This window comes from Mytilus galloprovincialis, chromosome 14 (genome assembly GCF_965363235.1).
Source record: "Mytilus galloprovincialis chromosome 14, xbMytGall1.hap1.1, whole genome shotgun sequence".
In the NCBI taxonomy this organism is placed as follows: domain Eukaryota; kingdom Metazoa; phylum Mollusca; class Bivalvia; order Mytilida; family Mytilidae; genus Mytilus; species Mytilus galloprovincialis.
In genome coordinates this window covers 18,019,042-18,163,220 of record NC_134851.1, presented here as the reverse complement: position 1 = coordinate 18,163,220, position 144,179 = coordinate 18,019,042, and the positions used below count along the sequence as shown (strand labels likewise).

Genomic DNA, 144,179 nt, shown 5'->3' with positions numbered 1-144,179 from the left:
ATAGAATGTCAGACAGTTCATAGAGACGTGCGTTGTCCTTATTCGTCAAGGTCGGGAATTTGTCAAGTTTACTCCTGAGAGAGGCTTCCAACATTTCTGGAGCACCATACCGCTCATCAAGCCTCTTCCATAATCTTTGTATACCTATTGTTGGATTATTGGCGTTCGACGCTCTTATGCTTATGGCATGTTTAGCAGACTCAGGACCGAGCCACTTGATTAATAAATCAATCTGTTCCGAGTCAGATACTTGTAACTCGTCTGTCACGTTTTTAAAGCTTGCTTTCCATGTATGGAAGGATTCTGCCCGATCGTTAAAGCTTGTTAATCGGGAGAAAAGCAGGTCCTTACGCAAGAGAAATCTAGTAATCTCCGATGTTGGGTTGATTTGTTGCTGGTGTGCAACAGGGATCTCTTCTATAAAGTCTTGTTTTGTGCGTAAGACAGGGATCGCTTCTTTAACACCCTGTTTTTGATCTTCAGTAGGGCTCTCATCTGAAAGGCCTAGTTTTTGTATGCCGGTTACTAATCCCAGATCTGGGATTAAGGTAACTTCCGGTGACTTAGTATCTGAAGGCAAGACGGCAGATGTCTGTGACAGCAAGTTCAGTGCCACTGATGGCACGAACGCTGGTGCTTCGTGACTCAGCTCGATCTTAACAGGAATTTGTTTTTTCTTTTGAGGTCCTGTTACTTCCTTTACAACAGTTGATACAGGAAGTTTATTGACGAAATCTTGCACACGCTGGAGCGGGTCTTCCTTTTCATCAGGAAGATCGCTAAATGCTTGGCTGCCGTCGTATTCCAGGACACGAGCCTCGGTTTCTGCGGCTGCAGCTTCTCTTTTTGCTTCGAGAATGTTCCTAGCGGCCTTAAGTTCGGCTTTTTCTCGGACCGCACGTGCGGCTTCCTGTTCCATTTGAGTTTTCCTGCGAACAGCCTCATGTTCTTTTTTAGATTCCTCCTGTTCTGCTTCGGCTCTTCTACGTGTGGCATCTTGTTTTGCACGGATTGCTTCTTGTTCTATTTCGGCCTTGATTTCTGTTTGTCTATATAGGGTCTGTTCCTGTAATACGGCTTCCTGCTTTAGGAGGGCAGCTTCTTGCTCGGCAAAGGCTATCTTCGATCTAGCGGACTCTGCCTTGGCACGCTTTCTCCGTGCTAGGCTTGACAGGTCAGAGACGTTTGAGCTCCCGCTGTGCGAGGTGGTCTTGCCCTTAGATGTCCTCGTTTTTGTAGATTTAGCCTTTGTTAAGGTAAGGCGATGCTCGTGCAAGGTTTCAATTGCCAGTTCGACTTTAGACATTCGGATATCCGTTGAGAATTTGCACGTATCAATGTCTTGAAGGCTATCTAATGTTTTTGTATTTTTCAAAAATGTCAAGTACTCGTCTGTGAGCCTGCGATACTTAGTACAGGCTTGTACAATTTTATCTTGTGCTGTTAACAATTGCTGGAGGTCGTTAGGAGGCTTGACCGTTTCTAATAACTGAGATTCAAGGTTTGACCATAGGGCCTCTAAGTCGTGATAGAACTTGTCACGTTTTTCTATAAAGGCTCCCTGTCCCTTTTCGGTAAGTTCACGCACTCGCCTAGTCTCGGCATTTTCATCTACATTTGTTGTTTTAGACGGATTTTGTAATAGTTCTAGATCTGGGACATTTCCCTCTGGGGGCTGTATATCTTCTTGTTCCGCATGACTGGGATCCATGATGTAAATCAACTATTTGTAGGCAATGTTTGTTCAACGTTGTTGGTTTGCTGCCTAGGACACACAAGCTGTGTTGCGTAGTGTCAAGGTAACAGCTACGAACGATGCTCCGTTGTATTTCCTGTTCAGGAGATGTGTAGACAAGTTGTTGTCAATTTACTATGCTGAGCCGGACTCAACTAGTTTAACCAGGTGACTGCAATCGCAATCTCGATGAATATATAACGAACACAACTTGTTTTGAAAATTGTAATTAATATATTCCACCAGAAAGGTTTACAAGTAGTCAGTAGATTGGTAAACTGAAAGAAATAAAAATACAATATTTTACAATGTGTACGAATTAAATATGAATGTTAAATACAAGATTATTAATCGAGTCAAAAAACGAAAGTAGAATTTACAGTTCATTTCTCGGAAATAAATAACTTACAGTTCGTATGTATTTATAAACCACTTATCTAAAAATAACGGAGTTAAAACAGATTAATTTATCACAGTTTATGATTGAATCAAACGTACTTGACAGTGGTATGTCTCGATTTCCGTAGGAAGTTCAAATGTCGTCCATTTTCCATGTGTTGAAATATTGAGGCGGACGGTGTCACAGAAATTAAAGGTAGTCGATAATACGGTGATTTGAGAAATCGGTCCAGTTCAATTTGTTCCGGATAAATATGAAAACATGTAATAAACATTGAATGTGAAACAGAATATTATGTGTTGCATATTTTTTTGTTGTTCAATTTTTACATGAATAAGGCCGTTAATTTTTTTGTTTGAATTGTTTTACATTGTCATTTTAGGACATTTTAAAGGTGCCGAAGCGGCTTTGGTTTTGCTCATTATTGAAGGTCATACGGAAACCTATACTTGCTAATTTCTGTGTTATTTTTTTATATTGCACAAGGTCATATTTTTCTCTGACTATTTATGAAGCCTTTACACTCAATCAATTGGATGTCGGATATGTAGTGATACTCTCAGATCTGTATTTAGTGTCTTTTTGTTATTGGGATGTACAAGTACTCGGTCACCTCAACTTGTATTTGTAGTATTTGTATTTTTGTCCATCTGATGAGTGAATAAAACATATTAGCGAGGTCCAACTCTCCCCCTCACCTGAGACAGTGGTGTAACAGTAGGCCTTTTTAACTGATTTTCATACGACGGCAAAAAATGTTGGCGTCGTCCGAAGACACATTGGTTTTCGCACTATAACTTTATTTTAAGTAAATAGAAATCTATGAAATTTACACACAAGGTTTATACCCACAAAAGGAAGGTTTGGATTGATTTTGGGAGTTTTGGTCTCAACAGTTTAGGCGTAAGGGGCCAAAAAAGGGCCCAAATAAGCATTATTTTTGGTTTTCGCACAATAACTTGAGTATAGGTAAATAGAAATCTATGAAATTTAAACACAAGGTTTATGAACACAAAAGGAAGGTTGGGATTGATTTTGGAAATTTTGGTCCCAACAGTTGAGAAATTAGGGGCCCAAAGGGTCCAAAATTAAACTTAGTTTGATTTCATCAAAAATTGAATAGTTGGGGTTCTTTGATATGCCGAATCTAACTGTAGATTTTTCAATTTTTGGTTCCGTTTTCAAATTGGTCTACATTAAGGTCTAAAAGGTCCAAAATTGAACTTTGTTTGATTTTAACAAAAATTGAATTCTTGGGGTTCTTTGATATGCTGAATCTAAACATGTACATTGTACTTAGATTTTTGATTATGGGCCTAGTTTTCAAGTTGGTCCAAATTGGGGTCCAATTAAACTTTGTTTGATGTCAACAAAAATTTAATTCTTGGGGTTCTTTGATATACTGAATCTTAACATGTACTTAGATTTTTGATTATGGGCCCAGTTTTCAAGTTGGTCCAAATCGGAGTCCAAAATTAAACTCTGTTTGATTTCAACACGAATTGAATCCTTGAGGTTCTTTGATATGATGAATCTAAACATGTATTTAAATTTGTAATTAAAGGCCCAGTTTTCAAGTTGGACCAAATAGGGGTCGAAAATTAAACTTTGTTTGATTTCAACAAACATTGAATATATGGGGTTCTTTGATATATGCTGAATCTAACCATGTATTTAGATTTTTGATATTTGGGTCCGGTTATCAAATTGGTCCACATTGAGGTTTAAAGGGTCCAAAATTGAACTTTATTTGATTTCATCACAAATTCAATTCTTGGCGTTCTTTGATATGCTGAATCTAACCATGTATTTAGAATTTTTTTTTTTTTTTTTTTAAGTTTAAATTCTTAGACCACATTAGTTCTTCTGTGTCAGAAATCTATGTTGTGTCAACTATGATAATCACAATCCAAATTCAGAGCTGTATCAAGCTTGAATGTTGTGTCCATACTTGCCCCAACTGTTCAGGGTTCGAACTCTGCGGTCGTATAAAGCTGCGCCCTGCGGAGCATCTGGTTATAGTTCGTTCTTATTTTGTACTGTTATACCACTGTCCCAGGTATGAGGGAGGGTTTGGATCCCGCTGATATGTTTAACCGCGCCACATTCTGTATGTATGTATGTGCCTGTCCCAAGTCAGAAGCCTGTAACTAAGTGATTGTCATTTGTTTATATGTTACATATTTGTTGTTCGTTCATTTTTTGTTCATAAATAAGGCCGTTAGTTTTTTCGCGTTTGAATTGCTACATATTCTCTTTGGGGCCTTTAAGAGCTGACTATGCGGTATGGGCTTTGTTCATTGTTCAAGGCCGTACTGTGACCTATAGTTGTAAATTTCTGTGTCATTTGGTCTCTTTAGAAGAGTTGTTTCATTGGCATCATTTGTATTTTATATTAACTCATTAGATGGATAAACATACAAATTCAGTTGTCCCTTTTGGCAATCATACCTCATCTTCTTATTTTTTGGAACTTTTATTCGACATCATCATTTTATTTTTTGTTCGCATAATGCTATTTGTCGTCGTCATTGTCGTTGTCCGAAGACGCATTTGGTTTCAGTAACCAAATGACCAGTGACAATAAGTTCAGTTTAAGTTAAAAAATCATTCTATGAAATTATACCAGAAGGTTTAATACCACAAAATAGAAGGTTGGGATTGATTTTTGGGGTTATAGTACCAACAGTTTTGGCATGAGGGGTTGAATATAAAGGCAACATTAGTATACCCTGTTCGAAAGTCATAAATCGATTAAGGGGAAACAAATCCGGGTTACAAACTCAAGGGAACACTTCAAATATAAGAGGAAATCAACAAAACAACAGAAATACTTAAGTGCAAAACCAAAGCGACAATGCAACCCACACAAAGGGGCCAAACAAGCATTTTTGTATTTTTGGGACAATAACTACAACATCCGGTACCAAGTCTGATTCGGTAAATCGTATTCATGAAAAGGGACCGGGAAGGTAGAAACGACATTTAAATCATATCCGCTGTCATCTGTGAAACGGGCTTTCTATAATGTCCAACCAACTCATGATGATCTCCGTTACAATAAGAGATGATCCGGTACATGTTAAATTTGCCGATTGGTCGTTTGTATGAATTACTATTGGAGACAATATCTGAAATTTTTTGCAATAGGAAAAAACAAACAAAAATTGTGTTTAGAACCGGTATTGAAACAGCACAAATAGAAGAACACACATTGAGGATCTAGGAACTGTTGTCTGTAATTCAAACAATTTTTGAAATGTAGTAACAATTGCCATTTTAAAAATGGTACCAAAAATTCGAGTTCTTTCCAGTTATCAAAGTGAATCAATTTTAAAAAGTGTCTAATGGAAATAAAGACTAAGTTAAAGATAGTATTTGTGGTTTACTAGTTTATCCAGCAATTGTTTATGAAATTCTAATTATTTATTTTAGCATTTACAATGCAAAAGGTTAAGAATCTTAAGTAACAGGACAAATAACAGAACAGAGTTTGTAACATGAAGGAATTATTGTTTAAAAAAAACACTTTATTTTATAGTTTTAAGAAAAATTCATCATTTCAAAATGGTCACAATTGGAAGATAACAGCAAACAATGTCATTTATCTTTTGAAACTGTATTTGGAAGATGAAAATCTGCCTAGATGATGATTTTTTTTAAATAAATTCCTTTCTGTAACCATTTAATGTACTAGAATATGCTGTTATCAAACGTAAAAATCTGTCTTTTCATTCAATATACTGTCTATTACTTTGAGATTTATTTAATATGATGATCATAACTTATATAAAATGAAATGATTGGCATATAGTAGATTCACTTTATGATTCATAAGTGAAATTAACATCCTTCCTGATTATGGTCATGCTGTTACTTTTTTTCAGGTAACATGACAGAATGTAACAGAAAGGAACTACAATGTACTTTTTGTCCTTTTATTCGAATTGTGATAAAGTTCAATCTTCGTATCCATTTAATAAGATACTAAAAAAACAAATTTACTGTTACAGTGCTGACAATCAAAATATTCGCAGAAGGTGCACTGAAAGGCTGCGACAAGAAAATCATCCTTCCAAAAATTGTAATCTTTTGGGAGGTCAGATATTTCAAACTGGCTGTCATTCATATACATATACATATGGAGTCATCCATTCAGGAAATGATGATCTGTGTATTACATAACAAAAAATCAAATCCTGGTCTTTCCAACGTTTCCACAGATGAAAAATTGGTAAAAGGAAGGAAATTTAAAAGATCCTTAAAAGTGCAAAATGTTATCACATGCTTAAGATATTATAAAATTACACCAGTAAGGGACAAGTTTTCTATATGATCCATCATATTTGTGAAAATGGAAGGCCTGTTTTCTTTATTTGGATATTCTTTGAACATTAAGTTGTCAGAAAACACTACCGCACAACATGATTGTTTTGTTTTTGTTTTTTGGGGGGTTTTTTTGGAGAGGGGAGGGCCGCTGAAAATGCAGATTATAATATTTAATTGGAATAAATATAAGAAAGAGTGTTTAATTGAAAATTGGTAGTGCATTATATACTCTTGTTAATACTGAAACATAAAATTTTCCAAAAATATGGTTGAATAAAAAAAATAATTGCTGGTGAAAGATGGAACATGGGAATTAGACTTTTCAAAATACTGTCTCATTTATATTTTATGTTTCAGAAACAACCTGTCAACAGTCTGATGATAATGGCAAAGATGGTGATGACTCAGGAAAACGGAGCATTTCAAGTGTCAGTGTATTTATTATTGTTTATATTATACTTTTTCATTTTGCTATTGTTGTATGCTTTGTACTTTTAGTACAGTACCGACGAAGTCGAAGGGGACTTTAGGTTTCCACTGCGTTCGTCTTTCTGTCTATCTGTAAGTCCGGCCAATCCGTTTTTAGACATTATTTGTCATGCTTGGAAATATTGATTTGATATTTGGTGTATTGTTTCATCTTGGCAAGATTTCCGATTTCAGCTATTCTCCTTGTTCAGATAAAGCCCTTTCCCTAGCAATAAATTTTGGACAAAAAACTTATTTATTACCAGATTTCTGTTGAAACGGAAATAACTCATTTTTTACTATTTTGAAAAGATATTTCAAACAAACATGGTCCAAAGCTCTCTCAGCAAGTTGGTGTCCGTCGTCATTGTCGTTGTCCGTCGTTGTTGTCTGTTAACTTTAACAAAAATCTTCTCCTTTGAAACTACTTCGCCAAATTTAACCAAACATGGCCACAATAATATCTAAAATTATATAAATAAACCGTAAACAGGAATAATGTTCAGCAAAGTAAGATCTACAAATAAGTCAACATGACCAAAACGGTAATTTAACCCCATAATGAGTTATTGCTCTTTTAAGTGAAATGTTCAATTTTCGTAATTTTTTTTTACAAAATAAAATTGAGAATGGATATGGAGAATGTGCCAAAGAGACAACAACCCGAACATAGAAAAAAGAACAACAGCAGAAGGTCACCAACAGGTCTTCAATGTAGCGAGAAATTCCCGCACCCGGAGGCATCCTTCAGCTGGCCCCTAAACAAATATATACTAGTTCGGTGATAATGAATGCCATACTAATTTCCAAATTGTACACAAGAAACTAAAATTAAAATAATACAAGACTAACAAAGGCCAGAGGCTCATGACTTGGGACAGGCGCAAAAATGCAGCGGGGTTAAACATGTTTGTGAGATCTCAACCCTCCCCCTATACCTCTAGCCAATGTAGAAAAGTAAACGCATAACAATACTCACATTAAAATTCAGTTCAAGAGAAGTCCGAGTCTGATGTCAGAAGATGTAACCAAAGAAAATAAACAAAATGACAATAGTACATAAATAACAACAGACTACTAGCAGTTAACTGACATGCCATCTCCAGACTTCAATTAAACTTACTGAAAGATTATGATTTCATCATATGAACATCAGGCACAATCCTTCCCGTTAGGGGTTTAGTATCATACCATCATAACATATATGAAAAGAATATAACCCGTGTAATTCAAACAACTGGTTTTTTAATAAATGTGTTTAGTTCCGGTGCAAAGACCCTATAAGTGAATCAATATTAACGCCAAAATATGCAATCTCTAATGACCTGACAACAGTATCGTAACTATACCCCTTCTTAATAAGTCTATGCAAAGGTTTTGTTAGTTTTTGAGGTGAATACTGACACATTTGTGCTTTATAAAGAATATTTCCATAAAAAATTGGATGTGAAATATCTGAACGTATAAGAAGTCTGCATGTTGAGCTATACTTACGAATGATGTCCTTATACCGATGATAAAATTTAGTCAATGTTTTGACTAGTTTGTGACATCGAAAACCCTGGTGTAATAATTTTTCAGTAATACATAATTTCTCTCGTTAAAATCTAAATCATTGTTACATACACGAGCGAATCGTACAAGTTTAGATATATAAACACCGTAAGATGGTGACAAGGGAACGTCACCATCTAAAAATGGATAATTAACGATAGGAAATGAAAAATCATCTCTTTTATCATAAATTTTAGTATTCAGCTTTCCGTTAGTGATATAGATATTAAGATCGAGGAAAGGACAGTGGTCATTGTAAGTATTAGCTTTATTTAAAGTAAGTTCAACAGGATAAATTTCTTTAATATACATACTAAAGTCGTCATTATTGAGAGCCAAAATATCATCCAAATATCTAAACGTATTATTAAATTTGTTTATCAGATGTTCTTTCGATGGGTCTTTGCTTGTTTTTGTCATAAATTGTAACTCATAGCAATACAAAAACAGGTCCGCAATAAGTGGTGCACAGTTAGTCCCCATTGGAATTCTGATAATCTGACGATATACGGAATCCCCAAAGCGAACAAAAATGTTATCTAGTAAAAATTCAAGGGCATATATAGTATCAAAGCATGTCCAATTGACATAGTTTTTTTGTTTATTGCTACTAAAAAATGACCTTAAAGAGTTTGAACATATATATTCAAATTCTGATTTTTTAAATGCCCATTTAATTAGGTGTGTGAATTTTTTCTTAATGATAATGTGAGGCAATGTGGTATACAGGGTAGAAAAATCAAAACTTTGAACAGATTCAAAATCACCAATATAAGCATGCAATTTATCAAGTACTTCCAATGAGTTCTTGACACTCCAAAAGTAATTAGTTCCACTATTTCCGAAGGCCTTATTTGAACAATGTATTATCAGGTTTTTAATTGTACCAAGTGTGCTGGTAAGAAGAATAGACAATTTAGTAAAGGAACAATGGCTTGAAGACGAAACAAATCTATTTTTGTAAGGTGTGTTGTGTAGCGTCGGAAGCCAATACATAGTTGGGACTTTCATTGTATTTGGCTCTGCTTGTAAAGCGGTAGCTAAAAGTTTATGTTTGTTACAGATGTCGTTTTCTGAAAATGGAGTCAGTTGGAAAGTTGGTGAATTGGTGATTTCTTTTTTCAGAACTTCAATGTAAAATTTACGTCAAACAATAATAATATTATTAGCAGCTTTATCGGCCGGGACAAAAACAAATTTCTTGGCTAGTTCTTTTAGTTTATGTTTGATACGAAAAAAAATTTGATACGAAATAGTCTTCTCCTGAAACAACTGAGACAAATTTAACCAACCTTGGCCACAAATAAGCATTAGGCTATTTAGTTGTGTCCGATTACCCTGCCTACTTACCAACATGGACGACATGGCTAAAATAGAACATATAGGGAAATGCAGTTTTTGACTTGTATCTCTGAAACTAGACCATAAGTATAACGGTTGCATTATTTCATGCATCAAGCGAATTAAATCATGAATGTAACATTGAGCCGATTACACAAAGAATATCACAAATCATTTCTTTGTATGAGGCAAAACATGGCATAGCTCCTGATATACCCAGTCTTATTGTAACAGTTTCTTCAAACCAAAAATGCAGATATTTAAATGATTCCAAAACCAAATACAGTTTAAGTCTAGTTTCTCGTACAATGAACCAAAAAGTATAAAAAGCGTTTCCTAATACAATTAAAAAATCAAACACAGTATTAAAATTTAAACATAACCACAAATCTATGTACTTTTACCATGATATTTTTACTGTAACGCCATATAATAATTGTTTATTGTATCTTTATTGTAAATTGCATCTTTATTTTAATTATTATTCAATATGCATTGTTTATTTTTTAATGTTATTATTATTGTATACAGAGAACCGTATTGACAATTGGTGTAATACAAATGTTTTACTCTCTCTAAGTAAACATATTTATATTATGTTTATTGTTATTAACCATCAAGCGAATTATTTTATGAATGTAACATTGTGCCGATTACAAAAAAAATACGTTATCATAAATCATTACTTATGTATAAAACAAAACATGGCTTAGCTACAGTTTTGCATAGTTTGAATGAACCACTGTTTAACGAAAATGTGCATGTTTGCAGATGAAAAAAAAACAGAATCCAAGCAATTGAATAAAACAAATAAGGTTTTTGTTTGAAAAAACTCATTGGAACAACATGGTCTCTTCAATACATTCATCTGTATATATACACATTGATTATTATTATTTAAATGTATTGTATGTGTGAAATATCTGATCTAATCAAGAAACATGCTAATAAAATTTGTTAAACTTAGTTTGAAATTTTTGATTGTTTCTGAAAAGTAATTGTATCAGATTAATAGTTGGTGTCTATGTAAAACAATTTGCTTAATTATAAGACCATATAAGATATGGGAGAGCAACACTTATCCACATAATAACTTAAAAATAAATTTAACTGAACATTCTGGTTCAATAATAAAAAGGATGCTCTTTAACACTTTTCTATATTATAGACAAAACCAAATACTAAAGGAAAAAAAATACATCATATAACACTGACGAACTAGGTTTTCGATTTCAGACTGACACACGTACTTGTTCTCTACTTATGATTAAATCATATTTTAATGGTCGTAAATTTCATTTTGCACTGATACTGCCATTGCTTTAGCATAAAAATATGAAGTGTGATTGCATTTGAGACAACTCTCCGGCATAGACCAATCGACAAAGACATTTATAACTGTATATCACTGTACGATCTTCGTCAATTAGCAAAACCCATTCCGCATAAACATTTATAGATTTAAGTTCTCCACTTACTCATAGGTTATCATAAAACTAATAAATATGTAAAATATGCGTGAATGCACCTGTTACTGTTGTTTTTACAACAAGTTTTATGAGTTTTAGCTTTTGGTTTTTGACATTTGATCAAGAACTTGTTGATTTGAATTTTCCTTGGATTTGTTTTTTCTAAACTTTTGGTGATTGTTTACGTCCCTCACAACCCATGTCCGTCCACTGCAATGTTTAGGAGGCGACGTTTCATCTCTGGAATACATGTTTGCATTAATAGGGTTACTTTCAAGCCCTATCATCTACAATCTCGCCAAATAAAATGAACATTTATGATAAAAATTGATTGCACCACCAACCTTTAGATCAACGTCCGACTACATCATTCTTGACCAATGGCAGCATTTAAACTCACTTCAGTAAGGAGTTAAGACATAGTTGCGTCTAGTATATTCAAACTTCGTTAAGATGAAACCGAAGAATATTCTTAGAAACTTCTATGAGTTGATTTAGAACTTGTCACTAGATATTGTCTATTGTTTAAGTAATAAAATTTTGTTTATACAAATTTCGTAGCTACTGTTTATTTACCATTTCGGCATTTACACGTCGTCATCTTAAAGATGCATTTGATTGGATGCAGATAGATTAAACTGCTGCAAATGGAAATCATGACCTCGTGGATTTTAAGTTTTATTTCATCCACATTTGTAAAGGGTACTAGATCATAATCCTTGGCTAGCAAAGATGTCAGAATCTGTACAAATGAGAAACTGAAATGATATAATTAAATGATAAGGTCCTTTACTAAACTTAAGTTCATGGGTAAACATTTGTTCTTGGTGGCGATAGAAATTCAAGCTATGTTTCCAGTGAAGGAAATAGTTGTGGTTTTTGAAATGACACAGACAAAGACGTTATATGAATATTATACTATCCAGATATGGTGTTCTGATTTGTGCACCTTTTGATATAAAACCTTTTGATTTCAATTTGGACTTGTTTATATATATATTTATATATATGCATTAAAAAAAATCAGTTAGGTAGATACTAAAATATTTGCATCACTGTTCGAACCTCTCATCCTTCACGGGACTAATTAACTATGTAACTTAGTCATGTTACCACGGGATAGTGTGACGTTAAGTTATTGCGGTGGTTTTTTTTAAATTGCGTACTTTTACGCATTTAGCTTAGCTTTGAATGGCTGGCAGAATTGCTTCTCTAGAACTTTTCTGTATTACTGATCATCGCCGGTGACATTTGTAGAATAGAAACAGTTTAAATTTAAAGTCTAAGTGCAGGTGTCGGAGGTATTAGTTGTGGACACGTACTTTTGCACTAAGTTTCCAAGTTTTCCCAATGTGATTTTCTTTACATTTTGGGCATTATTTACAATAAATTTAATTTTTGATTTACAAGTCATGTCTGCGGTCACTTGAAATATTTGTCCACTTTTGAATGTTTGTATTTCACCCGTTTCAAGATGGATTTCACTGCAATTCCATATCTTGCATCTTCCATATCATGCGTGTTAACGAACGGAATTATGTATTTTTCTGGGTTTTTTTCGTAATTTGGATCGAGTTGAGCTATATTGGGTTCTTTAGCTTTGTTTGCCCCTACCCCGATCTTTAATGTCTAAAAATAGCAATACGCAGCATCTATTTAGGCATGCATCAGCTTGGGTAAATAAACTGATACAGTTATTGAATTTGGATTACATAGATATCTACGAATATAACTTTAACACGCTAATTCGTACATTAAGAAGTTCTATTAAACTTCAATTGAATATACGCAATATTTCCCTAAACAAACTAACTTATTTCCTGAACTTTGCTGAGTGAAAATAACCAAATTGATATTGAAAATAATTACATGTATAACCCATATAGCTGCTTACATCATTTTCCATTTATATATTATAGCATAAATACCTTGATCTTTATTATTTATGACCAATAATAAGCTCAGGCAGGACAATAGTCAACAAGTCAATTTAGGGATAAATTTCCTACCCCTATTTTACGTTAATATAGGTAGGGTTATTACCTCCAAAAGCAATCCGATACATCAGTTTTAAACGTAATGTGGAGGGTACAGAAGGGTGTAAAAGAAACAGAAAGAGTCTCTCTATTGTCAGTCTTTTGTTCTTACTACAGATTATTGTTTTTAAGAATCCACTGCCCACTATTTTAACTTAAGATATGATTTCAAACTTTTAACTTATGATCTTTTATTCTCACTAATAGGCAAATGACTATTTTAAAAAAGACGTTTATTTAACGACTTTAATGTACCCACCTAACACACGCGTACGGCTGTATTATATATCATTCGAAAGCTAATTATCTATACTTTCTGTTTTGCCCGGTCGTAAAAAAAATCGTACGGTGCATTTCTGTTAAATCAAGGTCAAAGGTCATGAATAAACATTTCACTTTTTTTGCGATTATTATTTGAAAAGTTCTACATATTTCTGACATCCGATTGACATCACAAATGACTGCATTAATTGCATATCAAGGCAACTGTTTTGATTGTAATGATTATTAAATGTTTCAAATTTTATAGGCAAAATTATGGCTTATACTAGGATATTCATTAAATGTAAAATTAGCTTTGGCTACTCAAAAACATTTTAAAACACTTCAGGTCTTTGGCGTGTCGGCAAATGGTTACTATTTAAAGTAGGATTTTCCTTAAAACTATCATATATAAATTTGCGTACACAAGCTATTAAACAAATCAAACTGGTCACTACATAAAGATATCCATAAAACATATCTTCATACAAATGTACCTGTTGTGTTTGTTTATTTTTACAAATGTGTTATTTCAATCTGTTTATTTTAGGTCTGGAGCTGGTATGTCTGTAACTGCTAGTAGTCCTTTGTTTATATATGGATCATTGTCGTTTTGTTTAGTTTCTTTTGTTACCTTTTCTGACATCGGTCTCGGACATTTTTTCTACTGTGTGTATTGTTGTGTGTTTGTGTTGTCTACATTGGCTACAGGTATATATATAGGGGAGGGTTGAGATCTCAAATTACATGTTTAACCCTGCTGCATTTTTGCGGCTGTCCCAACAGGAGCCTCTGGCCTTTGTTAGTCTTGTATTTTTTTTAATTTTAGTTTCTTGTGTATTTTTCGAGTTTAGTATGACGTTTATTATCACTGAACTAGTAAACATTTTGTTTAGGGTCCAACTGAAGTTCGACTCCGGGTGCGCTGCATTGAAGACCCATTGTTTGCTTTCGGCTGTTGTCTGCTCTTGTGTCGGGTTAACGTTGTTGTCTCTTTGACACATTCCCCATTTCCATTTTCAATTTCATAAACGCTTGAGGGGAGTTTAAACGTTTGTGAGTGGACACTTAAAAAAAATCGTAAGGTGCATTTCTGTTAAATCAAGGTCAAAGGTCATGAATAAACATTTCACTTTGAAAATGTTTACAAAGTAACAATATAATGAACAAGTACTTATCCGCATCAAAGGATTTCCTGTATCATCCACTGAAATAAGAATTAAATGTATACAAGTAATGCATAATCAATATCTACAAAATTATCAAAACGGTTATTTGAGTCATAACTCTCCAAGGATATATTTTAAAAAAATGATATGATATATCACAAATAAATGAAAGTAACATTTTTGAATTTAGTCTGAAGCGTCGTTCAGGATATTAATCCGCCGCCAAAAACGTTCAAAACAAAGAAGCTATCAATATTATGACCTAAATTTTGAAGAAAGTTTTAAATCAGGTTGGACCTATAAAGAGTGAACAAATTATTCACAGAGTAATATTACATGATGGATATAGAATATTCATTGACTAAAACTGTTTAATTTAACAACGAAAAAGTTCAGAAAGTTATGTTGTATATTATGTCAGTTCCTTAACACTGGGGACAGAGCTTCTAATAACTTTGTGGACTAACAGTCACTCAACAGTTGTATCGATCGACATAGATAAATTGACTTTTTTACACTTTTTGCTTCCTAATTTTGAATTATCCATTTTTATGTACCAACACTCTGACGGACACCTGTATGTAGGGTACATATATCCAAGTTGATTCACATTTTGAGATAATTGCTGCTTATAAGAGGTAAATGAACAAAGGGTTTCAAGTCATTTCCAGCTGCTTTAACTTAATTGAATATAAGTGTTAAAGATAACCACAATTTTGTTCTTCTGGCAAGTAACGTCAGACCCAATTACTCACTATTATTCTTGACTGTAAAGTCACACACACAAAATAAGCCAACCAGGGAAACAACTGATATATTTAAGAATTGTGGGTAAAACATGGTTTGAAAGCAAGCAAATATTCACCATGTATATCAGTTGATCATTGTTTGGTTATATTGACAAAAATTGATGATCGACTCTAACAGACATAATAGGTTAATGTGACAAATCGATGTATATATTTGAATGTATTTACGGTTTGTGTTAACTTTGAATGCTATTTTATGATTTTTCAACGAAGTCTTGACATCCTACAATAAACTCCCTCAAGAATGACGAGAAATGTTCTGACACGACAATGGTTCATCAAAATGTATGCGAAGTTGGTACATTACTGTTTAAGTAGGGGGATTTATAGTTTTAAAATTGAAATAGTCTCGTCTATCAAAGACTATGCTACTGAGATAACTATGTATACTATGTTGTTCGTTAACAGCTCTTTAAAGGCGTCTTCAGAACTGGCACCGTTAATAACTCTTATCATAATGAGTGTTTTATACGATATGATCAAGTTATACTAACAAAGCAGGCCGATATGTAGAACGACCAAATACCGAGTTTACCAGAAAAAATGTCAACAAATAAAAACCCAGACGTAAAGCATGTTTGAATGCCCATTTCAAATTCGCGGAATATATGTTTAGTTTATGGCTAAATTCTCTTCTCTTGTAGCCTTTTCTAATGCGAACCACTTTTTTAAGGTTTTCTATTACCTTCGTTTAGTTACAAACTTTTTTAGAATAAAATAAAAGGAAAATTTATTTTATCCGAGCTGTGTACCAATAACGCTTGTAGCAAAATCCATAAGATTTATACATAAAACAATAAACTTTTTGTATGGCATTTTAAAAAAAACATTCCTTAGTAGCTGTTTGTTTTTGTCAGTTTGGTGACGATTTGTTGTTTATCTACATTGAAAATAACTAAATTATAGATAACTTTACTTGTTTAATATTTTAATATTATAATATCTGGTTTTAAACAAATGAATGTTATCTTTATACAATCTAGGTAATGGACCTTCGAACATGATTGTTGTTTTATTTATCAATAGGTTAATAATTGAACCTGTATTCAGAAAACGATTCTAGGTCGATCAAAGTCTATAATCATGATAATATCATTGTGTACAAGTGTTTGCGTCGTTAAATTGAATTTTAATAAATGAATGAAAAAAAGAAGATGTGGTATGATTACCAATGAGACAACTGTCCACAAGAGACCAAAAATGACACAGACATGAACAACTATAGGTCACCGTACGTCCTTCAACAAAGAGCAAAATACATACCGCATAGTCAGCTATAAAAGGCCCCGATAAGACAATGTAAAAAATTCAAACGATAAAACTAAAGGCCTTATTTATATAAAAAAAAAAAAACGAAAAACAAATATGTAACACATAAACAAACGTCAACCACTGAATTACAGGCTTCTGTCTTGGAACAGGCACATACATAAATAATATGGCGGGGTTAAACATGTTAGCGGGATCCCAACCCTCCCCCTAGCCTGGGACAGTGGTATAACAGTACAACATAAGAACGAACTATAAAAATCAGTTGAAAAAGGCTTAACTCATCAGATGGACAAAAATACAAGTGGACGTGGCCGGGTACTTATACATCCCGACACAAAAAGACACAATGAACAGATATGAGAGTACTTGCAGTTATTTGACAGCTAGTTCAAAACCACTAACAACTAATAAAAAAATCATGCATCTAAGACTAAACTATCAATCTGCATAAATGAAGGTGAATAACTTATGATTTTGTCATTTTCGTCAAAGAAACACCAATATGCATATACAGAAAAACATGAGTTCGAGCTTCAAGTTCAAATGACAATAATTTTTATTTCTTTAAAGATTTTACCAGTGTACTTATTAAACTAGAGGCTCTTAAGAGCCTGTATCGCTCACCTTGGTCTATGTGCATAGTAAACAAAGACACAGATGGATTCATGACAAAATTGTGTTTTGGTGATGGTGATGTGTTTGTAGATCTTACTTTACTGAACATTCTTGCTATTTCCAATTTTCTCTATCTGTAATGAACTTGGCCCTTTAGTTACAAAGTAAAAATATTTTGTAAAGCCTTACCAAAATTTACCAAATTAATGAAAATTGTTCATTATCGATCATAAAGGGCAATAACTCTTTACGGGGTCAACTGACCATTTTGGTCAAATTGACTTACTTTAAGATCATACTTTGTTGAACATTATTGCTGTTTACAGTTTATCTCATTCTATAACATGTATAATAGTATTTAAGATAATAACCATAAACGGCAACATTTCCTTAAAAACTACCAATGGTGGGGGGGGGGGGGGGGCAGCAACCCAACAACCAGTTGTCCAATTCATCTGAAGGGCAGATAGATATTGACTTAATAAACAAGTTAACACCCTTGTAAGATTTGCTCTTATGCTTTGGTTTGTTTCAGAGTTATAAGCCAAAATCTACATTTTGACCCTATGTTCTATTTTTAGCCATGGCAGCCATCTTGGTTGGTTGGCTGCACTTTTGCAGCTGTCCCAACAGGAGCCTCTGGCCTTTGTTAGTCTTGTATATTTTTTAATTTTAGTTTCTTGTGTATTTTTCGAGTTTAGTATGACGTTTATTATCACTGAACTAGTAAACATATTTGTTTAGGATCCAACTGAAGTTCGACTCCGGATGCGCAGCATTGAAGACCCATTGTTTGCTTTCAGCTGTTATCTGCTCTTGTGTCGGGTTAACGTTGTTGTCTCTTTGACACATTCCCCATTTCCATTTTCGATTTCATAAAAGTTTTAGGGGAGTTTAAACGTTTGTGAGTGGACACTTAAAATGTTTACAAAGTAACAATATAATGAACAAGTACTTATCCGCATCAAAGGATTTCCTGTATCATCCACTGAAATAAGAATTAAATGTATACAAGTAATGCATAATCAATATCTACAAAATTATCAAAACGGTTATTTGAGTCATAACTCTCCAAGGATATATTTTAAAAAAATGATATGATATATCACAAATAAATGAAAGTAACATTTTTGAATTTAGTCTGAAGCGCCGTTCAGGATATTAATCCTCCGCCAAAAACGTTCAAAACAAAGAAGCTATCAATATTATGACCTAAATTTTGAAGAAAGTTTTAAATCAGGTTGGACCTATAAAGAGTAAACAAATTATACAGAGTAATATTACATGATGGATATAGAATATTCATTGACTAAAACTGTTTAATTTAACAACGAAAAAGTTCAGAAAGTTATGTTGTATATTATGTCAGTACCTTAACACTGGGGACTGAGCTTCTAATAACTTTGTGGACTAACAGTCAATCAACAATTTATCGACATAGATAAATTGATCTTTTTACACTTTTTGCTTCCTAATTTTGAATTATCCATTTTTATGTACCAACACTTTGACTGACACCTGTATATAGGGTACATATATCCAAGTTGATGATAATTGCTGCTTATAAGAGGTTAATGAACAAAGGGTTTCAAGTCATTTCCAGCTGCTTTAAGTTAGTTGAATATAAGTGTTAAAGATAACCACAATTTTGTTCTTCTAGCACGTAACGTCAGACCCAATTACTCACTATTATTCTTGACTGTAAAGTCACAAAAAAAATCAGACTTCATAAGCCAACCAGGGAAAACAACTGCAATATTTAAGAATTGTGGGTTAAACATGGTTTGACAGCAAGCAAATATTCACCATGTATATCAGTTGATCATTGTTTCGTTATATTGACAAAAATTGATGATCGACTCTTACAGACATAATAGGTTAATGTGACAAATCGATGTATATATTTTAATGTATTTACGGTTTGTGTTAACTTTGTACAATGAATGCTATTTTATGATTTCTCAACGAAGTCTTGACATCCTACAATAAACTCCCTCAAGGATGACGAGAAATTTTCTGACACGACAATGGTTCATCAAAATGTATGCGAAGTTGGTACATTACTGTTTAAGTAGGGGGATTTATAATTTTAAAATTGAAATAGTCTCGTCTATCAAAGACTATGCTACTGAGATAACTATGTATACTATGTTGTTCGTTAACAGCTCTTTAAAGGCGTCTTCAGAACTGGCACCGTTAATAACTCTTATCATAATGAGTGTTTTATACGATATGATCAAGTTATACTAACAAAGCAGGCCGATATGAAGAACGACCAAATACCGAGTTTACCAGAAAAAAAATTTTCAACAAATAAGAACCCAGACGTAAAGCATGTTTGAATGCCCATTTCAAATTCGCCGAATATGTGTTTAGTTTATGGCTAGATTCTCTTCTCTTGTAGCCTTTTCTAATGCGAACCACTTTTTTAAGGTTTTCTATTACCTTCGTTTAGTTACAAACTTTTTTAGAATAAAATAAAAGGAAAATTTATTTCATCCGAGCTGTGTACCAATAACGCTTGTAGCAAAATCCATAAGATTTATACATAAAACAATGAACTTTTTGTATGGCATCTTTAAAAAAAAAAAACATTCCTTAGTAGCTGTTTGTTTTTGTCAGTTTGGTGACGATTTGTTGTTTATCTACATTGAAAATAACTAAATTATAGATAACTTTACTTGTTTAATATTTTAATATCATAATATCCGGTTTTAAACAAATGAATGGTATCTTTATACAATCTAGGTAATGGACCTTCGAACATGATTGTTGTTTTATTTATCAATAGGTTAATAATTGAACCTGTATTCAGAAAACGATTCTAGGTCGATCAAAGTCTATAATATCATTGTGTACAAGTGTTTGCGTCGTTAAATTGAATTTTAATAAATGAATGTAAAAAAGAAGATGTGGTATGATTACCAATGAGACAACTGTCCACAAGAGACCAAAAATGACACAGACATGAACAACTATAGGTCACCGTACCGCCTTCAACAATGAGCAAAGCACATACCACATAGTCAGCTATAAAAGGCCCCGATGAGACAATGTAAAACAATTCAAACGAGAAAACTAACGGCCTTATTTATATAAAAAAATATAAACGAAAAACAAATATGTAACACATAAACAAACACCAACCACTGAATTACAGTCTCCTGACTTGGGACAGGTACATACATAAATAATGTGGCGGGGTTAAACATGTTAGCGGGATCCCAACCCTCCCCTAACCTGGGACAGTGGTATAACAGTACAACATAAGAACGAACTATAAAAATCAGTTGAAAAAGGCTTAACTCATCAGATGGACAAAAATACAAGTGGACGTGGCCGGGTACTTATACATCCCGACACAAAAAGACACAATGAACAGATATGAGAGTACTCGCAGTTATCTGATAGCTAGTTCAAAACCACTAACAACTAATGAAAAAATCATGCATCTAAGACTAAAACTATCAATCTGCAAAAATGAAGGTGAATAACTTATAATTTTGTCAAAAGAAACACCAATATGCATATACAGAAAAAAACATGAGTTCGAGCTTCAAGTTGAAATGACAATCATTTTTATTTCTTTAAAGATTTTACTACCAGTGTACTTATTAAACTAGAGGCTCTTAAGAGCCTGTGTCGCTCACCTTGGTCTATGTGCATAGTAAACAAAGGACACAGATGGATTCATGACAAAATTGTGTTTTGGTGATGGTGATGTGTTTGTAGATCTTACTTTACTGAACATTCTTGCTACTTCCAATTTTCTCTATCTGTAATGAACTTGGCCCTTTAGTTACAGAGTAAAAATATTTTGTAAAGCCTTACCAAAATTTACCAAATTAATAAAAATTGTTCATTATCGATCATAAAGGGCAATAACTCCTTACGGGGTCAACTGACCATTTTGGTCAAGATGACTTATTTGTAGATCTTACTTTGTTAAACATTATTGCTGTTTACAGTTTATCTCATTCTATAACATCTATAATAGTATGTATGATAATAACCATAAACGGCAACCTTTCCTTAAAAACTACCAATTTTGGGGGGGGGGGGGGGAGTGCGGTTAGCAACCCAACAACCAGTTGTCCAATTCATCTGAAGGTCAGATAGATATTGACTTGATAAAAAAGTTAACACCCTTGTAAGATTTGCTCTTATGCTTTGGTTTCAGAGTTTTAAGCCAAAATCTACATTTTGACCCTATGTTCTATTTTTAGCCATGGTGGCCATCTTGGTTGGTTGGCTGGGTCACTGCACACATTTTATAAAATAAATACTATAATAGTGATTGTGTGCTAAGATTGGTTAAATTTAGCCCTCTAGTTTCAAAGGAGAAGATTCATGTAAAAGATTACAAAAATTTATGAAAAATTGATAAAAAATTACTATAAAGGGCAATAACTCCTTAAAGAGTCAACTGATCACTTTGGTCATGTTGACTTATTTGTAGATCTTACTTTGCTGAACATTATTGCTGTTTACAGTTTATCTCTATCTATAATAATATTCAATATAATAACCGAAAACGGCAAAATTTCGTTAAAATAACCAATTCAGGGGCAGCAACCCAACAACCGGTTGTCTGATACATCCGAAAATAGTAGGGCAGATAGATCTTCGCTTGATAAACAATTTTACCCTGTCAAATTTGCTCTAAATGCTTTGGTTTCAGAGGTATCAACAAAAATATACATTTTACCCCTATGTTATATTTTTAGCCATTGCGGCCATCTTGGTTGGTTTGGCGGGTCACCAGACACATTTTTCAACGAGATACTCCAATGATGATTGTGGCCAAGTATGGTTAAATTTGGCCGAGTAGTTTCAGAGGAGAAGATTTTTGTAAAAGTTAACGACGACGACGGACGCCAAGTGATGAGAAAAGCTCACTTGGCCCTATGGACCAGGTGAGCTAAACAAAAATTCATAACACTTGTAACATGACAAATCATTAGTAGAGAAAGTACATCTGTTAAAACGAAAGATAAGGCAAATCAATCACATTTTATTTAATTTTTCCAGTTGCTTGATAAAAAAATCATCATAGATACCATGATTAAAATTTTATATTTACGCCAGACGCGCGTTTCGTCTACAAAAGACTGATCAGTGACGCTCGAATCAAAAAATGTTTAAAAGGCCAAAAAGAGAACGGACCTGAAGAGCATTGAGGACCAAAAATGTCTAAAAGTTTTTCCAAATACAGCTAAGGTAATTTATTCCTGAGGTAGAAAATCTTAGTTTTTTCAAAAATTCAAAGTTTTGTTAACAGTTAATTTATAATTATGAACATATCAATGCTAACTCAAGTCAATACAAAAGTGCTGACTACTGGGCTGATGAACAGGTCTATCGAATGAAACCTGATGATATGATGTCGTGATATTCTACATTTGCTTTAGCTTGATGGTAAGTCTTCATGGTGCATGTTGTTTCTTGTATTGCTAATTTGTACCAGTTCTTGTTATCACCTGTGCCTTATTTTTTGACGGAGATTTTTGTTTTGGGTTGTTTACCTTGTTTTATACATTTTGTTTTGGGTTTTTTACCGTGGGTCTTATGAACCCTCTCTCGTATATCAATATGTCCTATTCATATGTTCTGCACTGGTTTCACTTTTGTAAGTTAATGTCTTCCTTTTCCCCACCTTGCACATTGAACCCAGTTAAAAAATGTTTATAGATATAGGAAGATGTGGTGTGAGTGCCAATGAGACAACTCTCCATACAAATAACAATTTAAAAAGTAAACCATTATAGGTTAAAATACGGCCTTCAACACGGAGCCTTGGCTCACACCGAACAACAAGCTATAAAGGGCCCCAAAATTACTAGTGTAAAACCATTCAAACGGGAAAACCAACGGTCTAATCTATATAAACAAAACGAGAAACGAGAAACACGTATATATTACATAAACAAACTTATTTTAATCTAAATACTTGAATTTGTTATGGTACACTCTACTTTACGGATAACAAAGGTTTGACTATGTTCGTCAAAATAAGTTCAGGTTTCCATCAGAACTGAGGAATTTTAATGTCCAAATTAAGAACGACTAAAAAAGTAAATATGATGATGTTATAATACCAGTAGATTAAACAACGCTGGTAAGTTATAACTAACAGGAACGTACAAAAACATTTAAAAATTAAAAAAAATAAATGTCACCTATTTACTTTTTAGACATGGGTAACAAGACCAACGGTTCTTAATTTGGTATCATAAGTAAAATTCTTTATTTTGAATGTCTTTTATGTGACTTCAAGATTTTTGATAAGTTCATTTTGCTATTTGTGCATGTTATCATGTCTCCTACAAGAACACTAGATAACGAATCCTGAAATTACCGTCAGTAACAAACAGTTGATCCTATGCTGTTTAGAAAAACATTTGTTTTTAATTTATAAATACCAAAAATTCACAATATAATTTCTTTTCGATTGTTATATGTTTAAGTATGTGTTCATTGCTATTTCACCAGGCTTTTGGTACATTAACAATCCTCAATTGAACATACACAGACACACTGTATAAAGTTGACTTCATGAAAAATAATCCACTTTTAAATCTAATGATTTTTAAATGCCAGCATGAGTGAATCACATGCAGCAACTGTATTGCTTTTACAGGTATTAGAAGTTTAATGTATGTGATAATAACACTTTAACGACTTAAAGTTTTATGTCAATCTTTTATTATTTACATTTCTTCCAATGGTTTTATAATCTCTACAAGTTAGATAAGTATAGATAATAAATCTGCTAAACCAACTGACAAATAATAATAAATGACCCGACTTCAACAAGGGTTTATCATAAATCATACATGTGAAACTGTTAAATTTTTTAACAAATTTAACCATTTTTAGACAAAAATATTTACATATTAACTATTCCATGAATACAGTGGGAAAGAATTAAGAAATTACTTTACAATACCGACCGGAAAAAAAAGACAATACACAGAAAGCATACTAGTACAGATGTGTTAGTACTTCGATTAATAGGCTTCATGATTTTAAATGATTCTGTCTTCAAGTCTAGTTTCCATTTCCAAGGTCTCATAGGATGTAGACACTTGTATCTGTTGTGACGTGCTATCAACCAAGGCCTGGTATGTTCTGTTATAAAGATCTTTAGGGTCTGTTGTATTTGTACCAGTTTCAGAACTGCTACTCCCATCTTCTGGTGATTCAGAAGAATGATTGCCACTGGTACTGATTTCACTAGACGTTGACCCGACAAACTGAATATTGATAACGTTGGAAGATGAAGAATGAACTGGCACGTCCGAAATAACTTCATTCGTGTCATGCAATACTATTTCATCGTAATGACTTGAATCTTCAATGATTTCTCTCGACGCATTTATATCAATTCTGTTCTTTCTCTTTAGCCAACACGACAAAACTGATACAATCAGAATGACTAAAATAATGACTGAAACGATTGAAACAAGAACAGTTGTATCCCCAACTGATTTCGGCTGCAAACCACCTATAATACAATGTAAACATGGTGTTACATTTGTCATTTCGGGGCCTTTTATTGGTCTCTATGTGGTGTGGGGTTTGTTCATTGTTAAAAGCCGTGCGATGACCTATAGTTGTTAATTTCTTTGTCATTTGGTCTCTTGTGGAGAGTTGTCTCATTAGCAATCATACCACATCTTCTTCTTTTATATGGTAAATATTTCTTGTCTGCATTTGTGAGTATCTTTTTATATTATCATGAAAGGGTAAGTTTTGTTGATTATGCTGTTAATTACAAAACTGTTTTATCTTTCTCAATTCTAATGTAGGTCAAATCAACTATATACATATATACATATATTTGTGGCACTATCGATTATAGTATAATAACAATAAATATTATTTGTGCAGTTGAAATACATAAATAATTATCAAATTGAACTATATGTTACTTAGATTGAAATTGAATTGAAATAGTCCTGATTTGTAATGCTTTGTTTTGTTTGCTTTTATTTTCTTTTTGCCGTTTGTTTTCGTGGAATTTTCACAGTTTTTGATTTATAAGTTTAAATGTCCCTTTGAAATCTTTTGCCTATCTTTTTTATACTACTTTACTGCCTTTGTGTTGCAGCTTCTATTATTTGTTTCAGCAAAATAATGTGAGTTGCCACTCAAAACCTCGTTTTCCAGTTTGAGCTTGTTACGAATAATAAAATGCTGTTTAAACTTGAAGAACAAATGTAAGACTTGAAAATATATATATTTGCAAATCTATTCATGTAGTATTACTTTTTGACAGTCAGATCTGTTAGTTCAGATCGTATTTGGAAAGGGCTAATCCAAACGTACTATTTTGTTAATACCGCTTTATATGGGGTATCAATTTAAGACAATTATATCGTCTAATACACTGTAATACACTAAATAAAAGTTTTAATAGTAAAGTCTCTAAATATTATGAACTACTGACTTCTGTTTTTTAGCTGTGATACTTACTTTCAGAAGATACCGATATGGTATACTGTCCTAATCCAAATTCATTCTTTACAGTAAACGTGTATTTCTGAAACTGGTCCTGTTTTAAATGTGCTATTTTCATTGTAATTTTGTATCCTTTCACTTTAACATTTGATTTGTAGATAATATCATTGATGAAGGTATACTCCTCGAGTATTTTGACATTTGTCACATCATCTGATATTCTGATACCATTTTGATTGTGTATAAGCAATTCTGAATACTTTGGATGGCTAAAAACGTGTACTGTTATATCAATGGATGCATTGAGTTTTCCGTAAAAGTTATGTGTATTTTTAGCTGTAAATACTGGTATGCCTAAATATAATATACATAGAAATTTATTAGATTTTCAGTTAGTTGCTCCATATCAGCTTCGTTTGTCATAGAAATAGCTATATAACATAACAGCAGGAAAAGAAGTGTCGAAAACATAAATTACGTAGACAATTGAAATACCTTGAGTATAAACGAAATATTTCATTCATGTGTCACAATCACATTTGAAGATTAAACATACAAAAAGTATGCAAACTACACACTCAACCGTGATATCAAATGAAAAAGCATGTTTCTTTTAGAAACAAAGGACATTTAATTGGGACACCGTGCTAGATTGCAAGACAACTATATAATCAAATGTCAGAGACCAGGATTTTGTAATCAAAATAATAATGATTACAATATGATGAATTTTGGCTTTCTTTCTTATACGTGAGTCTTTACAGCAAATTATTTGTTTTCTAAACTGCTGTCATAATGCATTTCTTTTTTTGTGAATCTTTGCTATAACTGAATTTAAGTGAAACGGGTAGTGTTCTGTAAAGCTGATTTAATGACGGAACATTATCATTTGTTTAACCAATGTCAAGTACTTTGTTACATATTTTAAAAGGTTCACATTTTTGTTTGGGAGAAAAGTTTTGTTTTATAAAATATGTTAAAAATACGAGTTTTATAGACTTTTGACATTTTATCTTACTCTGTCATTTCTAAAATCTGCTTGTTGACCTATTAATGTCTTGCATTCCTTTTCTTGGATTTGTCGATTAAAGTTGTAGTCGACATCTCATTTAATTATTTTACAAAGTTCAATAATGGTTTACAATTAGTCTACGCCATTACATTTTTGTTAACTATTCATTGACGTATGTTGTTGTGTGTCAATCGATTGTTTAATTTCCCAACTGACATTTAAAGAAATGTATAATTTACATGTTCAGTGTTCAATTACCTTTCACATCCATGTAAACGGAACCACTCTGCCTGGTGATTCCATTTGTATTTGGTATTCCATTGCTTGCAGTACACGTATAAAACCCATTATCTTGATAAGGATATTTTTTAGGCGGAAACTGAAGTATACCATCTTTGGACCCAGTCATAAATCGAATATGATCTCCGTAATCTGATATATGCTCCCAATCATAGAACGTGTACATCTTAGGGACGCCGGAGGGGTTACACTTTAATTTCCGAACGCCATAATCCTTTATAGTGGTTGGAAATTGTATGGTAACTTCCGGTGCATCTAAAACGACAAAGGCATGTGAGTTAAATATATTTCTCACCCACACACTAACACGCACCGTTTGGAGGAAAGTAATTAGTTAAATTTTATTAATCTATCAATGGAACTCTATAGTATGCCAATGACAACTTTCGTTTAACTCAATCAAGCGATAGAGATCTGTGATAATGTAAGATCTGTAAAAAGCATCCACAGAACTCAAGATTATTACAAACTGAAAATAATAAACATCAAGGACCAAAGTCATCGATGTAAGAAATTTATCATGCTTTCAATAAGGAAAGCTTATAAAGAGTATAGTCGTACTAGAATATTATATTTGACTTCATAAACACTTACACATTACCGTTATGCTGGTTCCCGATAAACCTTTCCCAATGGCATTTTCAGCTATGCAAACATATAAGCCCGAGTCTCGTCGGGTAACGACATTAAGTTGCAGCTTTGTACCAGTTCCCATCTCAATATCTCCCTGTGATTCTTTTTTAAACCATGAGATGTTTACCTCTTTTGGATCACTATCAATGTTGCAGTATAAAATCATGGCATTTCCTTCTATAACGTTGTATCTTCCTTCTTTTTTGATCGATACTCGTGGTCTATCTACAAGTTTAAAATAAAACCGAGATTTTATCCAAAGTTTTATTTGATGCAAGATTTCTTGAATCAACCAGTACAACAAAATATGCATTTTTTTGTTCAAGTATTGAAAGGGATTTGAATAAGTGGAAAATGAAGAAACATGTGTAAGATTCAAATCTTATTCCGGCCGAAAACCACATGTCTTCTCAAGTAACGTCATGAAACTTATATCTTTAAAGTAGATTTTATATTTATAGAATGCAACAGGGTTGAAAGGCTCAACCAAACCCTAATCTGGGACCACTGTGGAACAAAGAAACAAGATAGCAAACCGAAAAAAATCAATTGGCAACAAGTGTAGTTAATCTGTACCACAGGTTACAATTTGTATCAAAAAGTAAGACAAAAGACATATGTTTATTGCGAGACTTCGAAAGTATATTGTTTGTATACAACCTTAATATGCAAATAATTATACGAACCTTTTTTCACTGTTTTCCCCTTTTTTTATTTGATTTAGGTCTGATGACTCAAGCCCGTCACCCCGATAACACAAATAACTTTTTTTATTGTCTTTTAAAAGTTAAATAGATAGGACATTGATGGTAATAAAAAAATTCTCTCACATCGACTGTTCTACAAGACACTGTTTTGACACTACGTTGTTTCTGGGGCATAGTAATTTCGAGCAAGACACACAGATCTCCAGGTACTTCATGCTATTTGCAAAGGACGTATGAGTTTGAATATCACTTTGTTATCTTTGGCCTCTCGTCTATTTGTTTTATTATTCTGTATGAATAAGAATGTTGTCCGTAATTTTCGGTTTCTAAAAAGGTATATTAAATTTTACTTTATGTAACGAGACTAGAAATTGTTACAAATCGCGATTAATTTGAAATTGTTTCTTCGTTGCTTATTAACAGACAGCTTTCAGATTGCAAGCAGTAGTGTCATTAAGGATGCAAAAAGACATTATTTGGTGTAAAATATATGTAAATTTTCAAACTATATATATCATAAACACTGACAGTTGTTTTACTATGTTGGCTGAATAAAGAGGTTGATATCGAAGGCAATGAATCTTTTTCAGTGTGTGTTACATTGTAGTGTTGTGTCGTTGTTCTCCTCTTATATTTAATGCGTTTCCCTCAGTTTTAGTTTGTTACCCCGATTTTGTTTTTTGTCCATGGATTTATGAGTTTGAACATCGGTATACTACTGTTGCCTTTATTTAAAGGAATAACCTTCGGTCCGTTCACTTTCATTCTAATTAAATTTTGGCATTTACCTTGATACGCGCGTGAATTTCAAATATGAAAGTTCTGTAGTAGTTGTTTCTTCGAATGATGTATGGACCGTTACAAAATAGTGTGTGGTTCAATTCGCACATTTTTACACGTAAGGATAATATTGAGTATGTATGTTTAATATGCCAGCATGATCAGAAGTGCGAGTTTTTACTGCTATTGATCTAAATTTTTATCATATATACTTTTAACAGCCTAATTTCAAACATACTCACAAAGAACCGTTACATCTACTGTTCTGACTAATGGTGTTTCTAGAACAGAGCTATTGACACTACATGCATATATTCCAGTATCCGATGGTTTTAATTTTAGAATCAGTTCAATCGATTCATATCCACCATCTTTTAATCTTTGATTTCTAAATGACCACATCATTTTTTCCTTTGGTACACCACTGGACAAGTTGCAATGTAGCATCAATGTATCATTTTCTATTCCAATAACTTTTGTGTCCTGTCCAATATAATTATTGTTGACATGGCTTGTATTTCCAATTAATGAATAAATGTGGAGGTCAGATGGGAGCTCTACAAAAATTATCAATATAATTTGTAACTGATTGATTTGAGCAGTTGAAAAGCGGCACTGGTGCTATCGTTTTATTGTATTATATATCAATATATTTGGTAGAACAAGTGAGCACTTTCTGTATTTAAAGAAACTTTGTTAGAAATATCAACAAAATTTATCAAATTATTTGGTTTTCCTAAGCAATATGTACATAACTAGCAGAATTATTTATTCGGATTATAAAGACTGCATATAATCCGAATAAATAATTTTGCTAGTCGAACAAATGCATTAACAATTGGATCCATTTCGTTCTGTTGTATTAGCCTTAAGTAACTTCGCCTTGGTCAACAAAAAGGATAATCACTGTAACATAGTGGGATGGGTTTTCAAAACGTTTTGAAAAAATATTCAATTGATGTACTTAATAAAACATAAGTGAAAAATTAATACTTAAGACAGTACAAAGAAAGAAAAATTTGTTCGGAATGCAAGTTCCTGTTCGTCCCTAAAAGAGAATGTGATTAAACTTTGAATTTTTCGAAAAAAATAAGGGTTGTCTTATCCCAGGCAAAGATTACATTAGTCGTACTTGGTACAATTTTTGGGAATTTTGGGTTCTTAATGCTCTTCAACTGTGTACTTGTTTGGCTTTTTGAGTATTTTGATTTCAGTGTCACTGATTAATCTTATGTAGACGAAACGAGCATCTGGTGTATTAAACTATAATCCTTGTACCTTTGATAACTGTTTACACCACTGGGTCGATGCCTCTGTTGGTGGACGTTTCGTCAACGAGGATATCACCAGACCAGTAGTCAGCACTTTCATGTTGACACGAATATCAATCATATGGTCATTGTGATAAACTTTCTATTTACAAAACTTTGAATTTCCCGAAAAAATAAGGATTTTCTTATCACAGGCATAGACTTACCCTAGTCGTATTTGGCACAACTTTTTGAAATTTTGGGTCCTCAAATCTCTTCAACTTTGTACTTGTTTGGCTTGAATAACTATTTTGATGTGAGAGTCACTGATGACACTTATGTAGGCGAAGCGCACGTCTGGCGTATTAAGTTATAATCCTGGTACCTTTTGATAACTATCATCATTGTAAGCAAATTGCATACTTGTTATTAAATGAACAAAACACATTGTGTACGCATTTCATAAGGATACAAGACAGCATACAGTCATAAAACTCTGAAACAAAACCTTTACAAAACTCTTAAAAGTAAACAGAGCTACAAACTACTATTTTGATTTTTAGATACAGTTTTGCTTAATCGTTTAATACGTTTAATCATTTTCCATAAATTGTGTTTATGAATGCTTTCGGAAGAGGGAAAGAGGGATAACAGTAAAGTATACATTCTCAAATGTTACTTAAACTGTGGAAATGCAAAAACGAATATTTTGTTTGGTTATCAACTTTAAATTATTTTTGTTCAAGTACTTCTAAATATTATTACTTTAGGTTTAAGACAATGGTACATCTGCATTTATGAAGTTGTGTTTCGTTTGCCTTGAATTAAATTGCTTGTTAATACGATTTATTTAACTGCATTGTGACAGTTGTAAAGCATACTAGAAAACACCCGCGACATCGCGGTTTCCTGACTGAATTATTGTTTCTTCGCCTTTTTAGCCTTTACTTTTTAGGATTCTTTGTCATCTCATAAAGCCATGCTGATTATAAAGTGCACAGTTTTTTCTTCATATAGATTATTTCTATTTGGATCTGTCATTGTATTCCTACTACAACAGTAAACTACTTAATAATACCTTTTTTATGTCAATTATTGAATTTTATATACCTATATGGAGTTATTTTCTTTCAGAACGACAGGTCATTCTTTTTCAGAATCAACCCGGACGATACCATGTTTCAATGAAATATGATCCAAGGCATAAAATAATTACCTGTGTGAGGTCATTATTTTCCTTCATAAAAATGCAATCTATAATGTACTTCAAAATTTTATTCGTTTGATTTTTTTTTGTTCACGATTTGGAAATTTATTTTTTAAAGTTTAATCGATGATAGGTGTAAAAGAAACCGTCATTGCCCGCATTTTAATTTTAGAAACAAATAACGTATAGTTTTGTTAGTTTATTGCTACAATAAAGAAACATTATCACATTATATGTGAGATGAATTTTAATGTAGACTTTCATAAAATGAAGCCAGATTTAACATATTCGTGTGTTAGATTTTGAAAATCTTATTGAGTTACACTGATAGGTTGATTGATTTTTGGTTGCTGGCTTAACGTCCAGTGGCAAATATTTCGTGCATGTTCAGGACGATAAACACTGAATTGGAAATCATACTGTGACCTACATGTATTTATATTCGCTATATTCGTCTTCGTGTCAGTTCTAAACTTATGTATACCTTTTACTCTATCAAATGATCAACTAATAAGATAATCTTATATTGTATTGAATAACATTAACGTAACTCACAAAAGGGTCGAGTGCGGAGGGTTTATAATTATATCCTTACTATAAGTTAATAAAATGTATTGCTATTCAAAAGACTTTCTGAATTTTTCATTCGATTCAATTAAAATTGTTAAAAAGATAACCACGTTTCCGCTATAGAAATGACATTACAAATATACATAAACTAAGTGGTACGATAAATTAATTACAATGTGTCTTGTATTTGTCATACACCGTTATCGGATGGTAACAATACATTTGTGTCTTTCTTCATGCAGTTACATTAATATGTTTATTGTGTATGGATAATAATTTTTAAAAGGTCTATATCTAGATTAATTAATGAGTTTTATTGCACATTCTAAATGAGCCGTAGGACGTATTAAAACCTGAACGCATTAGAAAGGACTATCCTACTTTAGTGTTGTCGATAAAATAGGATACACAATTTGGCAAATAAAATTGAGAATGGAAATGGGGAATGTGTCAAAGAGACAACAACCCGACCAAATAAAAAAACAACAGCAGAGGGTCACCAACAGGTCTTCAATGTAGCGAGAAATTCCCGCACCCGGAGGCGTCCTTCAGCTGGCCCCTGAACAAATATATACTAGTCCAGTGATAATGAACGCCATACTAATGTCCAAATTGTACACAAGAAACTAAAATTAAAATAATACAAGACTAACAAAATCTTTATAAACATTTTTTTTTACGGTATACAAGTCAGATAATGCATATTTTAAGGTTTTTCTTGTCGTAGAACACACCTCAGGATGTCAGGATTGCTCAGAGAAAGAACTCCCTTTGGTCAGTCTTTCATTTGATCAATCCTGACATCCTGCGGTGTGTTCTATGACAAGAAAAACCTTAATTTATGCATTATCTATAACATATGTTTTATCATTTGTTTCTCACCCTTTTTGACCTTGTATCTTTTATATCTATGTTTGTTAAGATATGAAATTTTATAGTATGTATCGATCGACATTGATCATTATTTTGATATCGTGTGTAGATTATAAAATCAGGTGAATTGTTTTTTCTATTAATCACTCAGTTAAATTTATACAACGTATTTGGCTTACAGTTTGATTTTGAAGAAATACCGGCATAGCTAGATAATACAATTAATTATCTAGTTACTACCAACATTTAATGTTAATAAGTATTGTAGTTTTCAATGTTATTAATACTTGTAAACCTATAACGGTTTACTTTTATAAATCTTGACTTTGATGGAGAGTTGTTGCATTGGTACTCATACCATATCTTCCTATATCTATATATCAGTATTACAAACATTATCTTAATCTCTATCCTATTTTTTTTTTTTTTTTTTAAATTAAATGTGACGTCACTTTTGTGCGTTGATCTCTTCTGCTAACATATAATACGTTGTTCGGCTATGCTTTGTTCATGTGCTGGTTTAGGTTTATCTATTATATAGTAATTTTTATATATTTCCTGTCTGCAAAAGTATGAATTATTCTAAATACTTAGGATTTTCTTATCCCAGGCAGATAATCTTAGCCGTATTTGGCACAACTGTTTGACACTTCTGGTTCTCAATGCTTTTCATCTTTCTACTTGTTTTGGCTTTCGAACTTTTTGTATCTGAGCGTCACTGATGAGTCTTATGTAGACGTTACACGCGTAATTTGATGTGTATACTATTTCCTCTAAAACCTCATAAAATTTGTTTACCATTTAGAAAAAAATCATTTGAATGTTTAAGACGTTACATTTAAAAAAAAGAAGCTATAAAATCGTATGTATAAGTAAAGCATTGCACATCTTAAAATGCCAAATAACATTATTTCTTGTGCGTCTAAGAATACAAACAAAACATATTTTATTCCGATTCTAAAAATGCCAATTAATATTATTAAGAGTAAAGCATTGAAAATCAAAATAATCTAAAAATAACACCAGTCTAAAAGACCGAAGTCTACCAATCTAAAAATACCAAATAACATCATCAATATGTCATGTAAAACGTGGCAAAATTAAATATATGAAATTACATCAGTCTAAAAGTACAAAATATCAGGTATCATACATGATAAGCGAAAATCTTTATCGCTGTTTAACATATTTAAATAGATTGTGCTTTGCTATTACTTTCACATTTGTTAAATTATATATTTCATGACAGTTTCAAGGTATGTTCACATTTTTTTTTTAAATAAGTAACATAAATAGCCACTGTGTGATGACACTGTATCTTTATTTTTGATTGTTAGGTTCTTATCATTCGTTTATTGTATCATTATGCTTTTTATAAAAAGTATAAATTTAGCAAGTTTCCAGATAAATGCTACGTATGATTGTCTGAACGAACACTAAACAAAGTTTATGATGTGACCACTTTCTTCTTCGTTTTAGAAACATAAGGAATAGCTTTAGTATATCCTGGTATTTACAAATGTTCTAAACAAATGAATAATCAATGACCATAAAAGTTCCCGAGATCAATAAATACTTCAATCTTTTTTTGGTAGGGGTGAGTAGCTAAGACATCAAGTACCCAACCCTTTTCATATATTTCGTTTATCACAAAAATACCATCATGACCATATCATATATCAATAAACAAGAAATAGACCTATATATTTATATATATATATACATATATATATTTAAATATTCTTTATCTTCTGGTACGTAGATATACATTAATGATTTTTTTTAAGTCCGGCTGATCATCACGTTCATATTAAGTAGCAACGCCGTCACAATAATCACAACTTGCTTTTCCTATAAATGTATCTCATCTTAAAAACTTTCCTCTATTTACCACTTGTTTGTCTTTCGTTATAAAGAAAATTCAGTTTCGATAGACAATTAATAATTGTTATCATGTTTCATGTAACAAACCTTCGAATGTTAATTAGGTGCAAATGTAAATAAAATCGGAATATAGCATCCATAACTAGCATGATCAATGGAAATACCACATTTGAAGATTAATAGAGATTAATTGGTTTGCCAAATATAGCTGAGACAATTACGAATAAGTATGTGTTTTAACCGCTTCAAATATAAACTGACTTCTGATTAGTTTCAGATACTTATAATATAAGTGATAATATCAAACTAATTATATAATTTTAATTTTAATTGCTCACCCTTATATATCATGGAGCATGAAATTGTACCAGCGTCCTCAACTATACCATTTATTACATAGTCAGTCTCCCCCACCCAGGTACGTCTTATACAATTATGTAACTTCATTTCTCTAATTCTTCGTCAATTTATCCCTTTCTGCACCCATTGTATAAAAAAATTTAATCAACGTGTGGTTTGATCTCAGTTCTTCATTGGTAAAAACCGAATTTTCTTGTTTTCCTCTGAAATTCCTATTGTGACAGCATGAAAAAAGGCGACCATGCCTTATGACGTCACATAGAAAGAACACATCTTTTTGCAGATCAGTCGCAAAGAAGGAATAAGTTTGCCTGCGTATTGTTTGAAAATCATTAGAGAAACAGATTCCACCACCAAATCTCGTGTAATACGATATTTATCCACTCTCGACAGCTAAATTTTAAATATTAAAACGCTCGGCCAGCCTCGCGTTTTAAATTTTAAAATTTTATTGTCTCGAGTGGATAAATATCGTATTACATTCGATGCAGTGGTAGAATCTATATTTATCTAGTTAATATAATATGAGGAGATATTTTCTTAAACGTATAAAGTTCAAAAACATTAGAATTTTTATTTATTTTTTATATCTGTTCATATATGCACAACTTATTTCAGGTAGGCGTAATCAGTAACGATTTCCTTAAAACCGCAAGTGATTACATGGATTAAACTAAGTAAGTTATAAAAACTTTCAATATTTTTTTTCTCAAGAATTATAGCCCAAATATTAGTTGTTACAATATTATAAATGCACAGTTTTACACATGACATGGTGACATGCGTTCTGATCCTCATTTTCTACTGGGGTTATTACACCAAACAGTCTCTGTCTCTGACATCAAAATTATAACCAAAGATTAGGATATAATGCAAATTGTTGTCATGATTTAAGGTAGCGCAATACAAAGATTTTTTTGCTTCCAATCACTAACCTTTCAACTGCTGTAACTTTCTTATGAATGCATACAAAATAATAAAAGAGTTATATATATATATAGGTAGATAAAAGATTCATCTTTTAAATGAATTCAATATTTGTATCATGCAATTATTATGTAATCAATTATTATGTACTTAGCGGCAAACTCGCAGTCAGTACACTTAAATGAATCTCTACGATCTCTGTAACTATACAGAAAATTTTAACACAAAATCTTCATCAACACATCATGGGCTTCAAAAGGGTGTCTCAAATTGTCCCTATAGTATTCCCTTCTCTCATAAATCTCTAATTAGTGTTAACATCCTAACCACATACAAGAAGATAATCCTAACCACATACAAAAAGATAATGTTTGATTAGGTGTAAACTTTGTTCTATACATTCTATTTGAAATCTGAGACAAACTTTTGTCGATAATGGCCATAGAAACAACATATAATAAAATCAATCTTCTAGGAATACCTATGCAGAAGCTTATTTCAACTGAAAGTGGAAATTTGGTGAAAAATATTTTAGACACAATTAACATTATAGTTGGTCATATAATTGTTGCATAATACTAACATTGCATTAGTTTGAACGAGTAATCTGTTAGCCATCCATAACTACCAATTTTATAAATTTTCAAGCAAAATTAAGAAAGTTACAGCATTTTAAAACTTCGGGGTTGGAGTTATAAAATCTTTGTATTGTGCTATCTTAACGTATTATTTTTTATAAGTCTTGAATGTACGTCTAAGTCCTATTTTTACATTTTTTTACTGACATATTTGTACTTACTTATCGAAATTAAATTTAAACTGAACTCGAACGTTATGTCACTTAGCACTTTTGAACAGACATAAATTCCTAAATCCTTCCTCTCAATATGCCGTATTTCTAAATTATATTCTCCTAAACTGAAATTGCCTGTTATACTAAAACGGCTTCTGTCTACATGATCGTTCACGAATTGACCTTCTGATATCTGTGAAGTTCCTTTTCCTCTAAACCATGCTGCATGTGATGTGAGGGAACGGTTGGGGCATTTTATTTCTATTGAGGACCCAAGCCTAGCAAACAATTGCTGATCTGCAAACACCACCTGAAAAAAATCATACTGTGTTAAGTGTTATTTGCAACGATGATATTCAACTCGAATTATGAAATGCTTAAAACAGCAGTAAAAGGAAAATGTGTAATGGTGTGTATAAAAAATGTATAGTCTGCATTACCACTTTTTTCCCAGGTGGAAGCCATCCAAGTAAGAATATTATAAGCATTGAGATTCTTGTGTCAAACACGATCATATCCATATTGAAATCTGAAATGTCATTTATAAAACATCAATCATGTTAACGAACATTAAAAAACGACTGTTAAAATATGAATGATTTTTTTTTTTTCGAATGTTTAATATTTCCTGCAAACAATTTCCGAAATAAAATATGAAGTTTGGTCTTTGTTCCCATTTCCTTTGACAAGAGCATAAAACAATGAAAAGTTTTAATGGTGTAAAATTCAATACTTTGATACTATTCATTTTTTTTTTAAATATGTTACATTTTAAATTTCTGTTTGCCTGAACAAAAATATGTGTGTTCCATATTCGATTTGTGAAATGACTGCTTTTAATGACCTTTAGAAATGGGACTTGAAATAAATGTACATATATATAGGAAAGAACAAAAAAATTGCGAAAGCAAATTTATAGATCTAACATTGTTGGGTGATGTTTAGACAAATTATATAAAAGAATATATATATATTAAAATTCGCAGACTTCATTTCACATCAAATATAAAACAACAGTTCGTTATGATATTGTCACTAGCGCTTTCGTGCCTTCTGGTAATCTTCAGGCGAAGATTTGACAGTGTCCTTGACGACGCTACCGTTGGTAACGTTCATTACGTTACAATAATAGTAGGAGATAAATCAAACAATTGTTTACGTAGATCAGTTTAAATATAGCTGAAAGACCTTTATAAATTGTCCTTCTTTTGTAAGTCTTTTCTATTTATTAGGCTCGTTCATTTTATAGAATGGAAATACGGTAAATTTTCTACTTCGTTATGATTCTAAAAGGTAGTGAAAAATTTCTGTATTTCCGAGAAAAAAAAGACATAAAGCAACCAAACTGTCGTATATAATCTCAATGAGAATGGTCATTGTGACACTAGAGATACCGGAGTTTTGACATAGAACGAAGTAATGAGTTAGTTATCGTGTGTTTTGTCTTTATTTTAGATACAAGAATGACTTTCTTGAAAATATTAACATTCCTTATTGCAGTGCAAATGAAAGTGGCAGGTAAATAACTTAACATGTTTAAACTGTAATTGGTAAACCATTAAATGTTCAGTTTTGGTGGTTAAAGAACAGGTTCTTTGTTTCAAGCGGTCTTAATTACACTCATACCACTCATACTATGCGGTGTTAGTTTTGTTCGTATTTAGAGACCTTACATTGACCTTCAGTGACATTACTTTACCTCATTCCGTCTATAATAGTTCATATAACAACATTTTTATCTGTATTTTTTTCTCCTGTTTTTTTTTATTTTTCTTACTGCAACTGTATTTCAACATAGGTCACAAAAGCAAACATTCTGAAAGGGAAACATCTTGCAATTGTTTATGAATAAATGTTATTCCTTAAACATACATTGGATACTCAAAATGGTTTAGGTTTTTTATTGTCTAAAATACAGGTTTATGAGATAAACAGATCTACCAATCTTATCAAAAATAATAAACCAAATGTGCGAAAACCGCAAATCTATTCATGTTCACATTCCCAATTGTTCACAATTTAGATATGACCAACCTGTTATCAATTCTGGAATGTTTAACCCTACTATTCTGTATGTATGTGCCTGTCCCAATGCAGTAGCTTGTAAATCAATGGTTATCGTTTGTTGCTGTGTTACATATTTATTTATTATTCATGTTTTTGTATATTGATAAGACCGTTAGTTTCCAAGTTTTAATTGTTTAAGAGTTTTCAGTGGAGGCCTTTTTATAGCAGACTATGCGTAATGGGTTTTGTTCTAGACCCTACGGTGACCTATAACTGTTAAATTTCTGTGTCATTTTGGTCTCTTGTGAAGAGTTTTCTCATTGGCAATTGTATCACATGTTCTTTTATATATGCAAGGCAAAGAATTTAAATGATCAATACACTATTGCACCAATGAACTAAACGAATCCATTAAAATGTATAAATATGTCCACGAGTGCAAAATCATGCCAACACATATATATAGGAATATACCATTTCAATTATGTTGTTCAGCAAAGGACTACATTGTTTTGCTCTATGTGTATTTAATAATGTAAAATATCATGTTTATTTTGAGATAGACCAATACAAACCAAATATTGATAAATACATGACTTGTAGATATGCATATGTCATATTTATTATGTACTTAGTAGTATATACAGATTAATTGCGTGTGTATTACATTCATTGGCATACGTGCAATATCAGCCGCCCGTGATAATATCAATATCAGCAAGGTTGCAAAGGCTTTATCACACATTTTATCTGTATGACTTCACGTCATCAATTGTTGTCACTGTTGCAAAGGCTTCATCAAACCTCTTTTTCTGTATGACGTCATGTCACATAAACAACATCTTTGTGTGGTATATGTATAAAATAAAGTGTATATGATATGGCTTTTTCAATATCCCACACCGTTTCAACCATCAATCAAAATAATTCCTCGAGCAGATCTCGGGTTGATATGGATGTGATTATAATGTTTTTTGGGGGATAAGGTGTTGAATAATATTTACGGTTTCGTTCTGTCCTTTCTTGTCATTTTTGATTAGGGACTTTCCGTTTTGCATTTTCCTTGGAGTGAGCTGGTAATTTTTTTTATTTACATTTGGGTCATTTTAAAGACTGAAACATAAAGCATGCTAAAATGTATAGACATCAGACTATAGTTGAAAATTGCATATTGTCCGGTCTCTGCGATGTTTGGGTGCCGTAATTTATTTGATTGCTTGAGAATAAACTTTTATCTCGGAGTCACACATGTGATCGGTATCATTTGTATACGTATAGACCGGTATGAAACTACTCGATCATTAATCAAATGTTCCATCATTTCAGAGCTGATGGAGTTACGTGTGTACATAGCTACAAAACAAGTGATGTATGGTAAAGACCTGAGTTTTATATGTTCTTCTGATATTAAAGATACATCTTTGTGGTATTGGTTTAAGAACGATAGTATTCTTTTTACCAGCGGTTTGCCGGGCAACAAAGTTGATACTCAGAAGTATACAGAATATAAAGTCACAGAAAATATCAGAAAGCTTACAATAACAGATTTAGAATTTTCTGACATTCAGAATTATAAATGTTTTCATGCATTCCAGAAAGCCTGGCTTAATTTGCCAAGCGAGGCAAACAATTTTGTATGTAAGTATTACCTCTCATTATAGCATCGAATACTGTAAACACAGCATTGATTTTTTAAGATATGTACTTATTTCATTTTTAGCACTTTGCGTTGATTTAATTTTTAGTATTTTCTACCTCTTTTCTATAAAAGTGAACTTATTTGTCAGGCTTTGTTGTGGTGTTTCTTTTCTTCCCTCGAAATACTTGTGTGTGTTGCCGATCTCTTCGTTCTGATGGTAAAACTATGTACTATTCGGTGGGTGCTCCTATCGTCTCAATGATAATGTTTCAAGCGATAACTTATTTTCCATGAACAATCTCGTGAATATAGTTATCCAAGGTACCAGGATTATAATTTAGTACGCCAGACGCTCGTTTGGAGTATATCTGTCAATTTATCGATACATTTATTCTTCTTTTAAGACGTTGGAAACTCGACCAGTATCAAGACCAGACTACATGATAATAAGATTATTGTCGACGTTATCAACGTTTCACCTGTACCTACATGCAATTTAATCCTAAAGGTAAACAAGTTATTTTCTGTCTGTCTTCATATCTTATATCACAACGCGAAAAGTTGAATGAGATATAGAAAGAATAGAACTTCTTTGCAAACGTCATCAATGTCTTCATACTATGATAGACATATATATATATATATCTGCTTTTCTAAATCCGTTCGTTCTATATATTGTTTTTTTGTCTCTGTGATTTTCACTGAACATTGTACAACAGTTTAGATTCAGAATTCCCCAAGCATCGCTAAAAGAACATAACTTGTCGAAATGTTCACCCGGTACAGAAAAAGAGACAGAAAATAGTTTTCGTCCTACTATCATTTAAATAATCTCAAGTTTCCTGTGGTTTTTTTTGTGGACTGCTGCTGTTTTTTCTTTTCGTATCAATGGAGTATATGTCTGCCGTTTTTAAATCGCCATCTCTGTATTGTCGTATTCTCAAACAAACATGGTAAAGTCAAGGTATAAAAATGACTTGTTCGAAATGATCTAACTGCAATTAAATTAAAAACAAATTTAAACGGAGCATCAACTGTGAAAGGTCATCTTTCTGCCAGTTGAAACCTATACAAAAGATTTACAAAATGATATATTTAATAACCCGTATTTTGTAGACAAAATATATCATAAAAGTCATGTCAATACTAAAGCACTATTCACGGAACGGAGTTTTTCTCGGGTTGTGATGGTTCATCAGTCACGACATACAGCAAGTAAAATTGAATCACATATGGAATGATTTTTTAAAAAAAAACTTTATAAATTCCATGCATCCCAGGCGTTTTGGGGATTTCCGGTCATCAGGAACAGTTTTACTTCATTTACATCAGCACTTAAACCTTAAATATTGTTTTTGTACCACAATTAGAGATAATTTTGGATATTGTTTATCGAACGTATCAATGTTTTATCATCTAAGTAAATGACTCCTATTGTGAGGTTATTTTGCTTGCTAAATATATTGTACTCCCAGAGTACTCCATTGTTAAACAAAAGTTACAAACAAAATGATATATGTTTTAACTTGAACATGTTGAAGTGCATGCATATTAGTAAAACAAATTTGGAAGCAAATAGCAATTAGAGAAAAACATAAGTTCCGTTTTCAATTTTTATTTTCTAGAATGGATCTCTACCTATGAGAGAAGAGACTAGGACAAAAGCTGCATACCTTTATAATGTTTCATTCCAACAAATAATGCAGTGCAATAATGGCGAAATAATCACAAAGGTCCAATGTGACGTCGGTGGCTTTAACTTAAATAATGAAGTAAACCTGAGCTGTAGTCTGTCAGGAAAGACAATACTATTACAAAATGAAACATATGATAGGAACATTGGAAGTTTCTACGGTAATAATACATTGTGAATTCAAAGAATGTATCGTAAGTTTAACATTAACGGTTGAAATATGTTTGTATTGTAGAGCAACCCTTCTAGCAGGTCAAAATTTTATTTTAAATAACACATAAAGTTATTTCGGATTTAAATATATACATAAAACCTAACACACAGATGAAAATGAATAAATCGCATATGCCACAAGTTCGGCGAGACTATATAGTTATCTACTTCTAAGTATACTGACATAGGTTATCGGACGTATCATAAATAGCATCTGTTTTGAGATAAATGCCTTACTATTCTTGTTTGGTTGTATCTTCTCCATTATCAAGGTAACAGTACGTGTTATTCGTAGTTTTACCCTTTGTACCATTTCAATGAAAAACAACAATATTCCATCAAGCGTAAACTTATTTTCCATAAACGTTTTCGTTAGTTTATATGCGAACTTATTAAGGTAGATGCATGGTATACCACGATCTTGGATTGTACAATTGCAGTTCACAACTAGTCTAATTATTTTCCCAAATCTGCAAATTTGTAGACAGATGTGCAATTCTATTAATTATACTGTTTATTTATAAAATGAATACTTGCTGATTTATTGCAAAATCAAAATATTTAAACAAGTACCACACATTCGTATTTTAGAATCGTTTGTTTCAACTAATCCATTATAGGGTAGATAACTCTTTTAGTAGAAAAAATATATTGGAATGATAGGGAAATTTTTAATGATTACTTTTAGCAAAAAAACAAGTTCGGTGACATCATTTTTATTTTCTTAAAACATGTTATAAAACCTATCTTTTCACAATTTATTTCAACATTTCTATCTCATAGATTTCTTTGTATGCACAAAAATATGCTTTTTTCATGATCATTCTAAGCAAATATAGGCAATTTTCAACCACTCATAGCTTGAAAAATATCACGGTGACCCATCCTTTCTTTTTATATATTAGAAAAGAGCACAATGAAGTCTTCATTATGGCAAAGTATAAGAAAATATAAGAAACATATACCTCTGATCTACCTTAATTAATAAATTTATTCTTCTTTTAAGACGTGGATAACTCGACCAGTATCAAGACCAGACTTCATGATAATAAGATTATTGTCGACGTTATCAACGTTTCACTAGTACCTACATGCAATTTAACTGTACAGGTAATGAAGTTCATTTGGTCCGTCTTTCTTCAAATACAATATGCACACCCGAAAAGTTAAATGTGATATAGAAAGAAAAGAACTGAAATATCCCCCGTCTTTCTTTGATAAAAAGTCCTTCTGAGAGATAAAAAGTTTCGGTAAAATGGATATGAATGGTGTATAAGTATGACGCTGGATCTTCACTGAAAGGACAGTTACATTCTATACGTTACATAGTGAGATAAACCCGGCTGGAAATATTTAGCAGCTATAGAACACGGTAGGTATAGTGTCCGGCTAGGATCGAGGTATTCGAGTGATTCGGTCTATTTTTTCGAGTGTAGTTCGGGCTTTTTCGAGTGATAACACATGCGATAAGTTCAATTATCTGCTACTTCCTAATCATAATAGTTTTTTACATTACTACCCATCTTATATTGAATACTTTACATGTTTCGATCAACAAAGAAGCACAATTTCCTTGTATTTAAACCAAAAATTCAGTGTTTATTCATGTCCGGGTTTTTTCGAGAGCAACTGTGAAATCGTCCGGGTTTTTAGACAAATGGTCCGGTTTTGAAATTTTTAATAAGAAAAAAATGTATTCTAGACTTTAAAAAATGACTTCTCTAGTTTATACCTGTAATTTAATGATTGAAAATATTATGTATTCTAAATAAATCATAAAAACATAATACTACATTGATCAAAACTAACCTTTTTGAATTTAATGCAAGTTTTCTGATCGGAAATCGTTCTATCACAACTTTCCATTATTAAATTAGAAATTATTAGATCCTTTATAAAAGGCATTTAGAACAAAGTGCAGGAGAATCATAATCTTTTTAACTTCATTTCATGGTACTTTTGTTAGTTGAAACATATTTTTTCAGAGTTATAGGAAACAAGTGATTGTAACTTATATTAACCCCTTTCCAGTGATGTACTTATGTTGTCAAAGTAAATAAAAATTTCGTGGTGAACCATGCAGTTTTTATACGGACGTATTATGGTACCCCGTTGTGACCAATTTACACGAAAAGTCGGTGAATTACCTATTGAGGTATCATCCCTTTCGAATTTTTAGAAATTATTGATTTTACGTTTCCGAGTTATAGGATTTTATTAAACATTACAGAGTTTCTTAAGAGCCTGTGTCACTCACCTTAGTCTATTTGCTGCAGTGCATGTCAAACAAAGGGCACTCTTCAACATTAAAGACAAGAATAGAATTCATGGCAAAATTATATGTTTTGTTGATGGTGACTTGTTTGTAGATCTTATTTTACTGAACATTATTGCTGTTTACAGTTTGACTGTCTGTTTGGTATATTTCGTCCCTTTTTTATCTCTATCTATAATGAACTTGGTCAAGTAGTTTCAGACGAGAAAGTTTTTGTAAAAGTTAAGTTTTTGACATTGAGAAATTATTTATAGGTGTCATAACGACTGAGAATAGATATCGCTTATTGTCAACTCCAGTTATTTAATTTCGATATAATAATAAACGAGCTTTTGCCGAGTTTATTTTTTTTATTTGAATTAAATAACGAGAGTTGATATCAAGTGATATCCCAAAATTCAGAGAAATAATTGTGTTTTAGCATTTTTCACAAGAAATGTACATCGTCGTAACCTTTGAAGTTCATCAATGACCTAACAAATATCCAGTGAAAATGCCGTAATATTGTCTTATGATGATGTATAAGATGTCAGACCACCCAATTAAAATTCCCTATCTGTTCTACCAAATTTTGCAATTTTCACAGCATTTTTAATATCTTACCCTAAGATTAACTTTCTAGAAACCAGGTATATCCTGGTATGAACATGTATCATCTTTCTACATGCCAATACCCTTAAAGTCTTCTAAGAAAAAAACTGACCTTCGAATAGAGGTACTCCAAAAAAAAAAACCTGGTTTTCTTTAGTATACCGTAGAGCGCTATAATCCTCAATGTTTAATTCTGATTCATAGACAAGTTAATTTTGGCTCAAAATGGTCTAAATATATTTATGTTTCACCAAAAGTTTGATTTTTGAAAATTTGTTGGTTAGTTTAATAAACAAGGACATCGAAAGCACTATTTTGCGTCAGAGTTGAGCTACTTTTACATATTTTCTACATTGGAGGGAGTAATTGGTAATGTGACACCAGCAGATCAACTTAACACAGATATTCGTATTTTCATATAACACTCTGTGTAGTGATGACACGAGAAATTTCTATTCACGCAAGAAATAGATAATAAGACACAACCATGCATAAGAGAAATGAACTTTGAAAACGTGACAGGTGTATCATGCGAACTTGGCGCAGCTGTTTATTAAACAACGGAGTAAGAAATCTCAGTTCTGGACAGCAAAGAAAAATCAGAAAAATTCTATGTAATAACACACATTCTACATATTGGAGGCCTGACCCCCGCCCCAACACAAAAATAAAACATGAATGAAAAAAGACACAGACATAAATAATCCGCTCGATTTTTACATGTTTTATTCAAATTGACAAAAACATTTGAATTCGATTTTATACATAATAAACAATGAAATACCATTATCAAACTGACGAATGCATTGGTTCATGCCTGAAAAAGTACTTAATTTGAAATTTTGTTTATTATTTTAATCGTAAATACACTGACACAGACCATTTTAAACTATTATCGGCAATTTGCATAATCACTCGAAAAAAAATGGACACATTCGAAAAAGCCCGGACTGCTTTCGAAAAAACCCGAACATAAACAAATGACTTTAGTGTCAAAATGTCGTGTTCAGTGCAAAAACAAGAATTTGTGTAAAGTGCCTGTATTTCTAAGGATAAATAGATTCCATGTATGCATTTCCTTCAATATTATCAGTGTATATCATTATCAGTATATATGTCGTGTACATTTTATTATTTTGTACAGATTATTACTTGTTTATTTTTTCTTATCATTTAGCGTATGTTTTTTTTTATTATCAATCTATATTGAGTTTCGTTTTTTTTCTTAATTTTGTTCAACTGTGAACATGTATTAGTATTATTGTTTTAAATGTTAGAAGAATACAGACAAATGACGGACGCAATTTAACATCATAAGCTAACATGACTTCTTTAGCAAATTTAGCTAAACAATGTGTTGCTACATACGGACTAATGGTGCAAAGTGACAATTTCCCCCCTATTTTGTATTTATTTTCGGCAATATTCAGCACAACGTCTTTGATATGTCTACTATCCATCGGACCTCTGTCTACTCTTTGCACTGGTATTATAACATTGTCTCAAAATTCCAAAACTTTTAATCATCTTTTAGAATTTGCTGTTTTAATCAAAGGGTAGAGTTCACCAACAGTATCATTATACATAATTTCGTCTCCTTTGCGAATGAGTTTTTCAATTTTTGCTATATTCAAAATACCAGACTGCCGTAAGAAATATCTCTGAAGTGCTGTCTTTTTGTAACTTAATTTGACTTCCTTTACATTGCAAATATTCTCTCATGTATTTTAACGTGTGAATACCGAATAAGAGTTTCGTCAAGTTAATTATGTCATCATGACATTTTTTGCTACACTGTTTTCCGTCTTTACACTTTCACCGTGTATCATCAGTACATCGGATATAGGTACTAACCAAGCGGGCATGATCGATTTTGACCTTACAAGGTAACGAAGATCTTTGTTTTGCTTTATCAATATTCAGTGTACATTTCTCAACATTTGAAATTCCTGCTCCTAAATAGTTTTCGCATCGGTTTTTTTCCCTATTTATAAAACAACTTTGATATTCTAATAAGAACAATTTACTTGTACATGTGCAAATAGTTCTGAATGTAAACACCCACTTTCAATTTTGATACAGTTGTCGAGACATTTACATGTTTTATCTGAAAAAAAGCTAATACTGGGCAAAAGTAATAGTTACCAATCATAAACCTACCTGTGATTACTCATTCCTTAAAACATTTTGGATGATAAATGAGTATAAAAATAAAGTGTTTGTGTACGGTGTACAGCACCGTACAGAAGGATTTACGTGGTCAGCTAAACACCGTACACAACACTTCTATTCGGAATAAAATATCGAAAAATAACATATGTATGAAAGATATCAATGCCAATTATTGAACAGCTATACTTATTACACACACACAGTGGCCTTCTATCAGAAAAAGAGTTGCAATGAATCTAGAATTATATCGGATGAGACGATCGCCAACTTCTTTGACAAGCATTTGCACACGTTTTTAGTATTCCTTCTTGTTTATGGAAAATAATGAGACATCTCTAATCATCAACCTACGATCAAATAATATTTTGAAACAACAATTATGTTTAGATTGAAGTACACATTGATATTATGCGAACAAAACGAAGATTTTCGTTACTGTGTAAAGCAAAAATCGCTAACGCCCGTTTGGTTAGTACCTATATCCGCTGTACTGATGATACACGGTGACTTTAGTTTTGACTTTTTTTATGCTTTGCTCATATATTTGTTATACAAAAGGTAGAAACATGTTGAAAGTTCGTACCTTTAGGGTTAAGTCATCAATTGTTTCTTTAAAGGAAAACGATTTGTTGGGAACATAAAATAGGCCAAAGTAGAATAATGATTTGTACAAGTTATTATCTTTTTCTCAGTAGAAATGTACGAGTAATTACTTTAATTTACAATTGTATTTGTACATGTTATAACGTGTATGATGGCATCATACAAGTAATTACTCTTACAAAGTTTCATACAAGTAATAACCTGTACAAATTAATAACATGTACACGACATATATATGTGTATAAAAATGGCTTAATTTATTCTGTATTTTGGAATTAAACCATTTTGAGGCTTAGTTTAACTTTTTTTTAACGAAAAATAATGTTAGGTTAGTAATATCTTTCTATATCAAATACTATGATACAGAATATAACTTTGTATAAAAAAAAACACAAGCGTCTATATCATGTCTTGTTAGAGATGAAGTCTGTTTGTTTTAAATTTATGTTCATATTCACTCGAAAAAAAGTGGTCACACTCGAAAAAGCCCGATCAAATCACTTGAAAAACCACGATCCTAGCCGGACACTATACCTACCGTGTAGAAACTAAAAAATAATTAGCATACTGCGAATTGTTTGGTTATTCAAAATATCAACCTAGTTGCAAAAAAAACAAAACTTCCTCAATGTTTTCATGTTATAATAGATGTCTTTACTAAATGATACTCCAATACCATTCATTCTATATATTGTCTAATTTTTTTTCATTTGACATTTAACATTGTACAAAAATTTGGATTCAGTATATTCCAGGCATCGCTTAAGAAACATGTACTGTCGAAATTTGCATCTGGTGCGGTAAAATTTGGGACCGTTAATAGTAATTTTTCTATAATCCCACTGATTTTTTGTTTATCTTTTGTGGAGTTTGTTTTCTTTAATCTTAAGTTTCCTGGGAAGGTATTTGTGAAATTTTCCGTTTACACCTTTCTTAGCAATTAAGTGTCTGTCCTGTGCTCTTTTTTATCGCCACCTCTGAATCGACTTATATATCCGCAGAAAAAAATATTGTAATTTCAAGGTCTAAATATGTTGATTTTGATTATCGAAATAAAAAAACAAATTATATAAAAACGTAACTTTATCTTTCATCGAAGAAGATTAAACCTTGTAATTCATAAAATGATATAATTCTATAAATCGAGAATTTGTAGACAATTTATATTATTTGAGTCATGTCGATACTAAATAAACTCATCATAGATACCAGGACTAAATTTTGTAAATACGCCAGACGCGCGTTCGTCTACAAAAGACAGCAGTGACGCTCGAATCAAAAAAAGTTAAAAAAGCAAAATAAAGTACCAAGTTGAAGAGCATTGAGGACCAAACTTCCTAAAAGTTTTGTCAAAAACAGCTAAGGCAATGTATGCCTGAGGTAGAAAAACCTTAGTATTCAAAAAATTCAAAATTTTGTAAACAATTAATTTATAAATATAACCATATCAATAATAATTCATGTCAGCCCAAAAAGTGCTGACTGCTGGGCTAGTGATACCCTCGGGGAAATAAATCACCACCAGCAGTGGCATCGACCCATAAATCACTGGTCACATGACGGAGTTTTTCCCCGGCGTGATGACTCACCAGAAGCATAGCGACAAACAGCAAATAAAAGTAAATCATGTTTGAAATTATTTATAAGATATAAAACGCGTTATAGATTACATGCGCCAGTAGCGCATTTCTGGATTTTGTGTCACTAGGGATTGCAGACATTCATTTCAGTACTTTTTTAACGTTTTAGTGATTTTCATCTTAAAAATAGCTGAAATTGTCATTTGTAATTGTACTCTCTTATTTAAAAGCAAAAATGATACATGTGATATAGTGTATAACTGTTAGAAAACGCGCGTCTGGCGTAAAAAAAATCCTGGTACCTTTGATAACTTTTTACACCACTGGTTCGATGCCACTGCTGGTGGACGTTTCGTCCCCGAGGTATAACCAGCCCAGTAGTCAGCACTTCGGTATTGACATGAATATCAATTATATGGTCATTTTTATAAATTCCCTGTTACAAAACTTTGAATTTTTCAATATACTAAGGATTTTCTTATCCCAGGAATAGAGTACCATAGCCGTATTTGGCACAAGTTTTTTGGAATTTTGGGGTCCTCAATGCTCTTCAACTTTTTACTTGTTTGGCTGTATAACTTTTTTGATCTGATCGTCACTGATGAGTCTTATGTAGACTAAACGCGCGTCTGACGTATTAAATTATAATTCTGGTACCTTTGATAACTATTAGAACTTTTACTAGCAACCAAAAATGGTATTTGCAAAGTTTCTGGTTCGCTTATTAATCATTCGAAGAAAATAGCAATAAGAGATAAAAAGTAGTACCGTTTTCAATTTTTATTTTCTAGAATGGATCTCTACCCATGACAGAAGAGACTAGGACCAAAGCTGCGAACCTTTATAATGTTTCATTTCAACAAATAATGCAGTGTAATAATGGCGACATAATCACAAAGGTCCAATGTGACGTCGGTGGCTTTAACTTAAATAATGAAGTAAACCTAAGCTGTAGTCTGACAGGAAAGACAATACTATTACAAAATGAAACATATGATAGGAACATTGGAAGTTTCTACGGTAATAATACATTGTGAATTCAAAGAATGTATCGTAAGTTTAACATTAACGGTTGAAATATGTTTGTATTGTAGAGCAACCCTTCTAGCAGGTCAAAATTTTATTTTAAATAACACATAAAGTTATTTCGGATTTAAATATATACATAAAACCTAACACACAGATGAAAATGAATAAATCGCATGGTTTAAGCTTGAATAAAGAAATAAACCAGAGCTGTGGTTTGACAGGTAAGACAATAACATTATCAAATAAAACATAGGATTGAAATGTTCTACGGTAATAAACATTGTAAATTCAAAGAATGTATCGTAAATTTAACTGTTTAGAGATGTCAATAGTGTAAAGCAATCTTTCTCGCAAAAAGTAAAATCACAAAAAGTACTGAACTCCCAGGAAAAATTTCAACGGAAAGGTCTTAATTAAATGGCTAGTGTGTATAATTCGTTTTTGAAAAAACGTTAGGTAAATATTGATTTCGGGTTTAAATGTTAACATAAAACACTATTCCCGGGTGTCATTCGGTTTAACGAGAGGAATGATCGTGAAAGAATATCTAACGGTGGTCAAGTATTGCTAGACTATCATGAAAGCTCTGGTACCGAATCGTGACAGAAATTCAATCGAGAAGACATATTACATCCCAGCTCCTTTGTTATAACAGGGGTGATCTGAGCCAGATCACCCCTACCAGATCAACCCAGAGTGTGCTTCTTTGTTATGCATGCTTTCCCTTGTTCTGTTACATGTTGGCGGGAATGTCAAATCCACTCTAAAACTTATAGTTAAATATACGGAAAAGACTATCTATCAAAATTCACGTAGAAAAAATCCAGTGTATATGCTGAGATTCGAACTCAAGACCTTTAACATATCAAGCCACGACACATTTTTTTTTATCTTTAAAAGCACGACACATACAACAACACCAGGACGACTTAATAATTTAACATAGTTAAACGAAGCAAGATATTTTTATAAGTTGGGCGATTTGGCAGACCTTTATTCAGTGGGGTTTAAACCCTTTTTTTAATAAGTGAGTTGTCAGACTGATTGTTCAATTTGATTTTACACTTTTTCAAAAGTGGGGCGAGACGGTAAACAATAGTGGGCGATTTATTTATAAAGTGGCGATAAAGTGTGGGCCGATTGGCCATTAAAGCGAGTTGACATTGTTTGATATCTTCTCATCATGTTCGGGGGTCATAAAGGGTATACATCAAAGAGTAATATATAAAGTATATTTGAATGGTTGTGTGGCGTTCTTACCTAGATTTTATTAATTTTATGGGTCGATGCCACTGCTGGTGGACATTTCGTCGCCGAGGGTATCACCAGCCCAGTAGTCAACACTTCTGTGTTGACATGAATATAAATATTGTGGTCATTTTAATAAATTTCCTGTTTACAAAACTTTTTCGAAAAACTTAGGATTGTCTTATCCCAGGCATAGCTTACCTTAACCGTATTTGGCACAACTTTTTTGAATTTTGAATTCGCAAGGCTCTTCAACTTTGTACAGATTTAGCTTTATAAAGATTTTGATATGCGCGTCACTGATGAGTCTTATGTAGACGAAACGCGCGTCTGGCGTACTAAATTATAATCCTGGTACCTTTGATAACTTTTTAAATGGACTTTCGTCTAATCTAAAACAGCTGGGATGTAAAAGAGTTATCCCATTCGGACTTGGTGTGTCAGTATTAGATCACCCTCTGGCCTCCGGGGTGATCTTACACAGACATACCGCGTCCTCGAGGGATAACTTTTACTAAAATGTCAGTAAATAATCCAATTTAATTAATTACACAGACAAATTTACAACAAAATAAAAATGTCTGTCAATATGGTTCAACATTATGATCAATAAGTGATAAAATCATGTTTTAAAAGTACAAAGTTTTTACATAACAACAAAAGGCATATTAATTTTCGACATTTCAATGACATAAAAAAATCTGAAACAAGCATGATTTTTTTTTCATAAATTCAAATAAATAAACTACTTTTATCCAAATAAGGGCATTCTATTTGAAATAGTTATCATAGTTATTTTGTATAAACATAATCTGAAACGTAGTAAAAAAAAGAAATATTTACACAAAATAGATTTTTCGGATCGTGAAAGATCAGGTACCGCTTTTTGAAAATCGTAAAAAGGATCATGAAAGATCTGATGCTACGAAGAAGTTCAAACTATTCTTCAATTATATGATATGGCTATCAAGATTCAATACAATATTTTATTCTCTATCTAAAGACCAGCATTGTCTCAATTTTATATTTTGAAATGATATAGTTATCAAAATAAATCTTACCTGTAATGATGATTTGGTGCCACGCAACTTCCAATATAACTGTAGGACAGTGCAGTCGCCAAAAAAGTAAATTTTATATTATCCACCAATGTATGTATATTGTAATTATCCTGTAATTTACACCCGGGACTTGAAACTTTTGTTTAAACATGGACCTCGAAGAAGAGCAAAATATTATCTGCTACACATAAAGACAATAAATATTATCGCTTGCTCTAGACGTAAGCGGAGAAACAGGAGATTTTATTTGGACAAGTACAAATTATTATTTGTGCCTTTGTGAACATGTTATTTGTATAATAGTTGTCTGATAGTAGGATGAAGGTTTCACCTGACCTCGACTTTGCCTCATTTCATGGATGGAGGTTTAGTGTTGTGGTCAAGTCCGCATTGCGGATTCATAGTAAGCTTTATGATAACTGTCTGTTGTTATGATTGTAAGGTATATATTTTCGACTTCTGCAAGGTTTCAAATAACTTTGACCTCATTATCATACATAATTACAATGTACGTTTTATGATGTATGACCTTTTGCTTATATACATGTATGCTATAGCACCACGGTATTTAGTGTATGGTGTACATGTCTGTTTGCATGTTTCATATATGATGTAAATTGTATTTGATATATCGAATAATAGTAAGATGTCTATGTCTGGCTGTCGGTCAGGGTTCATATACTTTCGACCTTATGTTCCGAATTAAGTGGGCAAACATAACTTTTACATTTGTCAGTTTCTAAGGTACTGCAAGGATTGGAATACCTATATTTTGTGTACGGGATGTTTGTAGAAATCTGTATGGTATGGTTATTCTGACCTTGACCTATTTTTATGAATCATTGACATGCTTAAGCGTATTTGACACTTCTAGTAAAACCCTTAATATTACAGACGTTCAACAAATATACTATCATAAGTAAAGCAGACGAGACATTTCAGCATTTGCGCTCTGGTATTCTTTAGTCTGTAGTATATAGTTATCTCATTGGAAATCAATCCACATCTGCTACGTTGTATATAATGATACATAGAACTTAATAAGTACTGTTGCACAAAATGTTGGTTATCGTTCAATCTCAAATTGTTCATGAAAGATGCTGTTTTTGCTATAAGTTTTTGGTTGATGGTTAATATTTTGGTTTAAACGTTGCATACCCATATTATTGGCTAAAAAGTGACGGTCTGTCTGAATTGTACTAGACCGATTCTCAGAGCTGAATTTTTCCCTCTGAAATAGACACGTTTGGGTTTTTTTTTTAACTTTCGAGGTGAAGTGTTGAATTAAAAAAAATATATATCTTAAATGTTCATTCTTATCAGAATAGTTACAGGCTTCAAACAGATGCAGGTATAATAAGCGGTAAAAAAAAAATATTGATTACTGATTACTAGTATTAAGTCTGGTCACGCATCATCTTTCACGATCAAAATAATGCGTTGCCTGATCTTTCACGATCAAGTTGAAAATTCAACAAAATTCAAGGTTTTCATAAACATATTAATGGTTTTAATGGAAGAGCATACTTTTATTTTACTGTGCTATCAGATACACCAAAGATTGAAATTCAAATATATCATGATTTATTGAAATATGACCATTGCAGTTCAAATAGCGTGTTTTTTAAAATAAATTCCATAGACATGCATTACGCCTTAAGTGTTTTTTCATAAAGTACTGCCTATTTTCTTTATCATATCACTACAAACCATTAAAAGTCTGAAATGGCCTATATCTGTACTCGACTGTACTGATTTTTACTCGACCAGTCTGAATTCGTCTGAGATTTACTTGATAATACTCGACTGTAGTCTGAACCGTACTTAACAGTCTGAATGTGTACTTGACCAGTACTTAACTGTTTTATACGAGTCTGAACCGTACTCGACCTAGTCTGAACCGTACTCGACCTAGTCTGAACCGTACTCGACCAAGTCTGAACCGTACTCGACCTAGTCTGAACCATACTCGACCTAGTCTGAACCATACTCGACCAAGTCTTAACCAAACTAGACCTATTCTTTGTATCTATCAGCTGAATTTTATCAATTTAGGATTTTTTTTAATAAAAATGAAATTTGAACAACTTGAAATTAAAAATGTATTCAATTCAGTATTGAAATTAAAATTTCACAATAATCAATCATGATATAACTTCAACTCAATATTAATCTACACTTATATAATAATATATATCAACTTTTAAAATATAAATAAAACAAGCTGATCAAATTATCTAAAAAAAAATGAATTGTGACTAATATTTTCAATATTATTAAAAATTTTATGAATATTTCGGAAGTATTTTATGGTAACTGAACTATTTTCACCATTAACTTAAGCCTAGTATAGATTAATGGTGTCAGTTAAGTTCAGGTAATAGTGCAGTGAATGTTTTTTATTGAGATATATATAAAATAGTATATAAAACAACTTAATAATTTTTTTAAAAATAAGATCTTAATTGTTTTGTTTTATTAAACCAAGAATTTAATTTAATCATTATAGAATTTCCATAGCAATCCTTGATAACCTTTTTAAAAAGGGAAATGTATTCCAAAGTAACAGTAAAAAAAAAATCAATTAATTTAAGTATTTTTTTGTCAAATTATCATGGCATACATAAAACACTTTAATATGTTCTAACTACCTCAGTACATGTGTGTTTTACAGGTAAAAAGAAAGCCCTATTTTCTAAAATTCGTGTATTACTTTTCTAGTACATACATGTATATTCGGAAGGCCTTGTTATTTAATTTAAACAGGATGTTGCAATTTTGAATCAATGTTATTTAGAATTTAATACCTCTGAACAGGTGTGATCTTATTTATGAGTTTGCCCCCAAGCAGAGGTTATATTTTATATTTCACAACTAATCAGACAAACAATTTTATTTATTTATTTAATTTTATCTCTTTTTGATATAAGTTATATATAATATATTTTTTTATCCTAGAGATATATTTTATTTATAAGGTTAAAATCTTTTATAAATTTTGTTGGCTGTTGTTATATATATGTCAGTTAAAAAGAAATCTATTTATTTTAACAGTTAAAAAAGTAGAGTTTTTTTGTTTAGTATGGTTCAGACTGGTCGAGTATTGTTCAGACCTTTGGTTAAGTATGGTTTAGACTGGAAATATAGGTCGAGAATGGGTTAAGACTGTTTCAGACTGGTCGAGTAATAGTTCAGACCATTTTCAACGGCAAGGATAAGGGTCAAGTACGATTCAGTACAGTCAAGTATGGTTCAGACTGGGGTCGAGTAATGTCAAGTAAAAGTCAGACCAATTCAGACTGGTCGAGTAAAAATCAGTACAGTCGAGTACAGATATAGGCCATTTCAGACTTTAATGGTTTGTAGTGTATTGCACAGGAATGTTGAGGAAGTTTAACCATTTTGACAGACATATTTTTTTGTTCGGATTTGTTACGCGTTTGAAAATTACGCGACTTTTTTCAGATTCTGAACTAGAATTTTCATTAATATCTTTCACGATCCGGTACCAGAGCTTTCACGATCATCTCGCAATACTTGACCTACATTAGATATTCTTTCATGATCATTCCTCTCGTTAAACCGAATGACACCCGTGCTATTATGCAATTGAATAGATGATAAATTGAACAGTAGTTTTGCGCTGTTCAATGTAATGCTAATTAGCAAAAAGCAGAAAATATCAAAAGCACAAAAGGACGGACAACACCAAGGTCGAAAGATGAAAGCGGCAAAAGAAAACAAACTTTTGTTTTATTAAACTGTCACGATAGTTACTCTTACCTTGATGATCATAATAAAGAGTTGTCTTGTGGCAACTGTTAAAGATACATATCCATTATCAACAGTGTGTCCGTTTATCAAAACGATCAAGGTTGGCTCCAGCTTTTTTAATCATGGTTCGATACGTTCCTTTCACATATTCCACGCAGCATCCAATTACTAAGAAAACCCTTAATAGAAAATCGAGCTGCTCTGGAAATTTGAATCAGCATATTCAACAAAGGCTTAGTCACTAATAATGATAAACAGTTAGTATTTGTTTTTTGTTTTGATAATTAGACAAAAGTTGATTTGTAGTAAATTTTATCATATAAAGATGTGTGATTTCATTTTGCCAACAGATGACAAGACTTATCAAGAAATTTTTGCAATTGGTACAATATCTGTCGCATTGATAGCAGTGGTCATCATAGCTACCTTGGTTTCGCTAGTTTTCCTTGTTTTACATCTGAAAAAACAACCATTGTCATCAGAACATACAGGTAATTATACATGATTGTGTTCGGAATGAAATATAAACTAACAACTGAAGGCAGCAAACAAATGACATTGTATGATAATTTGTAATTAATTTACTAGTATACATACTTACACAATCATGATTTACTAATACAGTTTGTGTTGCCGTTTGTCAAACGCCCGCTAGTGTAGAGGTTTGTCTCTTGTGAATTGTTACAACACATAATAGGATTTTCAATTATAAATAATGTAAGGGTACCTGGTCTTAGCTTACATTTTACTGCTTCAGATGCATATTCCGACCTACAATGTCTTTTCAGTGATGATCAGGACCAAAATCTTTATAATTCAAAACCTATTAAAAACATTAGTAGCTGAATCAATTAAACTGGACAAATTAATATTTCCGGGCAAATAATCTGAGCTTGATATGCAGAACATATATTCCTTAGTTAAACATCATTTACAAAAATCATTTTTAGTGGATCTACCTCGTCTTTCTTAAAAAAAACAATTAAGGTTGTTAGATATATTTGTTTTATATAAACAATATTTTATTATGAATTATACAAGAATATGTTATATTCACATTCACAGTTAGGAATCAGAAACAATCAAAAAGTGCTTAGTTTAATCTGTCTTTTTATAAATAGTTAGATATATTTTACAAGAATACTCCATGCTTTTGACTGCACGTTGGTCATTTTGATTATAATCATTAAAACATTTCAAACAATAAATGATAGAGGACTTTGAATTAAATTTCTGGTTGCATTTGTACGTTTAAAACTGCTTTTATTATTGAAAATCCTAGTAATGATAATGTTTGATATATTATCTGATTTGTATTGTAGATTCTGATGTTGACCATAATACACAGAGAGAGCCATTTTTATAATGCAAGAACAGCACACCATCTTGCACAAACATATTACATGAAATTTAGTTATAAATGAACTATTTTTTTTTTTTTTGAGAATCATGCAAACAGCGGCATTCTGATAATCTAAGATTTTAATGACACCTTTAAAAACTGTTCACATAAGTCTTTTTTTATAAGACTATGGTTGCTATGCAAAAGGTTTTGAAGTTTTCATAGTAACCAGGATTTAAATTATTCTAATATAATAAATCATACTATGACAACCCCTTTTAAATAATTTAAAAACTATAAGTTGTTTCAAAATTAATTGTTTTTATTAAATGAAAGACATACAGAAGCCCATTGCATTAGCAAACAAACAACGGTCATATATTTTGAAGTATAATACTGTTTTGCTTTATTGGCAAATATTGATATTCTTTAACATTTACCGCAAAATCAATTGTCAGATACTACTTAAAAGCTATCAGAAAGATAAAAATTAGTCTGCATTGAAAGTGTTAAAATAAATAAACCGAAATTCAAAACGGAAAGTATATTATCAAATTTCAAAATCAAAAGCCCAAACACATCAACGATTTAAAAACAACTGTTATATACAAGAATTATTACTGAAATTTCCTTGTGTAGAAATTTTCGGATTACACCCGGTGTTATGGCTAGCTGAAATAGCACTTGTATGACATTTGCATCGAAATTCATTATTTGACTCCAATGTGTGAGCGAAACAAACAGACCTAAAAGGTTAACATGTTAAAGATTGGGGTACAGGCGTCTCATTGTATAATGTGCATATGTTAACGATCAGTAATTTAACATTTCATAACAAAAACAATGAAGCAGAAACATACAGAGTTCAGGTTTTTATACAACTATTTGACATTGTTTAATGTTCACAGGAGTTGAAACAATAAATGCGTTTTTTAACATAAAGTGAGACTGTTTAAATAATTTTAGGAATTCATTCTTATAAATATTTAAATGTAAATGAGGATTTAGAGATTTAGAATGTTCATGCTGTTATACCATAGTTTTCTAATTTTCTTTGGTAACGTAAATACAATATTGTTTGTTGGCATTCTTGCTATGAAAAATATCTTTGTTTGGTTATATATAAACGTAAAGTTGATAAAAATGCACACATACAATGCATATATTATATTAAATTGAGAAAGAAGGCATGACAGCTGCAGATTTGTTTTCATTTAAACATCGGACTAGGCATTCATCTTCGATTATTTTATGTACATGTTACATGTACCATATTAACAAATAATCATCTCATCCGTCAAGTAAAGATCGGCTAAGAGTTTACAACAATAAATTATCATTTTTTCCACTCAATATTATGGTTATCACAATTCCACATGATTATCAAATCAAAACAACTGCATAGCTGCTTGTCGTATTAACGATACGAAACATTGTTGTATTAATACCAGTTTGCATTTATATTGGCAGCATTACCTTTACACATTTGGCCTGGGCCAAATAATTGACCAAACATTATTTGATACATACTGAGCATAAGCTCTTGTTTGAATACACTTAAAAGCTCTTAACTATTAGTGATATGTCCGTAGTAGATTTCGTCTGTCTCAGAACCATTGCTTGCTAGAAAAAGAATGATAAAATGCTCTTTCTCAATCGTTTCATATATAATAGACATTTTTAAAACCACATGCATTTTAAAGGCAGCATAGTTCTAAATGAAAAGTCAGTGTATATTTTTTGTATTGTGAATATAATATGTAAAATTTTTTAATGATATTCGTCTAATAAATATATTTAATTTATAATGTCATTTACATGATTTTGATCCAACAGTTGAACGAACAGTACAGATTTGACGGCAGCAGTTGAGCATTTGACAACTCATTAGTGATGCTCGATGTCAGATTTGAAAATTGTAAAACTAATAACCGTTGACAAGCTGATACAACAAAAATAATCGGCCTTAAAATGTGTCCATTTCCTATATTAGGGATATATTTACTGAATGTCTTATTTTTATTTTTAATGTTATTTCTATCCTTTTTTGTCCATGTTTCTGTCGTCTACGAAATATGAAAAGCCCTGCAAAATTTACAATGTAATTGTGTTTTATTTCATTATTAGCTGACTTATATATTGTTCAATCTTTTTAAATCCTGCCATGCAGCGGCTTGAATCCGATTTGCTTTTCCACAAGTTGTTCGTCGTCTTGTTGCATTTACACCAGTACAAGTCTATCTTATATTCCGTATTTGGCACAAAGAGTTTTGGGTCCTCAATGCACTTCAACTTTGTACTTATTTTTAGCTATCTAACTGTTTTGATCTGAGCGTCACTAATTAGTATTAGGTAGACGAAACGCGCGTCTGTCGTATCAAATTAAAAGTCTGGTATCTGTGATAACTTACTACATTATGTGATAGTACTATGTAAGATACGAGATGTGAGAATATTGCAATTGAGATTTCCATTTACCAAAGTAAAAATGCAGTGGATTCAGCAATTATAGGAAACTGGGTGGCCCTCGACAATAATAAAAAAACGCTTAAAAATCAAATAGATATTGGTATTTGGTATCTGTTTTCAGCTCTTTGGTTGTTGTCACTTTGACACATGCCCTATTTTCATTCTCAATTGTAAATAAAGGCAACAGTAATATACAGGTGTTCAAGAGTTATTAATCGAAAACAAATCCAGGTTACAAACTAAAACCAAGGGAAACACATCAATTATAAGAGGAAAACAAAGGAACAACAGGAACACTGAAGTGCAACAAACATTAACCTACATAAAAACGAACTATTTGGTAACAGCTGCCATTTTCCTGACTTGGAATAGCACAATTTAAGAAAAATGGTGGGTTTAACCTTGTTTGTGGCTAGCCAAACCACAGCTTATATGATTAAAAATACCGCTAAAGTAACAACACTTTGTAACAGAAATACAGTACAAACACACGCAAGAACATTCATAACAGAGAATCGCACAAACAATTAATACGACAGTCGACACAACATGCATACCGAACTTGTTGATTGTTCAACATTTGGTTGCAATTGCATCATAAATTTCAGGACGATTGCATATATTAAATGTAGTACATAAGTTATTCAAGATATGAATGACGGGAAATCTGGGCTGCCACTGGAAATAAAAGTTGTTTTCTGTCGGAAAGCAAATTTCACGGATGACAATATTTCAATATCCCAAAAAACTCAGTCATCGGTTTTAAATATCATACATGGCATTCTTTGTTACATAGTTGTTTGATTTTATAGTTATTGAATTATAACACAACGTTGACTCATGTACCCCTTTTTTGACATTTTTACCTATTACCTCTGGTTTTTAATTGTGCGCATTACTTTCAAAGATAAAAAAAAATCCAAAGATCGTTTAGAGAAAACATGTTCATTGTTATAGCATTAAAAGTTTAACTTTTCTACACTAGACAAGTATTCCTCATTCCAATCTAAAAGACAAATTGAAAGAGTTGGTCCTATTTTATTTCATACAAAAGAATGCCCATCGTAAATACAAGTATATTGTCATAGGGAGGGATATATCATCAAGAGGCTTGACTGACAACATATTTGTTACGTTTTAAGGACGTGTTTTTAATTGTTTTTAAAAATCGGCGTTCCCATGGGAAACAACTGTGTCCCTCTTATTGCAGGATTGTTATTTTAGTCATTAAGGCGGCCTTCATATAGGAACTTCCAAAGAAGAAAGAAAACATGTTAGCAGTATTCTTTTACTTTACTTTCCGTTATATAGATAATGTTTTCTCACTAAAAAAAATCATAGTTTGTTGACTATTGGTGAATGCATAGATTTCATCGAACTTGAGTGTTAGTGATTTTTCAAAGACTATTGGTGAATGCATCGTTTTCATCGAAATTGAGTGTTAGTGATATGTCAAATGATATCTTCATAGTATATTAGACGAAATATTACAATGGCATTTTTTTCCTCAGAATCAATTCCTTCAGGTAGTGGTTATTCCTGATAGCTTGTAGAATGGAATACAGTTTGATATCTAGATATATAATGATTTTAATGAAGAAAACATCTCGTAATATAGAACAAAAGATAACATGGAACATATAACAAATTTTAAAGGAGACAGCATATATTTTGGCATGTCCCTTTGCAATTTATCTTTTAAGGCCATGCGCTGAAATGAGTGTTTTTTCAGATTTTAGAGTAGTTAAAATCTTTTGTCGTCTTTCATTTTGACTGGTATTGTGTGTTTTTATTTGCCTAATGTTTGTTTTATTCTCTACATGTATCTTCCCTCTTTGTTATTGCTTTATCCCCCAAATTGGTGACATTTTATTTTTTTAATTATCTTGTTATCTCTTGGTGTTCATCTTCCTTTGTCCGTAACATTTCCAAGAATACTTCATAGAAACCAGGTATATCCTGCATCGTACATGTATCACTTTTCTACATGCTAAGTACTCCCCCATTCCACACTAAAGACAAATTGAAAGAGTTGCTCCTGCTTTGTTTCGTACATTGTACAATGTATCACCTTTCTACATGACCATTTTCAAATAACCTATAAATTCTTATAAGAATCTGACCTTGAGAACATTGGTACTACATGTATCAAAATTGCCCGTTTTTTTTATGGAAATCTTTAATAAGTATACTATGGAGTACATACATCTTGAATTTTTAATGCAAACTTAAAGACAAGTAAATTTTGGCTCAGAATGGTCTTAAAACATATCTCTTTCACAAAAAGCTGTATTTCTGCAAATTTATTGGTTAGTTAGTAAGCAATAACATCAAAAGCACTTTTTGTGTCAGAAAAGGGCTTTTACATACGTTATATTTTGAAGCAGTGAATTAGTGGTATTACACCTGAAGGGTGAAATTGAAATAATTGTATACTGAAAACCTTAATATGTACCGAATTTCAAATAGTGGCTTAACTGTTTCACAATGTCAAGATTTCGGTTTTCTCCATGATCAGAAAAGTTGTATTTTTTAGTAATTGCCCATGCATGAAATTTTTTTTACCAACTCAAGGTTTTCCTCTAACATTTAAATTATAAAGATCATATTGTAGAACATGTTTACCAAGTTTAAAGTTGATTGGATTTCAACTTCATCAAAACTACCTCGACCAAAAACTTTAACCTGATCCGGGACAGATGGACAAATGGACACACAGACCAGAAAACATAATGCCCATAAATGGAGCATAAAAAAATGTACAGAACAAACATTGTCAACCTTTACAACAAGATTTACAACAACAATGTGTCCATAGTACACGGATGGCCCACCCGCACTATCATTTTTTCTATGTTCAGTGGACCATGAAATTGGGATAAAATCCATAATTTGGCATTAAAATTAGAAAGATCATATCATAGGGAACATGTGTACTAAGTTTCAAGTTGATTGGACTTCAACTCCATCAAAATCTACCTCAACCAAAAACTTGAAGGGGGACAGACTAAACGACGAACGAACGAAAGAATGAACGCACAGACCAGAAAACATAATGCCAATAAATGGGGCATAATAACACAAATGGTATCAGAGGATGCATATTTCAACAATGGACTAGCTAAAGTATGTCTCTTCCACTGGTGGAGCAGGAATAGATTACCATTCCAGTGAACCTGAGGTAACCTCCCAATTGACAGCAACAATTAAACATACAGCATCTCTATACAAAGCGTGAGGCATCTTGCTCACCAGCCTTCTGAAATATTTTTTTAGCTAAGAACACAGTGGTCAATACCAAATTAGCGTATCTAAGTCTTGAAGATACAGGATGGGCAACAAACCTACATAGTGCAGCTACCAACAGGCTTACTATTGAAAGATCTACACATGCTGAGAAAAAATGAATCAACACACTGTTTCCACTTTTCCATTATACATTATTTATTGCATTAATTTTATCTACGGATCATCATCAGCATTAAAACAAAACAATATAAATCAATTACTAAAAGTAGATGAGAATAAGTTTATGACAGAATTGTGGTTATTATACAAACAAATGCTTTCAACATAGCAGCTATACGTTAAATTCAGAAATTATTATTGCAATATTTTTATTATTGCAAAAAATGCAACAGGGTTATCATAACAATAACTAAAACTCACATTATGAAATGTTTTGTATGAATCCAACAGGATTTTTCTGAATATTGCAAAAATTAAAATCGCATTTTGGTCTAAAATGACAAAATCGCAATAATAAATGCACGCAATATTTTCTGAATTTATAGTATTAAAAGGAGATAAGAATCAGTTAATGACAGAAGTGTGGTTGTTAAACAAAAACAAATGCTTTCAACATAGCAGCTCTACAACATTATGATATGTTTTTAAAAAATGCTTATCATTATCAAATATTTCAATCTGTATAAAATACACTCTCTGTACCCACACTTTGCTAACACTTCTTTCTACTTTCATCAGCAAATTAAATGGCAGTTGTGTGTATCATTACTATACAACCAGAGGATCCTGAAATGTCTTTAAAAAAACAGAAAGTAGAAGGAAGGTTGTCAGATCTTTGTAAAGGAAGAGTAGATGCAGCATCTATATTTCAATTGGACTGCATGTATTGAAGGATATAGTTACTATTCAGTTTGTGATTTTCTAATACTTCTGTCTATAGTTTACAAGTGTGTTTATATAATAAAATAAATAAAAAAAATACATATAAACAAAAATCACTGCATTGTACAAAGTACATATATATATTAATTATATTACATGGTCAAGTTTTTTTTTATTTATACTACATGTATTCTGCAATTGGTCATCTTCTTTAAGGAATAAAGACAAAAAAAAAGCAACTTAAAATATAAAAACAAAAACTGTTCAATGTTATGTAAAATCTCACTTGATATTTGCCAACAATTTTAAAAAAAATCAGACAATCTATAAGACTGAGTTTGTGAAATAAATAAAATTAATGTTTTTCTCCTTTTTTCAACTTTAAAATAAAAAAGATAATAAGAATAGGAATATAAAAAAATGCCTATTATGCAACTTTACTTTAGCCTCCTAATCAAAATAAAATTACAAACTTTCTTGATTGTGAATATAATTTTTAAGCTGTCACAAAATTTCCCCAGGAAACCTTAAATTTTATATGGCGAGAAGATCACCTTTTATGTCAAATTTTTCCCAATAACATGGAACTTATGCTGGGAATCTCCAATACATAGAATTAAATAAGGTTTTGCAGACATCAGACTGCAATTTTTTAAATAAAAACTTTGACTTGAAATCTACTGAGAAGCAGCCTCTTAAATCAAAAATAAATTATTTGCTCTGGTGTGCTTGTTTTTCCTCAACTTGAATAAATAAAAAGTCAATTTCTCAAATTTTTCATACATACAGTTGGTGTGAGCTACAACGATCTAAACTACTTACTTTTTGTCATGTCTAAGAAATATACAAACTATTTGAATACAAATTATGACAACCTTTGATGAAAGAAGCAGACTTCATAGTCCTGAATCCATGTGTAATTTTAATAAGATTTGTCAAAATAATGAAAACTATCAAAGTACATGTATCACTTTTAACTTCTTAAGAGTTCAAATTAATGACCAGGGTTGATCTTGATTTACACATGTGACTTTTCTTTATCAAAAATCAGACCTGGGATTTTAAAATTAAATTTTATAATTTATAACTCTATAATTATTTTAATTTTGAGCTCCTGTTTCTGACATACTTAATGCCAATCCATGCACATAATACTTTTTAAAACAATCACCCTAAAACGAGGCAGTCCATTGGCAGATCCAGGGGGGTTTGGCAATTGGTACCCCCCTTTTTTTGGCTGATCAATGCATTTGAATGGGGACATATAGTTGGAACCCATCCTTTGTCCTGGGTTCGGAACCCCCCTTTTTAAAATGACTAGATCTGCCCCTGCAGTCATCTCTATATGGAAATTGTGGAATTTCATGTTATAAGAATGTACATTTTTTTAAAAAGATAAGATACTAAATTTGTCATAATTCTGAAACCCCCTAAAGCTGACAAACTAATTTTCAAAATTGTCCCCAAAACTGGCTCACTTATATTAACATATTAGAGAGATATAAAGAAAACATAAAAAAATAAATACAATTGATTATTTATACACACAAATATATATGCATCTTATGAACATCATTATGTACAACCCCCCCCTCAAAATTAACAATAAAATTGGTTAAATTCACATTTTATGTGTAAACAGAAAGAAAATCAAGCAGCTAAAAAGCTACATTATTGATTACAATAACATTATAAATATTGTCTGTCATGGTTTAATCAGATCGTAGCTATCACAAAACATCTGAAAATTAAAAAAAATAATTGTCAGCAATCTAATTAAAAACCGATCTCTCATCGCTCCTGTTTCTGATATATCGCGTGGGAGATCTAACGAAACCCGCTTTGAGGTCACATGTGAGTGACCTCGTAGGTGTCTTTTTCGACCAATGAAATTGAGTCTTCCACGATCTTGGAAGTTTAACGTAAGGCAAAGGGATGTAACTCATTTTATTTACGACGAAATCGTCAGTCATAATAATTCATAAACTTTTTTGATTGGCTTATTAATAGGTCGTCAACTCATTTGCATATCTTTATAAATTCATGACTTTTAGTTCACTCACATGTGACCTCAAAGCCAGTTTTGTTAGATCTCCCACGCGACATATCAGAAACAGGAGCGATGAGAGATCGGTTTTTAATTAGATTGAATTGTCAGGTGCTTGATGTTCGGCAGCAAGTATTACATGCACATAGAAGATAATTACATTTTGATATCAAACATAAAAATATGCTGAATTGTCGATTGGAATATGGTTGTCTACAATTGTTTACATCTGATTTCACATGAGAGTTGTCTCATTGGTAATCATACCATATCTCCTCATTATCATAAAGATAAATGTTCAAGGTGATTAAGACCCTTTCAACACTTTTGTACTATTACATGGCTGTTAGCTTTTATTGGTGAAGGAAGCCAGGGTAACCGGAGAGCACTACAAACCATAAGTATCAAAAATGACAATTCTGATCAATAAAGATTATAGTTATGTGCACGCACGATAAACTGCAGTTAAAACTTTTTCTCTCAACTCATTGACTAGATTAGCAGTTTACTACAGTACTCCAGGGTATAAAAATTCCAGAAAAAATTAAACAATGTTTTTTTCATTAAAAATTTTATTTATTACTTTACAATTCGTTTTGGCCCTAGATGACTTTTAGAATGTACGTATCATTGAAAAAGCTCCAAATTATCTCCCTTTGGTGCAAAAATACCATTTCTTGGCATTAAAATTGAGAAATATCTTTTTTAACTCATATGTGACCTATATTTTTTATTATTATTTTCAAATAAGCTGTACTTAAACTAAACTTTTGTAAAATTTTAGCGATTTCTGTAATTTAGTTCTCTTTTTATTTAAATATTACCTCTTTTTCTCCTCTTAGTTCAACAAAAAAAAGTATTTTTACACAAATGAATGCTTCTTTCGAAAAGTTGTGAGCGTAAAGAATGGTGACTCTATTTTTTTAAATTTTTTTTTTCTGTTAAGTATAAGATAAAGTTCATTTATAGAAAAATATAGCGAATTCCTACATTAAGAAAAAAAATTGATTTAGACCCGGGAACCCCCTTAAAGGCAGACTTTTGCTTGATATATTTTAATATTGATTAAAATTGATACAGACCTTTTCCTATCAAAATATAAAGACAATTTGTTTTTCTCTTGATATACTTATTAACCTACATGTATATGACACATATTTAATGATCTACTGCCATTTTCTGTTTAGCTATTTTAATTTTGTACAATTAGTAATTGCTTGTATGTACTTACTTTAACAATGATTATTCTACTCCATGAGCAAATATCATGACAATTCCAGGTTCCATTATTAAATCTTCAGGCATATGTTGATTTTCACAAGATATCATCACAACTGCTTGTTTACCTATAAAAAAAAAAGACTTTTTTGTGTATGTAATTGGTGGGTGGTATTGTAAACTGTAGTAATTTTCCCAAATAAATGAAATAAATGGCAATTTTAAATTACGATTTTTTTTTATAGTAGATGGCAAGTTCTAACAGATCTACACTATACATTTTTTTTTTCTAAAGATATCCAAAACCATGTTGACAAATAATAACATGATTGTTTTCCCTTTTAGACCTTAATGTTAGAATTTATCATGATTATCTCCACGTCAAACTTTTGATTAAATGAACACAATTTTTTCTAAGTGTAAATTTTTCCTTTTTCATAATGTCAATAGTGATGTTCTGCTGGTTCCTTCTATTTGTGCATACATTTCTCAGTCTGTTCCATATGTTCATAGAGATGTCTCATATGTCAATAAAAGTAACAAATTCATTACCAAAACAATATATGGTGACAAAAATCAACATCTCTATGCTATGTTTGTATTAAAAATTATATACAGTGACTGTTTGTATTAATGCAGTGTAAAAAAAAAATTGTTTTGATTTGCCTACCTTTTGCTATCATTTTGAGACCATTTCTAGAAAGCATGGATTTCCAAAATGGATGCTGTGAGACAGCCATTTTAAATTTTTGAGAAAAAAAAAATTTGTCATTTGAAACCACCAACATACTGTCCAAATTATATAAAATTTGGACAACATTGCTGTAGAACTATTTTGCATGCTTTTCTTTGAGATCAGCTCTCAAGCTTACCTGGAATCCTTTTAGTCACATAATTTTCATACTGTCGTCTATTTAGCTGTCTCGTCTCTAACGTACTAAGTCCAGTCGGCCATCGTCTTTCGTGGGCATTCTCCATCAACTCATTCACAATATGCGATGGACAACCGCTGTCTATCAATGCCCTTTTTATCACAGCTTGCAATACAGCATCAGGGGTAGATATCATTCCACCCCAACGTGTCACTCTGGCAGCCTGTAAACTATTACTCCATCTGTCAAATAGAAAAATAATTGTTTGTATGCACACAGCATGAATACACTAATTGATTATGGAATGCTTATTAGAGCTGTTCAAGAATTATTTTTATGAGAGATCATTAGGCATTTCTATTTATATTTGATCAGTGTTGGTTAACTTTTACAAGAAAGCCAGAACAATTCAAAATTAGACAGACCTATCTTCTTGTAATATGGCTATCACAGGCCTATTATTCAGATGGTTAAAAATTGTGAAATGTAAATCTATCATACTGTACATCTTATTCTGTGAAGCAATACTAAACCACACTTCTTTCTGAAAGGTCATATAAAATATTACAATCATTTTTATATCAATGAAAAGATGGAAAAACTTATCAACTTGCAAGCTGAAAATCAGTCAGTCAAAGATGTCCTTAAATCTTTATTGGCTTGTGGGGGTTTTTTTCAGGAACATTTTACCTTGTTTACTGGCCTAGACCTAGGGCTTGTGGTTAATCATGAAGACTATATTACCTGATAACATCAGCATGTTCCATTACTATATTACCTGATAACATCAGCATGTTCCATTTCTATATTACCTGATAACATCAGCATGTTCCATTTCTATATTACCTGATAACATCAGCATGTTCCATTTCTATATTACCTGATAACATCAGCATGTTCCATTTCTATATTACCTGATAACATCAGCATGTTCCATTACTATATTACCTGATAACATCAGCATGTTCCATTACTATATTACCTGATAACATCAGCATGTTCCATTTCTATATTACCTGATAACATCAGCATGTTCCATTTCTATATTACCTGATAACATCAGCATGTTCCATTACTATATTACCTGATAACATCAGCATGTTCCATTTCTATATTACCTGATAACATCAGCATGTTCCATTTCTATATTACCTGATAACATCAGCATGTTCCATTTCTATATTACCTGATAACATCAGCATGTTCCATTTCTATATTACCTGATAACATCAGCATGTTCCATTTCTATATTACCTGATAACATCAGCATGTTCCATTACTATATTACCTGATGACATCAGCATGTTCCATTACTATATTACCTGATAACATCAGCATGTTCCATTTCTATATTACCTGATAACATCAGCATGTTCCATTTCTATATTACCTGATAACATCAGCATGTTCCATTACTATATTACCTGATAACATCAGCATGTTCCATTTCTATATTACCTGATAACATCAGCATGTTCCATTTCTATATTACCTGATAACATCAGCATGTTCCATTTCTGTTTGTATTTCTCTCATTCTTGGATTGGATACTCGCATTGATCTCATGTACTCCTGTAAAAAAGTAAAATAAGTTAACAAAAGTACTGAACTCTGACATGTCTGAGGATATTTTAAACAGTCTTTAATTAAATGGCAAAATCAAACGTTGAAACACATCAAACAAATGGATAAAGTATTCATATACAACGATGATGTGAAGGTCATATGGTAACAACAAGATACTTTGTTAATTAGTGGTGTTGGGTTTGGGTTTTCTTGGTGTGTATATATCGCACACCCATTTACTTAAGCTTATAACACATAGTTTATACAAAGTTGATCAGTGAAATCCCCATATTCTTTTAAATGTATCTGTCCTTAGTCAGGAACCTGCAATCCTGTAGATGTTGTTTGTAACTTTTTGCCATAATTTTATTTGGTATATATCAGGCCTTTTGTTTTCCCTTTTTATTTTGTTCACATATTGTCATACTTGACCCTTTTAAAGCTTATAGTTCTTTATGGGATTTGATAATTGCTGAAGTCAACATAATGACCTGCAGTTATGTTATCGCCACATACCACATCACCTTATTTTTATAAAGACATGTAAATCTAAGACAAATATAATTGATATACAATAATAGCATTTTATAATAGTTACCTTTAAAAGCTGTAATTCTCGTTTTTGTTCATTAATTTGTAATTTGTGTTCTGTCAGTTCTGTTGACATTTCTGCCATTTTGTGTTGCTGCTGCTGTACAAGATTCCTTAACTCTCTCACACAATTATGTTCCTGTACAAAATATAAAAAACCATTTATAAAAAAAAAAAAAAAAAAAAACTGAAGTCAGTACATGTGGTGCAGCCTGTCTGTTATTGAAATGTTTAATAATCATAATCATAAAATGTACTATCAGGAAAATAAAGCTATTCAATTCTTGGAAAATAAAAAACAGCTTTAATGGTTATAAATACAATTAATGATGGCACAAATGTATCAAGGGGCCAACTGCATGTTCATTTTCTGAAGTTGTAGAAAAGTCTATCAGCAAAGTTTTGCTGGGGTTCAAAATTATGCTCTGTCAAACAAAAGAATAAAACATTAAAACTATTTATTCTTCTAAGGACCAAAAAATATACTATTCTTATCTTTTCTTCTATTCATCATCTAAAACTTAAAATTTGCAACACATCATAAATTTGTTTTAATTTGTTCAAACTGTTTTTATGTTCAAAGACTATGTAAATGAATTCTTTTAAAAAATTTATCTTTGTATTTGTTTCTTACTAAACTAACAAATATTAACTAACATGTTTAATTTTCCCATTTCAAGTCTTAGAAAAACATACAAAATGTCTAATACATTGTAAATAACAATTAAACATCAAACTTTTCAGCCTTAATTATAAACCCAAAATAGATGGCTTTGATTTGTTTGTCTATTGTCTCATATTTAATTTATGTTACTGTCATACAAGTGAGAGGTTTAGCTATCTATAAAACCAAGTTTAATCTACCATTTTCTACATAAGAAAATGTCTGTACCAATTACCAAGTCAGGAATATGACACTTGTTGTCCATTAGTTTAATGTGTTTGAGCTTTTGCTTTTACATTTTGATTGGGGACTTTCCATTTTAAATTTTATTCGGTGTTCAGTATTTTTGTGATTTTACTTTTAATATCATAATTACTGTACCTTCAGTTCATCTTTTGGCACAACAAGACCACATCCAAGTTCACAATGGACTGGTTTCTTGGGGTTATGTTCACATTCTTGTAGATGTGCTGCTAACATGTCCAGTTTGACCACAGCTGTACAGCCATAACCAACATTGTCACATGTGATTTGGAGACGAGACAGTAGATTACGTAGGATACGAGGGACGGGTTTAAGTTGGTTGGGTGTGATAGGGTTTCTATCAACAGGGCAGGTAGGTTGACGTGTTAGCCATTCCTGTATACATGCTGCACAAAAGGCATGTTCACATGCTGGAGCCTAAAAAATAGAAAATAATTACATATTAGGAATTTAAATTTGTGAGATACATGTACCATAATTTGTGGATTTCAATCTGTTCATGGTTATAGATGAAACAAAAAACTTAAGTGTTCATAAGAACAAATTTACTATACATGCTATAGGCTGGTATACAGACTTTGAAATAACCATGACATTTTTTTCCCAATCAATGATAATTGTAGTAATTTGGTACCCACTAAAATAAACGGAGGTATTCTGAAAAATCTTTTTCTTATGCAGTGACACTGGCAATGGCTGGTAATTTTCAACTTTTAGTGGTTGATTGGTTGGTTGGTTTTCGCAAAATTTATAGTGTGTTAATTATACAACAGAGAGCAATGAATTGTTGGATATTTTTCAGCAATTACAGCAGGAGCTGAGTTATTTAGGTCCATTACAATTTTTAATGTTTTTATATAATTCTTTTCAAGTCTTTGGTACAATGCATAGTTGTCTTTAATTCTAATTATGTTACATAGTGTACAGTGTGCATGTGATAATGATTGACTGTTTTATGTCCAGTGGTAATTCAAATGCATCTATAATATTCATTACAAAAACATGTTACCATGGTTACTGAGATATGAATATGAGTCCTAATTTTTACTACATGTACAATGTATCTTTATATAAATAAATAAAAAAAGTTTGCCACATCTCTGGAGTAGCATCTCTTAAATTTATACTTTTTTATTTAGAAAATAATACCTGTAGGACTTTATTTCAACAGTTTATATAATTATTTTATGTAAAATACTGTATGTTGTATCAATTATATATGTTATGTGTATATGCCCCGCTGGGGACCTAACTTGGAAAATAAAATTTATCTTATCTTACATTTTACCTTGGCTATTAACCAGGTTTTTCACTTTCTAGTTCAAGAGGTAAATTTGTAACAGTCAGCAGGAAGACAAGTCACAATACCAGGACACATAAATACACAGAAATACATTTTTTGGCAGCATTCATTTAATTTTAATATAAAGAATATTTCTAACTGAATCACATATTCTTTACTTTGACACATACCTGTAGGGGTTCTTCTAAAACACTGCTACAGATAGGACATATCAGCTCCTCGTCAACATCGCCCTGAAATCTGTTTACTTCATATCCCATCTTCCTGTAATTGAAATATTTCATATTATTAGCATTGCCCTATTTACACAATTCATTATATGAATAATAAATGTACACCAGGTACATTTGTAGTTCCAGAATTCCCAAAAAGGATTTTCCAATGTTAGTCTGACATTTATTATCAACTCTTTTTCTTTTTGTGTTTACAATAAAAGACAGTATCTCAAAACTTACATTTGTGTACTGATTTATGGGGATCTTCTTCCTTATTGACAGTAGCTATATCTTTCCAATATGACCATGATGACAGTAAACAAACATTGTCATCGAGTCATAAATCAAAAAACATGATAAAGATTAATATCATGATAATTCTTGAAAACCATTGATCTTTTTAAAAAAAATGATTTTAAGTGCATGTGCGTTGCATTGTCATTCATAAAATAGATGCAAGACAAATATGATCTAGTCAAATATAATGTAAGTACTACTTTATTTAAAAGATATGGAGCTCCAGATCCGGACCCTACAACGTAAATTACATAAATAAACTTAACAATGAGTAATTTTGCATAGGAACCATTACAAACGATCTTGGTGCCGCAACATCATAATTGCAAAAAATATGTGCTTACTCTGAAGTTGAGCAGCAGAGAGCGCAATTTAAAAAATCCTGACATTGCCTGGGGAGAACCCTAAACATTTTTTAGAACAAATCTTGCAAGAGGAAGGTGATTTTAAGAACTGGCGAGCCCTGAATCCTGCATTTAAACAAATATAAATTTAAGTACATTTACCTTGATAAATTACCAAGAGCAACAGTGTACCATACAATTGTAAGAGGAAAAGCGTAGAACATATAAGAGACAAGTTGTGTCAATTATGACCCTAGGATCAGGATCAAAACTTTTCAAGTTACATGTTATAAGTGTGTAAAAGGAGTGAAAGTTGTTATGTTTAGAGTGTATATAAAACTACATGTATATAATTCCTAGCGTTTCCCGTCTTGTTTCCTATTTTCCCTGGTTCTGAGATGTTAGTCCTATAATCATGATAATAATTAATTCCTTATAAGTTCTGATGGTTTATTAAACTATAGATTACATCAATAAAATAAAATTGAGAATGGAAATGGAAATGGGGAATGTGTCAAAGATTGTCCATACACTTTAAATACAATTCATGATCAGTGGTTGACATTCTTACCATAAATATTTCCCAAGAGTTTTCTAGCAGCTGTCAGTATGACGTATTAAATCGGGAATCTCTCGGGACTAGTAACGCGCAGCTGTTAGCGTACCCACTAAAACATCTGACCTGGCTCGGGACCAAAGAAAGTGTCCCGACTGGAAGTACAATATAATAGTTAGAACGTCAATCACTACAGGTGTCATAGACTCCTAATGAGCAATTCAATCTATATCAAGAGTCAATGAAATTAAATTTTAAAAATTTAAGCTTGTTTTTAGTATCCCATTTGTTTGAGGGTGGTAATCACTAAATGGGGGTGCCTTCATGAAGAATTTTTTTTTTTGGCAAATGACGTAAACGGTTATATTTGGTGCATGACGATTAAATTTACATTTTCTTCAGACGATAAAAAATATCAATTGATTTTGATGATTCACGTTTAATTTGTCCCACAATTGACGGTAACGATAATTAATCAAAGAGCTGATAGCTCTGAAGTGGAAGAAGGTGAATAAAAGGTAACTTGAATTACCATAAAAGCAGCCCCACTTACCCAGGCTGCTTTGTTCCATTATCGTTAAAATGTATTTTTTTTCTTCAAACAAGAAAAGGTCATAAGTACATGGATTTCCCATCCTTACAATCATTTTCTATGTTCAGTTGACTATGAAAATTAGGTAAAATCTTTAATTTGGCAGTAATTAAGAAGATCATATCAAGAGGAACACATGTGTACTAAGTTTAAAGTTGATTGGATTTCAACTTCATCAAAAACTACCTCGACCATAAACTTTATAACCAGAAGCAGGACGGACGGACAGACTAGAAAACATATTGCCCATAAATGGAGCATAAAAATAGTAAGACTTGTTACATACCTGCCAACTTTTGAAAGTTCCCATATGGGTTTTTACTGCACAACAATTTTAAAGGTTACAATTTTTAGCGACGTATTTTGCAAGATCTGGATTGTCTAGAAAAAGTGTCATATTTGTATGATGAACTTACATGCCTTTTCCTTAAGTCTGTTTGCATGATTCTAGTTATATATTAAATCGGTAGAAAAAATATACATGAAGCTAGCAGACCAGGGTTTATTTTCCAGATTAAGAATATTAGATGCTTGTTGAAATTTCCAATTTTGAATTATGCACAAAGATGGACCTTTAACAGGTTGGGAACAACACTCCAAATGAGGGTAACCTAACTGGAAGATCATCACAACCCACTGTAAAAAATGAACACAAAATAGAATTTTTCAATAAAATGCTGAAAATAGGCTTTAAAGTATTAAAATGCATTGCAAAAAACAAATATTTCATTAAATAAATTTAAGTAGAATATTCCTATGATATTCCTTTTCATATTGGATACAAATTTTATTGAGTCTACTGCAGACACTTTGTAGTCAAAGTGTTTCAACTGAGGTACTACACAGGCGTCAAAAGGCGTCATTATGGAGTAAAGGGGGTGGCGTCAAAAAGCATCATTATGGAGGAAAGGGTTAAGTACTGAATGGTCAAAACATCATGTTTTTTTATCGACATAAATTTTGTCATAAATGTAACCAAATGATGTAGAAATTGTGTTTTTTCTTCAAATTTCCATCAAATTGTAATGTTTATAGTTCCATTATTGCCTCTCTATTTAAATAAAATAAAATAATAAGAAGAATCTGTTTCTTGTTTTGATTTGTTTTGTTTTTGACAAATGATTGTTCACTGCTAGCAAATGAATCATTATATTTATATATCTTATCTGTATATATTTTTGTTCATGTCTTCATCTCCTTATCATTTGTAAATGTATAGACAAATAAGAAAGAAATAAGCTCCACATGTATAACAATGGGAACAAACTGTGCCCCTCTACTTGCTGACTTGTTTCTTTATTATTATGAGGCTGACTTCATGCAGGAACTTCTTAGGAAGAAAGATAAGAGGTTAGCAATATCCTTTAACTCTACTTTCCGCTATATAGATGACGTTCTTTCACTAAACAATTCAAAATTTGGTGACTATGTGGAACGCATCTATCCCATCGAATTGGAGATAAAGGATACTACAGATACAGTTAAGTCAGCTTCATATCTTGACTTACATCTAGAAATTGACAATGAGGGTCGGTTGAAGACAAAACTTTACGACAAAAGAGATGATTTCAGCTTTCCAATTGTGAACTTTCCATTTCTAAGTAGCAACATTCCAGCAGCACCTGCATACGGGGTATATATCTCTCAATTGATACGATATTCCCGTGCTTGCATTTCCTATCATGATTTTCTTGATAGAGGGTTACTGCTCACAAGGAAGCTATTAAATCAAGAGTTCCAAATGGTGAAGTTGAAATCATCCCTTCGTAAATTTTACGGACGCCATCACGAGTTGGTTGACCGTTATGGAATAACCATTTCACAAATGATATCGGATATGTTCCTCACGTCGTAACTACAATCCCCTTCCCTTTCATGAATTTGACCTACCGAATTAGACTATTTACCGGATTTGTAATCACATAAGCAACACGACGGGTGCCGCATGTGGAGCAGGATCTGCTTACCCTTCCGGAGCACCTGAGATCACCCCTAGTTTTTGGTGGGGTTCGTGTTGTTTATTCTTTAGTTTTCTATGTTGTGTCATGTGTACTATTGTTTTTCTGTTTGTCTTTTTCATTTTTAGCCATGGCGTTGTCAGTTTGTTTTAGATTTATGAGTTTGACTGTCCCTTTGGTATCTTTCGTCCCTCTTTTTTTTGCAACATCGTAAATTAATTAATAACACCTTCTGTTGTAAACAAAATTATGATATAAACTTCAATTTAATCCTTGAATGGAGGTCTAGATTGCTAAAATAATTTATAAATTTTAATTTTTTTATTTGTCCTAAATCATTTAAATTCATTTAATCAACATCCTTTTATGATTATTTGATTAAAATATTAATCATTTATAGTCTTTTTACAATTTACATTTTTAAAAGCAAAATAACTGAAAACAGGATAAAACAAAGGGAAGTAACAAAAAAGTATTTCAATATTCCCAATACACATCGTTTTGATAACACAACGGCAGTTAGCCGGAGGTAAACATCGTTGATTACCAGTATGTTTGACACCCAAGCTGTCAAGTGAAGCCATATAATTATACATCTTCTTTGATGTTCAGGTAAAATTTAACACATGTGTCAATTACACCCGTACAGTAGTAAGAAATGATCAAATATGGCGTCTGAAAAATTTCATACACGGGAGTTTTTTCTCCTAAACGGGAGGTTCACATGTATGTTACGAAGGGCATCTAATTCACATGACAAAGGAAAACCATGAACACTTTATATATCCTTTTTATTTAAATAAAAACAAAATCTTCTTGTCTGCAGGATTGCAAATTCGTAACTTCAAGGGCGAACTTGTAAACAGGGCGAGTTGTCCCGATACCAAATTCACGCATGCGTAATACAAATATCTACAGTTAAAACAAGTAAACAAATAACGTTCATGTGGATGAGATGAAATCTAATAATTTACATAAATAAAAGGGTCATATTTACGATAGTGATTGTGATTGTTTTACAATCATAATTTACAAATTAAATGATTCAGATGCCTAATCATGTGTAAAAATCGGTGTCAGGAATCTAAGTTGTTTTGAAATTGTAATACACGAAATGAATGCGGCATACGGAGACTCAATGCCAATGGTCAGCCCCTTAAGTCTTCAGAAGACTTGACGTCTTCTTCCACTAAAAAATTTGTTATACATTTTATTGAGACCTCTGACGAATCACAATCAGAATTTTTGACAAAGCACAGTAAAAATTTTACCAATTTGATGCTAACGGTACATGAAAATTACCGTTTTACGCCTGACAGTAAAGGGCATAAATTTACTACCCTCATTTGTTTGTACTGGGAATATTACTGGCACATAGATTTTTTAGAAAGTCATTCACTGTCACAACAATCCATGTATGCTTTGAGGAAAATATTGTGATATTATAGTTCCGATATTGAGACACTTCCCGACACAGGTAGTTATTCTTTGAGGACTTTGTGTCTGTGATTTAGGGTCTGGGAAACCACTGTCTCCTGGTTTGGCCTACTTCGACAAAGAAGTCAGGCAGTAAAATCAGAAAATTTACAACTAAAATAATAAGTGATGTGTTTACTTTTGCCTGAAACAAATTTTACCAGTTCAAATGAAGGCAAACTTCTGTAATAGTGGATTATCAGTGTCTGTTTTTCTTTTCATGATGTCGCCATATTTTTCATCAACTTCCTGCAAGAACAATAACTCTGCTCAATCATTAACTTTTTTTAGCGGGAACTTCAAAATTGCTTTTATTTTCTCTTCGGGTCGTATTATTTTTCACCCAAAACTAACCAGGAACTTTCTATACTTTCGTTAGTATAGAATGTCTCTGTACTAACTAAAAGTTTCATTTATATAATACATCGGTAAATACGATATCACAAACATGTAGTTCACATATTTTGCACCTCTATTTCTGCTGAGACTACTATTTACAACACATAGTAGTCTCAGATTTCTGAGACTTCTAGACTATGTTCTCTTTTTATGATCTTCTATGACAGAAAACAGAGACATATATATCATTATGTACATTTTTATATCTCTTCAGAAAATATTGAATTCTGGGATTCACCAGAGGCGGCTCTAAAGGGAAGCAGGTCCCTTGTGGAGCTAAATATATGATAGCGGAACGGTTGGTCCAGTAATGGCCGATTTTAGCCTCAAATTTCAGGCTCATCTGATGAAAGATTTTGGACACTTTTTAAACACTTAAGTGTCTACTTAAGTCGATCAAATTAGTCTATGTGAAAGATTTGAACTGATTTAGTCATTAAAGACGCTCGAATCGAAACGAATAATGTGTCGATGAGACCACAACCCGACCCCAGAGCAATAATAAAACACACTTTTAAGGCAAGCCTGAGTCTGATGTTTGAAAAACTAAAAGGAGATCTTCGAAACTAAGCGAAATTACAATGATCAACATGAATAAACAAAGAAGTACTAGAAGTTAATCACATACCAGCTTCAGTACTCAATTAAAGTTATCAAAATAGTATGTCTTGATCTTATGAAAAACAAACACAATCCTGTTAGAGGTTAAGTAATATGCCATCATAAATTATACAAGTAGAAGATATATATACTATATATATATAACCCGTACGTATATCATGCCATCAACTGATTTTAGAGAAAAATGTTTATTTTCTATTCTAAGACTTTATGAGTGAATCAGTATCAATTTTACCTTATACTATTCGGTCATCAATGAACGAGAGGACTTTCTCTTTTTCCGTGACATTATTTCAAAAAGTATTTATATAGTAACTCTAACTAAACCCAATTTGATATTCAAATAAGTAGGACAAACATGCCAGACGTACATTTTCGTCAAAGACAAGAACATTTGTACAACTTTCGCAGACCATGGGATGTTAAAACGTCTACGGAGAAACAAAAACAATTTCACGGTTTCACGTATAATTTTTCGGCCTGCTGGCGGGATAAAACGACTACATACTTGTACAGACAACAATATCGTGTTCCCTCCGTCTAGCTGTCTCAATTACAATACCATTCACAGAAGCATATATATAAAATTTCCTCTATAGATATTAGGAATATTATACAATTGCTGTATTTAAGTGGCTTTATATTTAGGTTATGGATGAATGTAAATGTTTTCACATTTAATGAAAGATTCGTACATGTTGAAATCAATATATAATAATATATATATATATATGCAGTTAATAAAAGTGGTACCGAAGTCATTGTCTGATATTTGCAATAATTGTTAATTTGGGATATGCTCAGTTCACTGTGACATACATAATTTAACATTTTTTTTCAGTACACCATTTGATTGTACTCATACCATAAAGACTTTTTGTCACCATAGGCTTTTCTCTCGCTACTTGTATTGCACATCGTCAAAGAATTTTATTTTCTCAATGGCAACGGCTATGTATACGTTTCGACAATAAAGTTTATCGACAGATTGAAGGTATTCATATAGGCACCAGCTACGCCCCCTTTGATAGCTTTATATAGAATACTCTTTCTACCTGCATAGTTGCTAAACAGTTAGTCAGGAATTTCGTCTATATTTCTGCATTTTAGTTATAGAGATTCGGACTTGGAGTTTGGCAGTTCCTGTAGAAATATTATTACAAACTACTTATATGGTAATGTTGTTTATAAAAACAATAAGTTTAATCTCATTGGTCATTTGAATATACCTATATTCCTTTAAACTTACTTTCAATCTAACACCATACTAAAATCTTGGAATTTAGCAGTGTATATAGGTACTAATATTGTTTTTCCATATGATCCTATAAAGCATACCAATGATGTGTAATGCTAACGCCGTATGTCATACTGTCGATATATACGTAAATTTTGGCTATGCACAAAGGACAAGGTTCAAGAAGGGGTGAAAATTGCCCTGTCTCAGAAAACAAAAAATTCGACATAAAATTAAAGTTTAGGACCTAAATCATACAAAAAATCATCATCATCATCATCATCATCATCATCATCATCATCATCATCATCATCATCATCATCATCATCATCATCATCATCATCATCATCATCATCATCATCATCATCATCATCATCATCATCATCATCATCATCATCATCATCATCATCATCATCATCATCATCATCATCATCATCATCATCATCATCATCATCATCATCATCATCATCATTAGATGCATCTATAACGCCGGCACCCCACTTTCTGACTCCATATGAACTGAGGTTTTGATGTCTGGCAAAACCTAAAAACCACATAATTGACGTTATATGCGAACATGCACCATCTCGAATCGGCTCGACATTTACAATACCAGACAACAACATTTGATTCTGTGTACCTAATCCACATGAGATACCATATGCGCTTCCATAGATAAGACCTTGAAGAAACATGTCTACTAAGTCTGACACGGAGGAGGCGATCTTCATCTTTATGGACTTGAATTTCACAGTCACCGTCTATAGGTGTTCTTGCATATAGATTGGGCTAAGTTTTAATTGATATGTACCACATGTTATAAACTTTAACTGGTCTTCATCAAGAACAGGAAATTCTTCTAATTCTATTTCATCCGCATTTGTCTATTTTGCCGTTCTCCGTTCCAAGTTGTTAATTTCAAAATATTGTTTTAGTTCATTTATCTGCTTTGATAAATAAACCATCTTGCAAGTCAGTTGTTCATCTTCGAGACTATTATCTGGAAAGATATTCATAAATGAAGCAAATGTTTCATTATTTTTTGTATTTAAACATAATTTAAATTATTTGAAGTTAATTTTCAAAACCTTTTTAATGCCAGGCATGGTTATAACTGCTTCGTGTCACAGGTGGTGTAATATTTGAGACGGGACAAGCTAAAGATGGTTTCTTAATAATTACATTAGATGTATATTCATTATTTTACTTATTTTGATTGGCTAATATCAATCTCGCGTCAATTTTCATTTCAAAATAAATTGCATGAATTGTAACATACAGGATAAATATTGAATGCTACTTTTAGTGATTTCATAGTAGAGTTAAAGCGTTGATCGTGTGTACATTTTAAGAATGAGGCGCTTCCGCACTTCATACAAAATGTACTTCGGTTAACGCTTTCACCCCACAACTCATTTACAAAATTGAGCATACAATTCTTAAATGAGCTGCAAACTTGTCAAATTATAGAAACATGCTTCTTCGTTGAACGGAAGGATTGACCAGAAACAATTAAATTATGCCTTTGACATACAGGTTTTGTTTTTCTTGATCAGAAGTACGTACCAAACTCTGACAAAAGTAGGCGAGACAATTAGATTAGTATAGTTTGTGACTAGCGCTTCGGACATATGAAATAATTAAAGGTGTTGCTTTCATTTTTTTTTACAAAAAATTAAGGAGACACTTATTAGCTGATTGATCATTTAGGAACTAAGTGTGATGTATGATAAAAAAAAAGAAGAAAAGTTTGTTTCTTCTCTCTACAAGTGAATAGTTTGTTTTAAACAAATAAAAGAAACATTAAAGGTGATTGGTTATTTTAAATACAATTGATTTAGAAATCATTTTAAAACAAACGATTACTTATTTTACTTTTAGATTAGATGGGTTGTCGAATCAGCTAACGCAAGGGAGATATCTAGACAATGTTCTACCAACCAACCAAGTACCCTATATTGGGGAATACGAGTGCATTGTGTGTGCTATTTCAAACAAGTTTTAACCGCCATTGTAAACAGGTATATCCTTCATATAGCAATACTTGGTTCAAAGCTTGACATATATATTTAAAATAAAAAATTGCGCATTTTCGTATTTACTCTCAGTACGTACCACTGACCTCGAAATTTAAATAACTTTCTTAAACTATTCTGGATTTCTAACAAACTTGGACAGAAGCTTGTTTGTGATCATAAGATAGTATCCAAAAAATATATCCGTATATATGGACTGAGTTTTTCTGCCAGTTAACAAGACATTCACTCTCTGGTTAAAGTTAAAAATAAAAATAACCGCTTTCTTTAACCAAGGAGGTTATATAACCTCCTTGCTATATAACCTCCTTGCTTTAACTATCCTAGATTTCTACCAAACTTGGACAAATGCTTGTCTATGATCAGAAAATGGTATCCAGGAGTTAATTTTTCCTATTTTACTTATAAATGAACTTTAAGTTAATTCATTCTGGTTTAAGTTTATAAAATTTTAATAACTTTCTTAAACTGTCCTACATTTCTACCAAACTCTGACAGAAGCTTGTTTATGGTCAAAAGCTAGTAACAAAATTTTGTAAAAATATATTTCCGGTTTTTCCATATGTTACTTATATATGGACGTAGTTTTTCTTCTGGGTAACATAACATAAAATCTACAGTTAAAGTTCATAGCTTCATAAAGTAGGCGAGACAATGGGTTCCTTCAAAGAACACTTTTTTTTAAATTTTAGTTCAATTATATGTTTTGGAGTTTAGTATGACGTTCATTTTCACTAAATTAGTACACATGTTTGTTTCGGGGCCAGCTGAATGTCGTCTCTGGGTTCGGAATTTTCTCGCTGTGTTGAAGACCAATTGGTGGCCTTCGGCTATTTTTATGCTCTTTGGTCGGTTGTTGCCTCTTTGATACACTCTCCATCTCAATTCTTAATTTTATATATTTTCAATACAAGTTTGATGAAAATTGAACATATAGTATGATTATATGGAAACAAATATTTTACCCAAGTTTCAGTTTATCTATTGATGCTGTGACTTTGAGATTTGACCCAGCAAGAATTTGTATAGTTAGTTAGATCTAACTTTACAAATCCTTGGACCCAGCCACCTCAATATCAATCAAAGTTGTGTTCTCTTAAAAACCTCAAACTCAATATGGATCTTAATTCAGATATAAGTTTTATAGAGATGAACGATATAAACACGACTTTTTCTCCAAATTCGAATCTAGCTACTGCGACCTCAAACTTTGATCCATTGACTGCAATATCAAAAGCATTTTTTTTCTCACCCAAACATCCTTTTACTTTGTTATAGTGGTCTAAGGTGTAACACATTCATGGTAAAGTTATTATTCATGGCTCAAAAACAATGTTCAGAATCCCAATGGTGACATCCACTAACGCCAAGGTGACATTTTTCATTTTTCGACCAACTTTCATGCAGTTTCATCTAATGAAAATATGTACCAGCAATCCAGTTAATATTGATAAGTATTTGTTTAGAAATTTTGAAATATGATTCAAGTATACCTATAATTTGAAAATGATATTTGCAAATCACAATTTCTGTTCAAAGGGAAATAACTCAATCATATAATAAGTAAAAATGTTGGCTACTAAAAGGGGAACAACCCAAAAACGAGAAAATTTAAAATCTTGAAAAGTAAACTTTGCATTCACAGGAAAAAACAAATTTAAATTTGAAAAAAGTGTTTGCATGGTCATAAATGGACACTTTTCTGCACCTCAAAATTACCAAGTCAGGGGCAACAACCCAATAAAGGGTTGTATGATGTGTCTGAAAATTTCAGGGTAGATATATCTGAACCTGATGATATTCTCAAAGCATTGTCTGAAAGCTATCTTTTCCTAATTTATTTTACAATTCTATCATTTTGTTTATTGTCTAATCACCAAATGGTGTTTTTTTCCTGTATAATCCATACAAAATGTGTCATTTTGTCACAACCTTGAGCTTGAGAAAATGCGCGGTGACTTATCATTTTTATTATATTTTTGAACATATATCAATAGATACTATATACATTTTGGCAAAGTATGAACAAATTCTATCATTTTTATTTTAGACTCCCATAGCACCTTAAGCTAAGTAGTTCCAAAGGATGTGGCTATTACCTCTACAGATATGATTTTAGTTTCTGATTCTTTGAATCATGCTATACATGTATTAAATCATGCTGGGGAGGTTATTGTATGTACGGTTGTTAAAAGCTTAGGAATAGAATTACCCTGGAGTCTTAGTATTGACAAAAATATGGTTTTATGGGTGTAATACATGGGTAAACCAAGATGAGAAAGCTAAGATACACAGGGTAAAAATTATGTAAACAAAACTGTATATTAAAATAGACCAGACGTTTTCAATAAAGCTACAAAACATCTTTGTGTTTACTCTGAAATTCAGACCAGGGATTGGGATTGTAAAAAAAAAATACGAAAAAGGGAAAGGGAAAAGGACTACAGCTTAATTTTTTTATTATATTCATTACTCAATTCAAATATTGGTTCTCAAAAGAAGAGTTTATGTATTCCTTAACTTTGTACTGGTTTGGCTATTTAACTATTTCGATCTGAGCGTCACTGGTGAGTCTAATGTAGACAAAACGCGTCTGGCATATTAAATTATAATTCTTATACCTTTGATAACTACTTATTCAAAGTTCAGAATATCATAAACTAAGGTGTGATCAATTTGCCTTTACGAAATGAATAAAGTGCTTATAGAATAGAAATCTGGAATGTATCAAAGAAACATCAACTTGATAAAAGAGCAGTGAACAGCCGAAAACCACTAAGGTGCCTTCAACAGAGAGAGAAATTTCTGAACCCGGAGGCGGGCCTCAGCTGGCTCCTAAACAAATATATGTGTACAAGTTCAGTGAAAGAAAGGTGTTATTCGAGTATCTTGATTATGTTATGTAATTTATTATAAATAACAAAACATTGAAGGAGGTCTGACAATTGATGCAACTGCCCAGATCAGTGTAGAGGGGAACAGTATTTAGTGACACTTCGGCTGAAGTATTCTATAGATTCAGGGTTTAATTTCTACTCACTAACAACTTACCTGCCATTCTTTTTTCATCGTTTTTAGGCCATCGCAACTGATAGTCGGAGGGCATATTGTTTTAGCCCTGTTTGTCCATCCGTCCCATAATTATAGACTATGTGAGTATATAGATTTTCATCACTAATCCTCCTGCATCTTGATTCCTACGAAGATTTCACTTTGCTGTCTGTTTGTACATATATTGAAGGTGTGCATTTGGTCAGGGTTTTGATTTTTATTACTTTTTGCTCTTTTGGGAGATAGTTGACATTTGCCATTTTTGAAGCATACACATGAATAAGGGATGCATTGAAGTTTATGGGCAAAATCAAGAATATGGCTATAATAACACATGGTTACCACCTCAAAAGGAACATTCTTGTCATAAAATTGAGAAAGGAAATGGGGAATGTGTCAAAGCAACAACAACCCGACCATAAGAGCAGACAACAGCCGAAGGCCACCAATGGGTCTTCAATGTACGAGAAACTCCCGCACCCGTAGGTGTCCTTCAGCTGGCATGTTTGATTTGATTTCATTCATTGGTTCTCTAAATGAAGATATTTGTTTGTATTGTCCATAGGGTTCAATATTAAACAAAGTCCCCTGCTAGCAGCCATCTTGAATGATGGATCGGCTTCATTGTAACAACACTTGGTCAGCACTTCATAAGGAACATTCATGCCATGTTTGTTCTCATTGCATTCAGTGGTTCTCTTAAAGAAGACATGTGTATGTATGTCCAAATACATACTGTTTATGTATGTCCAAATACATACTGTTTATGTATGTCCAAATACATACTGTTTATGTATGTCCAAATACATACTGTTTATGTATGTCCAATACATACTGTTTATGTATGTCCACTACAAACTGTTTATGTATGTCCAAATACATACTGTTTATGTATGTCTAATACATACTGTTTATGTATGTCCAAATACATACTGTTTATGTATGTCCAAATACATACTGTTTATGTGTGTCCAAATACATACTGTTTATGTATGTCCAATACATACTGTTTATGTATGTCCAATACATACTGTTTATGTATGTCCAATACATACTGTTAATGTATGTCCAATACATACTGTTTATGTATGTCCAATACATACTGTTGATTCATTATATATATCATTAAAGTTTTGTCAATTTTGTTGGTGTAGTTAAACCACATAAATTTAAATGCTCCAACTTAGTACAAATTTTCTAATGGCTTAAATACAGACCTAATGGCAAATCCAAGAAAATAACAAATCCACAAAAGTACCAGTTTTCGTCAATCCACAAAATTGATGAATCCTCAGTAATTTTTACTTCCAATTAGACATTGAGCAATAAATCATGGAGTGAAATTGAAAGTTTAAAGGTTAAATCAAACTTGTAAATCAACAAGAACTCATTCTTTTTATATATTTATTCTGGAAGTTTTATATGTAAACATATACTAATAATAATACATGTTTCTTTATCATATCCTTTTTCTCAAAATATATCTCTGACCTCTCTATTATTCATGCATAGTTTTATAACAATAATTTATTTATAAAGTAATTCACGATATATATCACAAAACTTGTTCATTACATTTTTTTAAACTTAATATCATACCTGTAAACGTACCAGTCTATAGGAGGGAACCTCCCTCTTTTTCCTTTTAAAAATTAAAATCTCCCCTTTAGGCATTTGATCAGAGAGAGGTAAAAATCATTTTATTTGACAAAAACATTCAATTTAAACCCCTCCCCGTTCCTCATTTTATTTTTGTTTGATTTTTACTGTAGTGCATTAAAACATTTTTAATCTGACTAGAAATTTCTACAAAAAAAAAAAAAAAAACAAATGACATAAAATCATTGAACGTTTTCTCCTCTTTTATTTCCAGAAGTGTTGAATTATAAAAACTGTTTTATCATGTAAAACTAACAAATAATTTCCATCTTTTTTTTTAAATTGAAAAAGTGTAAACAGCACATGGGACATAACTCATAATATCAATTTCATACCAAAAAATAATCAGAAGTCAGTCACTCATATATACTCATACATCATCATTGACTTAAAATATTTCACTTTTCATTTGTATAGGTTGTACTTTGCACAGTTATATCTCTTTAATTAAAGACAGAAATAAATAAAAGTATGGCAATCTGAAATTTATCAATTTCAAAAAAATAAATAGAGTTATTCCCCCTTTGTTGCAAGCAATAAATGTAAAGGCTACAGGGTATGAAACAATCTCCCCAAGAAAGTAAGAGGTGTCTCCCCTGTTATGACAATAATTGTTCATTTAGCTATTAGTATTTAAGTAAACTTTAGCAGCTTGCTTTGCCAAGGAAATAATACAATATGTGAAATCCAACACCACAATCCTGACAAAAAATCTGCCATAGATAAAATGCCATTTTGTTTTGGTTTCTACAAAGACTGCCAGCATTTTCAACATACTGTTTCTAACAATAATATAATTTGTCAGCTAATTTCTTATTTTTTGTATGTTTCACGTTCACAATAAAAGAGTCAACTTAAATTTTAAAGCTTTCAACAAGAAATTCAGGTTAAAAACAATGTCCATCAAGTTTAAGGTGGTACTCAACACCTTCACTAAAATTAATTTGGCTCGTTTAATTTTCATAACATTTTGACAAAGTATTTACTTTGACCCTGTGACAAAAATGTAAAAATTTCAAAAAATTTGAACCAACCATTTTATCATAAAAATTACACTGGTTATATAGCAGTTTGACAAACACCAATATTGATCATTGAGAAGCTTAAAAACCTTAACAACGCAACGTAATTAAAACGTTTAGCTGATTTTACAGAGTTATCTCCCTGTAGTGTTAGGTACCACCTTAAGATTTCATTTGGTGATGTTTGGTGTCCAATTGAATTGAATGCTTTAAACAATAAATTCATCTTCACTAAGACCATTAAGTGTAATGTCATTGTTTCCATTAATTTCGGATTGGTTATCATTTGGTGTCCATGGTAACAAACAGTTCAGTTCACGAATGGCTTTGTTTTTTCGTTTCAGCTCTACGTTTAACTTGGCAACTTGTCTCTTTAAATGTTCCACTTGTGAATCCATCTGTAATAAATAAAATAAACATGTAGCAATAATTCAAATAAAAGAATGACAGTTGATTGATTAGTTCAAAAAAGTATACACCTCATTTCTGAGTAAATCTAAGATATGGACAATTTTTTTCATTTTGAAAAGGTGGATTTTTGTTTAAGAATATATGCTGACGAAGGTAGAAAGATTTTATGCAGTTCAGGCGGTATGCCATAGTGCCTTAAAGAAGTATATTTTGTAGATGTCAGACGTTTGCCCCTTCAAATTGTTTTACATTTGTCATGTTAGGTCTTTTTATAGCTTGCTATGTAGTAATGGTTTTACTCATTGTTGATTGGTGACTTACAGTTGCTAACTTCTACATCATTCGGTTTTGGTGAAAATTGTCTCATTGGCAATAAAACTACATTTCCTTATTCTTATTACTGGGTAAACTGTTTATACTCTATTTTAAAAATAGTACCACAATGGAAGTCACACGAAGAGCAGGTAATGGTGATCCTTTTAGAGCAACCCTGGTTTTTGGTGGGCTGCTCATTCAGATATAATTTTCTACATGTTCGTAATGTTATTTTGGTTTTGTCTTTTCATTGTTTTTAAGTATTGACTATTATAATTGAATTTATGATTTTTTATTGGCCCTGTATTATCTTCTTTCTTTTTTAAACTTACCAGATTTTTAGGTTGTTGACTGCCATTTTGAACATGATTAATTGCTGAGTGTTCATTGGTTGATGGAATGTTCTGTTTTGCCATTTCATTGGTTGTTTGAGTAGATATTGCAGTAAGATCTGGAGTTCTAGCTACAGTCAATATAAGTTCTCCTGACGCACTTGATATCAAATCTCGTACTGAATTCAGTGGCTCTCCAAGTACTATCTGTTGGTTGACCTAATCAATGAATTTAAAAACATAAATAGAATTTGTAAATGCAATTGAAGCATAACTAAACATAATAAAGACATAAAATGAAACTACAGCAATTGTGACCAAAAAATGGCATAAGAAATCTTTTATCATGTCAGTGTTTATGAGCCCAATTAAGGTAAATGTAAGATTAATATGAGTATAAAAAGACAAAATTGCTGAAAATTGAGAAATTCAGATAAAGTCAGACACTATTATCTACATGAAACTTTAGAACTGGTAGACTGTTGGTCTCTGATGGTATCACCAGGAAGCCCAGTAGCCAGTAATTCAGTACTGCCAAGAAAATATGTATAATTATCTTATCTAAATTTGTTGTTTTATTTTTATTTTCATTTTACAATTAGAAATATATAATATCTCCCTCATATGAAGCTCTAATTCCTTGCCAAGTTTTGGTAATATTTTTTTGTCATTTTGATTTTTTTTAATTAGGTTTGGATTCTCAAATATTTTGACCTTGAGCATTTCAATACAGCTTCTTTTAGTTTTTATTAACAAAGTATAATGAAATTGCAAAATGTAAAAAAATAAAGAAGCATTTAATTCATGTCATTAAATGTACCCATAACGCTAAATCCAGAAATTAATTGTGTTCCTCAGTAGATCAATATTTTTGTTTGTTTTGTTTTTAAAATATCAATACATTGTTGTAATGTTCTCATAAAGACTAGTATGTGCATTTTTGGCTGCTGATTAAATAAAGAAATTATGATGAAATTTTATAATAATTGTAAAATAAATAACCTAAAGTCTGTATACAAACCTCTATAAGTATATCCCCTTTTAGTAAAGCCTTATTTTGGAACACAGTCGATAATTCCTGAACAGAAATAACAGAATAAATGGCTGTATCAGCACTCAATGTTCTAACTGGTTTAAATGCACTTCCTGGCCCGCCAAGTCGAGCATATTTCCCCTGCGGTGGGGACATGGCAGTCGATTCTCTTTTTTGGGTCTTTTTGACATTTTGTAATTCAACACAACTTTCACATAAATTTATATGATCCAAAATATTATATTCCAGTCCAATTGTCAAAATTACTGGTATGAATCGATAACTTTGGGAAAGTTGGTATAAGCTTGGAATACATTTTTTAAATCCACCATCACTATTTTGGCTATTTTGAAATTTCCAGTTTCCAGGCAGTGTATTATAATGAGATTCTATCACAGGAACTTGACCTTCACCTTCAAACTGAGGTGACAATATTTCAGTATTTAGTGTTTTACTGTCTTTTTTAGGAATTTCACTCTGAACCCTGATCACTTGTTTAGGTTCAGGCATTTTGTTTAGATTTTGTGAACTTCCAGCCATTACATTGTTTTTTTGTGACCAATGACCTTCAACCGTAAGGTCATTTGTTGGCAAATGTTTCATTGACGAGTATTTGACCAGTTTATCACAGATTTGAGGTTTGAATTTTTGATTTTCCTGAGTAATGTCACTTGCACTTAAATCCCTTGACTGACTTGACCTTGGAAAAGTACCCGTTCTTTGACCTTCAACACTGCCAACAATATTGACAGGTTTAGGTTCCTTAAGAAATGGTCCTTTCTCTATTGCACTCTCTTTTTGTAAACCCTGATGCTTTTTATAAGCGGCAGTATCATTGTGTAAGCTTTGGGAATGAACAACTGGGGCCTTCTTTGAATAAAAATTTTGTGCTGACCTCTGTAGACTCTTTGTGTAAGAAACAGACGAGTACATATCATTATCAGCATCGTTCGTCAAGTAACCAGAATCAACGGTACTACTAAGGGAGGTAATCGTAGCTTGACCTGAATCACATGACCTTAAACTTGAAGGTATTGAAACATTTAGAGTGTCCTGATGGGAGGTTGTATTTAAATGTGATGATGTATTGCCATTTTTTTCAGAATATTTAGAATTTTCTAACATTCCTGGGCAGCTTTCTCTTTCACTACCGAGTAGGTCTGACACCTCTTTGTCTAAAGGAGTATCCTGTACTGTCCGTACACTTGAACTTGTGCCACTTGACGAGCTTTGACCTCCTGATCTACTGTGCTGAGACATTCTCATTTTGACCATTTCAGTATAATGTTTTTTGCGGTCATTAGCTTGTCCTTGAGGCACAGAAGGTAATGCCCTCTTTGGTTTAATAGGTGTACTACTGTCCCTTTTATCATTATTTATATTTTGAACTTTAGAAGCCTTTTCCTTTTCAGAAATGTTAGATAATAAATCACGTAGGGTATTTTGTAAATCTTTTTTATTTTCTATGCATCTCCTGGCACTTTCTTTTCGTTTTGCATCACTGTGCGAGTAATTTTTCCCTTCCGATTTTCTCACTTTCCCATTGTCTTCTGTCACTGGTTTAAATGTTGAGTTTTGTGAAATTGCTAAAGAATGTACACTGTCGGCTTTCCGCTGACCTACCACAGAAAAGGTCAAACCTGTCGATAAATCTCCGACACTATGAGCACGTGATACAGAATCTTGATCATTTGAATAAACTGATCCATTTTTGGACGAAGTATCTGTATACATTTCATCACTACGAATAACACAGTTTTCTGTTTTTTCTTTGATATAAGACAATTTTGGTGCTGTTTTATAAATATCCATGTGACTACTGTACATTCGACTTCCTGTCTGACTAGCCAACTTGTTATTGTTTATTTCCGTATTTCCTTTCACGTTCCCATTTCTATATGTTAAATCATCACTATGAGATGACTTTCCGTTTCTATATGTTAAATCATCACTATGACATGACTTTCCGTTCCTATATGTTACGTCATCACTATGACATGAATTAGGGGAAGCAACTCCAGTAAATCTGTTATGCCCACTTCTAGAATCACGATTTTTCATGTCTCTCTGTTGCGGAATATAAGAGTCTACACGTAATCCATAATCTGTTAGGTTCATCATACTCTCTGATGGTACTGTCTGTAAATCTGAAGGCTTTCTCCTCATCTATAAAATACAAATAGAAATCAGACAAAGTGTTCATGAAAGTACTGCAGCCAATCATTTTCTTACTTTGAAATGTTAGTTGTATAACACATTTAAACATGGCATTTAGGATGAAGATCTATAAGAAAAGCTTTTTTGTCGAGGATTCATTTTTTTTCCTTGGTAGCAATTTGTTGGTTTAAGAAAGTTGTATTTCAGAAGTTTTTGATTTTCTTGTTTTGCCTTAATCTGCATATAAGCCTGTAGAAAAATTGTACTCCATTAAACAATTAAATTCATGGTTTGCCTTTACCCACAAGATTGGTATCCCATGAAAAATAATGAATCCACAGTGTTAGTTTGAAACTTCAGGTAATATTTACTTGTATTACATGATATTATTGTCTCTGGTATATCCATTGTAATTTTAATTTGTTCACAGAATCAGCTGATAGTGGACTAATTTTCTCAGTTCTCACATATTTTACTACTTGAAATTGAGCCCCTTATATTGACGTAATATACAAATACGAAAATCTACATATTGTTCAGGAAATAATACTGGCTGCACTTATTTGCACAGTTACCTACATAAAGTTGCCAAGAATGTTTACGTAATTTAACATCTGTGATAAGAAATAATCTCAGAAAAAAACCCCAGTATAAACGAATATTATTGGTATTGGTAATACATCATGTATGTTACATTCATCATTGTTTGCAAAGTATTATGTCATTTGGAGTAGATCCAGAAAATAATATTTAGGTTCCTGTGAACTTATAGTACTATAGCCTGTTAAATTTATTCACAATTTTCATAGACTTGTGACAGTTTAAAGCTGGACGGTATATCTATGGGACACCTGGCTGCTTTGGAAGACTGCATGATGGCTTTTTCCTATGTACTTTAATGAAATATTGAAATGTGAAACCAAATATTTTGTCAAACATAAAGCTAAAATAAAATTTCACACTGTCCTATACATGAACTCTTCATGTGTTTTTTTAAGATGAACATCCATCAAAGATTACACAAAGTGGATGTTAGCAAATATCTCCTTAAATAATGAGAAAATCCCAAACTGTATGATTGGCTATAGTTGGAAAACATGTCAGTGGATCTATGTAATGACCCCTCAAATGTTTGTTGGATTGCTGTCTATATTTACCCTGTATTTATGTTTTCTTCCCTCTGTGTTGTAGTTTGGTTGGTTGTACAAGTGGGAGTCAGACAGACTCAGATTGGCCCAACTTTGAGATTTAAACATCTGAAATAAATAAAATTAGACATATGTGAAACTTTCAATAAAAAAAAACCATATCTGCAATCTTTTTTTTGAAACAGCTATGATTTTACATTTATTATTGTGTAGCATTTTTTCTCACATAAACCAGAATATTTGGTTCTACCCATATGAGGTACGGTACATGATTATAGAATCACATTTATTACTATACCGATCACTAACTTCAAACAAACATACCCCTTACAAGGGGGCATTAGGCATTTGGGTGTTTTACTGAAATTTTTTTAAAAGGGACAATGCACATGTCTTTACTGTAAATCGTGGAAAAGAAAAAGACAGGAACTGTAATTCTTTGTGTTTTTTTAGGATAGCTGACTCATTGACAAATATCACACATCTTTATTTTTTCGTATGCATTTATTTTAGATATAATCATCAAATCAATTAATCTCATATCACACATTTCTTCAAAACACAATAGCAGTACTCTTCAGATCTGGATATCAAATTTAAAACCATACAGGCCCCTATTAACAACATAACTAAGTTAATGAAATGTACCTTCTTTGATGAAGATTTTGGTTTCTTAATCAGCATCAAACATTTCTCCTCAGCTGTTGTGCTATCTATCTTGTCTACAACAAAGTCTTCATCTTGTAGAAACGCATGAACTGAAATAAACAAAAAATCTCAATGATGTTGTAAAAAGAAAGTATAACAGAGTATTATAACGTACATAAAATACTACGATATGACAATATTAATTGTGCTAAAAATTTTAAAAAGTTTTAACTATTTATGACTCCTTATAAATATTCCTGATGTAAAATGCCTTCTTTCGTTGGTTTTCTCATGTTTCTTTTTATTGTGGATCCACATATTTTCGTGGGTACCAATTTTCATGGCTTGGTGGAAATTTGCCCTTTTGTTGATATATGATTTCATGGTTTTAATAAAGTCTGCATAGAAGTTTATAAATCTGTACACTTTATTGAACATTTTAATTTGTGGTTCCTGTTTTCCCACTATAAATCAACGAAAATTGGTATCCCAAAAATAATAGGGAATCTTCATGTACTGTAGCTGTTTACCTCATTTATGAAATCACATTTATTCAAGATGTTCCCATTATTATACTTATCTTCAATTTTAGAATATTTATTTTATTCAATGAGGTTATTAACGTCCACTTACAAATATCCTCCTCTAAACGAAGTGTATTTAATTTCATCTCAAGAAGTTTTTTCCAAAGTTCAAACTCCATAATAGGATAAACAAATATTTTCAAGTGATTCTATACAAAGCTTGAATTTTAGTATATCTCCAATAATGATTGTGTAAACTTTAACAGCTAACAAACAACTTCACTACTAGCATCGTAAGGCTTCAAACAATATCATAAACAAAACTTCTGTTAGTATATTATCTCATGATGCACAGAAATATTGCACTGCACGGACAATTCCATATCACAAATTTTCTATCCGATTGTAATATTTTACGATGTAAAAAACAATGCAACGGAAGTGTCAGAAAAAACTCTGCAATGTAAAATATTATTGTCTAAACTGTTGAGAGATCTATCCAAACTTCGTTGACTGAAGCCTCTCAAGATTCCGACCAAAGAATGGGTATCTAAGAGACAATAGATGACCCCTAGAGAGGCACCGATAGGAGATTTATAATTAACTAGATTTAAATCTTTTATTTATTTTTATCTTGACACTTTGTGTGCATGAAAGTGAGTAAATTATCATTCTTCTAAGTACCTAATACAAATTCTCTGTTTCTTCGCGTTTAAAGACAAACAATGGGTTTATTTGATTTCAAACTAATTTAAAATTTGTCATTTGTGTAAATACAGTTTTATTCGTTCAAACTGTTTTGTATGCACCGACCCTCTCAAGAACTACACAAAAGGAGGACATCTATCAGACGCATTAAGTATCTATTTGTTTTAGAGAGGGAAAGGTGTCTTTTTCTGTCAAATGGAGTATATTTAAGACGAGTATAGTATAAAATGTAATTTTGCACCGACAAATTGGCAATTATTTAAGAATTTGGCAATATAATGCTGTCATCTAAACAGATAATTCGTGATCCTTGTTTCTTTATGTCATATATTTTTTCAGTATTAAATGTACTGATATAAGATCATTTGTTTAAATGATAGATCAAATTTATCAGCGATATTAGACACAAAAATCTGTCATAATTTATTCGCGTGTTCCTTTGTATTTGAGGACTGACCCAAACAACATTAAATGAGTGGGCCAGGCACTGATATTAAAAGAGGCCTTTAAGGTTATAAGGATGGACTTTAAAATTAAATTAAAATAGCTTAAAAAAAAGAAGAATTTAGTATTAAATATCAGATTTTTCTTGCTCTGCATTTTTGAAATTGTTACTTTATGAGTCAAGTTTTATAGATATTGCAAGAATCCATGGAAAATATGCATTTCATCGAATCTGAAATTCTTGGTTTTACCAATGATATATAAATACAAAAAGTATCACTGAATGTAACAGTAATTATTTTCCTGCTTTTATTCTTATTTTACCTGAATGTTTGCGGAATTAAATTTGTTTCACAAAACTAAAATTTAATCATCCTTATTTGTTTTACAACTGACTAGTTTCTGGAAAGTAGAAATTTAATTACTTTATATAATATTTTTTTTCTATTTCATCTATCAAGCATACATGTTTAAAGGGAAATACTTTTTACAGTATTGGAGAATATAGTGTGTACCTATAGTATATAACCAACTTTCTCTAGATTAATTGGGATTTTCCATACATTTTCCTTAAATCAAAGGCAGAACATGGTTTGTTTTAAATCGAGCTAATTTTTTAATGAAATTATTGTAGGATTTTTTTTAAAAATTTGTCAGTAACAATGTACAAAATAAATTTACAGACTTATTAGTGCATCTGGACCTGATTCTTGAAATTCTCCACTATCTACAGGAACACAAATGAAATCTAGAGAACTAGAAACTGTTTTTTTTTTCATAAGAAAATTTGTCCAATGTGTAATCCAAAGATTAATGTGGGACCACATATGAGATATATATATAAAAAAAAACTAGAGTATGATGTTTTTTGTTCAATCATTAATGAGAGTGAAATAATAATTCAGTTTTATTAGTCTATAAAATTAAATTAAACAGACTTAGAAAAATCCAATTGCACATGTTCGTTGTTTATTCATATTTATATTTCAGTTTTTATTGCTTATATATTATTCAGACAATCAAGTTCTTCAGAGGTCAACTCAATAGTTAACTCAATGGGTCAAGACTAAAATATACACGAAATGAAGCTACATATTATTGAGCCCATGCCCTGTAAATAGTTCGTTTTACATTTTTTTTTAATTTAGATAGATATTTTACATGGTTATAAATAAAATGAAAATTTGAGTCAAATCGGTGAACATGAATTTGACAGCTTGTGTCCCTTTAAATTACAGATTGAAATCCATGTCATGGGAATGTATCTAAAATGTATATATCAATTACCATGTCCAAAACTAGAGGCTACAGCCAGAGCATATTTTGAACTTTTCTTCCTTTTATCTCTTGTAAGATTCCCTGAGACTATACTTGTCTTCACATCAGAAACTTTTTCTTCAGGGGAGACAATCACATTACCACAATGGATCTAAAAAACAAGATGATAAACATTCATTATTAACACATATGTAGTTTAATTATGACAATAAACACTTTTTTAATCATAGTTAGTAATTGATGCTGCTAACAAGAAAGCTTGAAACAATGGTTTCTATGTGTAGACTGGAAATTACGGTTGAAGTCACATTCCATTCCAATGTTTTATCCTGGCCTGAAGTACTTTTAAATTTTTTTTTTACCATCATCAGTAACAATTGATCACAACCAACTATTAGAAAGCCAAGGATGTTCAAGAACCCAAACACTTTAAAAGCTATTCATTACCAAAAGTGACCTTACAACAAGAGCAAACTCATGATCTACGTTCAACTTTGCCAGCCTGAGTTCAAACCTTTGTTTCTTAACAATTTTAGTTTGCAAAAGAATATCTTAAGCTATGTTTTTCAATCAAAATAAAGTATGACAATAAAAAAATCAAAAAAATCAATGTTAATGATTTCCCTCCTCTTCAAAATCAGCAACATTCTTGTTTAAATTAAGTTATCTCCCCTTTCTGTCATTATAAAAACCTTTTAGAAATCAGTAAAATTGATAAATTCAATTCAGTTACTCTTCACTTTAATCATGTGATATAACCATACTCTCCCTCTATTCACCATGTTCACATCAACAAATGATCAATATTATATTTCAAACAAAATTACAGCTGTTGAAATAACAACTTAATGCAATGTAACTGAGTCAAAATTGATAATGCAATATTTCAAATTCCATAAATATTTATAGATTAAAGTGTTTATAATCAAATCAATATCAAACTGCAAAGGAATTCAAGATTTATTATTGACAAAAAGATCTATATTGGATACACTTGTCCAGTATTAAGGTTAATTTAGTTTAGTAAGAGGGAGGGCATACACCTCAGTTGTTGATAAATGATTGACTACACACTTTTGTCAATACATAGACCTGTCAGTTCCCCTTTTCATCTTTTGTATGTCTTGTCAGTACAATCAGTGGCCTGTTTCATCTTTTCAGATCTTTTCATCTGATTATCATTATATATGACCTGTGAGATGACTTTAGATTTTTTAAGATTTTTTTTTTTTTAACAAAAACATGGCCGGTTTTGTCTTTTCTGATATTTTAATATTATTATCATCATATTAACAAATTATTGTGGGAAAAATATACGTCAAACAAAATGTATCGAAATCAAATAATAAAATATCACCTAAACTTTGTCTTTTATGTTCCATTTAAAAACTGTTATTGAATAAAACTGTGATAATTTGTATTTCAAAGGTGGCAACCCTCTACTAACCCCAAAAGTATCATATTAAGTTCTCCCCCCTTATAAATATTTTCTAAAAGGTTTGATAAAGTACCAGATAATTATATTTTATACTTTTTTACAATACTTTACTTTATGTTTACATTTAAATCATCAGTATTTTAAAATATTCCTACAATGTCAAATTGTCAGTAAACACAAAACTAATGCTTTAACAAAATATCAGACAGCTTTGGAGCTCTACAATATATGTAATCAAACAATATTTATTTTTACAGGACAAAAAAACACCTAATAGGCTATGTATTATGAAATATCTTTGAAAGAGAGAAATTGGATCTGACCTCCAAATTTGTCAGGAGATTTGTGTCTTGAGATGCAGACTCGAGTGTGACTTTGAGATGAAGAACAGCAATAAAAGATCTGTTCCTTTGCTTTTTGTGTTTTTAATTATTGGCTGTGGTGAAAGTACTGATTATGTGTCATGCATAAATAACCCATATCCTTTTTTTCCTTTTGATATATAAGGAGGTTCCTATTTTTGATTAGTTTAAACATATTTATTTATAGTCAGTGGATTGGGAAACAAGCTTGCATATAATATTAATCCTTTTCCACTTTGCAGGTGCGAGTGCTGCCTTGTAGCGGCAATAGCCTACTCTTTTTCAAAATCTACAAGGGTGTCTTTAATGTGCAAGAGATATGGCTCTCTGTTAACATGGGTCAGCCATTTATCTTCCTCTTCTGACAGACTATGAAAGGTGGACGATAAAGGGCTGGCCTGTGTTAAGAGAGAGCCATATCTCTTGCACGTTAAAGATTGATTGATTGTTGGTGTTTAATCACCACTTTTAATCACCACTTTTGAGCTGTTTCATGGCATCCAATTTTTATTGGTGGAGGAAGCCAGAGTGCCCGGAGAAAAACCACTGGTCTTCAATAGAAAAACAATCCTTCACAATGTCAATTAAGATTGGAGTCTAGTGCACCAGCACAAGCAGGGTTTGAACTGACACAACCTCAGTGTTGACTGGCTAGTGATTACAGTAGTAGAACTTATGACTTAGACCACTTGGCCACCCTGAGGTTCCATGATTTAGACCACTCGGCCACCCTGAGGTTCCTATTAATTCACCAAAATAAAATTGTAGGCACATTAAGACACAGAAACTTAAAGTTTGCACTTAAATTATATATTATCAGATAAAAGTTTCACAAAAGACTGTCGCCAAATAAACAAATAAAATGTTTAATACTCAATCATCACATATGAAATGATAAAACTGTGAAATAAAATTGTTTTTCCTTTTATCTGATTTTATAATAAAGTAAGTGTATCCAATAAATTTCAGCAGGTGTTTAGATGAACAATGGAAAATATGGAGACAATGAGTTTAACCGACCTGATTTTGATCTAAAATTCCTGGTCCTTGATAAGATTGAGCAACTGCAGCAAACCACACCATGATGAATGCACAATTAAACTATGTTTGAAATCGACTATTCTATTGTCTCCTGGTTGCAAGGAACGAATCAATATAAAATTGTTTCAACTTTACAAGTTTTAACTAACACACCATCATCATAATTCTGTCAATTAGTTCTATTGATATTTTCCATTGCAGAAAAGCACAAACAAATATAAAATTGTTTTAAAACAAGTTAGCTAACACATCAACATCCGACTATTATCAATTAAGTTTGTATCGATATTTTCCTGGTATTTATGTTTCAAACTTTCAATCACAGAAAAGAACATGCAACTAACAAATTTCCTGCTTTTGTCAATTAGTTCCTTTCGATATTTCCTTTGTATTGTTACAATCACAGAAGAGAACGAACCATGCAATGTTAAATTGTTTTATCTTAACAAGGCTTCTAACAAACCACCATCATACTTGGTCTAAAATTCAGCCCAGTTGATTTTTCTCTTGTATCCTATTTAGACATCTAGTATATCCTATATGAAAACTTTTATGTCATGGGATAATAAAATTGTCACTTGATAACAATACCACAAACACTTATATACAATTTTTGTAGACTATACATAATGTAATATTTATAAGAAATATAATCTCTTTTGTAATAGCTCATGAATAATAAATGTTAATTATTCAAAAAGACTCAATCTGATAATTATAATGTCTTTGTATTGAAAACAATGATGCAGACAGAGATACAGTCGTCTCAATTAACTCCTCCGATTAGTACTTATTATGATTGCAAAATAATGTCCAGTCGTAAATATTTCATGCATTATGCATGTCTAAGACTGGAAGTGAATTCAAACTTTTAATAATCCCAATTTATTCTGAACATATAATTCTTGCTACAATTTCAATGTAGAAGTATCTTAAATGTCAAATGCATTATAAACTTGTATTCAAAATCAGCAAAATAATCACAGCTTTTGTTTTATTTGATTGTTTTTGCATCCAAAGCAAGATAATTGTCGAATGGTTTTCCAATATTTAGTTACGGAAACTCAATGTAAGCATTCCCGTATGACATTTTCTTATATGTCCACACAAACACCATTTTTGGAGATTATTCCTCAATTTAATTTCATATGTCATGTAACTAAAAAATATGCATATAGATGTAAAAATCTCTTTTTCTTCACTTGAATAAGGAAAATGTAATTCACCAAGTTAAATCTGTATATACGATTAGGTAACAGATGCTGTTTTTCTATACAAGAAACCAACATATATCAATAGTGTAAGTCCTTCAATTGTTGCATGTGTTGCCGATATATATTTCACAAATATAACAAAAAAACGCAAATATCAATCCAGTAGCATATATTGCAAATATATAGATAATTTATGTTTCCTTTTTGTTATAATATTGTAAAATTTCACAAAAGTGAAGTCAGTCAAATCCAATTTATGAATCTAAATTATCTCCCTTGATTATAAGATAATATGAGGGTCAGACGTCTAATTGAAACAGCACACTTAGTACAAGAGTCCAAAATTGAAAGCACAAATTATGCAAATATTTATCTCTTTTGATTATAAGATGTCAGACATCAAATTGCTATTCTATCCAAATACAACACTATAATAGGAGTCCCATGGAAGCACAAATTATGGACTCAGACATCTTTCCGTCTTTTTTGATTTATAATTGACTCAGACATCTTATTGCAATTTAATCCACAGCAATGGCACCATTAATAGTACAGTAGTCCAATTGAAGCTTTTATTACAATATATCATGAAAATAATGATCAACTCAATATACATGTTGGCTAGTTCATTTTACCCAAAACCATTAAGACCACTTTCAGTAAATAGTTTCCTAATGAATGAACATCAATTAAAGCAATCTAATTTCCTATTGTTAAAGTTTACCATTTCACCTGCTCTTAGAAGGTATAAAAGTCAATACCATTATTATGATGTTTTAACATTAATTTTATCTAAACAAAGATTATCAGAGATTATAAAACTCTTTTCATCTTTTTAATTATAAATGACACATTATAATCTCTTTAATCTGGTCAATCCTGTTGTCCTGAGTGTTAATGTCTCCATTGACCATTGTAAAATGACTATTGACCATTATAAAATGGTAATTTCTAAAATAAATAAATAATTCAGGATTTTTACACATTTACTTCACAACAAACTTTTGTTTTGCCCCCAGGAAATCTCACAATATTGATAAATAATTGAATGACAATATGAATTTGATTTGTAACACTCTATAAGTAGATTAGATCATAGATTGCTTTTATTTAAATTCTTTACTCTTTTATGTGACAATCTGATAATAAACATGAGGTTCCACCAGTTTTTTTATAAACTTTCTACATGTGGTATTGAACCTTGATGTACATTTTCAGAGCAATCAAAATACTTGTATACAAGTTATTTTTCTGAAACTAGTTAAAAATAAAATAGATATAGGAAGATGTGGTGTGAGTGCCAATGAGACAACTCTCCATCCAAATGACAATTTAAAAAAAGTAAACCATTATAGGTCAACGCTTGTTTTGGGTCCCTTTTTATCTCTTAATTCCAAAATGTTTGGGACCATCATCCCCCCCCCCAAAAAAAAAAACATGGCAAAAATCCAGATAGCCCTCAACTATTTGCTCAACTGATGGCCAGCTAGCCCTCAACTGGCCCTCAACTGTTAGTTCAACTGGCGGCCAGTTGAGCAATGCAGTTGGCCATCCTATCATTTTTTCTGTATGGGATATGCAACAACTATACTGTCAATATGATAGCATAATATATGACCACCAAAAAAACAATAAATATTGAAGTTTATTTGAAGCCTTTAAAGTGCATAAATGGATTATATTTAAATGTATTTTTAGACAAAAGTTTAAATAAAAAGGTTTCCATTTACAAATAATGCATTTTAAATGAGATCCTTTTGTGGGTGCTCATTTGTGCAGCTTTGAAAAAACAAAACTTAAAATTAAAGATCTGCCAATCTTACTTTAATAATGGGCAAAGGAACCATGCAGACACTAGTTTAATTATTTTTATTCATAGTGGATTGGGAAACAAGTTATTGCAACTAATTTTAATTCCTTTCCACTCAGCAGCTGTGAGTGCTGCCATGTAGGGCGGCATTAGCCTGCTTTTTTCCAAAATCTACATAGGTGTCTTTTACATGCAAGAGATATAGGTCTCTCTTAACTCGGCCAGCCATTTATTGTCCCCTTCCGACTGACCATCTTTGTTTCTCGCAAATGGTGACAAGGGAGACCCAAAAATTCAGTCCCTGAAATTTTCTCCTGGGAGCAATGATTGAACCAGGAAGCTATTATATTGTAATTGGTTTGTCACTGAAACATCAGTCGAACCACTCAAAAATTAAATAAGACCTGAATTTGAAGAAAAAAACATACGTATAAATTTTATACAATAAAAGTATTTATTATCCAGAAATACAATTTTCTTGGTAATCTGAAATTATGCAGTTCAAGTTTGGTACAATCAATTCATGGCCTACTTTATAAATTCATGGTTTTATCAAATTAAACCCACACAATGGATTTTTGAAAATGTTCTCAGCACTTTGGAAAGGGCAGATTTTATGATTTATATATGCATGTGATTAAATTTTTGTTTGGTTAATTAGCTGACATAATGAAAATAAAATTAATCAGGACACTCAGTATAAAAAATATTCATACAACAATTGAACAAGTGTGGATGCACTTAGATGAGCCTGTAAAAGTTGTTCATACATGTAACGTTACCAATTACAAAACTTCTACAAAAATTTCATAAAAAAGTTACAAGTCAAGCTCAATTTAAACAAACCATTTTCTGCCTTTGATTTAAAATAATTATATTCAATTGAATAAATGTTTACAAACTTTATGGAAAATCCCAGGCCAATATCTCCTCAAGCATAATAACTGATAAGCTAATGAAATCAACAATGCGAAAATGACAAGCTGTGCAAATCACAGCATCAATATCGGTTAATCAATCATAACTATTCTCCTTGTTTATCATTCCTAACTTTACGATTATTTAGGTTTTTTGTATTTAACATTTAAAGTATGTTAATCAGTATATAATAATTATTTATTGCAAAAAAGTGAGCATTAGCTATCATGAAGTGTAAAAATTAAAAAGGAAATGTGTGGAAACATCAGGGCAACCACAACACATCTAAAGCTGATTAAAGTCTGCTTTTATTTTAGGGGGGGGACTGGGGAGGTCATTCTTATCAAACCAACTTTCAATTCTTGATCGGTAACTAATAAACCAGCAGTCTTAAAAATGTTTTCATGACAAAAATGATTTTTTTTTTAAATTGTATGCACGTTGATAGAATGCATGAGTAAAACCTTCTGAGTTGCATCTTAAATGTTTCTTTAAATTTTATCCCAAACAGGTGGGATTAATTAAAACACCACTGACCTTTACAATTAGTTCACTGAACAATCATAACAGTTCCAATCAAAACATTGTTGCATCCACTAGCTACGAATAATTGGTACAAAATAATTCTTTTTAGTCAGTATATATATCATAACAAAAACCTCATCTCGACCTAGCCAAGAGATCACTGAACAATCATAATAGTTCAACTTAAAAATGCATCCACTAGCTAAGAATAATTCTTTTTTGTCAGTATATCTAAACACATGCCCCTTTCTAACATAACTTAATTACTATATATATACATGTTTTTTAGTACTGGTCCCCAATGAGGACAAAAGAACATTTTTTTTATAATTACATGATCAATTATACTTGAGGATAAGATACTATCAGTCTTTATCAAAACTCATTATTAAAAATGTCAGCTAGTTCACATTTTTCTCCGATTATATCTGGTATCTGTACACACCTGTGTTCTCCTTCAGGTAGGTATATACATCAGGTAAAACAGGGCATGAGGCCAATCAAAACACCTAGTCATATTTTATGTCTAACATAACAAAGTGACTCTTCTTGTCAATGATAATACACATTATGTCCTTTGTAAACCTGCTACAACTACAGGGACAAAACAAAGAATGGAAATTTGAATAACAGTCATGACAGTGAACTTTGTAACTTAAGGCTGTGATATATAGCAGTCATAATTTTCTTATTTTTTTATTTTTTTTTATATATTTTTTTATATTTTTAAGGTCATATAAACAGTTATCCCCTTTCAGCAGGGACTTTCTATACTACAGTTGTATTACAGGTTTTTTTACTGACTTAAATTCTCATGAAGTTGTGCACTTGTACTAAAACGTAATCTTTAAGTACAGCAACAGTTACTCCCCCTTTTCTGGAATTTTCATATTGAACAATTGTGCAAATACTGAATCTCTTGTTCAGTAAGGGTTACTTCCCCTTTTCAGAAATATTCTTAAAGAGTATTAAGCATGTGGGGTTGAGCAATTTAGACAAAAATTGAATCAACTAGTTTAGTAAGAGTTATATCCCTTCTCAGAGAATTTTCATAGGAATTAGAACAAAACATAGTCTGTAATTGGCATTCAAACAATACCAAATTGATTTGTAATAAACTTTATAAATCATTATCATGATTATTTTAAATATTGCAAAGTTCAAAACAAATATTTAGGTTATAAATAAATTGTATTTGTTTTTCAAATATGAGAGAGTCCTTTGAAGATGAGAAAACCAATATCAAAATATGACCAAAATAAAAATTATGTAATTTGAACTGAGAAAATCTATTTTCTGTTAACTAGCATGATATTGATTATAAGTATTGTATAACTTTCAAAGATAAATATAAAGATCACCGGAGATAATTGTGTAAACAAAACTTCATGTAAATGATAATTGTTAAACCTAAATATAAATGTTACAAAACTAATGGGGATCTTTTATTTTTTTATCATTTACAAACTTGAGATTTTGGAATTATCTTTTCTCTCTCATTATAAATAGTTTTTTGGTGTTGCTTTAAAATATTCATTTAATTGTCTAACAAATATATAAAAAAAAGATGTGGTATGATTTCAAATGAGACAACTCTCCACTAGAGATCAAAATGACACACAAATTTACAACTATGGGTCACTGTACGGCCTTTAACAATGAGCAAAGCCCATACTGCATAGTTAGCTATAAAAGGTCCCAAAATGACAATGAAAATCAATTCAAACGAGAAAACTAACGGCCTTATTTATGCACAAAAAAGAAAAGAACAAAAAACAAAAAGGTAACATCATCATAATTAAACATAATGACAAACAGACAATTTTTCATTTATTAAACTTCCTTGTAACCTACATCATACTGTTTATTTAGCTGGTCAGATAATCTTGTTCACCAGGTGTCATGACATTGAAAAAGATTTGACCAGACAACATCATACTTCATCATTAGGTTTATAAACAATGTCACAATGGTTTGACCACACAACAGAGATTTAAGGATGGGGTATATTATTATGATTCATGTCAGAAAGGCTAATTGCACTAAAAACTTAAGTTTATAAGGATCTATGACCTCTAGCACAGATTTGAGCATTCATAAAAGAAAAAGAATTATAGCAATGAGAAACAGATTCTTTGAGATATAGAAAAGGGAGACAAATCTTGGAAAAGACATTTTCCATAATTTACATTCATATATGGGTCTAAAGAGAATGATCACATAACCCACTCCCACAATCAAATTTCCAACCACAAAAGCTAAGGAATAACCCATTTTTTTTTTGTTAAATGTTTACTATTTGTATCAAGTTGAGTGATTTATAAGCTATCATAAACTACCTTTATTAAAAATTTGAATCAGATATGTGACAAACAAACAGAAACAGTAATGAGTGGACAAATATAGATAGGAAGAGATAATGCCCCTTCTTTAAAAAAGGGGCGGCATAAAAAGATATATTTCATAACAGTGTATTGATGACTAAAACCGTCCATATCTCAAATTACCTTTTTATACTGTTATATGAATATATGAACATCATAGATCTTGTATGTAATTTGTCAATCTTTTTCTTGACATCTTTTTTGTACCTACTTTGACAGTTAACATAGTATGTCAAATAACATTTTGACCATCGAATCAAACTTAACTTGTAAACTGTCAAACAACTATGTTGTGATTTTTGTCCTTTTTCCACATCAAAAAGGTTGATAAAAACATAATATATGTGCAGTAGTATAAGTAATGAGAATTAGAATAATACCACAACTATAAGTGATTATCAGACCACATTTTAAACCAATCAAATGCTGAATTGATAACTAGTTTAATATCATTTACCATGTATTGGCATATCCAAGGGGAGGAGGGGGAGGTCTTGGGGATGGAACCCCCCTTTTTTTTCCTTTTAAATTTTGTGAATACTTCAGTGAGGTTGTTTCAGGGTTTTCAAAATAACATTGATTTAATATCATTTATCATGTATTGGCAGATCCAAGAGAAGGAGGGGGAGGTCTTGGGGTTGGAACCCCCAACCACCCCTTTTTTTTATTTTTTAAATTTTGTAAATGTTTCAGTGTGGTTGTTCCAGGGGTTTCAAAATAACATTAATTAAAGGAATAAAAATTTACAAGTTTACTTTCAATACTATTATGATTTTATCAAGACTATTATAAAAGCTCTTCAGTAACAATAAAGCTTTAAAATTGAGAATGGAAATGGGGAATGTGTCAAAGAGACAACAAACCGACCAAATAAAAAACAACAGCAGAGGGTCACCAACAGGTCTTCAATGTAGCGAGAGATTCCCGCATCCAAGGCATAAGACAAATCCTTGGTTTAATCGGTTCTTAATCTACTTCAATATCCAGATTTACTTTATAAAAAAAAACTTATTTAAGCCATTGTTTCAAAAATCTGATCGTGAGCAACTTCAAAAATCCTCTTTCAAGGTGAACATTATCCATTGTTTTAAGAAAATACTATAGTTGTCATTTTTTGTCTTCAAGTGGCTTTAATTAGTATGCATGATTCGTTTTATTAAACTTTTATAAACCCTTCATTTTTCTTTTAATCATTTTCCTATTGAATTACATTGATAAGAAATAAAATAACAAAAAAAATTCCTCACCTCAGTATGAATGTAATTCCCAAACAATAATGTTTTAAGTTATCTCCCCTTAGTATTTGATAGATTGCCATACATGTTAATTACCGCAATAAATAAACAAGCTCAGGTAAAAATGAAAGCGCACTAATCATCTCTGTGTTGACAATAACAGTTTAATGATTTTGAAGGTGATTACGATAACTACGTTTGATAAAAGTAAAACCGGTTTTATGGCGGACTAAATTATTGAATCAATGTAATATTCTCTTGTACTATTTGAAGTGCAATAAGAACGGGACACTTACCATGAGTTTTAAATCAGAGCAATTGACATGTATGGTGCAAAAGATTTGAAGGAGAATTTTAATCGTAAATCAATGGATGTATAATTTGTTGCAATTGGAAGGGGAAACAAGCCACATTTGTATCAGTAAATGTCCTAAAAAATCACGGAAAGAGAATCTAAATCATAAATCAATGAATGTATAACTTGTTGCGGTTGGATGAAGATACTCACATTATATTAAGCCACATATGTGTGCGAAAATTGTCCTAGAAAATTGTTGTATTTGATTAAATTCCCATGATCAATTATTATCCTTCTATAAGTCTCAAGTACCAAGTTTAAACAAGTACCAACCAGAAATGACTCCAAAATATTTTTTTGAAAAAATGTAGTCTAACATGAAATATATAGTGAAAAATCTCAAGTGAAGAATACTTATGGCAACACTCTGTAAATCTTCTAGCAACAAAGGGAAAAATATCTAAATCTTTAAAAGAATAAACATATGACAGAGGCGATATAATAACCCCTGTTACAAAATCTGTCTAATATTAAAATAGCTTTAGAATGTGAATGAAGTATAGTAATTAAATATTCTGTTTATCAGATAGTTTTATAAGGTGTGAATACTTATTGTTATCAATATTTGACATAAACTGTCATCTTACATTGTACCTAGATAACATTACATGAATAATGTATAATTAAACTTGTATTATCAAATTATATTTATATATGGTTATTCTAAAATCAATAAATGTCAACATAGATCTTAGACAGGCCATAGATAGTCAATTATTTCATGATTCTTCATTTTATAATAGCATTTTATTTAAATTTAAGTTCATACCCGTAGCCTTGGGGGTGGGGGGTGGTGTTCGGGGGTTCAGACGAACCCCCCCTTGAAATCAAATAAGCACTGTTAAAGTCGAGTTCATGAGTCCAACAACCCCCCCTTGGAAATTCCTGGCTACGTGCCTGAAGTTGACCTATGATTTCAAACTCTTGTGTCAATGAGACAGCAGACCAACAACATAGTATTATACAGTGTGTCCAGAAAATATGACAAACTGAATTATTTTATACTGTATTTTCAAAGAGATATATTTACTTTTTAAAATTATAGGAATATGATTCCAGAAATATGTATGTTGTTGTCTGCTTTTTGGTTGGTTTGTTGTCTCTGCCATATATAATTCCCCTGATTGTTAGTCTCAATTTTATTAACATGTTTAGTTTGAAATGTTAATGAATAATAAATTGCCTGTTTTTCAGATATCTTTGCATGCATTTATTAATGTGACTTAATCTTAATAACGGACATGCAATAATTCAAATTTAACAAACTATAATAGGGATTTTAGAAAATGGTGCATACAAACAAAATTTGTCATTCATTATAACACTTTTTTTCATTTCAAACCTTATATAATCCAGTCTCAGTTTTCTCAATAAAATAAACACCACAATAAATCTGCACAGAAAAGCTTTCACACTATAAAATTTCTTACATATACATGTTAACATACTTTTAAAATCAGAGTAATAATTAAATAATCTAGGTGAAATATTTCACACATTTTAAAAGAAAAATAACTCACCTCTGTGTGTCATAAAGACCTTTTCCAAAATAAAATCCTTCTAATATTTGATACTTAAAGTAAATATGTAAACGCCTTGGATATTTACCCAATATAAACTTTATTATATGTGGCTTTTGTCTAGGAACAAATATAGTCAACAACATTCTATATCCATACAAATCAAATCAATTTCCTTATTTGATAATACATTTTCTATTAAGTCTAGAATAAATTCTTTAATTCCATTTCCATTGAAAAACATCAACACTGATCCAAACAATATATTGTACAATTTGTATATATATATATATATAGAAGAAAGTAAGATCATAGGCCACAACTATGGTCTTATTTTATGCATACAACTGCATAATCTATTCGTAAATGTGCACATGTTCAGTCACTATAATATTGATCAGTGCTTAGGCACGAAAATAATTTTCAGAGGAGCTGTGTATATTTTGTAAGATCTGGCTTGTTCAGTTGAAAAAAAAATATTCTAACTTAAATTCAACTTCATGTTAGTTGACATGCATGATTTGAAAACAAAATTCTTGCTTAAAATCTAATGTACATTGACTCAATAAAAATTCTTGCCATGTTTGCTTGGCTTGATATTAAATCCCAGAATCAAATTTAAGTGACGGTGTAGCAAAGATTGGAGCAGAAAATTTCATAAACTTATAAAAGTAAATGAGATCAATTTCTTCTGATAGTTGTAAAAAAGGGGGGGGGGGGGAGTAAAAGCATGGAAAAGGGGAAATAAAAGTATCCATTTCAGAATGTACGAAATTATTTAAAAAGACTTACATGTATGTTGCCTTTTTCCCAATTTTCACAAATCACAGTGATTATACTTGAAGCATATTAAAAATAAATCAACACAAAAACATGTGAAATAACAAATAGAAAAATTGTTACACTAAAAAAAAACTTCAACTCTGCATGAAGAGTAAGAATGTATTTAATAATCTCTCATAGATGTAGACCAAAATTTGACGAGGCTTAATATATGACACATATATAATATACAATAATGAAAAATATAACTGTATTTATTCATTGACCTTTCATGCATTAGGACTTTTTATTTGTACACATAACTCCTTTATCATTTACAGTACAAAGGGACCATTTTGTTATCCAGCCAAAACCCCAAAATACTTTTTATTTATTTATTCTAATATAACTTCAAGGTTTAATTCACACAAAAATCTAGAGTGTTCAACATCAAAGAACTGTACTATAAATGTTCAAAAGCTTATATAAATCCTATTTGCATGAATAACACCATCTCATAGCCTTTAAGTGAATATTTTTAATTCTCAAGTACATTTTTTGTTAATAACATCATTTAATTTTAAGAGTAGAAGAGATTTAAAATAACTTAAATTATGTCTATTTGTATATTTATATAACCACAATTTACACTGCCTCTTGAATTTAAAAGAAAATTAAATCACAGTATTTCTTGTGATAAATTATTTTTAAATTCAATTTCATATCCATATTAGAAATAGCCCTCATGAAAAAAAAAATCTGAAAATTGTCTGAATGTGTCTGAAATGTCTGAATTATTTCTGAAATTTTCTTACATGGTAAATGATGTCTGAATTTTTCTGAATCCTGATATTTCTATTCTGAATTGATGCTGACAATTCTGAATTTTAGCTGAATATTTCTGAATCATTAAGAATTTTATTCAGACAAATTAAGAACTTCTGAAAGTGTCTGAATTGTTCTGAAAGTGTCAGAAATATATCCATTTTATAAGTCCTCTTATTGTTCCTATCTGATAAGAGAGTAACATTTCATGGATTATAAGATAATACTAACCATCCCTTAGGCCATATCATAATTATCATATTACTCACTCATTTTTTTCACAGGTTATTAAAGATAACTCAGGTTGATAAAATGTTTGTTTTTTAAAAAGCTATACAGTTAAAATATGATACATTATGACTCTCTTTACAAAAACTCTTGTTCGGCAGTCTATATAAATGCATCAATGCAGTCAAAAAAATTATAAAAAAATTAAGATGTTAGATTAAAATATGTCAATGAAACAGCATCCCAACAAAAAAAAAAACTAAACATTACATCTAGAGGTCTTCAATAATATACAATAATAAGCATAATGTGAAAGTTGTGACTCTAAAGATTCCATTTCTATTTCATCATGCTGAACAAGCATTAGCCTTTCAAAAAGGGCTAGTCGACTCTTGGCTGATGGAAATGGAAAGTGCTCTCGCTTTGTAGATATATTCATTTACTAGAATAGCCACGTGCATCAATCAACAAATTTTACCACACACGTGAGGTCACACGTTATGAAGTAGTATATATCGTTTAACGTTGTTGTTTACGAAACTCCAGAAGATTCGACTATTTATAGATAAAAGTTACCTGTGTACCAATATCATGAATATGCATGATTAATGACCAGGCAAAATCTAATTGCTAAAATAGAGAGGACAAATCCGATACTCTACGGGATTGAAGGACATTTACTAGGTTTGGATTGTCCTAACCAATTAATAAACTTTGATTATTCAAGTTTCGTAATATCTTCCAATCAGGTAGCAAGAAAAATTCACACACAGAGTGTGTCCATCGTTCAATTCTTAATATCGACTCCTAGGAGTCGATAATAAAGAAAAACACTAAACTAATCAACATACCCATACACAATCTGACGAGCTTTCTGACTTTGGACAGGCATATGAAAAGACCACACCAAAAACTGATGACCTTTACCAAACTCTTTATCTTTAGGGTTACATAACCAATTAATTCATTCCTATATACATAATATAGCCTTAGCCAGGCCTGCTATCTATCAATGTACCATGCATTGCATGTCGTTACTTAATAAATATTCATTAAGTTTGACAATACACAGAAACATTAAACCTGACTCACATAAATGTAATTAAATACTGTTAAATCTATTGTTGATAGAGTTTATTTGAAACCAAATTAACAATACTTTGAAAATTTCAGTCTGGAGTTCATGAAATCTTAATCCTCTTAAAAACAGTGATTAATCCAATTAAAAGATCATATATATGTTTGGGTAATCTTTCAATGTATGAAGTAATAATTCATTTTAATCTAAGCGTAGAATTATTGTGTATTATAGAACCTATCAAAACATAACAACTTATAATCATTGAAAAATGGATTGAAAAAAGGGGGATAGGGTGAAATAAGTTGAACATATAATGGCAGTCACAGATGCTGAGTTTTTAATAATGAAGGGGGTTTTACGAGAGTAAACATTTGGCTTATAAGAAGGGCAGTCACTATAGTCATGGAATTTTGTTTTAAATACTAAGTACTCTATAGATTGAGTGCTCCCGTTTAAATTTAATCACATTTTTTCGAGACACGTGCCATTCAGAATTTGACATAGTATAGACTTCTCTTTATTGTTAAAGACAATGATGTTGACCTCTAGATGTCTTATAGTTTTAAATTATGTAATTTGATTGCAGCTGTCTCATTGACATTTGATCTACATCTCTTTTTATTGGTTTATAATGACATTGCACCATGAAGACCTTTGTGCAGGTAGTTTAATTGCATGATTGCATGCTCCTTACATTTTTTCTACAATTGCTGTTACAATTTCATGTAGCATATGGATCAAATGAGCATTTTAAAGGAAGGATGGACAAAGTTTTCTGATTTAAAGTTACTTCTAATAATGCCTCCTCCCCAACTTTTATTTCTGTCCCCTTACTCAACTTTTTTCCACTCTTTCTTCTTAACTCCAATAAACTAAACTTCTGTCCGGCATACACTTATATTTTACTGCCCCTCTTCTCCTTGTTCCCTCCCTGAGAATCCCATTTCTCCCTCTCATTCCAAGGTTATCCTATCCCTGCTCAGAAGTTCATTGTGACAAATAGCATAACTTTCTTTAACCTTTTAACAATCCGAACAATTTTTATACCAATTGTATTTTTAATCTACATTCAAAAATGAAATGAAAGGAAAATAATAGCAATTCAATCAGTACACAAACATTTTCCCCACCAAATCATGTGAATTTATTTTCTTATTGTCATACATCAAGCCTGGTTTTAATGACCTTTGCTGTCAAGCATCAAAAACCCTTCTAAATACAAGTTGAATTTAAAGCATTGTGTCCACAAAATATTTAGTGTGAATTAAAAGCAGATGGCTTTTAAAGGTCAAGTGGATCCGACTCAACAATACAAAGATACCAACAGGCATCTAGGCACACATTCCTTCCCTTAAGTCTTTTTTTAAAAAGAAATATCTTTATCTAACTGACCATATAAGAAGAGGCCAGTGGCGGATCCAAAACTTTTCCTAATGGGGGCCCGCTGACTGATCTAAGGGGGGGGGGGGGGGGGGCAGCTCCAGCCATGCTTCAGTGATTCCCTATATTATCAACCAAATTTTTCCCATGAAAGGGGGGGGGGCAGGCCCCCTGGATCCGCCTATTAGAGGCTTATTATTATTGAATATCGGTTGAACATATATACCAGTATATCTTAAATACAAATTTTTACTCTTTCTTTCCCCTAGCATTCCTTAAAATAGCCAGACTGAATGTGCTTAAAAAATAATTGGATTTCACACTAGAATAAGTTTATGGGTACAATTTTTTAAAAGAAGTTTTATAAAGTTTTAAAAGATGTTGAAGTTTGTTATGAATACAAATTTAAATTGTGACAAAATTAGACTCAAATTTATGCTTCAATATATATAAAAGAGAACTAGTAAAATTCTGGCTGGATGATTCCCATTCATTTCTTCAAAAAAAATAAACTTTTGAAAAAACTTGAAACAAAACTAAACTTCTTCAAAAAAAGATCACGCATGTTTAGCAGTAAAAACTCTGGCTTTTCTTAATATTTCTACGAAATTCTACCAAACATGGAAAAAATAAAATTAAAACTTTCTTACCTAAAATCAGAGATTATTTCCTTGTTGACAAAAAACACTCATATTTTATGATTTTCCTCTCAATTAAATTGTGATGTTTACAAGTATGTTAACTTATAGGTTTATGACTTATCAATAATACAACAGAAATCACACAGGTATTCCCTCTGTTCCCTAGACTATAGTCCATTTAATTTAAATTTACATATTGACTAAAACAGCTGGAGTTTATAAAATATAGTCTATTTCTAATTTGAAATTTCATTTTAACATATTAACACAAACTTTAAATATAAATAATTTCGATGAAATTATAAATAAAAACAACAAGCGATTTATGACAACTGTTAGAAAACAGAAATTTGTCCATTTCTAAAGGGGCATATAACTCAAGAATGGTAAATGTAATATGCCACCCAATCAAAACTAGATCCAATTTGTCCATTTCTAAAGGGCATAACTCAAGATGCCACCCAATTTAAATCTAGATCGGTGTTCTGTGTGTAAGTTTTTTACTACATTCAGTTAAGAGAAACTTATCAGTTAGAAAACATAAATTAAACCAATTTCAATAAGTACAAAGATTATACAGACAGACAAGGATAATCTTTAATGCACCGGCCCCCCCCCCCCCCCCCTCCTCTTGGTGGCATTATTATTGTTATTATTATCTGGCAGCAAGATTTCTTTTTCTTTGTATGTATATAAAGAATGCCTTGAGACTCTTCAATAAATTATTCCTGAAATTAACATTGGTTAAAATTTGGTAAACTTTGATTTGAGACAAAACATGAATAATATGTAATGTATCATCAAGTTTCAATTGGATATCATAATGTGTCACTAAAGCTGCCATCAATAATAATAACAAATTTGTAAAACTGTTTTTCAAATCATCAATCCCTGAAAAAGAAGTTTCATGATAGCTAGAAGTTATAAGACATATACTTTTACACAATGTATCAAAAGAATGATTAAACAATTCTTTTTGATTTTTCCCATGCAGAAGTAACCTGAAAGTAGACTGAAAGACAGGGGCAGTAACCTTCTTTGTATTTTTGACGCAATGGAAATTTTTTAAATGCATAAAAACCACACCTCATCCCTGAACTATGTCTAATCGTAAATAACATCGTTTAAAATCTCTATTGTTGCAAAAAGAATTTAAATCATTTCAAATCTCACCAATTTAAAACGATTAAAATGTCAAAATCGACAAAAGATTGATTGTAAATCTATGATTCAGATACGATAACTGATATTCCTGCTGTGTGTCCGAAACTCTCAAGAATAAGAATATGACGTCAGCTCACCATGTTCAAATAGAAAAATTATTGTTTTTGTTATAAAATTTTCATGTACACAAACTCTTACTGGGCGTAATATCTGAAAAATGTCCTCTTAAATACTTCCATGTTTTGCACAGAGGAGTCCATATTTATTTAGAACAGTTTTCTCCTTTGATTACTTTTATATTTGTCCTTACGGGACCTTTTACAGCTTATACTATGTGGTATGTGTTTTGCTTATTGAAGAAGGATGAACGGAGACATATAGTTGTGAACGTCTGTCATTTCAAGTCTCTGCTAGAGTGTTGTATCATTACCAATCAACATGATCTATGGCAATCATACAAATGGAAGTTTTTAACTACCTTGACAGAGTTCGCGAAATCTTTTTTCCCCTGGTGGTCCTTGAAGAAAATCTACTGGTCCTCATTATTAATTCTATTGAAAAATACTAAAATTGTGTCAGTCCTACGCAAAATTTTGTTGGTAAAATCCTGAGGACTGACACTTTTCGCGAACTCTGCCTTGAATGGCAATCATACCAAATGTTCCTAATTTTTATATGTTAGGAAAAAAATTCCCATTTCAATATCTTAACAATAATAATGATCAAATTTTTGTTGAGCAAAAAACAATGCTTATTTATATGGAGTACATATAACATGTATAACGGCTACATATGTATAATGTTCAATTTAGTTTGCAAAGAAAATTAAAATGGTTCATTGTTTACCCCAAAAAAAAAACAAAAAAAAACATGCACCCAAAAAACTAGATATTAAAATGTCTTATAGATTTAAAAGTTTTAATTTATAATTTATTTCTATGTTTGCTGAATTTCCACACCTAATAAGACTTAAGGGCCAATTGAAGTGTACAAGATTTTCATTTTTTGAGCTTTCATCTAGACATCTAGACATCTAGACATCACTAAATATACTAACAAGGAGGCTGTTCAGAACACATATGATGTGGACCACATCTCCTTTTATACCAGGTAAATTTCAACTCGTGATAAGCAATTGAATTTTTGTACCTTACCACATGAAATTTCCTTGACTGAACATTTCCAGATAAGATCCACTTAGTAATGACAATCAAAAGTCTGAATTTAGCCAAACAGCTAATGTTATTTACATCACATAATCTATTTTAATACCCTTGTTTACGCAACACTATAATAGTTTGTCATTTTGTTTTAAGGCGCTGTAATATTATACAGCTTATGTTTCTCATTTAGTGTGTTATATAGTTTTAAAATATTTTATGGGATTGCAATTTTTATTATTTAGGAAACTTGAAAAGCTAATCTATAAGAGTAAGTTGTCCTGAATGTGCATAAAATATCTGTTAAACAAACTTCAAACTATAATAATCAATTTAACTTTAAAAGTTTATAACAAACCCATTTAAGAATTTTTAAAATCAGGAAGATTAATTCACACCGAAAAGACTAACAAACAATATTCAAACCTTTGTCAATTCTTTAACTATTCAGAGTTTCTATTGGTACCATTCTGATTAAAATCCAACCAGATTTACCTCATAATTGCTTGTTGTTATATCATCATATATAAACCACATAATTTATATGATATATATATAGGCAAAAAATATTAGGTGACAATTTCTTATTGCATAACACTATAGATGCCTACGTCAATGACATTTCTTACATGTACAAGTGCGAGAATTAAGACAAAGGTAACAGGTTCTCAGTAAGAATGAAATTAATTAGCTAATGCTAATAAAGGCATGCATAACCAAACAGTCAAATAATTACATAATAAGTACATCAAAATTGCATTTGCAAAATTTCCCTTCTTAAAAAATTATTGTTTGTGTTTTGATTTCAAGTGCATTAAAACACAACCAGAAATGAACTTATAATATTTTGAGATTTTTTTTTTACTTTTACATAAAATAATATAAAAATTGTTGGTGACAAATACTAATTGCATAACAGTTTGCATGTCTACGTCAATGACATTTCTTACATGTACCGGTACAAGTGAGAGTTATAACATTTAAGGTGCTGAAGTTAACTAATTAGCTCGCTTAAAGGCAGGTCAAGACAAATCAGATAATTACATACTGAGTACATCGAAAATGCATTTGGAAAATTACCTTTCTTTCAAATTGTTGTTTATATATTGGTTCCAAGATGATTAAAGTCTAACCAGGAAGTACCTTAATTTGTAACAATCAATTTTTAAAAACACATCGTTATATATGAAATATATGATAAAAACTTGAAGGTGACAATTACATATTATGTAACACTATTTATGCCTTCAGTGACAAAACATGTCTTTTAGTGAGACTTAAAACAGGTTGAGGAGCCAACTAATTGGCTTGCTTCAAGGCAGTAACTGACAAATCATATACATATAGGATAATGGTTTAATGTCACACGTAGTTAGATAATTATGTAATATATACAACAAATTGAAAATTATACTCTATATTATGCGTCTCAAGGTCTAAAGCGTTTTTTCTTGATTGATAACTTTGTTCAGCTCAAAGGGACCCAAGTCAATCGAAAAATTTTAAAAGTCAATGATTGGTACATACCGAAACACATTTAGAGCAACAAGTTTATGACCAAAAGTGATCTAAAATGATAGCAAAATCCTCTATTGTCAAAAAACAAAATATGAAAACAACATATTATACATTACATTCACTTGAAGCTTTTTTTTCTGGATTAACCTTTAACAGGAACACTCAAAGCCCAATATTTGAAAGCGAAGAATGCATTGAGAACCTTAACAGTTGAAGAGCTATACTTTATAACCAAATAGGAAAACTGCACTTGCAAATGTTCCCCGAGTACTAAAAAAATTCACTAAATTATACTTGATAAATTGGAAAATTTAAAAACAAAATATAACTGTACTTGCCTATGAAATGTCCGTCCTGCTTCAGAGACTTGATAAAATCAAATAAATTTGCATAACATCATTCCATAATTTTAAAGTAACTAAATTCATGACATGAAGATTCGGAAAATTTCCCAAATTTACGAATAGTAATTATTCCAATAAAAATTAAGTGTTTCACTCTACAAGTATCTCTATAACCAAGGTGACTGTTATGGGGTGTTAAAAATTCTCAAATGATGCGGCCAATTAACCACACAAAGTTATACAAGCAGATTAGTGTTACACATAGGGTATTGTTATTTAGGAAGTGTCGGAAATAAAACACGAAATCCCATGTGGTTTGTACAGTTAAGTACATTAATGTGCCTTGAACAAAATGAGTTTTGTATGGTAATGTCAAGTTTATGAATGAAGCTGATCACATGGAATTTCATTGTTAAAAGGATTGGTAACTTCCATTCATAAGAAGTGATTTATTGATCAACATTTCTTATTTGTTAGTGTGTGTTCGTTTCATTTCATTCATGAATTTTTTATTGCAGCAAACAAGATCCTAACAGAATTAATTTTTTATACACTTTACTATGTTTACAGATCAAGTTTATACTTTTTCCGTTACAATAGCCCAAACTAGATATCATTGAGATGGGAGCCATCTCTGTGGGCCCCGCTGTGAATAATGTGCATTAAAAAATTGTATCTTTACCATAGGACATGGGTTTGTCAATAGAAATCAAAGTTTTTGACCTTGACCTTTGACCTAGGAAGTTGTAAATAAATTATGACACACCCTTTGGTGTTGGTTTATATACATGTCAAGTATAAACTTTGAAATGATAATGGTTCTCAAGATATAGAGCGGACACGATCTTTACCATAGGACATGGGGTTGTCAACTGAAACCAAAGTTTTTGACCTTTGACTTTGCCCTAGGCAGTCGTTCATAAATTATGACACACCCTCAGGTGTTGGTTCATATACATGTCAAGTATAAACTTTGAAATCATAACGGTTTTCAAGATATAGAGCGGACACGATCTTCACCACAGGACACAGGGTTGTCAACTGAAACCAAAGTTTTTTGACCTTGACCTTTGACCTAGGAAGTTGTACATTCATCACGACACGCCCTCTGGTGGTGGTTAATAAACATGTAAAGTATAAAGTATGAAATCATAATGGTTCTCTAGATATGGAGCGGACACAAAGTTAAAGTCTTTCGGACGGACGGACGGACAGACTGATCACTATAGGGCGACCTGCCTTTGACCTAGGAAGTTGTACATACATCATGACACGCCCTCTGGTGGTGGTTAATAAACATGTCAAGTATAAACTTTGAAATGATAACGGTTCTCAAGATATAGAGCGGACACGATCTTTACCATAGGACATGGGGTTGTCAACTGAAACCAAAGTTTTTTACCTTGACCTTTGACCTAGGAAGTTGTACATACATCATGACACACCCTCTGGTGGTGGTTAATAAACATGTAAAGTATAAAGTATGAAATCATAATGGTTCTCTAGATATGGAGCGGACACAAAGTTAAAGTGTTACGGACGGACGGACGGACGGACTGATCACTATAGGGCGACCCGCCTTTGACCTAGGAAGTTGTACATACATCATGACACACCCTCTGGTGGTGGTTAATAAACATGTAAAGTATAAAGTATGAAATCATAATGGTTCTCTAGATTCGGACGGACTGACGGACGGACGGACAGACTGATCACTATAGGGCGACCCGCCTAAAGGCGGGGCCCTAATTAACCTGTAATGAATACACAAATAGGGGGTGTTTAAAGACCTTGACGTAACCCATGAGGTTCTTGCATGGTCGGTAAATAAATACAACATTCACAGATTGATGTCTTGTAACAAGAAGCAGTTTACATTGTAACAATATTAGAATCAAAAACTTAAGACTGGACCTGTTCTCCTTTCAACAATTCTTTAGACTGGACCAGTTCTCCTTTCAACAATTCTTTAGACTGGACCAGTTCTCATTTCAACAATTCTTTAGACTGGACCAGTTCTCCTTTCAACAATTCTTTAGACTGGACCAGTTCTCCTTTCAACAATTCTTTAGACTGGACCAGTTCTCATTTCAACAACTGTATTCAGACCAGTTCTCATTTCAACAACTCTTTATTCAGACCAGTTCTCATTTCAACAACTCTTTATTCAGACCAGTTCTCATTTCAACAACTGTATTCAGACCAGTTCTGATTTCAACAAATCTTTATTCAGACCAGTTCTCATTTCAACAACTCATTATTCAGACCAGTTCTCATTTCAACAACTCTTTATTCAAACCAGTTCTTATTTCAACAACTCTTTATTCAGACCAGTTCTTATTTCAACAACTGTATTCAGACCAGTTCTGATTTCAACAAATCTTTATTCAGACCAGTTCTGATTTCAACAAATCTTTATTCAGACCAGTTCTCATTTCAACAACTCATTATTCAAACCAGTTCTCATTTCAACAACTCTTTATTCAGACCAGTTCTCATTTCAACAACTGTATTCAGACCAGTTCTGATTTCAACAAATCTTTATTCAGACCAGTTCTCATTTCAACAACTCATTATTCAGACCAGTTTTAATTTTAGGAGGGGTCCTTATCCAGAAATACCAGGCTTAAAAACACAAAATCCTGAGGTCCTGAACTTAGGGAAATCTAAATCCCGACATCCCAATTTTCGAAAAAAGAATACATGGATCCCAATAGGATAAATCCTGAAATCTGGGGCTGAAAAACACCCAATTCCGAAGCCCAATAAAGGTTCTACTCCCCCCTGCTTTAGTCAGGCCAATAATTTTTTAACACAATATTTCTATTAATTAGACCAGTCATTCCAACAAAAAACTTAGTCAGACCAGAGCTTTAATTTCACATAAAACCTTAAGTCAGATCAGAGTTTAATCAAACAAAACCTTAAAAGTCATACCAAGGCTTAATTAGACCTTTGCTTTTTTTAATTAAATTTCCCCAATCATTCAAATGAAACCTAGATTATTATTAAGCCTTTTTCAAGAAAATTGCCTATTCTGTTGAAACCTTAAGTCAAATCTTATTAAAAGAAGTATTTTGTTCACAGGTACAAATGTAGTCCTATATTGTGGTTCGAATTTACAAAACATTTTCATTACAACAGGCATCGTTCAGTGTAAAATCTGATGAATTGAAATTAAATCAACGTACTGGCAAAGTTTCAAGATAGTTTTCCTTTTCTTAATAGAAAATTTAAAGAGAAATCGTAATCCATTTAAATGACCAATAATTTTAAGTTTACTTACATTCGGTAACCTATTAAGACTATTAACACGACAAAAAGGAAAGTATATTGGATAATTTTGTGGTTGTTTACACCGTCATACTTACATAGGTAACAATGATTTAAAGAAAATTGCAACAAGAGTGCAGGGTTAATCATACAAAATTTGAACGTAGAAAAATGTTTAGTAGAACTGGATCACTGAGAATTGTAGCCATTTTATAAAAAATTCAGATTGGATTTTGTTTACCATTGATAAATTTTTACTTTCAACAGCTTTTCTGACAGCTTATTTCATACAAAATAAGATCAAAATAAAGTATATTTCTTTGTCCTACTGGCATGACAGGAACTATCAACTAAATTTGGAAGAAACATGCATCTTAATTTTAAGTATAGAATTAACCAAGGGCCATGAAGGGAGATAACTCAATACATTTGTATTTTGCAATGAAAAGTCAAAACAGTATTAATTTACACATCTAGGTCTGATGATAGTTACAATTTAAAAAAAGAGGGTATTCTTAATGATTCATTAATTGGAAAACACAAATTAAGAAGTCTTGTTTCCATAAAAAGATATGCTAACTTTGTGGCCTGGGTGTGCACAATAACTAAAGTCTTTCCCCTATGTGAGGAAAGACCTAATTGTTTTTTTAATGTTTTTTTTCCTGCTTTCTATTTCCGTCTTTAATATCTAAGGATCTCACTAGATTCATTATGTAACTTGATAACTAATGTATATATTACTCACCACTGGCCATTTTCTGCCATCATATACACTGAATGTACGACCTGTTTTCTTCATTTTAACTCTACAAAATAAAACAGAAATAAATGTACAGACAGAAATATTTTAAGAGATCCCTAAAATTAAATAAATTTCAAAGTAAACTGAAGTACTTTAATGAAGCAGTCACTCCTCTTGTTAATAAAACTCCAGCTATAAACTGCCTTATTTTTAAACTTCAGTCATCACCTATTTAGCATCTCTCATTTCCTAACCTAACTAAAACAATAATGCATCCCGACCACATACTGTGCATGCATTTATTTTCGTGAGTATCCATTTTCGTGGATTGCTGAAACTTTCCTAATCGTGGATATTTGATTTCGTGCTTTTCCCAATCTCTGTATACAAAGCCTATCGAAAATATGTAATTCGTTGAACATTTGAAATAGTGGTTCACCTGTACCCATAAAACCCACAAAAATTGGTATCTTAAAGAATAATAATGAATCCACAGTACCTATCTTAGTATACATAACATGTATATAGTAAAACTGTATACCCCAATTTTTTAAAGCTGGTATAATGGACTGATGAATGGAAGGTCGGAAAGGCAGACGGAGGTACATTAGTATACCAGATCCTTGGTGTACCCCAACTTTTTAAAAGCAAGGAGCTATAAAATTTATTTCTGTTCTTCAGCTTTTCTGTCCCAAAAATTTGGTGTTTAAAATTAAAAAAAAAAAAGATATCTATACATAAAAGCATTATGCAGTATCCACTTTTCATATTTTGATTAAATTAAGACTGATATAACTATCTACTGTAAATAATCAGTCCCTGTTTTATCTACATATCTTGGGTGAGGTGATGAATGCTCTGTTCACACTTCCTAAACACCAGGTACTAATCAATTATCAGTGTACAGTCTTTATACCTACATGATAAGTCTATTGATATAGATAGTATAACATAATCTGTAGACCCCAGATTATTGGGGTTTGCCACAAATCTATGATACCATGAAATGCAACCGCAATTACTAAATCAAGTTCGTAGGGCTAAAATTCAACAATCCATAATGATTTTAAAGTTGTTATCTTGTATGTTACCTTTAGAATATGGAAAGTAGTCAATATAACTAATATGTCATTGTCAATTTAAAATAAATTGTAAAAAAAAAAAAGAATAAAATGATCCAAGCATGCAAGCAAACATGATCAGAATTGAATTACTGTGGATTCATTTATTTTCGTGGGTACCAATTTTCGTGGATGAAGGAGAACTCATATGTTCGTGGATATTTGATTTCGTGGTTTTGCCGAAGTCTGCATACATACATATAGAAAACTTGTCATTCGTTGAACATTTGATTTCGTGGTTGACCTGTACCCACGAAATCCACGAAATTTGGTACCCAACGAATAATAATGAATCCCCAGTAAATCATTCATTCAGATTTTCTTTAAAAAATACTGAATATTATTAAAAGCTGTATCTTATATTTTTTAATTTTTCAATAATTTAGTTCACATAATGGATCAAATTTAATAACATTCAATTTATTTGAACATGACAGTAGATAGTTCAGTCTCATTAGCAATCATACCTTATCTCCTTATTTTCATATAATCATAAGCACAGTTGTAAAAGCAATTTCAAAATGGGAGATAACTCCATCTTTTATGTTGCCTTGTGAATTCCCAAGTGTCAACAAGGGAAAGAACTCAATTAAAGGATAGGAAAACATTGATTTAATTATTTCAGAACTCATTGTTTTCACAAACAGATTATTAACTTAAAAATGGGAGATAACTCAATGTTTTATGTTGCATTGTGTATCCCCATGTGTCTGTCTTAGCAAGGGGGAAGGACTCAGTTAAAAGGAAAGGAAAACAGTGTTTTAATGACAAAGGCACTAACATGTCCTACTTGAAGACTCCTATTTAATTATACTTTGATCAATTTATGACTTACCTCTTTCTAAACATTTCTATCTAAATGCAAATTACAAGATGGATAATGTTTTAAAATAAAGTTGTAGAAAGTTATAAAAGTTCATAACAAGACATCTATCACATATAAGTTAATGAATTCAATTTCACATTTTTACTGTACTGTTATTACAATTTTTGAAATAAATCCACTATCGTTATTGCAATCTTCAGCTTTGATGCTTCAAACAGTAATTTTCCTCAAATTTGTCAATTTATTCTTAAATACTAATCTGAGACGCACACATGTATTGCAAAATGATCTAGTTTCTTTAAGAATTACTAATCTTTTCCATCACCTTTATATATTTTCATATGAACAAATGTATTCTGTCAAAATCTTATTCCCTGCATACATAAGAAACTTTAAGTATTTTTTTTACTGAATTTTTCCAACACCTTTATATATTTTCATATGAATAAATCTATTCTGTCAAAATAATAGTCCATATGTATATACAGAAGAAACTTTAACGTGTGAAAACTCACATATCATTGTCCATTCAAATTAAAAATCTTTAAATCCAAAGAGAATTTTAATTACACATGTATTTACATGGCCTTCCAACAACAACATTTATCATCCAATAATTAAAATTCTTAAATTCAACAAAGGCCTAAATTACATGCCGGTATATAAATAAACGTGCAAACAAAAGTTATTTATCAGTGGGAGATTTTCTTGGCGGCATACACCACGGACCAAACCCGACAACCAGTTTTTCTATATATTTATACATTAACTTTCTAATAGCTGAACAGATAAGCCATCCTAATTTACATATCATAAATTTTACGTTATATAAACTGTCAAACTTTAATACATGTTGTCATGATATTAGATTTCCCGATATTACAGGTATACTCCTGTTTTTTTAACTTATCGGACAATAAATCCCTCATACAAACATGTATATATAGGTATTTCAAAATGTCAATTGTTATTTGGTTTCTGGTGGAAAGTTGTCTTATTGGCAATCATACCAAGTCATCTTCTAATTTTATAATGTTCTAAATGGGGAAGGAGTCTGAGTTGAGAGAAAACCTAGACAAAAAAAATGAATTTCAAATGAAAAGTAAAATAGAATTTATTATTAAGGAAGTTCTTTTTCCCAAATAGCATAAAACACAATAACTTTCAACATAAAAACATTCCATTAAATTTTTGTATACAAGAAATCTTAAAAGAACACCAAATATATCTAAAAATTTTATATTTGCGAAAGCCCACATTACAAATATATTATAGATCTTCATTTCCATTATGAAATTCAACCTTCATTTCTTAAAAGAGTAGTTAAACCTTCATTCAAATTTGATGGTAATGGTCACAAAATAATAACCTGATTAAAACAAGGCAATGAAATGTAAGATGATTGCATGACAAAACTTATAGATGGTATGTTTGCAAATAAGTCTTTGGTCGAAAGCTTTCCCATTGGCAATACCACATCTTAATTCTAATATTCATTATGATGCAAGCTCTGAAATCTGGCCTCACAGTCATAAAACTTTCGAGCATGATTTTTGTACTCAGACTCGAAAATCAACCAATCAAATTGCTGGATTTCATGTTTCGAGCATGATTTTTGTGCTCCGAGCACTGAGCAAAGTTTTATGCCTTTCAAGGCCAGATGTTCATATTGGTGAAACTGATGATTATTTGACCTTTACCACTAGAGCAATGTACTGGAAGTAAGAATCGTGTCCCCTCCCTATCAAGTAAGGCCAGGCCAGGTATATTCTGGCTTCTGTATATCTATCAATAACCACTGTAGACCATTGGATTTGTTGAAGGTCTCTCTTAACTGGAATATTCAGTTCAACTGATTCTCTGAATTGTATGATTAGCCACAACAGAGCAGCACAATCTAACAATTATCATTGGAGTAAGGCCGTCACACAACAGAGCAGCACAATCTAACAAATATCATTGGAGTTAAAGGCCATCACACAACAGAGCAGCACAATCTAACAATTATCATTGGAGTATTAGGCCCTCAGACAACAGAGCAGCACAATCTAACAATTATTATTGAAGTAAGGCCATCACACAACAGAGCAGCACAATCTAACAATTATCATTGGAGTAAGGCCATCACACAACAGAGCAGCACCATCTAACAATTATTATTGGAGTAAGGCCATCAGACCCTTGAACTCCAATTAAGAACTTAAATATCTTAGTCTTTCTAAAAGATAGAGAGTCTTAATGAAGTTTCAAATGAAATAATTTGCTAATTTCTACTTGTGGCTTTTACTTGAGTATATCAACAGTATTATTATAGGAGGACTTTTTTGCTAGCCTAGGACAGAAGTTAAACTTAAACCTCTCCCTGGCTTCATAGTTTTACAGGACCAATAAATATCTTACTATAGTGAACCATTTCTTGACTCCATGTAAGATCTGGTGGACGTAAGAAAACTTTCATAAACAATGTTGGAAGCATTTGAAATCATGAAATTGCAGTTTAAAATGAAAGAATTGGCTGATTTCTACTGACTCTAAAGACTGTGTGTGGTTAACAGTACATGTATTACTAAAGGCCTTTAGTACTAGCCTAGGACAGAAGTTATACTAAGCCCTTCAGGACTAAGCAGTTTTACAGGAGCAATAAATTTCTTACCATAATAAACCAGATGTTGACTCCATGTGACTTATCTAATGAATGTTAAGAACACTTTCAAAAACAATATTGGCAATACTATAAAGTAGAGATCATTAAGTTCACAACAAAAAACATAAAGAATTGAAAGTTTGCCAACCATACAAACAGTGATAAAACTATTATCAAGTCAACAAGTTGTGTCATACATGTATAAGAGCTTTAAAATATACAACTTTTTAAATAAAGTGCATCGTAAAAATATACTAGGTGCATTTTCACATAATTTAGTGTGAAAATAACCCTAACAAACAGGGAACTTTGGTTTAGTTGTTTCTACAAAGCAAGGAACTTTATTTCAAGATTTGAATAAATTTTGTTTTTATTTAGACATTTCCCACAGAAGTCCTGAGTCTCAAATTGCAAAGGTTAATTAATCTTCAATTTTCCCATAGTAAGCTACATACATTTAATGTAGCAATCCATGTTTTGGATTAATTGTCAGTTTTTTTTTTACATCCAGTGACAAATACATCATGCATTTCCAGGTACTGAGGATGAGATCTTTCTGATGATACTTACTTTATCTTTATTAAGGTCTATTTACTTATTTTCAAAATAAAAGTACACCAGTATTATACCATTCTGATTTCAAAATGGAAATTATAACATATTCAGCAAATTCATAAGGGGGTCTCATTGGGGAGTTCCGATCCCAGATCCCGCTTACTGTTTTGTCAGATTCCTGTATCCCGCTTACACTATGTACGTAAGCAATTCACATTTTTTTGTCATTTCCCAGGTCCTGCAAGACCTCATTTCCCGTTTTCACGGCACAATAATTTGACATTCACATGTCTTGCTTACAAAAAATCGGCAATCCCGCGTCACGCTTAGACCCCCATGAGACCCACTCATAACTATATAGCTTATACTTATTGATATTTATATTCAAAATTACAAATGTATATATGTCATGTAATAGATGTATGTTGTGCATAAAACATTCAATATCAAAAGTTGGCTATAAATCATAGAAACATTTATAAACCACAATAATAAGGTCATTGAGTTTAATTAATTTATCCTTCAACTTTCTAAAAGTTAAAACATATCACAATATTTATTTTTTTACAGAAGAAATATCTTACATCAAATTGAAAAGTATAGGAATTTAATTATAACCGTCAGAAAAAAATCAATTAAATGGCATGATATATATTTCAATTTACCAAAAAAATCCATTTTTATATTTTTATTAAAATCATCCCTACCTTTTCTTAAACATAATATAAGATCCTTCAGAACTTTCTGACATTGAATCGGTATTTCCAAAAACACTAATTTGCCATTTTTCACAAGACAATCTAAGTTCAATCTTTACAAAATACCTGTACACAGGTGAAAATCACTTTGATCTAAGTTGGGGTTAAATTTCGATGGGTACTTTAATCAACTTAACCTGTTTTTATTCACAGTTCAACTTGTAAACATCTTTAGAATTTATGATTTGGACCTGAATCAACCAAACAATAAAATAAAGGTTCTCCGAAAAGGTCAAAGTGCTCATCTTTCTTCAATTAGGATAAAAATAATATTTGTTATTCAGTCTGGCAGACATTGGAGAATGTAAGGTTTTTTGGACATGTATAGTAAAAATTTAATCAGAGAAGCATTAAAGACACTGATAGGTACTGTGAAATTATGATCACACATGTGAAGTTAATCATTATTATTAGGGAAAACTATTTTATTTTTCAGGTAGTAGGGGTATTTATCATAATGAATTAATGAAAAACAACAATGTGAAATCAATTGTTTTCTAAAAAAAAGTTATATACTTTATGAAACAGATGATACATGTACATTAACCAAAAATTTTTTTTTTTAAATTTAGACTGAAATTTCTTTCCATGAAATTCTTTGACCACTCATCATTGATAGAATGGATATATTTTGTGCCTTAATTGAATCTCTTATTTCACATCTCCTGACTTCTAGCAGAATCCTAACCCTAACCTTCTAGTAGATCATTTTACTTTGAAATATAGTAACTCACTAGCCCTGACAAAATGGACCATATTCAGTGAAATAATATACCCTCTAATGGATTTATTGATAGTAATGTTCGCTTAAAATCCAGTGGACCCTCAAATATAAAAAAAGACATACACAGAATGGGGCTGGGATTAATGCTATGAATGAAGTTCAAAAATTTAGTGATCTTATCATTCATTAAAAAAACACAAACATGACAAATAACCCAATTCCAAGATTATTACATTATTTTCAGAGGAGCAAGGGCTATAATTATAGGTTTCATAACGAGTGAGAATTAGATATCAATTGATATCAACTTGAGTTATTTAATTTCAATAATAATAAACGAGCCTATGGCGAGTTTATTATTATTGAAATTAAATAACGAGAATTGATATCAAGCGATATCCAATTCTCACAAGTTGTTAAACCTATTTCTCTTATGGCAAAAAGTTGTATGTGCGTGGCCTATTTGTTGCGAGTTGTGTTGCTACGGCCGTTTTTCTTTGCAACGCGTACTTGTTTACTTATGACAGATATTTATAATTTTTTAAAGTAAAATTTACCCAAAATCGTCTAGGGATCATCAAATTAACGTAATTTTGATATCACTTTTTCATATCACACTCCGTACGGTGTGATACGAAAAATATCTATTCACGTGGGAGTTAGATAACACTGCCCCAACCATAAGAGAACTCTTGTTTTATCACATTTTAAACAGATATGGTAGATCTGTCAGTGATAATGTAATGCATTATTCATGCATATCAGACAAACTGTTGTAATTTGGACTATATATATATAGTTAATACTTTTTTTGAATAATAATAAAAATTATTCAATATGAAACCGAAGAAGCTGCATGGAAATACCCAGAATACATTACTTTTTTATACTGTATTTTTACTGCTAAAATTTACATATTTGTTATAAAATGTAAAACAAATAGTGTTTGAATTCAAACTTTGTGACCCTACATTAAAAACTTTTTTTTAAGGCTATCAAATGTATGAAATTCAATGTCTTATATTTTTTTGAAATTTGAATGGCTCTTAATAGCCACCCACATTACAGTTTTTGTGGACAGAAAAACTTATAATTCAAAAGAATCGTTTGATGTCCTGAAAAAATAAGAATCAACAGGTCAAAAATTCTAACTTCATATCTAAAAGTAAACATTTTTAAATAAACATTTTAAAATTCTAGATAACTTTTAATTAGAAATGTATCCCTCTAAGTTAAATTTGAAGTTTAATCCAATTTGTCAAAAAAGATTCTTAAGTAACAATACAAACATTCAGAAACTGAAACCCTGTAATATGACAAAGATAAAAGACCAGAGATTACAAAAGTTTACAAAGAGACTCTAATAACATGGAAAGAATTCTTACCTAAATGGTTTAAGAACAATTTATTTGAATAAAAGATTACAATAAATATAAATATATCATTGCTAGGGCATCAACCTTTAGCCTCGTTCTATGTACTGGAAACAGGAGACATTATGTGATAGAAGATTGTTTCCTATTGAAAGAAATTTTTTTTAAGTGTTAGAATAAAGTTTAATCTTTTTAATTATTCATTAATCATACATCAATATCATATCTATTTACCACTTAAGTGTTCAAATTTAACAAAAAGTCCAATGAAAAAATTGGAAAAAAAAACTTTTCCCACAAGTCAATATATAAATGTCTTTAATATCAGTGGCGGATCCAGAACATTTCCTAAGGAGGGGCCCGCTCCAGTCATGCTTCAGTGATTTCCTATATAATCAACCAAATTTTTCCCACGAAAGGGGGGGGGGGGGGGGTCCGGGCCCCCAGGCCCCCCTGTATCCGCCTATGAATATATACTATATCATCACTTATATATAAATCAAATTTCTAAAATTTCTTCCAATAACAATTTTTCACTACAGGATAGCCAGAAAATCAACAAAATCAACAATCAGTTTGAAGTTCTATGGTCTAGTACCTTAATTTTCCATAAATCAGGTAGCCAAATTCCAGCTCCTAAGATTTTTAAAACTCACTGTGGCTGAGGTGGTCCAAAATAAGCTGTTCAAAATGTTTTTAGTTATGATTTCCTAAAAGATTTCAAATGACTACTGGTTAGAATAACTTTTGAAATATATTTAATTAGCTTACCTGACCCCTATGGTATTTGTCAATCAAATAAGAAAGACAACTTTACACCTACAAAGAAATAACTGGTCATTTCACAAGATAAATTGTCCATTTGATCAATCTTAAAGTCATTAAAAATTCAATTATGGCCAGCAGCTGGAGTTTACCTGTAGAATGAATAAAGGACAGATTAAGAAAATTTGATAGTAGTAAAAGATAAAAGTCATCAAGACTTCAATTACACTGTACATAGTAATTGAAATATTTTGACTGCCTATCTATGTCCAGCTGACCGAAATAACAGGGAGACTTGTGAAGCATGTCTCAAGTTGAAAGTAAATATACTAGTTAGGGACGACATCAAAAGTTCAATGAAAGATAAAAAACTTAATTCACATAGTTTTTTCACTGACTCCCCCCCCCCACCCCCTCTTAACTTAATTTGAGAAAAATTGATTGACCCATATAGATATATGTAAAATCAATGTCGGATAACCACATCTTGCAGCAGTTCAACCCCCGCCCCCAAACTATTTGAATTAAGTTTTTTTTATCTTACATTGATCTTTTGAAGTTGTCCCTTATAGCCCAATACAATATATTTAAGTAAAACTAATGAAAGTTTTTGAAATATATCTTGAGCAAATTAAATCAGACATTGACATTTCATGTAATTTTCAATGACATATCTGCATTACAATGTCTATCTGATATATATATTGAATGTTGGTGTTTAACGCCACTTTAAGCACCAGTTTTGGACATTTTGTGGAAGTCAGTTTTTATGGGTGGAGGAAGCCTGGAGAAAACCACTGACCTTCGCCATAGGAAAACTGACAATCCTAGTCAATTAAGATTGGAGTCGAGTGCAATTGCACAAGCAGGGTTTGAACTCACAACCTCTGCAGGCGCGGATCCAGAGGGGGGGTCCGGGGGTTGGAACCCCCCCTTTTATTTGGCCGATCAATGCATTTGAATGGGAGCATATAGCTGGAACCCCCCCTTTACTCTGGGTTGGGAACCCCCCCTTTTTAAAATGGCTGGATCCGCCCCTGCTCTGCCAGTGTTTACTGGCTAGTGATTACAGTAGAACTACCTAGACCATTTGGCTACCGAGTTTGGGCCTTATCATGATATAAATATATATATATATCTTATTACTATTGCTTAAATTGTTTTTCAAAAGATAGTCATATATGTTTTGTATACATTTGTAACCACTATATAAGATTTCAGTTGTACTTGTGTTTTATTGTTTTATTAACTTCAAAACAATGTACCTTAGGGACGACATTAAAATTTCAATGTAGGATAAAAAACTTAATTCACATAGTTTTTTCACTGACCCCCCCCCCCCCCCCCCCCCCCCTCTTAACTTAATTTGAGAAAAATTTATTTACCAATAGGGATATATGTAAATCAATTTTAGATATACAAAACTTGCAGAATTTTAACCCCCCCCCCCCAAAAAAAAAAACAAACTATTTGATTTAAGTTTTTAATCCTACATCGATCTTTTGATGTCATCCCTTACTGTATTGTTTGCTAACAGTTAAAATGCAGATACAAATTAAATTTATTCAAAATAAAAGTTAGGTTTCAAAATTATACTAAAAGCATAAATCATTTCATCTACCATTTTATTACTATTAGTATCAAATGGTCACCATTCCCCTAATTATACTAAGAACATTAAATTAACTTTATATTTCTCCACCATGTTTTCAAATTAAGTACATATAATAAAAGTCCATTTAATCTACCAAATAAACATAAGTTTCCAGTCCTATGGCTAATAGTCCCTGGCCATTTAATATTTATTGCCATTGATTTGAATCTGATGAACATACCTGAACTACTTTATTGAGTACTGACAATACTAGAGAATGTCTTTCATTCATATAAGTCATTGTAAATTAAGTTCTTTACTATTTATATGTTAAATGAACTTCAAATTAAGTTGTATGAAGGGTCACCACTATGGGGTTTCGGGGACGCACTTGAGCATGCTCTGACTCTTGACCGTAGACATGTTTATGGTCTAATATGCATGTAATATTGGTCACTGGACGATAAGCAAAAATCAATTAATCATTGACCTGGGTAACTTTTAACTGAAATAAGCCTCAAATGTCTTCATGAATTAATTTGTTGACATAAGATTGATTGATAAATGTTTTACTCTGCATCAGTACAAAAAGCTCTATTACGCCGATTATTATGTTAATAACAAGACTGTAAAAAGACTAATAGCGTATTCCCCTCTTCAATTTTTTTGCAAGGTGGGATAAAAAGTGATATAAGTATAAGTCATTAACAAAAATATTTTACAGTTTCTAAAGTCTTATGAATCCCCATCATGAGATATTGGGTAGTAATGCATGTTCAATGGAATAGTATGGCAAATCTTACTACATTAGGTTCTAGTATTTTTGATTTAACACAATAGTCTCTACCCTCCTAAAAATCTATGTCTAAGCATACCTGCCAACTTTTCAAATTGCCCATCTTCATACTTTTATAATAATAATAATAATAATAATAAATTCTTTATTTAAAGAGGGTAAACACAGTTAGTTACAATCACTAATCTTCCCTGAGGCCCTCATATACATGTATGCAATACAAGTAAAAACAAAATGATAATAATAAGAGAAAAAAGCAAACATACAACATATAAACACAATTGTATAGACATAATAGTTCAATGTACATGTACCATGATTAAAAGATATAAAACAGTTACATATCGCATGTAGTAAATAGACCTAGAATATACAGATCATTAAAATCATACATTCTAATAGTAATAGTTGCAATCATTTCAGACTGAATATTAAGACTGTCTCAAGTATTGTTTTATATTTTGTTTAAAAGAATAAGTGTTTTGCACTTTGCGCATTTCATAAGGTAGTCCGTTCCATAAAACTGATCCAGAATAAGCAAAAGATTTTTTAAACAGTTCAGTTTTTGGCTTTGGAACTATCAAATTACCTTGAGTAACACCCCTTAAAGCATAAGGATTATTTACAGATATAAGTTGAAACTTTTGAATTAGGTACTGTGGTGCTTCTTTCCGCATACATTTAAATAGCAATAAATATTTGTGGTATTTGATTCTGTTCTCTACTGTCATCCAACCAAGTTTTTTAAATAAGGGGGCAGATGGGGATAATGGGTCTGCATCAAGAATTAATCTTGCTGCTCTTTTTTGAAGTTTTAATATTCTTACTATCCCTTCATTTTTACATTCTCCCCAAATAATACAGCAGTAATCGATGAGAGGCAGAATATACCCATTATAATATGCTTTCCTGGCATTTATATCTAAAAATTTCTTTAATTTAGAAAGAAGGTATATTCTTGATGAAATGCTAGCACACATTTGATCAATTTGGTTTTTCCAGCTAAGTGTGCTGTCAATTTTAACACCTAATAATTTCTCACATGATGAATTTTGTAGTGTTTCTGAATTTATTACTAAATTTGGTTGAAAAGATTGGGTTGATAACTTCTGACTTGTTCCAGTAACCAAACATTTAGTTTTTTTGGTATTGATGAACATATTATTCATTTTGCACCATTCTTCAACTTTGCATAAATCTTCTTGAACATCATCATGTAAATTTTCTATACTTTTCCCGGATTTATGAAGAGTAGTATCATCAGCATACAAGTCTGTTTTACAATTTTTAATGCACAGGGGAAGGTCATTTATAAATAAGACAAATAATAGAGGACCTAGTATAGATCCTTGGGGGACACCAAATTTCACATCTTTTTTATCAGAATTAACATTGCAAATGTTTACTTGCTGTGTTCTATTACTTAGGTATGACCTGAAATGATATATAAGCCTAAAGTCATTGTAAAATAAATTGTTTTGTTTAAATTGTGGACAAAATTGCTCATTCCAAATTTCAATTTGGGAGCCTCCATGGGGGAAATCCCCCGCAAATACTGTGGATGCATTTATTTTCGTGGGTATCAATTTTCGTGGATTGCTGAACACTTGCATATTCGTGGGTATTTGATTTCGTGGTTTCGGCAATCTCTGTATACAAAGCCTATTGAAAATATGATTTTCGTTGATCATTTGAATTCGTGGTTCACCTGTACCCACGAAATCCACGAAAATTGGTATCCAACGAAAAATAATGAATCCACAGTAGTGACAGTTGGCAGGTATGTCTAAGTTGACAATTTCTTGGTATAGACAATCTGCTCCAACACTCTCAGAGCTATTTGTCATATTTTTAATTACTTATGTTCCAACTTTTAATTGATGTGAACAACGTGTCCAATATTATACTGTTGATTTTAAAGTGTATATATATATAGTATAAAGAAGCCTTAATATTAATTTTATTAACTTTTATCACCTGAAGATTAAAATCTGTTTGTCATGATAATTAAAAGTATATTTAAATCAATAAATTATCACCTAGTTTGTTTGAGTCAAAGGAATTTAACTTAATGGTTCAACAATATGTCAATGACTTTAAGGCATTTTACCATAACATAATATTGTTATCCATTTCAAATCCTCTATTTAATATGATCGAATATTAATTAGGCCAGATTTTTTGTTTTCATAAATATTACCAAACATATCCATTTATTTACAATAGAGATAATTTTCATCCACTAGTAATATTAAAATATCTATAATGCTTCCATTCAAAACCATATGATAACTAGTGCAACCATATTTTTTTTAAACAAATGTGATTATGATCGAAATATTTGCCACTGGTTGTTTTAAACAAGCAAACATCAATAGTTTATATTGAAAAAAAATGGTCCTATTGACCTATTCAGCAAAACACCTGAGAATAACATGAAAATCATTTAGTGGTTGTTCAGAAAATAATTATGCTGGTAAAATTGTATTTTAGACATTAGTTGTTCCAAATGTTTAACAGTCTAAGATTGCAAATATTCCCATTTCTACTATCATTGCAAGAGAAGCACAAGTCAAATTTAAAGAACTTGGAAAATTCCAGTATCTTCTATACATAATTTAATAACAGTATATCCATTTGCACTACTGAGCAAGTATATTGTAAATCAGAAAGTGTTAAACATGACACTACAGGGCCAAAGTTTCCATTTAATTACTCTGAATCTTATTTTATTGTCAGTTCAAATTTTTACTTAGATATGTTCAAGTAGTATCATTTCTTTTTATGACATTTAATTCATGATATCACAAAGAATCTACATATTTGTTTTTCACTAGCTAGACCTTTAAACCCTTTTCTTTTTAAACATTATCAAAATCTGCGATCTAAAAATTGGATATTCACAGCATTTTTTATTATATATATTTTAATTTAAATTATCTAAACTGATAACGGTATAGTACACCCAGCTTTTATTCATAATACTATTTCTAAAGCTAGCAAGTTTAGAAATTGTCCTTGAAATCTATATCTTTTCTGTTGCTTACAGCAAAATGACTTGAATGTGTAGGTAAAGGTAGTGTCTTAGGTTAGCTTGCTAGCTGAACTGTGATAATTAAGTCAGTATTAGGTTAGGCCTACTACCCTCCTTTAAAAGTAGACTAGTGATTACATTAGTAGAACAACTTAGACTACTTGGCCAACAAGGCCCCCCAATTCTTTAAAGAACAACGATCATTTAGAGTCAATGTTCCTGAGTAGTTCTGACACATGTAAATTTTGAACACTTAATCATAATAATTATGCTAAAATAAATGAAAAGTTTTTCTGTATCAAAAAGATTATTTAGACAGAACAACAGACAGTGTCAATTCTATAGTTAAAAAGTTTATTATAAAAAAACAAAAACAGAGACTTTTCATAGGGGGGGGGGGGGAAATATCTGCAAAAAAAATTATTCGAACAGAAAAAAATCTAAATTTGATAAGTGTAACCTGTCATGGTTAAACTATATAACAAATGTCCAATTAAGGTGGTACCTAACACTACAGGGAGATAACTCTGACAAATCAGCTAAACGTTTCAATGACGTTGTGTTGTTAAGGGAATATAAAAGCTTCTCAATGATCAAAATTAGTGCTTGTCAAACTGCTATATATAACCAGTGTAATTTTTCTGATAAATTGGTTGGTTCAAATTTTTTGAAATTTTTTATATTTTTGTCAAAGGGTCATTGAAGTAAATATTTTGTCAAAATTTTATGAAATTTAAACGAACCAAATAAATTTTAGTCAAGGTGTTGGGTACCACCTTAATATCTTCAAGCATAACAAAAACCAATGCAGGAAACATATCAAAATTACTAGCATGAATTTTATAAGTCTGAGGAGTGAAGACCATATGACCTAGCAAAAATGTGACCATGGTACACAGATGACCAACAGTCAAGTACTCACACTATTATTTTCTTTGTTCAGTGGACCATGAAATTATGGCACAAAACTCTAATTTGACATTAAAATGTTAAAGATCATATTATAGGGAACATGTGTAGTAAGTTTCTCAAGTTGATTAGACTTGATCAAAAACTACCTTGATAAAAACTTTAACCTAAAGTGGAACAGACAAAGTGAGGCATAAAAATATTCTAACTTGATCTGTAACTTGCATGATCAAACTATATATATCAAACATTAAATCAATATCTTTAAGCATGAAGATAATAAGTGTTGAAAACTGATTTACTGGACTGACAGACAGACAGACTTCAAACCTAAAGTCCCCTCCTACTTTGCCAGAACTGGACAAAAAAGCAATTTACTCAATAAAACAAATGTAATAACTGACTTTAAAAGAACACATTAGTGTTTCCATTTCCAATTTTATTTTAAGATTTCAATTTATTTTAAGAAACAAATTTAATAACATAAAAGTTTCAACTCATATTGTTATTTATTTATACATTGATTATGCCCCTGTTTTATTAGTTCCTTTTATAACTTTTAATACCAAGACATTAAAAAAATGTCTACAAATCTATTTTTCACATGTAAGAACTTAACCCTTTTATTATTTTTTATTATTGAAAATCAAAATCTGTGATCAATAAAATTTGTTAATCACAGTTTGATAGATTTCTATTCAAACGATTTAAATTGCTTCTGACGTACAAATGTAAAATGAAATGTTCAAGTCCAGGAAAAGAAACAAATTCATTTGTGAACTAGCTATTAAAAAGAAATATATATGTATGTTGTTTTTGTGATTAAAATTATTATTGAAACTTAAATTGGCACACATTTATCAAAATAAGCAAGGCCGTCTTAAATCATATTTCTTTAAATCCAACATTCATTGACAAGTATAGTGTTTTTAACTTAGAGAGCAAATCTCAAGCATTCTCAGAGCAGAAATTGAACAGTCAAGATTTCTGATATTGTGTACATATGGCCCACATATCTTATTTTCATACATGTTTATACATGTAGTTACATAAACAGAAAAGAAGTACTTTTCACTTGACACCAGTGTATTTCCTTTCTTTTAAAACTTAGTCAGGTGCACAAGATAAATATTACATGGATGCCATTAAAAAGTTGTAAAAACAAATTATAAGTTATGAAGACTATGGGGCTGAACTGAAAGTAACACAGAGCCGTGTGGGATCTAAATGAGAGCATTAATGAGGTAGGATTAGTTTTTCAATCAGATTGTTTTAAGCTACATGAAGTTTGCTTTATATTCTTCATCACTCCAGAAGAACAGATGTTTCTTTTCGACAGTATGGTCGGATCCATTTTAGGCTATGCATCAGAAATATGGGGTTTTCATCGTGCTAAAGATATAGAACTTATCCATAATCGCTTTTGTAGATTTGTGTTAAAATTGGGTCGAAATGTACCAACATGCTTTTTATATGGCGAACTTGGCCATTTACCTCTTTTATTGTTAGAAAACAAAATATATTGGAATATTGGTTACATATTATTACAAATAAACCAAAAATTGTAAACGATGTGTATAAACTCTTGTATGACGATGCTATCAACAGTTATGTAAACTGGGCCTCAAATATTCATGATATTTTATATGATCTTGGTTTAAATTATTTATGGCTAAACCAAGATGCTAGCACAATTTGTATAAATAACATTAAAACTCGTAGTAAAGATCAATACTTGCAGAATTGGTCAACTACTTTTCAGGAATGTAGTAAACTGTCTTTTTATAGTACATTCAAATTAACTTTTTATATTGAAAAATATCTGTCTTTTAGCAATAATGTTAATCTGTTAACAAAGTTACGTAGTGGAACATTAAAGTTAAATATTGAAGTTGGCCGTTATGATATTCCTAGAGAAAGTCGTTTATATAAATGTTGTAAGGGACGACATCAAAAGTTCAATGAAGGATAAAAAACTTAATTCAAATAGTTTTTTCACTGACCCCCCTACCCCCCTATTAACTTAATTTGGGAAAAATTGATTGACCCATATGTAAAAATCAATGTCGGATAACCAAATCTTGCAGCAGTTCAACCCCCCACCCCCAAACTATTTGAATTAAGTTTTTTATCTTACATTGATCTTTTGATGTCGTCCCTAAAATGTGTGTTATTGAAGATGAATACCATTTTGTTCTTGTTTGTCCATCTTATAGATCTGTACGAACACAATTTTTACCAAAGTACTATTGTCATTGGCCTAATAATATCAAACTATTAAATTTACTACAAGCTTCTAGTAAGTCTCTCACGATCAAATTATGTAATTATGTAAAAGCTGCATGGAATATTCGATCTCATATAGTCTCATAACTTAACTTATATGTCATTGTATTATACTATTGTTCTCTGTTGTCTATTCATGTTTTATATTATGTAATATATGTTGTTAATTTTGCCATAGCATGTCTATGCTTTGCAATAAAGATTCATTCATTCAAAAAGATGTACATATACAGTGGCCGGAGGTAGCGGAACTGTGTTTCAATCACATCATTATCAGCTAGATATATTGTGACCTATATATATGTACTGTGTGACCTATATTTGCTAACCTACATCATTTGGTCTCTGGTGGATAGTTGTATCATTCACAATCATTTCACATATTCATAATTTATTAATTCAACTTCAAATTATGAAATGAAGACATCTTAATGTTTGAATATTTATGGCCTGAACGATTATCAATTACTAATAGATAATCTTATTTAATTACCTTTCTCTATCAAGGTCTTCTTCTTCTTCATGTCTGTTCTCAACTTCTTCTGAAGTCATTCTAATCTTTTCATTTCCAAAATCCTAATTTGAAATAAAATTTATTTTAAAAATCTCCATCTAGTATAAGCACATAAGTGTTGAGAAAAAACAAATCTGAAAGACAAAACTTATTAGTAACTTTCTGTAGTCTATTCAATTCACTTTTGTCTATTCATTTGATGGAATCTTTATCCTTGGGAAATATTTATCACTATTTATTTGACAGAAATTCTTGTAAAGCATATTAAAGTAAACAAATTTCGATCATAAATCCTAACTTCGGTAAATAAAAATCCTCATTCCGCAATGATTAATTCGTAAGTCAGTAAGTCCATAATTCTTATGGTGATCTGATATTGAGCTAATTTTTCACATGATCCCGAATTAAATGGCTATTGATAAAAGTTTGCCGACAGCACAATAGGACCAATGAAGGGTAAAATACCTTATTATAACACTACACATATATGAATGGAAAGTTAATTCACTTGATCAGAATTTAAACAAAGAACATAATAAAACAAAAGTGGACTTGTTAATGTGCTGATCTTACTTTTAAACATAATGAAGTACGTGATACTATTTCAGCTTAGCTTGCTATTTAAGATTAAAGAGAAGAATAGAATTGGTTTTAGAGTTATTTCCCCTTAAATGTCAATATTTAATGTATTAAAAGCTGTGAAATACAATCAAAATAAATTTAAATCAAGACTGGACATTCTAAAAGTATGTTAAAATTACCTTACTGTTATGTACATTTGTTAATTTTGTAGTAAATCAAAATAATGCAAAAATAATAAACTACTTCAAACTTTTTCAGCAATTTAAGATAAAAGAGAAAGCTAAAATGATTAAAGGGTTATTTCCCCTTAAAAGTCAATATTTAATGTATTGAAAGCTGTGATAAACTAGACAAAAATATTTACACTAAGATTGGACACTAAAAATTACAAGTATCTAACAATTGCATAATTGTTATATACATTTGTAGTAAATTAAAACATGCTAAATTAAGACCACTGCATGTATATATATATATATATATTTATCACACTTTTGGCAGAAACAAATTCAGTAAATGATCATTTCATTGCACCCTCAAAATATATCTCTTTATGAATCACATGCATTTGAAGGACCTTAATTCCCTTTCATGAATAATTTAAATAAGGAGGTTATAGAGTCAATTCCCTTTAGATACACATATTTTAAGTCTGTCTACTCCACTATACTTGTCTTATAAATTTTAGACTTTTAAGGTCACTGGATTTTCATTAGTAAAATAATGTATTAATTACTTCAAACTCAAAGAAAAATATATAAATCTGTCAATATAATTCCAATAAAATATTTCTTTGAACAGGGTGCACAATGAACTTTAGAGGTCAATACAGTGTTAGACTAATTTATTTCCTTGAACAATGTATCTTTGAACCAAAAGAGTTCAATCAGGTCACAGTTAGTTTGTATTGACATTAAACATAAAACTTTTTTTTTCAATCTTTTTAGTCTTGGATACTTCTCATTGGCAATTATGCCACTTCTCCTTATTTTATAGTGTTACTGTTAAAAGTCTGACATGCTATTTTTTTAAGACCAAATATTTAATTTTTTCAAATAATTTTACAATATAAGCCATTGACTTCTTTGTCAACCTTTTTTTTAAATGTTGATGATTTATTCTCTAACATTAATGCCATAAATATGCATCAAACTTTCTTTTGAAATCATGGGTTTATATTATGTTACAAAACAGAGAACTAAAATCATCAAATGGCACATTTGTTTACTGCAATAGAAATAAAAGGCATTATACATGTATATACATTCAAAAGGAAAAAAAATACAAGATCATTTATAATAATTTATAGAATAATATCTTTGTGTATTAATTAATTGTGCAGTTTTTAACAAGCCATTTTCTTTATAAGTATTACTAAATGAACTACAAAAACAGCACACTGATTTTATCATAATAATTGTGTTATACATTTAATACCAAATCACCTATCTGTAAAAAGTTTATGTCTTTTGAATTGCAAGAATTTAGAAATCAAATCTAGATGGGTTCATTTCAAAATTAAAATTGCCTTATAATGGGAGATAACTCAAAATTATTTTATATTACTTTGAATACATAATTATTTATGGAGGGATTGACATTGAACGAAAACAAAAGAAAACTCACTCTTCTTATGAGGGTACTTATAAAGTGAGAAACGGAATCGAAACGAAACGAAACGAAATATAACGAAACGAAACGAAATACAACGAAACGCAACGAAATATAACGAAACGAAACGAAAT

General features: G+C 31.5%; 2 protein-coding genes, 1 long non-coding RNA gene and 1 pseudogene across 10 annotated transcripts; 1 reads left to right on the top strand and 3 right to left on the bottom strand.

Moving 5' to 3' along the window:
• The first annotated feature begins 40,564 nt into the window (after positions 1-40,564).
• On the top strand, positions 40,565-43,879 carry LOC143058478 (uncharacterized). Its single transcript, XR_012973080.1, has 4 exons — positions 40,565-40,862; positions 41,268-41,371; positions 42,489-42,717; positions 43,776-43,879. It is a non-coding gene; the product is annotated as an uncharacterized LOC143058478 (long non-coding RNA).
• A 20,453-nt stretch (positions 43,880-64,332) lies between these two features.
• LOC143059263 (E3 ubiquitin-protein ligase NRDP1-like) lies at positions 64,333-79,278 on the bottom strand. 4 transcript variants are annotated; one of them, XM_076232746.1, is made up of 9 exons: positions 79,169-79,258; positions 74,997-75,136; positions 73,740-73,833; positions 72,384-72,683; positions 71,346-71,477; positions 70,674-70,753; positions 69,182-69,423; positions 68,323-68,437; positions 64,333-66,785 (listed from the first exon to the last, which is right to left on the bottom strand). In XM_076232746.1, the coding sequence occupies exons 3-8, from the start codon at positions 73,827-73,829 to the stop codon at positions 68,334-68,336; spliced, it is 948 nt and encodes a 315-aa protein (XP_076088861.1). In that variant the 5' UTR covers positions 73,830-73,833; positions 74,997-75,136; positions 79,169-79,258; the 3' UTR covers positions 64,333-66,785; positions 68,323-68,333. The 4 variants fall into 4 exon arrangements, with proteins under 4 accessions (XP_076088861.1, XP_076088862.1, XP_076088859.1 ...); XM_076232747.1 differs by having other exon boundaries at positions 79,147-79,253; XM_076232744.1 differs by lacking the exon at positions 74,997-75,136 and having other exon boundaries at positions 79,169-79,278.
• A 2,414-nt stretch (positions 79,279-81,692) lies between these two features.
• On the bottom strand, positions 81,693-86,358 carry LOC143059382 (uncharacterized; annotated as a pseudogene).
• Positions 86,359-87,741: 1,383 nt separating this feature from the next.
• LOC143059229 (uncharacterized) lies at positions 87,742-141,979 on the bottom strand. 5 transcript variants are annotated; one of them, XM_076232711.1, is made up of 8 exons: positions 141,832-141,979; positions 123,957-124,017; positions 98,040-98,181; positions 95,077-95,186; positions 94,438-94,536; positions 91,112-93,289; positions 90,091-90,309; positions 87,742-89,430 (listed from the first exon to the last, which is right to left on the bottom strand). In XM_076232711.1, the coding sequence occupies exons 1-8, from the start codon at positions 141,888-141,890 to the stop codon at positions 89,242-89,244; spliced, it is 3,057 nt and encodes a 1,018-aa protein (XP_076088826.1). In that variant the 5' UTR covers positions 141,891-141,979; the 3' UTR covers positions 87,742-89,241. The 5 variants fall into 5 exon arrangements, with proteins under 5 accessions (XP_076088826.1, XP_076088830.1, XP_076088827.1 ...); XM_076232715.1 differs by lacking the exon at positions 141,832-141,979 and adding an exon at positions 132,726-132,822; XM_076232712.1 differs by lacking the exon at positions 141,832-141,979 and adding an exon at positions 129,807-129,865.
• Between the last annotated feature and the right edge of the window lie 2,200 nt (positions 141,980-144,179).

Coding starts and splice junctions, on each gene's coding strand:
- LOC143059229 (XM_076232711.1), bottom strand. CDS start 141,890: ATGACTTCAGAAGAAGTTGAGAACAGACATGAAGAAGAAGAAGACCTT. Junction 124,018..141,831: donor GAAGACCTTGATAGAGAAAG/GTAATTAAATAA, acceptor TTTATTTTGTAG/AGTTAAAATGAAGAAAACAG. Junction 94,537..95,076: donor CAAAATCTTCATCAAAGAAG/GTACATTTCATT, acceptor TATTTATTTCAG/ATGTTTAAATCTCAAAGTTG.
- LOC143059263 (XM_076232744.1), bottom strand. CDS start 73,829: ATGGGATATGAAGTAAACAGATTTCAGGGCGATGTTGACGAGGAGCTG. Junction 71,478..72,383: donor TGCCAAAAGATGAACTGAAG/GTACAGTAATTA, acceptor TATTTTGTACAG/GAACATAATTGTGTGAGAGA. Junction 68,438..69,181: donor TGTGACTAAAAGGATTCCAG/GTAAGCTTGAGA, acceptor TTTTTTTTATAG/GTAAACAAGCAGTTGTGATG.